At 41.3% G+C, this 114,941-nt stretch overlaps 1 protein-coding gene across 4 annotated transcripts; it reads left to right on the top strand.

Annotated features, from left to right (window-relative positions):
* The first annotated feature begins 4,996 nt into the window (after positions 1-4,996).
* LOC146989052 (ephrin type-B receptor 1-B-like) lies at positions 4,997-100,911 on the top strand. 4 transcript variants are annotated; one of them, XM_085774973.1, is made up of 20 exons: positions 4,997-5,351; positions 40,346-40,410; positions 41,062-41,352; positions 42,176-42,394; positions 42,513-42,693; positions 51,201-51,356; positions 58,714-58,976; positions 61,433-61,508; positions 62,947-63,071; positions 72,983-73,148; positions 73,567-73,672; positions 74,940-74,998; positions 75,133-75,330; positions 83,215-83,462; positions 87,572-87,639; positions 88,483-88,630; positions 91,737-91,886; positions 96,339-96,535; positions 96,673-96,831; positions 100,083-100,911. In XM_085774973.1, the coding sequence occupies exons 1-20, from the start codon at positions 5,258-5,260 to the stop codon at positions 100,192-100,194; spliced, it is 3,081 nt and encodes a 1,026-aa protein (XP_085631099.1). In that variant the 5' UTR covers positions 4,997-5,257; the 3' UTR covers positions 100,195-100,911. The 4 variants fall into 4 exon arrangements, with proteins under 4 accessions (XP_085631099.1, XP_085631098.1, XP_085631102.1 ...); XM_085774972.1 differs by having other exon boundaries at positions 74,940-75,001; XM_085774975.1 differs by lacking the exon at positions 4,997-5,351 and adding an exon at positions 40,841-40,884 and having other exon boundaries at positions 40,365-40,410; positions 74,940-75,001.
* Positions 100,912-114,941: the final 14,030 nt, after the last annotated feature.

The following is a 114,941-nucleotide window of genomic DNA, read 5'->3' as shown; positions in this document are numbered from 1 at the left end:
CTCTCTTTAATCTTACTAATTAACACTTTATATAATGTAAAATCCTGAAAAAGAAAACTTTTTAAATTACTGTCATCAGTCTCATGCAGGAAAATCAATATCCAGTTTCCCCAAATTGTCAAACTTGCTTAAATGTATAAAAAAAAAACGAGGCTATTTCTCTTTTAAAGGCCTCCCTCTTCCTCTCAGCTTGGAGTCATCTGATACAGCGTTTCATCTATTCATACGGGCTTTCATCTGTAACGTACCAACTGTTCTCTTCACAGTGTCTCTGCCTGATGCTCTGTGGCTACCACATTTAGTCATGACTCACTCCCTGGTCCTGTTTCCGCTGCAGGGGCCAAGCGGGACCTCTCACTGTGTGCCACACCCACTCACAGATATCTCTCCTTTTTCAAGCAAGAACAAGATTTTGCACATTTTTCTACCAAAAGATTCAACTTTCCAGATCCACTGTCTGCAAAAACATATAGCTCTTTTAGTCCAGGCAATTTAGCTCATTTTGGACCCCAAAATAGAACTAATTGTCACAGAAGGTTTTTCACCATACATAATTTCTATGAGGTGTCTAGAACAACATACTAAAAGTCCTAAGAAATCCTAGTTGGGGAAATATGTTTAATTTGCATCATTATTTACTGTATAAAGTCTATGGTGCCGACAACAATACACCCCAATGAGGCTATTTTTTTCCTTTACTCCTATCACAATGAAACTTTACATGATGAAAGTATCCATGAAATGTAACATTTTTTGTATTACAAGTTTCTTTGAAAATTAATTTGAATATGCACATGAGCCTTACACTAATCAAATATGCCCAAAATACACCCGAATAGGCTTCTTTTTTTCCTTTACTCCTACCACAATCACACTTATAAAACTTACTCACACAATAAAAGTATACATGAAAAGTAACATTTCTGTATTTCAAGTTTCTTGGAAAATTATTATTTTTTAAATATGTAAATGAGCTCAACACTAATTGACTTATGGTCAAGAAGCCATAAAGCCACAAGCAGCAAAAACAGGGGCCAAATAACTTAGTTCTTAGTCCCGCTCATATGTTGTTGAACATAACAGCATATTTAATATAACATCACACACAGTCGTTGAAACGACTTTGATGAATTCTGACTTTCTTCTGATGTTCTCTGCAAACTGGGAGGAAAGTTGTTAGGTAAGGCTTGTTCGCTAATAGAAAAAAAGAATTTAGAAAGCAACTGGAGACAAGACTGTGCAATTAATTCTTAAGGTCAATATAGGTCTATAGGCAAGTGACATGTGTGTATGAATAAGTCAAGTGTGGCAAGTGACAGCACTCAGTGCATAGGTTAACTTATTGAATGGACATGAATGTGTTAGTTATTTGGCCCCTGTTGCTGCTTGTGGCTTTATGGCTTCTTGACCATAAGTCAATTAGTGTTGAGCTCATTTACATACCGGTATTTAAAATTAATTTACCAAGAAACTTGAAATACAGAAATGTTACTTTTCATGTATACTTTTATTGTGTGAAGTGTGATTGTGGTAGGAGTAAAGGAAGAAAATAAGCCTATTCGGGTGTATTTGGGGCATATTCCATTAGTGTATTGCTCATTTGCATATTAAAATTCATTTTCCAAGAAACTTGTAATACAAAAAATTTTACTTCTAATGTCTATTTTCATTGTGTAAAGTTTCATTGTGGTAGGAGAAAAGGAAAAAAAGAAGCCTATTCGGGTGTATTTTGGGCATATTTGATTAGTGTGAGGCTCATTTGCATATTCAAATTCATTTTCAAAGAAACTTGTAATACAAAAAATGTTACATTTCATGGATACTTTCATCATGTAAAGTTTCATTGTGATAGGAGTAAAGGAAAAAAATAGCCCCATTGGGGTGTATTGTTGTCGGCACCATAGACTTTATAGAGTAAATAATGATGCAAATTAAACATATTTCCCCAACTAGGATTTCTTAGGACTTTTAGTATGTTGTTCTAGACACCTCATAGAAATGATTTATGGTGAAAAACCTTCTGTGACAATTAGTCTGTCGTAAAACGCTATTTTGCCTGGACTATTGTAACAGGCACTGACGAGCTGGGGGGGGAATGAGGTCATGCATTGTGTACAGTATGTGTGTGTGGGAATGACAATCCTGCACCAGTCAGGAGGTTTGGAGTTAATGAATGATTTATTGTCCTGATGCTGATGTTTAAAATCTGATACAACCAAATGAAACTGAGCAGGAGACACACACACACACACACACACACACACACACACACACACACACACACAGGTCCACAGAGTTCACTACGAGTTTCTATTTTTGAAGAATTGACTCGAACGTTTCAGTTTCACATTTCATTTCTCAGTGTCTGACTGTGACCTGGTTTGAACTGACCATTGTCTACATCACGTGTCTTTTCCTGAATTGTGTCTCGTGGAGGTTAACGGGAGAACTGGACCTGAGAGTTTAAGTGCGAACTGGGAGGAAACCGTTGTTTTTAACTCAGTCGTGAAAAGATGTATTGACGCTCAGCACCGTGTCTGAACTGTCTGTCCACGATCACGTCCAAGTTCCTCACTCGCTCGTTTCAAATCCCTTTAGTGAGATCTGCCACTGAACAAAAGGCTCCACAACTCTGGCTGCACAAATTGAAGAGACTGTCTGGAGACAGTTTAAGCATAATTGTCGTGCTTATGTAGCAAGCAGCGAGCCTGAAATTGATTTTTTTAGGTCTCCACCTGTGGTTTAAAATTGACAAACTCGGTGCTTAACGTGTTGTCTTGGAAATTTTAAATGGTTCCAACTGCTGGCTTTGAGATAAAAAGTTTCTGTCTTTGTCTGCTTTTCTAAACACAGACATACACGTCTCTTTAAGACACTGGTCAGTGTGTTCTTTGGTTCAGTAGCCGGTGCCACCAGATAGGGGTAATCATTGTAGTGGTACATGGTGTAGTAGTGTCAGAAAAGCTGTTGACGAGTGAGACGTCACGTTGAGAGACGGCAACAACCTTTGTGAGCTGGAAAGTACGGTGTCGCAGCAGTGATCTGTGCTGTCGAGTTGCTGAGCGGCTTTTTCCTTTTTATTCAGACAGTGTGTCAGAGATGAGGAACTGCGAGAGATGAAGGAGACGAGGAACAGAAACTTCAAGAGTAAACTGACCTGAGGCCGTTAGAGGTTGAAATGTGTCGAAAGTTTCATCTTTGTCTTCGGTTTTCATTTTGCACTTTGTCAGTTGAACTTATATGATACTACAGATGTTGCAGAGGGACCAAAAAACTTTTTAAATAGGTACTTCCTGTTTGTACTACATTGTGTATCGACAACCAAAAGCGTGATACTGCAGGACACAAACACGACGCTGCTATGGGAGGTTATTGATTGATTAGATTTTAATTTCTTTGGTCATTGTGATCTCTTTCAGGAAACAGCAAAGCCACATGGGCATCTACACTGAGAATAAACACAAGGCTGGTTAAGTTCATGTGCCAGTGAGAGTGATGAGGGTGTTGTTGCACTCAGACGGCTAATTAAGGTCCAATTAGTTAAGAGAAGTGAAAACACCTGTGAGGCCGAACCAGAAGTGTTATCTAAATGTTGATCTAACCTCGTTTTCCATTGCAATCTTTGCTTTTTCTGTTGTAGGCCTACCTGCAGAGTCTGAACTGTCCATGTGTCTGTTTTCATGCCCCAGATTAAGGGAACAGATGACGATGCAGCCATGTTTCCATGATATAAAGGTGATGCTTCCTCCTCTCACTTTGGACGTGTGCTGTGTTAAATGTCTCTTACATAGTTTGTATATTCAAGTACTTTGGTTGTTCTTGTATTTTGGTAATGTTCAGATTCTTTCAAACTTCAGACTTTCAAAAGGTTTTGTTTTTCAGTGATGGTTATAGAATCACTTAAACATTACATCAAGTGAAGATATTGTAGTCAAGGCCAGGTGTGTTTTTCTTGGCAGCTTTTGTATTTTTCATGTATTCATACAGTATATATTCAGCAGGATGCTTTTTATTTTTTATGAGCAAGGTCAGTGTGCTGTCTGCAATAACACCATTGACTCCACCTGTTGGGAGCTGAGAGAGCCACACACCGTATAAGGAAAAGAGATACACCTGGCTCCTCTGATTGGCTGACGAGCAGGCGCACAGGTGTTCCCAATGAAGTGCTGATTGAGTGTAGGGCGTCGGTTCATGCTCCAACACAGAAGGTGGCGGTAATGCACCTTTTAAAGCTGGTTGCCTTCCCGCCAAAAATCGAAAAGGAAGAAGAAGCGATTGGCTACTTAGGTCGGAGAGGTTGAAGCAACAAACTTTTTGTCAACGTGCTGTTGTGTTGGGTTCAAGCTCATGTTGGATGGAAGAAGATTAGGTTGTAGATGCGTACAAATGATAATGATATTTTTAGGCATTAAATGCCGGGAAAAGTTGAGGAGTGAATGCAAATCTATGGAAGTCAGATAGATGTGACACGTAAAAAAGAAACTGTAGCCTAGAGCACGACCTGGGGACAGTTTGGAGAGGAAAGAGAGAGACTCAAGTCTGTAGCCTAATGTTGGATATGGGTTTGAATCCCAAGAAGACGAGGAAGACATGAGCTTTTACTGGCACATGTTGCTTCATTTTCCAAGGTAAGACCGCGCTTGTGCTTTGTTTTTTTCATGCAGGCGAAATCAAGACAACTTCTCACTGATGCACACAGCTTGTTGGTTGTTTCATGACTTTTGAATAATCTGTCACATGGGCTGTAAAGGAAAAAGAAATACCACAAGCAAAGATTTAACAGCAGAAAAAGTCATGCAATTTGCAAAAAGCATCATATTGAGGACCATGGATCATTTTGTTTATTTCCCTTGCTCTGGCTGCCGTGCCGCTTTACGGCCACTGGGTGTCGCTCTCCCGTCGCAGAGCCGCCGTGTCGGGGCTGCTGAGACCTGACCATTGGGCACAAAGCTTGGGGTCAGGTGGAAAAGAACGGGTGATTGGTTTACGATGCTTTACGAGGTGCCATGCTCTCTCCTGATTGGATAGGAAGGTGTGAGAGAGATGAGAGGGAGAGAGAGAGAGAGAGGGAGAGAGAGATCCACCAGCAGTCTATCCGCCTCAGTCCCCGCTGACTGTGCCGGTGCAGCACACACATACACACACATTCACTCACACTCTCACACACTCAGACTCATACACCCAGAGGACTGAGATGTGACTGTACATCGGAGGAACACAGCGCGTCTCTGTGGGGATTTTCTCTGTCAGCTGGATAATGGGAGCGGACAGGCGGGGAGTCATCGTGGCCGCGCCGGCCACTTGGGTTGCGGTGCTTCTCTGTGTGATTACCCCGGTGCACGCAGTGGAAGGTAGGTGGGCAGAAAGAGGGAGAGAGAGGGGGGCATCTCTCTGCGCTCAGCCGGTGCAGGGTGATGAAGCCTTGAACGCATTCGTGCACAAAACTGTGGTGAGAGGAGAGAGGATGCAAAAAGCTTGTGCTGTCACCTGAGCGCTCTTTAATTAACTTTGTGGACCAATATCTGGGAACTTGAATGTGTGCGTGTGTTATGTGTGATATCCCTCTCTGCTATTTGCCATAAGAAGTTTCTCACTCTGTCTCAGTGACTTGTGTGTGTTTGAGGGGTTTGAATGGGGGCTGATTGGCTTTCAGTGGTGGAATTTAGGTCCGTGCAGGAGCTGCTGCTGCTGCTGCGCTGGAGGTTAAAGACGCTGCTGTTGTTGCTCTCATGTCTGTGCACATGCGAAAAAGACATGACATTTTTTTTTTCCTTTTAAAAAGGACAATATATAGCCTTCATGCTGCTCTATGCGTCTCAAAAATGTTCTTTATTTCACTACCACGCATGAAAATGTTGTTTTCAGTGACGTGAATACATTGTATCATAGCCTATACTGTGTGTGTTGTTGTGGCTGGTGGCTGTATGGTGTTTCTGTTGTGGCTCACCTGGAGCACCAAACTGAGTCATAATTACAGCTTTGCAGGTGTTTAGTGAGTCCTTATAGCCTTTTAGTTACCACCTCCCCAACATCACCCCCTCCTGCTGTTCCCTTCCTCCCTCTGACTCCGGTGCCGCACCTCTCTGCCTACAGTCTCATCCTCTTCCAAATTTCCCAAATGTTCAATCATCTAACATGTTTGTCAGCCTCCTCCACCCCGAAGCATCACCTCCTGCTCCTGCTCCTCCTCCTGCAGCTTCTTCACCTCCACCTCAGGCATATCCCACTGCTTTTTCCATTTCCCTCTCACCAAGCTCTTCTCCACCTGCTCCTCTCTTGAGCAGCACCACCCGGATATTTTGCTGCTCCTCCCAAAGTGTGACCTCCTGTTACTCATCTCAGAGCATCATCATCATCATCATCATCATCATCATCCCTGCTGCACCTCACACCACATGAGCCCCACGCTCCTCCAAACACCACATCACCTCCACTTCCTCCTGTTGCATCTCCAACCATCTCCGGCTGCCACTGCACCTCTCCAAACATCTAATTATTCTCCATCTCACCGTCCTCCTCCTGTTCTGCCTCTTTTCTCCTCCTCCTCCACACTTTCTCAAGATCTCCTTCTTCTCTTCTCTCCACCATTAACAGTACATCTCCAAAGTCTTCTCACTTTTCCACCTCTCCTTACACCTTCTGCATTTTCCACTGTTGCAGCATCTCCTATCATCCTCCACTCCCACGTCCTCTGTCGCTGCTCCTCCTGCTCTTCCTGCTCCTCCTCCTGCTGCTGCTGCGGTCCCTTATGGAGGCGCTAGATTAGTCTACTGCTGTGTTTTAATGGTGCGTGTAATGACATGCTCCGTAGTGAGTCTCCTCCATTATGAGACATGTAAATGTGTTGAATGGCAGGTCTATTTTGATTAAGCGGAAAGGTAAAGGTGTGTGTGTGTGTGTGTGTGTGTGTGTGTGTGTGTGTGTGGGAGAGAGGGAGAGAGGGAGGTGAAGGTGTGGAAGGTTAAGATAGAGAGGACAGACAAATAGGTAGAGTGTGGGTGTTGGGTTGTTTTGTGGTCACAGTGGCCTTTTCATGCTAAGTAGGTGCCTAATGAACTGATGCATAAGCTGATCTGAGTCTGTTGGTGTAAAATCTACTCACTGCTGACACAGTCACTGTTATCTCAGCTGTGTGTGTGTGTGTGTACACTTGTCCTCCATAAACTTTGAGACTCTTTTTTTTTATAGCCCAACTGATGAATCAGTTTGTTTTTTTTTTAAGCTGGAAGTTTCAATACCGACGAAAACTGTTGGTGATTATTTTTCCATTCACCAACTAATTGATTAATCAATTCATAGTTTCAGATCTAATCTGTTGACATGAGTGTGTAATGGTCGGGAAAAGCGTCCCTGCAGCTGTCATTACCATCCTGAGAGGAAGATGAATCAGTTGTGACATGCTATCTTAGCTTTAATCAAAAATTCATTACATGTTCATTATAAATGCTCCTTGCAAAACACAACTGTTTTTAAAGCTTATCATGTCAAATATCGTGCTGCAACTTTATCTCTATTTTTTTGTTTGGATTAATGGATCAGTGGTCTGTTTATAAAATGTGGAAAAGACCCATTAGACGAGAATTTTAGTCATTTTTGGTTGAATAAATTGATCAGAGATTAATTTTCAGCTCTAGTTTAGTTAAGACATTAGTATTTCTCATGTAACATTTGTCTTTCCTTAATCAATTGATAGTGATGATGATCAATATTCCAAGTTCCAACTATTTAAATAACTTTTTCGGTGTTTTTAAGGAAATTAAAGCAGAACTAAGTGGAATATTTGTGTTAATATAAGTCTTAAATAGTTATATCTTCCGACAGCAATCACTTATATAGAGTGTTTGGTCAGAAACACGGGTCTGTCAGTCACTCTGCTCTGCTGTAAGCCGAGGAGAAAACTTTCCTTGTATCCTACAACCTTTATCCAATGAGGAGAGAGAACGGCATAAAGGGGTGGTCCTCTCTGTGTGTGCAGCCAAGGGATGCGCGTGAATGTGGTGACGTAGGGACGAGGGCGGGGACTGCTAACTCCATCGGTTGACAGAAAGTTAGCCAAAACGACCGGATCGCTTACTTCTGCTTTAATTATAAAGATTTATTGGTTGCAGCTTCTCAGCTTTGAGGTGTTTGTGCTTTTATTTTTTTCACATAAATGAATTAAAAACTTATTATGTTTGAGTGAATTTGGAAACTGATCTGATCAAACACATAACATCAAGACGTCCCTTTGGACCGTGGGAGATTATGATTTTTAATACTATTTTGTGATATTTAAAACAAAATAATCAACTAAGAGAATAATCACTGTCTCATTTGATAGTGAAAGTCCCACTTACTTGGTCTTGATTCAGATGAAAAGGATATTTTTTATCGATCTACTGGCACATTCATTCATTTGTGATACCACCGCATGGGCTGGATAGTCCCGGCTGACATCAGGCAAAGGTGGGCTACACCTCCAACAGGTTGCCAGTGGAGCACACAGGACTGAGATATAGACACAAACAACCATTCACACCTGCGGGCAAATCAGAGTCGGGCTGACCTGCATGTGTTTGGAGTGTGGGAGGATTCCTGAGCGCTGGGAGGAAACACACACACACACACACACCTGAAATCCTGGTTCAGGTTCAAAACCCTGAACCTCGTTCCTGTGAGGTGACGTTGCTGATAACGGCTGCACCACTGTGCTCAGCCAATTCATCATTATTATAAGTCTATTAATCTCAAATATCAATATTGACATCCGCTTCAAAAATCCTCTGGTCCGACTCTTGTGTTTATCTCTCTGTCTTGATGCGTTTCTCTCTGCATCTTGAAGTTCCCCCGCTGTTTGCTGTGTATAAAGCGAGTGCTTTGCTGGATTTGAAATGTCTAGATGATATCTGTTGTTTACAAAGGCATCTATATGCAGCTTTTTGAACAAGGGAAGCCAGACAGCCTTTGCAGATTTGAGGAGAAGCGAGGGGCGGGAAAAAAAGGTCCAAAATGCTTAAAGTTTTTGAGTTTAGCGACGGAAGTCTAAGGGATATGTTATTCTAGCTGTGGCTGTTTGCTGTCATGTCCACACAGCCTGAGATTGCAGCAATTGTTCAATGACCTTTACTTTCCCACAGGAGTTGGACCTATTCAGAGAGCCCAGAATGCAGTGCAGTAATCCAGCGTTTGACCCTGTTATTCTGAAAGTCAATGCAAACCCTGACCCAGCGGATATTGTCGGGTGTAAGTGCTACATATCCCGCAAACAAGCCTTGGGAGTGGTGGCAAAGTCATCTGTGTCTGAAACAAATGCGCACTCAGCATCAGGCTCTGTCACCGAGATTGCTGATTTGTGTCAGTGTTGAGTGTCGAAGGGGTCGAGGAGTTAATTTCTTTCGACATTTTCAAGCGGGAGCTGTTCGTCGGAGCCTAATTTAGAAACCCTGAATCAGTGCATCGCTGCTTTTTCTGCTTCCTCACAAGCGCTACATGTTCGACGTGCATGTGTACATATGATTACACTGCACATATTATCTCCGCTGCGACATGTAAACTATTTCAGTCTGTTTTTCCCCGAAGCCTCAGCACATACATGCAGTGCCCCATCTGTCATCCTGCGGGAATGCTAAAGGTTAAACATCGTAGGTCCTGTTTTAGACGCTGGTAAGAACATGACAAGCTGTAATTTGCGACTGTGTTTAGCATGAGTGTGTAGCAACAAATGATGAACAAATGATCTCCTCAGGGGGGGGACCCTATCATGCACTTATTGGAAAGAGATATACAGATGAGACACTGCACGTACAGCTCAGCCTCACACACACACGCGCACACACACGTACACATACTGTACCCTTCACCACGCTCTGCCAGCTCATGTTTTAAAGATGCAGCTTCTATATTCATCTGTTGACAGGTTATCAATGTGACAGACAGATAGTTGAACTGGGAGGAAGGTTGGAAGAAGATCCCTCGCACCAGTCCTGAGGCTCTTACTCCACCGTATCCCAGTCTGTTCTTCCTCAGGGCCTCCCGACAGTATGAAATATTTATTTCCACACAGCATTCAGATTGTTTCAGAATAAATTTAGTTTTCTTCTTCTGAGAGCTATTTGGGACCTGTGGGAATATTTACTTTTTTTTTTTTTTTTGGCTGTGAGACTCGGCGTCCTGGGGTTTTTGTCGCTTTATTTCCTGCAGCGATTTGGGCATCAAGGGGCAATTTCAGATCAGTCAGTCCGTTATTAGACACTGTGCCTCTCTGCAGCCACAGGCTATCCTATCAGACTTCACTATCACAGTCCTCAGTGGTCCAGGAAGTCGTTCGCAACAAAATACGCCCAGTGTTTCCCTGAGATGTGATTAATAAGTTACATTAGTGTGAAAATATATCCTTAACTCTGAATCTTCACACCTTGGCTGTGAAATTTCACACACCTCAACAATCCCACTCTTATATTCAAGGATGAACTTGCAGGTCCATTGGATTCGTCTTAGATGAGTCATGTCAATTACTGTGGAAGGGAGAAAAAAAAATCACTTTTTAATGCAGATAATACTTTTGGCAGCATCTACATAACCAAGTGTTGGGGTCACAATGTACATCCCATTCTGATGAGTACAGATGCCATCTGTACGACATGTTCTGAGATTGTTTATAGTCGAGACGCGGCTGCTGCCAGAGCGTTTTTTCATGTGTTTTGGGGCGAGTCCAAGTCAAGTCTCAAACCTTCATTAGCAAATTACAAGTAGAGCTCCAAGTCTTTACGTTTTTGAACGCTACCCATTAAAGTGACGCAGCATTTTAACATTTTACTGTGTTAATAATTGAAGTTGAAGTTTCATTATTGACCTTGGCAGTGGTACTGAGAGACAAAAAAAAAAAAAAAATCCATCCACTGATGAGGGCCATGAGACGTGACTAAAAGATTTCCAGTAAGTGGACGTTGATCTCAGAGGTTTTTAGTCAGACTGTGTTAGTGGTGTTTTAAACTGAAGATGAGTTTACTTCCACAAACCATGAGTAGACAGTTTATTTTAAAGGTTGAAAGGTTTTTGCAGTTAAAAGAGACGTTCAATCATGTGAAGTCTCGTCAACTTGATTGGCAGCAGTCCTGTACAGTTTAACTGGCTGAACAGAGGGGTTTGAGTGCAATGCAGAGAAACGAGAGGACAAAGGACATTAGTTGGACACGCAGCAGGGACATTTGTGTTTGTGTTGGCGCCATGTTGGCTGATGAATCAATGAATTGAACAGAGCTCAGGTTCCAGCTTCTCCAATGGTGTTGTGTTTTAAGGCCCGTACACACTGGAGATGTATTTCAATATTATCAATATTTTCTTCTTTTCAAACTCTGGTTTTCGTCATGAGTCCTTTCACACGGACCACAAATGTAACCAAGTGAAAATGCAACATGATTTTTTTTGGATTGAGTTCGATTTTTCTGAGCTTTCGCCAGGGAATAAACCAAGGGGGCAGTTGTCGGTCTGAGAAGTGAAGCTCACTTCCGCGTTCAGAAAACTGCAATCCCCTCGGCTTCCTCTGGGGGCTGGTGTCAGAAGGGAGCATTCTCCATAGACCCCATGTTAAAATCGCCGACTTTACATCCTCAATAAACATATTAAAAGCCTGGTGTCAGCACGGTTTTTTTTCTCAATCGATAGTTTCTACCCCCACACACACTCTGAGGGGGGTGAATTTTTTTTTAACTCTACCGTTTTACTGTTATTAGGTCAAAATTCTGGCCAATTAGGGCGCGGAAACGTTGAGTGACAGGTCCAAGCAGCTCCGTGGACAGCTGCTTCGAGGCCAGTGGGCGGGTTCTCAGCCGGCCAATCCAACATGGCGCTGTTCAGGCTGCCATATTTGAGTCACAAAAACCAAAACCAATGGGTGACGTCACGGGTGCTACGTCCATATTTTTTACAGTCTATGGAATAAACGCATCAGCCAATCATGGTGTTGCGTAGGGTTGTGATATACCTCCTTTCCATACAACATGACAAGTCAACAACCTATGTCTCTCACCGCCTTGTCTTGATTGACAAGGGAGACAAACGTTATAAGACAACGAAAAGAAATGAAAGACAATGTGAACTGGAGCATCGCCAAACAACTCAGCTGTCAGGATAGTGATCAGATGGTGAGTTGGTGAGTTGAGGTAGAAGAGTTGGTAACAAGACGACAGTGGTAGGCCTACAGCAGGTTCGGCTAAAGTAAACAAACCGGTGTTGAATACATGAGGGATCAATGAGTAGGTTTGTGTTATACGGTTTTAAAGGAGACATATTATGCCCCTTTTCCACAAATTAAAATAGTTCCCAGATGTCTTAAAGACATATCTGTGACATGCTTTGGTCAAAATACCCCAAGGATCAAACATCACAGCTCTTTTTTCATCCGTTCAAAACAGTCCTGTTCAGAACGGCTCAGTGCCTGTCCCTTTAAATGAACCACTGCTTGCCCCGCCCCTTCTACTATTACCAGGTTGAGGTGGTATTATGCAAATTCGAAAACTAGTTACATCATTGCCAGACAACCGAGGGAACAGCACGTAAAACCATGGATTTCAACCTAGGGAGCCTGAAAATTACAGATTTTCTTGTCAATTCTCACATAGGGGCTGAAAGGCAAAATACCCAAATATATGTTAAAGAGGCTTCAAAAAGTGATATTTCCATAATATGTCCCCTTTAAGGCACGGCTTGGAGGCAAAGAACAACACGATGTGAAGCGAAACTTTGGAGCTCTGAAGCATTGTTGCGTCTGTGGCGTATTCACATAGCCGCCGGTATGAATGGTTTTGATGTGAAATATTTGCCGACAAATGGTATAAATCTTATAGGCCTACCCGTTGTTTTTCTGGATCATTGGTCAGTGTAAAGATGCCTCTTTGGCTTGTTGAAAACTTTAAGCTCAACATGGAAAAGTGACCAGATCTACTGGTGACTGGTGTCTGAACACACACTGCTCGCTACACACCCATGCACGGGACTATAAGATGAGTGGCTCACCCTGTGTAAAACCTGCCCTCAGATATACCATTTATATCAACAACAGCAGTCAATCAGCATCTAAACCACCTTCATTACAGACAACATTGAACCACAATCACTATTTCTCCTCCACAGCTGCCGTCGCTCACATGTTTAAAAAAGCATAAATTGGTTTTAGCTGCAGAGAGAAGCAGAAGGCTTGCACATTATAAAGCACTTCACCACCCATACTCCTCAGGTTATTTGCATAACAAACCAGTCTAAATAGATTATATTTCCTGATATGAAACTATAATTGATACTGTTAGAGAACAGAGCACTGGTGGGCATAAAGGGAATGAAAGAGTCCTTTGTTTTGTGCCTGAAATTCTCCTTTTTCCTTTCACTGGGGTCCATTAAAGAGTCACTTCAACTAATTTGCAGCTCAAAGAGTCACATCAATACGCCGCTATGTTAGACAGACAGCAATGGCATGCTCCTTGAGTTGTTCTGTCTTCTGTATTGATTATCTTTTTCAACATGCAAGGTAAGCGATAGCATCAATTACCCTTTGTTTCAGACAAAGGCAAAATCATTTCTCTCCCCTTTCATGATAGACCTCACCAGTAAAAATAAATAAATAAAACCGTACCTTAATTTATCTTGACCTCAGGCCTCTGACTTGACTCCTCCTAAACACTCTGGCCACAGAGAAGAAACACGAGAGCAGTGAGAGCATCTGAAATATGCATTTACTGCTTCTAAATGCAAATGAGGCATTAGAGGGAAGAGGAGATTGCAGCAGATTGCAGGACTTTCCTTACAGACTGATGCCACAGCAGCATCACGCCACTTCAGAAACAGGGTTGCATTCATATCACTGTGCAGCCCTGGCACACAACACGCAACATATGGGTCATATGCATAGATTTTTTTCTTTTTCTTTTACATTTATGGCACAACTATGAAGAAGAATCATGAATTTAAATGAGTTTAGACCTGAGTGCAAGAGCATGCAATCATTAATGAGTGTTTTCATTATGAATTAATTGTTAGTACATGCTAATGAAAATACTCTCTGACTAATAATAAACTGAATAGTGCCCATATGTTCTGCAAGAGCCTTGTTTATTTTGTAAGTCCAACAAATATATTCAAATGGTAAAACAGCAAAAAGCAGAAAGGGGAAGCTGGACTCTGTGCTTGATAAATATCTTAAATGATTGATCAGTGATCAGAATATCTGCTGATTCACTGATTTGTCTCAGCTGCAGTTGTAAACAGTTTGTGTTTGGCTGTAAATTATATAATTATTGACTCTAAAATCATCATTTTGATCATCATCAGCATTTTGATTGACTGTCTTGCCTTATTCTGTTGTATTGTATTGTATTCTTTCCTGCTGCATGCTGCATACTGCTGCTCTGAGCCGTAGACCTTTATAGCTCAGCATATGATTGAACATAATGGCCCATTATTTATTTGCTGGTTGAGAGTGGGCCCTTTGCCAGACTCTTCAGGGTTCCTGCTGTGGGCATATGGTCTCACAGATAGCCAAGCTGGATATTAAGGACTGTGTCACCGTGGGAGCACAAAAAAAAAAAAAAAGAGGGGAGGGGACACGATGGGTGAGACATTTCACATTACTGATTTTTGCCTCACCTTGAAAAGGTTGCAGAGGAAAAAGTGCCTCTTCAGGAATTTTAATCAGTTTTGATTTGAAAGTTGTGATAAACTGATCATGAGAGAAACGATGCAGGATTCTCCCATTAACATCACAGCTAAGAGTTTGTTTTATCACAGATTAATTAATATCTCAGCTGCTTTTTCAACTAACTCATTAATGATTAGTCTGTAAATCTGCGGCCTCTTTAAATAGGAGGGAATAAATGTGCCAGATCTTAAAGTGATGTTAAAGAATTACATAGAAATTATATGGAAAATTAATTAACTGTTATATAAAACGCTTACATACTAAATACAGATGCGTAACATCAGACTTGTAACAGTGCAGTTGTGAGCTTATTTGTTAGCATTTAGCTCAATGTGTGTTTGTGTGATTGTGATTTTTCTTAAATCACCTAAAGCATCAACATTATTGTGAATTTGTGGATATTCAAAGTGTAAGTGATAAAAAAAAAACATAATTTATTGTTCCTGTGAACAGTTATTTTCAGTATTAAACTGACGATCTTAATCTGACGTCTCGATTAATTGTTTTGTCTATTAAAGCTCCAGTTGGTAAGTTGACGAAAGTGAAAGTAAACTCCGCGACTTGGTCGGAAATTTCAAGACAATACTCCGTCAGGTCCCTTTATGAACCTCTGCCAAAGAGTTTATAAACCGTCTTTGCCTCTGCCAAGCGCCCCACACACACACAGACACACACAAAGTAGCCATAAACGCACCCACAGAAGATGTACCGTATCCATAGCACGACGTGTAGGAGCGGCGATTGGCTGCTCCTCCTGCTCCCTCTACCTGACTGGTGGAGAATCGTCGGGCGCGGTGGATTTTGGCAAATACGATTACAGGCTGTAGGTGGAGCCAGAGGAGTTGGATTTTGTCCTAAATTACTCATTTAATGTCTGACCATCAGAATATAGTGACAGTTCCAGCAAATATGACTGAATAATTGTTACCAACTGAAGCTTTAAGTGGCAAAATATTGTGGAAAAAAAACAAACAGTCGTTTATAATTTCAAACTGATGGCGCTGATTCGAAACCCAAAGTTAATTGAGTTTTCTGTATTGCTTGATAAAATGTCAGAAATGATCAGAGAGACTTTTTCATCGTCTTTCTCCGTCTGTGTCGTCTTTCTCAAATCACGGTGGGTTGACCAAGCGTCCCCCGACTTTTACAGCGGCTCGGTTTCATCCACACCTGCCTGTTACAGCCACAGGCTCCTGTTCTGTTGGAGCAGAGAGCGGAGAGGAAGTCAGTGGTTCTGCTCAACAACAGAAGGAAACTGACCACAGGAGGAAGAGATTATTGTCTCAGGCTCTGAGTGTCGACTTGTCTGGCAAAATGTCACACACTTGAACTGAACACGTATCATGACCACTCAGTGCAGACTTTATTTTATGTGTGTGTGTGCAGATATGTTTTTCTCTTGTGCTCTCTCTTTCCAAAATTTCTGGTAAAAAAGAACCAGCACAGAGCAGAGCGACAGGGGCAATTTCACTTTGACAGTTTTACTCTGTGTGACAGCAGTTATGATAGCAAATCTCCTGAGAGATGATGAGAACAAAAGAGGGATGGAGAGGAAGAGAAAATGAGTTAAAGCCAGAAGAAGGAAGAAGAAGAAGGAAAGGGAAAAAAAGACGCCAAACCCAGTGGTTACACTTCTGGTTTGATATATGAAACCATGAGCCAATAAGTGTCAGGTCCCTCCCACCAGGAGCCATTTTAACAAGCTCTTAGTATCTGAGTGGCTGTTAGCAGGTTGGTAATCCAGCTGGGCAAATCTTTCTGCTGTGGAATTAAATCATGAGTGTGAGCACATATATATATGCACAGGTAAAGAGAAAACTGTAACCTTTCTCCAACGGCAGCTGTCTGAGCCAAACCTGTTGAATGCTCTGCAGAAACACGTTTGCTTTGATGCATTTTCTTTAAAGTATTGCCCCAGATCCTGTAAAAAAAAAAAAAGACTTTGAGATACAGGAGCTTGTTATTGGCATTCAAACATCTCACTGGTCACGAGCCAGCAGCATCAATATTCGCACTGCAAACACACAGTGTGCTTTATGTGTGCTTAAAGCCTGAGGTCCACCTGCACACTTCTGAGCAGGCAACACATTTCTTCATCCTCAGAATGAGAAAATGAATTTTTTATTTGGGTCTAGGCCTGAATCCCCCACCCCCTTCCATCACCACCACCGCCGCAGCCTCCACCCCCTCCGCCTCATGATCCACAGTGAACACACTAACATACAGTGTATTTGATCCTTTTTCTTCACTTGTACCACCGGCCTCTTTGGTGCACTCGACAAGCTCATGTGATTTGGAGCGGAGTATACCCAGCTGACTACACTGCACTGTTTCTGTCTTTAAAGTTTATACTGTATTTCTTTTTTTCTTCTTCAGTCGCTAGATGAATACAGCAGAAATACGTCTTGAATGAACCGATTTCATGTTTACAGCTCTGACTGTAAGGGCCATAATGCAGACGGATGCACCTTTGGGGAGAACCTACAATCATTCTACCAATAATAGTATATTGACTTGGGTGCGTTGGTGATGTCAGAGCCACAACACCGACTCGTCCTTATAGAGAGTCAGTGCACACAACACTTTTTTTTTTTTTACAGTAGCAAACTGTCATACTTATTATGAGACACTGTGATTATAGGATAGTATTTATAGGTTATATTACAGTGTATTGGTATAGGTTTATATAATCAAAATGATTGGTGGGTGTATAATAGCGGATATAGAATACTTAACACTGATGTGTGATGACAGCTGGGAGCTGATATGGTCATATTCTCATGTTATCCGAACAGAAAAAGAAATTTCCTTCATCTACAGTTGTTAATTATTAATTCATTTGATTAATTCAGTTTTATTTAGATCAGTTTGTTAATCAGGCTAGCTGTTATACCAGCTGACATGGGCTAATGTGGTGCTAGTTTTATTTTTGAAGCTGAGAGGAGTAAGTACAACCCCTGAATCAAACAGATATTTAAATATGTAATGTACTGTACTGTCCTTTTGTATTTATTGAACTTAAAAATGTATACATATGTAGAAAAACCTAATGTATGTACAAAAAGTTTGGCCTCCCTGCTGGTCCAATGTTTGGCACATCAGGCGGTATTTCTTATTTTTAGCTCAGTGGGTTCTTCTTATTTGTTTAGTTTTGCCGAAATGTCTCATTCGTCAGGGTACTTACTTTCTGACAACATCCTGAACACTCAGAGTTTATCCTGCTGTCCAGACAACTGGGAAAGGAATGGAAATTGTTGCCTGCGTCTGTAAAATCCTGCACGTTGCCAGGCTCCTTTTCTGAACAGCCAAACCAATGAGATGTGTGTGCAGCAAGACATCAAGAATCTGAACTCTGGATAAATAAAACAACAACAACTTTGCGCTCCAAGTCCCACAGAGAGTAAAAGAGGCAGTGAGAGGGAGCAGAGATTCACACAGGGGGGAAAGTGGACTGATGCAGATGCTGTGTTGCCGTCCTGAGGGGGGGTCAGTCCAGGAGAGGGCAGGAAGGGTCACACCTGTGTGACAGCAGGTCGAACTCTCTGTGTGTTTGGGTGCAGTCGAGCGAAGCAATGCGGATGACTGGACATCATCGCTTGACTTCGAAGACCCATGTGTGCCTCCCACAAACACGGCACCTTCAAGACACAGAATGATGCCCATCAAAGTGGCACAGCACAACACAGCACTATACAACACCAGGGTGGAAAAAGACACCAAGATATAAACTCAGTAAAGCAATAAATCTATCTATTTTTTTCCTCCTGGTTGTAACTCTCGTCTTTTCTTCCACCTCTCCGTCTTTCCTCAGCAACTGATCCTCCTCAGGTTTCTACCTCAAGTAGCAAAGAGGTCACCAAAGTTAACCCCCCCCTTCCCTTTCCCTTCCTGGGCCAAACATATCTCTCACATAGCTGAAATTGTTTTGCTATGCTTGGTTTACCTTAGCTTGCGTGCAGAATTTACATAATCGTCCTCACTGACTTAGAAAATAGCTGCGGTTGGGTCACGGTACAGGTGACCCTCTGGTGAACTCAGCCACTCGGGTTGCGCCTCTCGTCTCGATGATCCCTCGTCCTCATCGGGTTGGGTTTATGGAAAGAGAAATGGATTTTGAAGAGTTTTTCATGCCTGTTCTGCTCTTGCTCTTAATTTTTTTGCAGCACCTCTCCGAAATGTGTAAAAGTGGCCTCTTCAGCATTTCATTAAGTAACAGGGGAATTAAAATGATGCATGTTAAAGCTCTTCAACCAGCAATCAACAATCTCCGTTCCACTGTTTGGAAAACTTAATGATCAAAATGTGATTTATAAATTAAATTGCAAACCGGCTATTGTGTGTTAAACACCAGAACTTCTGTGACCGTCTGTGATTATTTCAGAAATTCACTTCTATTAACAAGAGCAGCAGTGGATGCCAATTTGTCGGGAATGTGGACAGTGAACCCTGGGGACTTGCTTTATTTTCTCAGAAACCCAATGAAAGAAATGCTCAATTAGAGTGGATTACAGAGGTCAGACTGAGCATGGTGTCAGGACTTCAGCATTATCCTAGAAAATCTTCCATTTTGTGTATTTCTTGAGTGCACTGTGACATGTTTTGATTTCCTTTTGATAAATTAACTGCATTTTATTGCCGAAAACCAAACCGTAAATTGTTAAATATTTTATAACCTGGCTATAAATAGTTTAGATTTCCTGTATTTCCCTCCAATGAGGAAACTGGCTCATGAAACGGATGTTGCAGCTCTGCAGCCTCTGATTATTTTTATACCGATTGTTTTCTTGATTAGTTGATCATCTTTTTGTCTTGTAAAGTGTCAGAAGAGTAAAAATCAAACAGTCTGACACACAAAGATTCAGTTCAGACTGATGTAAAACAGGGAAAAGCAGCAAACTGAAGACTGAAAATGTTTCTGCTTAATATTCCGTGAATGGACAAATCAATCAATTGTTATAAGGGGTTTTATTGTGGTATTTTTTTTCCACAAACAAAATGTCCTTTCATTTCACTTGGCGGTCTCCAACTCTTATCATATGAAACCAGACATATCTGCATTAAGAGAGACTCTTAGATGTCATGGAGGATCCGACCCTTTAATGTTTATATGTGAAATTCTGTTTGATCTTTTCTTTTTTGTGTGTTAACAAATAATGGTAAAGATGGTGGTGGCGGTGGCGGCGGCAGGAACAACACAGTGTCTGTCTGTAAAGGTTTCCTCCTCTCAGGGGTCACGGCAGCAGCAGCAGCCACTCTACCCAGCGTGTCTGGTAGCGTGCAGCTCAGCCCTGACATGACTGAGCCTCATGCTGCGTGAACATGTGTCTCTTTGCCATGTTGCACACTCTGGGTTAGCAGAAGGCGTCTCACCGAGCAGGCGGATGTCTTCCAGGCTGCTTTGGGCAGAACATGTGGGACCAGATTGACCCACTGCTGGTGAGACGGAGAGCGTCAGGGGAGATACGGCGGAGGCACGGTGGCATGTGGTCAGCTGATATCTCTCTTTTTTCCCCACTCTTTGTTCGTCTCTGTCTTTCTCTAGCTGTCTCCAGGGAGACAAGCGGAGACACATGCTGACATGTGATAAACAGATCTGTGACTAATGGTCTGCCTTAATAGAATACAAATTAGATGATTAGACAATCTCGTTTATGCCAAGCAGGGAAACTCCTCTGACAAAATAACGCTTAAAGCCGGAGTCTGATGGTTTTCAGTCATCTCATTACTATATCATATTATGTGCATCCCTCCTGGAGGTGGTGTAACATTAACACTGGTATCAGTGCTTCAGTTGAAGGAAATATTGACTAGTTCGACAGGTCACATTGTCCTGGGAGACAATATGTGTTAAGTGTGATTTATATTCATGCTCGGATTACCTTGTCAGCCAGTGACTGTCCCATTTGACACAAACAGCACACACCATCTGCCAATTGTAATGATTTTCTTCAATATTTAATGGCCATTTGATTTTCCTGGGAAACGAATATATAAAATCATGGAAAGGGCCTTTATTTACTTGGACTGCAGATTTTAACAGCCCTTTATTTGAGGTGACGCTTGTGTATTTCCACTAAATCATGTTGTCAATACAAACTCAGCACTTCCTGCAGCAGTTTCAAATTAAATCTCCCTTTAGTACTGTATCTCAGTGTGCAAAACCCCTCCATATTTCTTGTTGTTGAACACTTGCAGGCTAATCATAGGTAACAACGACCAGATGGCTTTAAAAGATGCCAGGTTGCTTTATTTTGAAAGGATCTGCAACTTCTATCAGTAGTGAGGTGATCTCAGGATGTCAGAGGACGATGATATTGTATAATATGCTGCCCAAACCTTCCCTTCTTGTTGTTTATATACATAAACTGCTCTTTATTCAACCTCCTCTTGTACTTGAACGATGTAGTAAAGAATTTTCTTCAGTAATACTTAACTTTTGACATCGCAGTTGCACTCCTGCTTTTGTTAAATTGGTCTGCATGCTGGGGCAACAGTCAGATAAATTCACTGATGTGAAGGAAAATCGATTGCAGTAGTATAAATGAAACATCTCTGCTGAAGTGTGGCGGTGAAAACATGAAAAGGTGTTTTTCAGCATCGTTGTGGCTGAACTCAACACGCACTTATAGAAACACAAGTATGTTAATTAGAATCAGTTCCATAGCCTATACAATTGATTAAGTGGTTATGTAAATTGCAAATAAGTCCCTTTGATGATAATGAAATAATGTGTTTGGGGTTTGGAAAAATACGATCCCTTTGAATTTTTTTTGTTTTTCTGTTTTAATATTTTTTTTTTACCTAATTATTTAACAAGAAATAATCAACCAAATGAGTCAATAGCAATACATGGCACAATAAATGCTTGTTTCATTTATTATATGAATATAATATAAAATGGATATAATCACTGTTTGCAATGCTGCAGTTTTTTTTCTCCCATAATGTATTGTTTGGCCAAGCGTACTGTTTAAAAATGAGCTTATTTGAAGTAGTGGGAGGCTTCAGAACAATTTAAATGATCTGTTCCTTCATACAAAGACGTATAATTGTGAGCTCAGCTGAAGATTTTGGCTCGTTGCAGTCTGAAATATTACACGCACACACACATAGACGATTGTTTTTCACTTCTTTTTTTTTTGTCTCCTCGTTGCCTTCTCCATGCACTTATATAAACTTAGGAAGCTGTAATGCTCCAGTGGGTGTGTTTCTTTGTGAATAGAATAAGCTTGTCACCATCTGAGATGCAGTGTAGATGTACTTAGACACACAATACACACTGTGGCCCATTTCCTTTTCAGATGTGCTCTATTCAGCTACCAGGCTTTTTCCATCAGGCTTTTTCTGATCACAAATCGCATCTGAAGTGATTTTAACGCCCCACTTTGATTGATTTTTGTCTTCGGTGGGATTCTTAATTATTGTCAGTTTATGTTAAAATGCAAAAGAAATATAAAATGGAAGTATGTTTATTCGAGATTGACTTCGTGAGATGTGTGGGGGATTGAGGCTTTGATGTTTGGGTCTGGAGATGAAATGTTGGCGTTTGGAGCTGTGATGCGTCGATGTGAAGCTCGCAGTGATGCCTCGTCTGATTTCGGGTCCCACTCATCTTTCATTTCTGACTGGCAGCTCAGAGACACACACACGCTAAAAACATTTTGAAATCTCTTGATACCTCTTAAAGCCCCACTGGATCTTCCTCATGTACTTTTTTTGTGAGTCTGTGAGTTTTATGACAGCTGTAGAAGTTGTTGTCTGGTTTATAGGGCACTCTCCATGTCAGGTTGAAAGTAGTAGCAGTAAAATTGCGAGATTTAGCAAACTGGAACAAAGGCTCCACGCAAAAGGTCCAAGTCTGGTGAAGATAAACCCTTCTCATAATGTCATCACCACACAAACATTCACAGAGCAGGTGGTTTCTCAGTGGGGAGAACAGACATAATACGTTACAGGCTAAAAAACACTCCCAAACATCAACATATGTGGATCAAAACTTAAAGAAAACTCTAAATTCCTTACAGAGTATTTTCATGGATCTCCTATGAATAGTCATAACACTTTGATTTTCAATAGACTTGTGTTTATTAGTGTTACTAGTGCTCTAATTGCTAAGTAAAGTATACAACTCCACTGTGGACATAGAGAGTGTCTGGAGCTTGAACTTTATTATGCGTTCCTTTCAACTGGGAATTAACCTCACAAACCCACACAAAAACCAATATAATATGGCTGCTCTGCACAGCAACACATTAGAGCTGTAGTTATACTGTCTCACTTATGTGTAGTATAGATATGATTACTATAGATAGATAGATAGATAGATAGATACTTTTATTTATGCTCAAGGGAAATTCCTCCATGCATAGTTCATTACTGTAAATGTCAGTGTAGATCTGCTTCAGTGGCTCAGACTGAACCTTACACATAGAGAAGAGTGTATTAATCATTACCTGGGTGAACTGTCAGAGTTAGGAGTCAAGTATTATTCTGTAGATAAAACATTAAACTACGAGCTTTAGCTGTGATAAAATGTCCCCCCTGGTATCAATTCAACAGCTGTTTCTGTCTCACTTGGCTTTCAGACACTCAGCCTCCAGATATGTGCTGATGTGATCCATTATTACGAATTACAAATTTACAAATCCACAAATACGCCTGTGTGTATCTCTGAACACATGGTAGGTCACCATGTTTGGACAGTGCCAAGCCCAACGCAGTTACTTTTGTTACAAATATGGAAAAATTAAAGTACACACAGTGCAATGCCAGCTGCAAGAGTTTTCTTTCTTTCTTTCTTTTTTGACCATCACGTTAAGTCAATACTTTGCTGCCCAAACTTTTGCACTTGTGACAATAACAGTTTGATTTAGGTTCCCTATCTTAAATTCAGGAAATAAAAAAATAACAGTTTTGAGAAAAACTTTTTAATATCTGTTTGCTGCAGCTGTTGTATTTACTTACTTTCACTGTAACACTTTACTTTAAGCCTCCAATTTTTATTCCTTGTACGTGCACTAACAAACTAATTACAGCAACTATAATTTGTCCACTTATTTTTACACGCTGTCTCTGCTTGCAGTGGTTATAAGCTCGAGCATACCCCCTCTAACTGTTCGATTAAGTTTTCATTCACAGACCACACCAGCAGTCATGCATGCTAACAGAGGCAAGACAAACTGCCCAAAACTCATCATGTGTTTTCCCTGTATTAAAGAGGAACTATGCAAGATTTGCACCTTAATTAAACAGCATTGGAGTAATTGTGATGGTTAAATGACTTGTGACAGGCAGAATGGAGGCTTTCTGCCTTCCTCCTAGCGTCTCTTGGCTGAAAACCAAGCTTGCAAGATCAGCGCCTCCGACCCGGTGTCCCGGCTCTCTCCAAGCGAGAAACATGGACTGCTTTACGGCACTATGACACAAACATGCCCAGTAATCCGTAATCTCTTGTTAACATTACCCACCTTGGCAGACATCGCTCCATGGATTGCCTTCTCACTGGCTTTGTTAAAAACAAACACACATGACCAGGAGGGGAGGGAGGAGGGTTAGCAGTGAGTTTTTAAGGCCGCGTTCAGACTGCAGGCGAATCTAATTCAAATCGGAATCCTTCTCAAATCAGATTTTTAGGGCTGACTAACACTGTTTTTAGCAAGTGTCCGAATCCAATTTGACTCTGTTCAGACTGGGCCACATTATTGACCGATTTGACAGGTTGCTGTAGCAAAGACGTCGGAGTGGAGGCGTCATCCAGCGCCTGTATTGTGTGACGTCATATAATTGCGACAGCGACAAGAACAACAATGGAGCCATCCATGAGCCATCTCCGCAGATTAATGAGGAATTTTGTCTCGTCCTCTGTCCAAGGACTGATGTTTTCAACATCTTCCATTGACTGCTCTATTCCGTTCATATTGCTACCATCAAGTAGGACCGTCTACCATCAAATAGGACCACAATGGAAATAAGCCTTTAGGCTTTATTGTGTTTTTAATCCTTTTGAACACTTGTCTAATGTTGTTCAATAAAGTTTTCAATCAATAATCAATCAAACTCCACAACTCGAAATAGGCGGGCGGTCAGAAGGCGGTCTGGCGCGGCGTAGAGTGACGTCACAGACAGTCAAAACCGATCTGAGTGTTTGGAGACGCATCTGTCCAAATACGGTTTGAAACTACCTCCCAAAGGTGGTTTTGATCCGGTTTGCAAAAATCGGATTTTATGTGATTTATGACTGTTGTGACTTCAAAAGAGCCATCCGGTTCCAATCTGGATTGGCTAAAAATCAGATTTTGGCTGGCACTCAGAACGCGGCCTAAGACGGTAAAAATATGAACGCCCAAACTGTAGGGGGAGCTCCGTAGAGGAAAAAAAGCTACCAAAACAGTGAAAAAGTGACCAACTTGCATAGTTCCCCTTTAACATTTGATTCCTTCGTATCCCCACTGAACAAAAGAGAACAAACAGCTCCTCATCCCGTTCGCCATATGTTCCACAGCGTTCCCATTAACTTTAATTTCTGCCACCGAAGCCATCTCGCCCTCACCCGTTGCCCACTCATGTATAGCTCTGTGAATTACCCGCCCTATCGCAGCGCTCAGCGTTCACTCCAACAAATGATCCCACATGTGATGATGTCTAATGTGGCGTCTACAGGCGTCGCTCTCCTTAAAAACAGAGCGTGTCAGCTAGAGGCCTGTTCCCCTTGTGTTTAGTCACAAAGGCACAAAGGATTCTGCCACAGTGACAGACTGGATGCTTCACGGGGCGCTTGTGTGCACGTTTGTGTGTGTGTGTGTGTGTGTGTGTGTGTGTGTGTGTGTGTGCACGTTTCTTTTTGTGGAAGTGGCAGTTTCATGTTAACTTTTCATCCAGAGAGAGAGAGGGAGAGACAGACAGGCTTCACATCAGGGCTCAGTTCTAAAAATAAGAACCCAATATGTTCTTGTTTTATTGTTGTGCTGTTCCTATTTTCTAAAAGACAATAAGTTATTTATTTATTTTACAGTGACTAGCACACCCTGTTGTCTAAAAACTCAATATGTTGCTGTTATATTTATAGTGACAAGCCGGCTGCTGTGACAAGCAATCATATTCTGGAGAACCACAATACATCTTCTGTGTCTTTAAATCCACAATCCTGCCCTGCATCTTTAAAAATCATATATTGCGTTGACAGGTTATCCAACATATAATGTCTTGGTGGCATAGTCATCAAAATATATTATTGCAAAGAAATCCAACATTATAGGAGGTGCATAACAGCATTTCTCAACCCTGCACTTTTTTATCACTCGCTCTTTTTTTCTTTTTTTTTTGGCAACAACACAAATTATGGAGCAAGCTGTAAATTGTCAAAATGTGTAGGTATCAGGGAGGGATTTTAACAGGTCTTTTTCAGTTTTCTGAAAAGCTGAGATGGAGGGGTTCTGTACGACAGTGATGATGTGTTATTTTCACAGTGACGAACACGTCCTCTTTCATCAAGTGAAATCATGACACCACAAATTTTCTAGGTCAAGGCTGTTAACGACAGATTCAAGAAGAAAATGAGCGGAGAGGTGACAAACTAGAGGACGACAGAGAGAGAGAGAGAGACGCAGGGAAAGGTAAAGAATATGAAAAGACAGGGACTAGAGAAAGTCTAAGACTGTGTGTGTGCGTGTGTTTGATGCTTGTTCGGTAAGAAACAGTGACACAGATAAGTGCTCATGTGTGACAGCTTGGTTGTTCTTTTTAACACAGCAGCCCCGTGCCTCTCCCAGCTTCCATTCACAACAACAGCGACATGTCAGACATTGGAAAAAGAACCTGATACCTCAAGGCATTGGATACACTCGTGATACAAACGTCTGATCCTAAAAGATCCGTTGCTGTGCTGTGAGATCACTCTGCTTTTCGGGCACACTTGGCCTCAAAACGTCTACCATGCATTTCCCTTTTGATGGATGGATGAAATCTGAAATCCACTGCACTCATTAATTATCTATTTACAACCTGTTGTTGGGTCATTATCTGCTCTTGTTATAGGAGCTGGTGATTTGAGTCGGTACAGATCTTTGGATGAATGTTTTTGGGGCATTTGGAAGTAGCAGAAAGCATAGTTGTAAATAACTGACATATTTATTACCCTAAAGCGAGGTTATGGTGAATATATTAGCATAGGACTCACTTGTCATGGGTAGACACCTCAGCTGTATGAATTTGACAGGGTTGTGTTGCTCCTTTCCTATTGATCTCAGGAGGAAACGGTATCTGTCGGGAAAATTCCCAGCTGTCAGGATGTGCCCCCCCCCCCCCGTTATGATGGCGAATTTTAGGAATAGCATCCCAAAAATCACAGGATTTGTGTGGATGTGTGTGTTATGAAATACCAGATAAATTGTGCTATAAAATGAGTTTTCACTCTTAGTGCTTCCTGTGGTTTAACAGTGTTATGAGTGCGGCCTCTCTGGGGAGTGGATGTCACTTGAGCATGTGTTTTGTTCACCTTTTTGGATGAGGGTGGGGTTAGGGGGGCCGGTAGTAGGAGTAGCAGTAGTGGAAGTAGCAGCTTATTATATTGAGTGTCAAAACAACACTGTAATGGCAATTTAGGTAGTGTTTCCCGGGGCATAAAAACAATTCAGGCAATTAAAAACCATTTAGGACATAAAAAACCAGGGAGCTCCAAGCTGCTGCATGTGGCCATGGTGGTCATACTGCACGCTACTCAAGTTGAGAGCTGCAATTTATGAAACTTCCCCTTCTCAGCGCTGTAAAGCAGGTGACAGTGTTTGTACACCTGTGATGAGAGGATGAGGAGGAGCTGTCCGCTATGTAAACTTCAACCCCTATTTAAATAACAGTAGACTAACATTAGGTGCTCGCCGTGTCTGACTGAGCTGGACAGTGTGTCTCTGGATGTGTCTGTGTCCTGCTGACCAACCACTTCTAGGGCTGCTGAGTGACTTTGTGTCCCGACAAAAGTGGGAGTGAAACACAACTATTTATATTGATTAACACCAACAGGCAACAGCTCGGAAATGATAATCATGTCGTGTGCATCCAAATGAGCGTGCACCAAATGAAATGCATACCCTCCAGCAGTGACCTCTGTGGAGAGAGACCACAGTCCAGACAGTCTGATGCACATGATTTTTAACCACAATCACTCTCTATCAAGGTTTAGTTACAACTCTTGGTGAATGCAAGAAAAATGAGTGGACTGACATGATTTAAAGGGACATTGTGTAACTTCTCCTGTTATCTATTCAGGAAAATTGATTATTTGGTTCAAAGGTATGTTTTTCATTAATCAGTAGGCTAATCCCCCCCATCAACAAACTGAAGTGTTCCGGTAAGCTCTGAATTTGCCGTTCATATCATTCATATCTACATGGAGCGGGTAAGCTCGGTGGTGGCTGCCATGTCGTGTCGCCATGTTTTTACGTCCAGTGGCAGCGTGACGGTAGGAAACCACGGAAACTCAGCGGAGACACCGGAGCTGTCGGCTCAGGTCGAGGTGGCGTCTGTGAAAAGTCACCGCGGTAACGCAGTGAGGAGGAATGGAGCGCTACACTGATGCTGCATTCACCTGCAGTCGGGCAGACGGCCGTAGGTAACAAACCAGATGTCATTTTAGTCACAAAAGTCGAGAGAAAGCCGATAAAACGTGGGTCAGGTAAACAATACGACATCGCCATGACAACAAAATTTCAAGTGTAGTGTTTCGCCTCGTGCTGATGGACCACTTGTTTACATAGAGGCTTGTTTATGCCGTGCAGCAGCTGTTGTCCGTCTGCCGTTTGCCCAATTTCACGTGAATGCAGCATGAAAAATACGATTGAGTTGCTTGCGATATACAACCGCAACGCTAGATGGGAGGAATTCCTACACAATGTACCTTTAATATTGAATTTAAAATATCATTGAGCTGGGCATACTGGGAAATATGGATGCACATCTCTCAGTGGCCAATATCCATTCAGCCATAAGTGTATTTTATGTAACATTATTGCTCAGGGGTGAAGTAGGAAGCTCCCTGGCCCTTGTGCAGAACAGGCTCTACTTTAACTGGATAGTAGTGGTGCCACCAGGGTGGTAATAGTATAAGTGAGGGGTGGTGCTGAAGGCGTTTAGGGCCAAGCATGTGTACACACTGTGCCCTTTTCTCAGCCACCACTTTTAAATGAAAACCTATGGGAAGTGACTGCATTGTGGGAAAAAAGCAGCTGCTCTAAAAAAGGCAGCACAGCATCCTCTCCCACATTACTCGCCCTAATGCAGGGGCCTCCTCTGCAGCTTCTTTTATGAATTGTAGATGGGGAGCACGACTTGGTACCAGGCATAAAAGCAAAGAAAGAAATTCTTTTTTTCAGGCCAACATGGTGCACAAGTTCAAGCTGCTGTGATGTAGGACCACAGAGATCAGCTGGGTGGGGGGTTAACACGGTATTTACTGCAGAGAACAAAAAAACGGTTTGGTTTTTTTAATCCTTATTCCTTGACTAATTGATAGTGAAAGCTCTATTCTATTATATTATTAAATCAATAGGAGTTATCTACAAAGACGTTTGTATGAGACAGAGCTCTTATAATCTACAGCCGCAGGCATCATGGTTCATGTGCGTCTGCATGCAACATGTGCTCAACTTGTTCACTGCTAATAAATAGTCAAGATCCCTCCGGCAGAAGGTGTCATAACTTCATTTGATTAGGAAATCAACAAAAAACACTTGATTACAAAATGATGTGATTAGGCCCGATGTTAAGCAGCTGTTTGTTATTAAGGAACAGACAGCACTCACTGATTCATGATAAATGAGCAATGATATTTAACAAGGTCGTCTAATACAGAGGGTCCACTTATATCCTAAGAACAGTTCTGATGATTTATACTCAAAAGAATCGAGCTGAATCAGAACCACTTTCTACTGTATTTAAAAACTGTTACAAGAACTGTAAAATCTTAATGTAGCCTATTGCATTTTTGCATTTCACCTTAACTGCTCTATTCAGGGTAGTCTGTGTGTCACGGTCGCTATTTGAGCAGAGCCTGAATTACCTCTCTTGATAAAATGTGTTTAAATGTGCATAAATAAGAGCTTAGCTGACAGGAGCTGAGACCAAAAATACTTTAAGAGGCTGCTTGCACCTAATTTAGCTGCAAAACGTCGGAGAGCAAAAGCTGAAATCCACAAAGACCGATTCAGAACCGTAAAGTGGAACTTTGACATCGTCATATTTTCATCATTAAGAGTTATCATCAAGACACACACGCACACACACACACACTGAAAAAAGCATCACCATCCACCTGCTTAAATGAATGAAGGTAAGGAAGCTGTAATACTCAGCTCAGTCAGTCAGATGTGTGCAGAGGAAGAAACAGGAAAGAACTGCAGAATATAAGTATTTGGGGTTAATTATCTGAACACTGTCTCTGTTTTTGTCCAAAAGGTCGACTAATAACTTGTTTAGTTTGTGTTCAACACACACAATGTTCAAAACACACAAATTTCACAAGTACGCTATATCAACTTTACCCAGAGCTAGTGACCGTGGTGTCATGCCCAAGTACTGAAGTCCCTATCCTGTAGGCTATACAATGTGTGAAAGCAAATGAAGGCTATACAATGTGTGAAAGCAAATGAAGGCTATACAATGTGTGAAAGCAAATGAACGAAGCTAAGCTATTAATACACCAAGACCAAGCACCCCATGTGTTTAATTTATTTTGTGCAGCACACAGAGCAGAAGTCAAGAAGGAAATTAATACCAGTATTGTATTAGCAGAAGAAGTTAATAGAGGATGAGGATGACAATTGTTCTACTACTCTATGGTTTTTTCACATGAGTCATGGCGTAGACATGTGGTCCAACATGGACCAATCACCAGAGCAGTTAAGCATGAAATACACCAGTGATGATTTATGTAGGTTTAACTTAATCATCTACACAATAATTGGTATAATTTGTATCTAAAAATCAGAGTACTGTATCTGGTCAGTCTGGTTATTTGCAATGTCGTCGGAGAATTTACACTTTGTGCACAAGGTATTATGGGAAATGTAGGAACCATTGGTTTCAAAGGCCCAATTCCAATCCGACCCCTCACGGACTCACTGACTTAGAGGCGCATTCACGGGAAGTCCATGAGTGTGTGAGGGCTGTTCCATTGTCAGATCATCAAGTCAGTGAGTCAGTGAATGAGCCCTTACTGCCCCCTTACCGTAAGTCAGCACCGATGCTGACTTTGGGTAGGGGAATTACCCACAGTTCATAGCGTTGTGAAGTCAAACACATATGCCGTCGGAACGCAAGTGTTAAAAAAAAAAAGTAAATTAACACACGTAGTCAGAGAGAGCTCCGCCTGTCTCTTTATTGTTAATGGACAGGAGCAGCAACAAAAAAAGAAAGAAAAAAAAAAAGAAGAAGTTTACTGTCAGTATTAACGTGTGCAGTTTGTGATTATTGATGATGATTTGATCAGATCCGATCCAGGAACATTTTGTTTTGAGTCCGTCCACCTCACACACCTTGTGCGTGTTGAAAGTACGGTAAATTATCGGCCCAAGACCGGAGTCAACAACATGTTGTTGTCAAGGTAACGTGTCGTGAGAGTGGGTAAGTGCTGTTCCATTCATGTTTACAGCATCTGGACCCCCGGTTCAGGGCTTGAGTCTTTAGGGAACGGATTGGAATTGGGCCAAAGTTTCATCTCTTCTAGGAAATAAAGCTGTGTGTCAATTCAGGGGCTACATCCTTCGGAGGACGCATGTGAAGTCCGACGTCACAGCGTTGCGACAAGGCCTGTCCCAATTTGAAAGCTCCTCCAAATCCAGCTTTACTGTTCTAGGAGGACACACCACACATTCGTGGGCTTCCCATATTCCAAGATGAATTCTTTGCATGCTGGTTATTATTAGCCACCTAGCATGCTAGCTATCAGAATTTCAAGGCGGCTCCGCGCTGTCGCCAAGGTAGCCACGCTTTGCTGCCGGCTTGGAGACGTGCTAGCCTGCAGGGCTTTGCTGGCTGCATAGCCTGAGGCGTGGGGCTGAGGAGCCGTTGGAAGTGTTAAAAAAAAAAGCTGCTACTTTCAAATGCATCCTCTGAAGAATCCAGCCCCAGAATTGGGACACAGCTGAAGTCTCTGGATAATCAACCAGTGTGGCCTCCATTTTGTTTCCTTTCCTTTTTCTGTAATCTGTTTTAATAGCAAGGGTTTACATTGAGAAAGCTTGATCATTATTATTAACATCATTTAGATGGTGGTTATGGCCCAATAGTACTATCCTACCTATACAATGTGAAGAGCAATAGGAACTGATACAGCATAGCTTTTGATGAACAGGTAATCTTTCGTTTTTATTGTGGAAGTTGTGACTTGTGAATGCGACATTGTTACTCCGCATTCATGTTTGGTTTCTGTCGGCCGGCTGTTGCTCTGAGGAGTGTGTTGTTAGGAGGCTTCGAGGGGAGGGCGAAACAAGCTCGGAGGGGCGTGTGCATGGGGGGGTGGTGATGCTTTTTTCCAAATCTTTCTCATCGTCTTTCTCAACGTCGACCATAGCTTTAACTTTACTGTGGTGCAGTACTAAATTGCTGCAGTGGCCCTTTAAAGTGCTTTGCTAAGGAGTCTGCACCATCTTTTTTAGACATGCCCATCACTTCCTCTGAGTTTAGGAGGTGAGATGAACAGTTTCTGTCACAGCTATTGGATGTACAGTTTATCATTAGGCTACATTATGACAGCAGTTACAGTATCTCACAGGACCTTGATCAGATGTTTGATTTCATACATTTGCGTTAACTGGGAAGTAACCAACAGTAAGTATATTAAAATGAAATAATCTATAGGTTTTTTGTGGATAAAAATAGAAAATGCCAGATCCTCTCTTTAATTTATGACATGCTGGTGTCATGCTTGTGTGAAAGAAGTGCGGTTTTCGTCCCCAACATCTGCGTCTCCTCGTGTAAATCCACTGTTGTGGTACAGTATAGGCAAGGTATGTGCAGGTTTTTTTTTTTTTTGCTGATACAATGTGTTTTTAAACTGCTGAGCGGGCTCTTTTGAGACAACAGGGTCATCCCATTAGCTAGTACCTCACACTGATGTTGAATGTAGGAAATTACTGGGGGAGACTTTGCAGGCTGTGTATTCACTTTATATGCAGCCAAGTGCATCTGAAGGCAACTATGTGTGCAGATAAGAGCAGTTTTCAGAGTATAAAACTAAGTCTGCTGGAGCTCTGGAGGGTCTGACACACACACACAAAAACGGTTTTGACACGAGCTAAAACTTGTTCACAGTAAGTACAGAGGTGGAATGGAAAACTATATGTTTCCTCAACATTGTTCTGCACAAACTTTTGTATATTTTCGCTTTCTCACTACATTTCATGCTTGTCACTCCACTATACTGTATTTATCTGGCAACTGCAGTTACTTGTTATACTTTTTCAGAGTAAGATTTTACGTTTAAGAAAAACAAAACATAACTGAAGAAACACATGCTTTATTATTTTCTTCAATACTGAGAGCTGAATGTGCAAGATTAATTGCATAGTTTCTTGTGGAGAAGTAGCCTAAATGTTTATGTGTGGAAGAATTATTTATTTTTTTCTGAGCTGTTCAGAGCAGTTTGCCCTGCCTGATAATTGTCTCCATAATTGAGTTTGGGGCCATGTGAGGTTGGATTAAAAAGAAAAGCTTCTCTGCATGAGTCCTGCAGCATTTGTGTGTGTGTGTGTGTATGTGTGTTATGAGGGTGTACACATCTGTACACCGTACATATATTTGATTTGTACATGAAAGTAAGTGTGTGTGTGTTTATGCTCTTGACTGGGTTGAGTTGCCCTTCCATGATGCTGTGTCATTCCACTCCAGCGCCTGATTGGTCAACAACTGTCTCTGCGGGCGGTATGACGTCTCTCACTCCAGGAGGGCTTTTAGAGTGTGTGTGTGTCTGTGCGTTTGGCCTCGTGTGTGTGTGTGTACACGTACATGTCTGTGTGTTATTTTGGTGCGTTTTCTTAACCGGTAGTATGACGCCCCGAGGTGTATTTTCTGTCAGACGTCAGATGTAAATGCACATACAATATACCATACACACATGTGCGCACACACATTTATAACAGCAGCACTAATTTGCAGCTTTTGAACAGTGGACTAATCTACTCGGAACATAACAGGCTAATTAGCATAAGATGATTGACCACTGGTACTTATACATCACACACACAGGGACTCACACACTCATCTGGAGAAGGAACAACAGAAGGGGGCATCAAAACTCTTAATTTTACTTCTAATTCAGTGTCTATGATGGAAATGCTTTTATTTGTCCCTCGTGGGCTACAACAAGGCTTTAACGGCCTCTTTGACTGCAACAATATCGCACAGATTTACCTGCTGTTTCCTCAGCCATAAAAACAGCTTTTGGTTTTGTTCAGTTGCGTTGCACTGGTTGAAGAGGGGGGGGAGCGTCACTGTGGGGGAGGTGGGCACACTGCGATCACAGCCTCCAATATGTCAGAAGTAATTAGGCTGATCGGAGAGTATACCCTATTATGCACGGAGAGGTGTGTGCTGTGTTCTGTTAATTAGACTGATGGGTGGATAAACCCGCCCTAGACCCTCGGTTACACGACTGCTTCTGTTCTGATTTGACTTCTTCCCCTTTTGCATTGAGAATGTATGTCATGTGGTTTGGTTTTTGTTCTTACTCATGAACCAGATAGCTACACGTATCTGAACAGGGCTATTGATAGAATTAGTCAATTGACTGAAGAATATAAATCTTGTTTCAGACAAAAATACAAAATATAAGCAGGTACTGGATTGTAAATTCTGCTTATCTTTATCATGCAAGGCACTTTTCCAAATGCTACTCTACAAACTAAGCTGTTTCACTATTTTCTGACATTTGATAGACTAAATATTTAATTGATACTCTCGAGTATTGTTCGTTGCAGCTGTAATGAAGAGAGAAAGATGATCAGACATTTAGTGGAATAGCATTTTTTTTTGTGTGTAAAATTCATTCCTCACATTTATTTAGTACAAAACAAGAAGTGGGATACATTTGGGATCCAACAGTTTTTTTGGTTTCATAATTTTTAATGTTTACAGCAACATTACTCTCCCTGCATTTGATCATTATGGTTAAGCCGAGATGGGATTTAATAACATGATATGATGAATCACTGAGGTCTCCCAAGAGTTCCTGCGAACGATGGTGCAATCAATTTTCAGTAAATAAAAATTACCAGCCAGGTTTGTATACTGTATAATATGCTAAAGCTGCTGGGGAGTGTGCCTTTAACACCCTGGTTTGAAGAAGAAAGATTGTGAAACAGGGGAGTGTGACAGTGCACAGCCATACATTTTTTGAGCAAAGCCCCTGAATCAAATCCCTTCTTGCACGACTTTGCTGGAAGGTAGCATGAGAGACTACATGAGCTATTCCAACATCTCCTCTGTCAACACTGTGTGTGTGGATTTATTACCATTTTTTTCTCCTTTGCCTCTTTTTTACCCGAACTTCAAAGCCTTTGTGAACAGGAAAAATATGCAAGGTAGAAGTAAACTGGGTCCATATTCTGCTGTGGATCGGCTTTTTGAAAATCTTTGTTGACAACATGCCACTTAACGCACCAAAGCTACAAATTAGACAGTGACAATTGTCGCTGTTTGAATAAGATTTGGTCCAAGATTTTGATAGTTGACTACATTTTTTTGCATGATAAGCATTTCGTTTTCCCAAACGACCTTCATTCCCAGGGGAGAGCTGAAAAACTGGGTTCTGCTGTAATTAGGCTAGCTTGCTGACAAAAAAAGAAGCACCCAAGGTAGAAGGGGAGGGTTGGGGGATAAAAGACGGAGAGGTAGAGTGAAGGAGAGGATGAAGGTGGGGAGGGTGTGAGGAGGAGAGCAGATAATGAGAGGCAGGGTGACAGAATGAAAGAGTGCAGGAGGAGGAGAGCATGTCAAGAATCAAGGAGGGGGGTTGTTTGCCTGCGGCTGCCTCATGGTGTGATGTCGTCGAACCTTCTCACCATGTTTCATTACAAAGGGCTCTATGTTAAGGTCTGTGGTGTCAGCATGCCAACTAACTTATGTCGGCTTGAGTGTCTCAGCGTGTCCGCTAGCCGCAGTGTGATGCTGTTAATTTTGCATGCAGCCGTTTGCTTCACTCACAAACAAAATGATGGTTATAAAAAGCACATTAAAAGCATGGGCGACTTTTCAAGCTGTAGAATTGCACAGAAGCTCACGACAGACCCACAAACCTAAAAGGGAAAAAGGAGAAAAAACAACAACAACTTTTTAGCTCTTAATGTGGTTCTGAACACAATTTTGGCTTGAATTCTTTATCACTGCAATACTGAGCAGTTTCTGCCATCTGGATTACCTCAGTTTACATGACTGAAGGTGGTGGACAAAGCCTGTTGTCATCACAATAGCATTTCACATTCTGATGTTTGTTCCACTGTCTGTATCACAACTATGACTAGCAGTAATGAAACAGCTTGTAGTCTTCCTTCAGCTCACACTGCACACTAACATTGACATGTATGGACAAATTAATGTAATTAACTCAATTCCCTTATTGAACATCTCATCTCAACATGCTCCAATTTCCTACAGCCTGTCAGGCTTTGCACAAATAAGAAAGAAAGATGCTGAAAATAGTTTTTTTTAGTGTGTCTCACGCAGCAATAATTCACCATTAACACAGTAGGATCTATAATATGAAGTGACAACGTTTTACAATGAAGGCAGCCATCTGGGCTTTTGCTGTCAAGTGGCGTTGTTGTTGAGTTGTCATATACTCCTCGGCTTTCACACACCTTTTCTTGCCATATCTGAGAGGGGATGATTAGTTTTGTGTTGTAAGGAACTGTGTCAGTGTGTCACCCAGCTGTGATTTAATCAATGTGTCAGGTTAGTATGTGAGGTATACAGTACGACATGAAATCAGTAGTAGCACCCAGATCAGCTTAGTGCAAGAGTTGTCTATTCAATTACATTACTATTGCTTCTGCTCACTGATTTCACCTGAATGTAATTATGCTAGGCCTAACTGGCAACATTGGGCAGTAACTCATTAAGGAACACTCAATGCGATAAGCCTGGTCAATGTCAGGTATAATAGGGACAGCAATTTGAAATGTTGTATTTAAAGTGCAAGTGAAGTGTATTAATTGTCAGTAAGAAGCAGTCCTGCTCATTTATTTGCAATATTGTCCACAATGGCCTGACAAAGCCAGAAACACAAAATAGCTTTCAAGCTATTATATTGAGAAGAAAAATGTCTGATGGTTGATGAATTGGTAAATTGGCTACCCCTAATTTCACACTTTGTTTGGCTAATGTAGGCTACTTGCTGCCCACCTCTTACCCGACAATTAGTAGTCCTATCAATTAAACCACCAGTTGTAATGCTACCACAACATCCATGATTCAGCAATTTCTACTGCTGAAAGCTTTTTGTGATGCGTTCAGGGAATGTCATGTAAACTGTAGGCTAAAGTATGACCAAGTGGGAAAACCAAGTCATGATTTTGTCATATCAGGAACTTATACCAGACCTAACAGACCTGGGCAATGCCACCAATATATTCTTATTTTATATACATTATATAGACATTTCACTTGGTAACATTATGCTCTAATCCAGTGGTTCTCAAACTTTTTTTTTTACATCAAGGACCCCTAAATTGACACAAATTGACGAGGGCTACAACTAACGATTATTTTCATATTGATTAATCTGTCGATTATTTAAACGATTAATCGATTAGTTGTTTGGTCAATAAAATGTTGAAAAATGTTAAAATTTTTTGAAAAATGTCAATCAGTGTTTCAAAATCCAGCCTATTTTTTAGGCCTTTTCTCGAAAATTGCATATCCATAATAAAATGAGTATATCTCTGCAACCACAAGGTATATTTGAATACTTTTGGTGTCATAGTAAAGGGAAAAAAATGAGGAATTGCTGAAATGTGTAAATTTCAGTATATCTGTTACTGGTGAAGAGTAAATGAAGATGACACACAGAAAAAAATTAATAAAATTAATATTCGCCTAAAAAAAAAATCATATTTTTGATGAGTGCCCTTTAGAATAATGCTGATGAACCTCAAACTCTCTATAAAATCATTGTACAACATGTGAACATTGTCTCTGCAGTGGTTGATTCTGATTAATTGAAGCAGGACAAAATGATTGAGATTTTACTACAAAATATCCAGGCGAACTTTCCAAAATGTCCATTTTTGGCACAGCTTGGAACCACCTGCTACTATAAACTATTGTTTAATCTTTATTTTCACACAATTTGGATAAACTAACTGAAAATAAATCTACTGGAACCGATTGGAAATAACTAACATAAGTGGATTCAGTCTCTCTGCGTACTGCTGCACTCTCAGAGCAGCTTCTGGGGGGGTTTGGCTTTCAGCCTCTATCTCTGCAGCGCAGTGGTCGATTCGAGTGAGGGGCGGCTCATTTTAACCAATAGAGAGAGAGGAATGACGCTAGACCCAGGTCGATGTGATTGGCCGCACTGGCAGCCATGTGCCAGCCATGAACCAGTCAGATCAGCACATCCACGTGCAGGCCAACGTGGGGTTGTATGCGCGCGCACCAGGCTTCCGTGCAGGCTTCCGTGTAGGGTCCTAGCGCCGTCGGGTTTCGGCCCGGCTAGTTCAGATGTACACACTAGGCAGAGTTCAACTGGAAATATTGTGGATTTACCCATAACACAACCTTTTCACGGCAAAACAGCAAAGGTAAGAGCAAATGTACGACCATGTTTTGGCCACGCAGTGTCTGTTTTTGCTCGACTTTGCTGGTTGTTGTCTTCTCCCTCTGCCGTGCTGCTGCTAGCTGCTGCTGCTAGCTGCTGTTGCTGGGGGACGCCCCGATGTTCACGTTCAGATGAGAGGTCGCTGATGTGTTTTGCATAATGTACAGTTGTATACGAGCCAGAAATGTGGCGACTGGGTCCACACAGAGGTGCTTTATGAAGTTTGATGTCTAGTTGTTTGTTTGAGTAGTGTTTGGGCTGTGTTTGGGTCATATAAACATGGTTTTTACACGTTGTAGCCCAGCTTCTGCTGTTTAATTTGACGTATAATATGACCATATTCTTTCATAATCAGTGCAGTGGGGGCTTTGTTATTGTTATGCATGTCTTCAAGTCCCCCATATGGGGGACTCTGGATTACAGGAACCACAAGATGATGTCCTCAAATGTCTTGTTTTGTCCACAAACCAAAGAGATAGGCTACTCAGTTTGTCACAAAGGAACAAAGAAACCAGAAATATTCAACATTAAAAAAGCTGAAATCAGAGAATTTGGACTTCTTTTCTGAAGAAAATAGCCTGCTCAAACCGATTATTCGATTATCAAAACTGTTGACGATTAATTTAATCATCGACTTTTGTTCGATTAGTCGATTCATTGTTGCAGCTCTACAATTGACCATGGACCCCCATTTGACAAAAATTTTGAAGCAAACACCAGAAATACACAAATATTTGTTCGGAGACTGAATAATGCTCAAATGTTCACATTACTGCCAATGGCATGAATTTTTGGAAAAAAATCAAGAAATTTCTGGAAAAAACGTAGGCTAATATTTCTGTAAAAAAAAAAATTGGAAAAATTTGGAAAAAAAGTCGGGGACCCCCTTAAACCCTCTCAAGGATCCCTGGGGGTCCCCGGACCCCACTTTGAGAACCATTGGTCTATGTGATGTCAAGGTACTAAGCTAGCTACTTTAGAATAATGAACACTCTTAAATCGACATTACAGGTGTAACCGTTTTTCGTTGCTATTTTCGTTTACATGAAATTAATCTACTACACCATTTACACTTCAACTTCATTCATCATCTTAGCTTGTTGTTGCTCGTAACTTGTGCAGTGGGTTAACTACTTTCTGTTAACTGCTTTTTGTCGCTATGTGCTGTTAGCGTTCTGTCAGCATCTGTTGCTACTAGCAACTGTTGCTAACCGCTGTTAGCGTTCTGTTGGTATCAGCATGCTGGTAAGTGCTGTTATGGTTGCTTAGGCTATGCTGTTAGCGTTCTGTCGCTATCTCTCTCTCTTTTTTTTTTTTTTAAAGTATATTTTTTGGCTTTTCATGCCTTTATTTGATAGGACAGTTGAGAGTGTGACAGGAAATGGGAGGCAGAGATGGGGGGAATGACATGCAGGATAGGGCCGTCCGACGCGGGACTCGAACCGGGGCCGCCTGCAGCGAGGACTATAGCCTCAACACATGGGGCGGGTGCTCTACCAACTGAGCTAAACTCCGCCCCGCTATATCTCTCTTTTAATTGTGTTGGTTGCTAAAGTGTTCTGTTGAACATCTTTCTGTAGCTAACTGTTATTTCTGGTACCCCAAACAACATTTTGCTAGATTTGTTGTCACCGTTTCAGCTCAGTCTGTTATTGTACACTAGCTATATTAGCATTTCTCTTTTCCCACTGGGGAAATGCATTGCAGAAAAGGTGTAAAGGGGGATTTTATGATTATAAATGAAATGCATCATTGTGCAATGCTAAAGTTGGCGTCTGAGCTGACTGTTAATTAAACTCACCTGTCCTGTCCTTCTGCTGCAGCTCACTCTTTTCACCTCTCTCTCTCTCTCCATGTCTCTTTTTATCTGACAGAGACAGTGATGGATACAAGGACAGCGACAGCTGAGCTTGGCTGGATATCGTTCCCTGCCAATGGAGTAAGAACAATGTGCAAAAGTGTACTGTACGTGTGTGCAGGTGTGTGTATGTGTGTACACCCTTGGGAAACGCAGTTTGAGTACACATTACAGTGCTCCATTAACAAATCTGTCAAAATCTTAATTACAGTGGCAAGGTGACACCAATTAACTGCTATTGATGCAGAAAGGAACTGATTCCGATAGATCACAGAGGTGTGGTGCACAATAGTCTGCAACAGACACATGAATAGAGAGAAAGAAAAGAGAAAAAAAAAGGATTACCAGAGAATTGAGTGCCCAGCCACTTTCTTATACTCCTTAGTATTTGTAAAGCTGGCTTGGCGACTAGCTGGTTACAATAGGTTGCAATAGTCTGCCGTGTGTGTGTGCGTGTGCGTGTGTTTGAGATGAGTGGCTCTAATTGTGATGAATGGTTGTCCCTGTGCAGCACAGAACAAGGTAGAGGAGAAGAAAAAAAAGTGAATGAGGGAGGTGAGTGGGAGAGAGAGACAAAATAGGAGCAAGGGAAAGAGAAAGTTTAATTTGTGTCAGGTCTCGGTAAACCCATTAATCATTTTAGCCCCTCTCTCCCCTCTTCCTTTGCCCCCCACCCCCCTCTCTCTCATCCATAACCCCCCTGCCCTTTCTTCACACATACACATTCCTCAGTGGGAGGAGGTGAGCGGCTATGACGAGAACCTCAACACCATCAGGACATACCAGGTGTGCAACGTGTTCGAGCCCAGTCAGAACAACTGGCTCCTTACGACTTACATTGACCGGCGAGCAGCACTACGCATCTATGTGGAGATCCGCTTCACCGTTCGCGACTGCGCCTCCATCCCCAGTGTGCTGGGCTCCTGCAAAGAAACGTTCAACCTCTACTACCTGGAGACCGACAGGACCGTGTCGGAGAGCATCAAAGGGGTGGAGTACTGGGCCAATGCACCTTTTCTGAAGGTAATGGACTCAGAAATAAGAGCCTTTTGAATAGAGGAGCAAAGCATAAAGAGCTTGAAGTATTGTGTCATCGTAAATTAACATTGAAATTTAAATTATAATCTCGGTGTCACTCGGTACAAAGACACCGGTATCTCTTGGGCAATGTTATACCAAGGATTCGGCATGATCAGGTTTTTTTGTGACTTTGGTATGCTAAAAAGCAGGGATGTGCTGCAGTACCCTGAGTCTCATCAGTTGCTACTCTGGAGAAAATTCAGGCCCGAGGCTGGTATTCGTTGCATATTAATTTTATCCGTTGCTCTCCCCTGAAAACCAGTATCTTAACTCGGGTTGAGATAGTTCTCCTACTTTGTAAACCAAATTAAACCACTGGATTATCTGAAAATTTAATTGTAATTTTCACAGGAGAGCAGCCATATGCAGTCTGCAGGTGTAGTCCACCACCACCTATCTGAATTTAAAGTTTATAGATTGCAAGTGCTTTTTTCCCTGGTGCCTTTTGGGAGTCTTATTTACTTCTCTCCTAAAAAATATCATGTACTTAACATAGTCAATGTGTATTTGAAGTTTTCAATTAAGCAAGACATCCTTTCAAGTGTTGAAATCTCAGCACAGCCATCACTGGGGATCATTTGGGACTAAGTTTCAATATAATGGAATTAAATCCTATGTGCATTGTGAGTATTATACATTAATTGGTGAATCTAAAATGCAATTTGTTGTTTTAGAAAGAACAAGGAAGGACAAACCAAAATGTATCATCTTATTTATTCACTCTTTTGCCTTTTCTGTCCTCCTCTCTTCTTTGTGCCTCTGCCAGGTGGACACCATTGCAGCGGATGAGAGTTTCTCCCAGGTTGATTTTGGAGGGAGGCTAATGAAGGTGAACACAGAAGTTCGGAGTTTCGGGCCGCTGTCCAAAGGCAAAGGTTTCCACTTGGCCTTCCAGGACCTGGGTGCTTGCATGTCCCTCCTGGCCGTCAGAGTTTTCTACAAGAAATGCCCCAGCGTTGTGCAAAACTTTGCTTATTTCCCAGAGGTATTGACCCTAACTAATTAAAAACCGTGGTGCTGAATCCATCAAACTTTGTTAAAGCTGTTATCATCAAAATATTTAAACATGCTAATAGAGCCTATTCTGACTCCACTTTGCACAGACACTGACCGGAGCAGAGTCCACCTCATTAGTCATTGCCAGAGGAAACTGCATTCCCAACGCTGAGGAAGTGGACGTACCCATAAAGCTCTACTGTAACGGAGACGGAGAGTGGATGGTTCCCATCGGCAGCTGCAGCTGCAAGGCGGGTTATGAACCAGACAATGGCAACGTGTGTCGAGGTAAATCTGTATGTTAATGAGGCTGTGCTAGTTCAAACTGTGCTCATAAAAATGATGAAGGAAAACTGAAAGTATGAATTCTCTACTGCATCTCAGAATATAAAACGTGATGGCATGTAGACTGAATTAATTAAAAAAACTTTAACGACCTTGCCACAAGCAAACACTGCAGACAAAAGTTATAATATTTTGAAGCAAAAAACAAACAAACATGTGTCTGATAATAAACCATAGCGACCCTGCTGTCCTGGCAGGCAATATCTCACTGAGCATACGACAAACATAAATGACTAACATTACAAATAAACAACAGAAACCATGAAAATACAGCTGTGATGAGAGTAAAAGCAACCAGAAAGGTCTCAGCAAGTGTGCTAAAGTGAAAGAAATAACTACAAAAACGACTAGACTGACTAGAAATCAGCCTGACTTGGTCTATGAAGCAGCATCACTGCTGAACTCTGTGCTGAGTCAATTCTGTGGAAAATGCAAATGTTTATTTTATCCAGGAGAGTAAAGTGTGTCATTTCTGGCAGTCATAGCTGAATAAGCACATGCATTAATATATTTTTAAATGTATTTTTGCCCAAGGGTGCAGCCCACAATGTTCCATATGTTAATATTAGCAGAAGCAGACTTGGGTGAACGTGGCACAGAAATAGCTCCTCTTCCCTCAATACTCCATGTATCTCTACCTCTTTTCCTTTTATATCTGCCCTCCTTCCCCATTTCCTATCCAAAGTAGTACCCATCATTTCTTATTCTCCCTGGAGAGTCTCATCTATTAGGTGTGTGTGTATGTGTGTGGGCGTGTGAACATGTGGGTGTGTGTGTGATGTATGTACATATGGTGAGATGATAAGTGAGGCCGCTTCAGCCCATGTTAATTAGTTTAGCGTGTTCCAGCCAGATTAGTCTGCTGCAAATTAGTCCTGGACTGTCGGAGGGTGTCAGGGAAAACTGAGGAATATCAGGGAGTAAGGCAGGGAAAAAAAAGAGGGGAAGGAGGAAATGAAGAAAGGAAGACCTTCTCGAGGGACGCACCAGTACGAAAAGTAAAAATGAGGACAACCCAAGGACAGAAAGGTAAAAAACTCAGAGATAAAACAGAGAGCACAGGGTAGACTGATGAATGGTTTTCTATCTGACTCTGGTGAAATACATTAAATGCACTGAGTGAAATGGCAGCTTAGCCTTTAGTGTCAGTGTCTCCTTGCACAGAAAAAAACTTGATGTGATATTTGAGTGTGTGGAAGTGAAGCCATGGAGAATTTGTGAGAGAGAGAGAGATTAAGTCTGACAATATTACAGTAATGTTGATTGTCATTGCAGAGGGAATTAAGGTGGAATTTGGTGGAGTTTTTGAAGTCTTCCCTGTCCTTTGCTACATGTCTCCAAAAAATATTAATCTCATCATTGTTGCCCTTGGAAAAACAGAATAAGAAAGTAGGGCTGGGCAATGTCTCTCTCTGTCAAGCTTAAAAATGTTACCACGAGGAAAAACCTAAAAAAACAAAATGACAGAAAAGTGCATGATCCATATTTAAATCAAAAATAAATACAGCATATAAAAATAAACAAAGACAACAAGCTTCAATCCGGTCAGTACAAAACCTTTTAATTCCCACAGTGTGAAACATTGTTGGTCATCAGTTAAAATCCCTTTATTTTCAGCCCCATGTATTTTCCATTAAAAAAAGCAGCAGCAGCAGCATGTGTGTGTTGCTGGGGTGTTTCTTCAAGAACGTTGCTGCTTGATCTTGGGGACGAGTCTAATTACTGGTGAGACTGAGTGCACTCTGCATGCATTATCAGATGGTGGTGCTTCAGGTGATTAACCCAGTTCCTGGTATTTCCCATCTCGTTGTTAGCACAGGACTCCTCCTTGTCACCACCAGGATGTGTGACCCAGCTGTTTCATGTCAGCCTTTAAGTAACGTACGATCGGCACAGTTTGAGACTGTCTCTCACACACTGCAGGTTTAAACAGGGCTGCAAACACACCACTTACTACTTGTTATTCCGTTAATCCACATATCTCTACTACATTTAAGGATGCTGTACTGTAAATGTGAAGATGCTGCTTCGTCTAGCTAGTTTTCCACTTTTTAATTGAGTCTTCTAACAGCACTAGCATGTGGTTCATGATTAGCTAACTCAGTCGACCCCTGCTGTGCCTAGTTTTGTAAGTGAACAGTCCTTTCATACAAGACTGGCATACGATTTGTCTGAAACAGCTTTGTTTCTGTCTAATTAGTAGATTTCCATGCAGTGGCACTTGCATACATTATACTGTAGTAGTTTCCAATTTCCTGTATCAAGGAAAATTTCTATAGCTACAAGTGTTTAGATTGTGTTAAACACCATCCCTGTGAGGAAGACAGACTGGATTCAGTCAAATGCAAACAAATTCAAAGGCAAAACTTATTCCCGGATGGTAAAATGTCAGTTGGTGCACGAGGACAGTTTCATTGGTGCCAGGTCTCCATACACCTGGGTCACGCACGCTTCAGTCTCTTGTGCCTAAACTGTGATTTGAGATGTCATGGGACAGAGCGTGTCCCGTCTGTCTCCACCAAGCTGGCATCTTTTTGGTGTGCTCTTCTGCCAATCAGCTGATAACAAGTTGGCAGGAAGCTGGAGTCACTATTAGAACAGATGGTTGTCTTTTTGTGTGTGTGTGTGTGTGTGTAAGGGCACAGAGATGGTGTTTATTTTGCACCAAACCAGCATATTGTGCAAACCATCCGGCAAAACTGGCTCAACATCAAAGTACCGTGTGTCTTTTTGTGTGTGTGTGCGTGTGCTTATCCTTGTGCATGCACGTGCGCGTGTGTGTATAAAGTAAACAAATATTCAAAAGACCCTTACTTCAAATGCACCACACGACAAATTTAAGTACTACCATCAAACGCAGACAAACACACAAACTACCCCTGCTGTGGACCCCAACAAAGCTCCATCAGTTTTTAAAACCTGCAGGCTTTTAACAGACTCACTCACATTTACACACAAACACATGCGCGCACACACACGTTTTTAATAATTGATCAGTGAGCCTGTATGCCAACTTTAGACAATTGTCATCCACATGATCGCTGCATGACTCCACACAGCTGGCAAAAGTCGCTTTTTCTCTTCTTTCTTTCTCTATAAACTTTGTGACTACACGTCTCTCTCCTATCTCTTGCTTTTTGTTTTTCTTGTCGTCTCCCCCAGTCTTGTTTTTTTTTCCAGGTTGAGTGATGGATTTGTTTGCTCTTTTTCTAAAGTTCTTCCTCAAAGGCTCTTTTATTTCTGTAAACATATCACTGCCAAATAAGGTTCATATCACTATGAGAGTTACAAATAAAAGAAAAACCCTATATAAATGTCCTAGAATATAGCTGCTTCCATTAACTTTTTACTCAAAGTGCTCCCTGAAGGTTTCTCTGCGAAGGCTTACATTGAAACAGCTGTACACCATTTAAACTCAGGAGCAATAACAATTATTGTTCAATGCATATGTATGATCAAATCAAAGTTTAGTTCACTAATGGATTGTTGTATATTATACAGGATTTTTAATGCTAGCTTTTAACGAAAGGCCACTGTTGCCAAGTCAATATACATAATCAAAATTTTGCCCATAACTGATTGTGTAAGTGTGGGCACAAACCCAGTTGCACGCACGCACGCACGCACGCACGCACGCACGCACGCACGCACGCACGCACGCACACAAAAACAACATTCACATGCATTTGCATTGTTAGCAGTTTGAAATCCTCAGACAACTGGACACGGAAAGTGAGAGAAGGATAACTATACAGAGAGGTATCCAGAGATGACTAATGGAAGAGAGGGAGCAAGACTTGTTGCCATGGTGACACGCCCCATGTGTATGAGCAGGGTTGTTGAATAAATGACCTTGACAAGCCAGATGTCTATCTGACTATTCAAGGCGCACACACACACACACACACACACACACACACACACACACACACGCACACACACATGCACACATACACATATGCACATGCAGAAGCCATTGACACTCCTGAAGACACAAACTTCAAAGAAAGGTGGATTCCTGAATATAAAAAGAAACTAACAGGGAGGGAGAGCAACAAAGAAAAAGGAAAAGTGTCTGAGGAAAAACATGAGCCAAACTTTAGCCCAAGATAATTTGAATATGTGTGAAACCATAATGGATATCACATTCAAGTGCTACGCACACTTTGCAACAGACTCCAAGTAGAGCAGGGCTGGTCGACTTACTGCTTACATTACAGAGCTGGTCATTCTGTTTAAACCACTTTGATCTATTTCGATGTAATAACCCACCCAGAGCCTTTAATGCTGCTTTGCCTTTCACAGCTTTCTGCTCCTTTTAAGTCTTTGTGCTGCTCTCTTTAAGTATGTTGTGAGTATTTTCCTCTGCATTTTGTGACAGACAGTGGAGATGTGGCAAGAAATGAGAGAGATAGAGCTGCAACAACAAAGGTTTCCGGCTGGAGTTGAAGCGCTTCTCACTCTGCCGTTGCAGGAAGCCGCTCAGAACAATTCAGAAAATTATCCTAACTGGACCTCATCTGGATCCAGAGTTCCTAATGGGCTGTAGTTTTTGTGCCATCACATCTCCACAACTGTCAGTTTGATTATTTAACATGTGATTTTGGCCATTTGCCCTATGGTGATTAGATCCTCAATTAAAGGGATGCTTCACCCAAAATCGATAATTCAACAATTTTCTACTCACCGTCATGCCAAGGAAGGGTTTGGAGAACTTTCAGAGTCGTCAAAACGCTTTTGGAGTTCCAGGGGGGGTCCAGCTGGCAACAGGTTTTCATATGATGGCGGCGGATAGAGCTCACTTTTGCATCCTCCAAATCACACACTATGAAACATCCAAATACCTCCATACTGCTCGTCCGTACAGAACCAAGTGTCCTGAAGCCGCCACATGAAGAAGTTGTTTGGAAAAAAATTATTTGATCTCTGTTTTTAGCCTTGTTGTAGCAGTAGCTCCCAGTGGCTCTGTTGATGTTTGTGTGCATGCGCGAGATTTGCTGCGAGATGTTCGTTCGTCGTTGTAAACCATTGGATGTATGATGTAAATGCAGAAGAACATCTCGCAGCAAATCTTGTGCAGCCACTGGGAGCTACTTGATAACTGTGAAAGTTCTCCGAACCCTTCCTTGGCATGACGGTGATTACATTTTTTTGGGTGAACTATCCCTTTAACAATTCTCACGAAATTGTTTTGTCGATAAAATGGCGAAAAATAGTGAAAATAAATATTCCAGAGTCCAAGGTGACATTTTCCTAACACTTGTTTTGTCCAACAATTAAACATACAAAGATTATTGTATTGTATATGTATGAACAAATATAGATATTGATAGATGGTGAAGTGTAATAGAAAACTAAGGATAGCAGCTAATCATCATTTTTAAGAAGCTGAGATCATTTTATTTGGTATTTTTTCTGGAAAATATAAACTAATCATCAAAACTGATGCAAAGTAATGCTGATTAATGAATTAATTGACATTCTGGCAGTGAATTGATTAATTAGCTGTTTTTCAGGGCGTTATGTATTTTTCCTCCTCTGTAAGGAAAAGACACATCTAAACATCCCGATTTAAGATTAAAATAAGACTCAGTGAAGTTGGGACTCTCCAACATCCTCCACACCACACAATAATGAGAGGACACCGTGTTGAGTTACTTCATACTGTCAGCGGGGGGCCAGCGATGTATAAAACTGCTCAGGTTTTAATACAAGCTTAATCAAGTCCTGCAATGGGATGTAGTGTGAAGTAGCCTGCACTTCAAAACATCTTAGCAGCCTCAGTCAGTCCCTGTGGCTCATGGGCAGTGTAATTACGCAGTAAAACATGTCCAATGTAAATCATGTGAGAACAAAAGCATCAGCAAAACCAAGAAATAACAGTATAACATTTCAGGGGAGTGAACACAATGGAGCAGTGCTGCGGGAATACAATGATGTTGAGAAGGAGGGATAGAAAGAGCAGTTTCATTGTGTTCCCTTATCATCTTGCTTCTCTCACATTTTTTTTTTTGACTTTGTTTCTTTTTTCAATAACTTTAGTTTCTTTTTCCCCACCTCCTTCTCTCCTGAGAAAATCTGTCTGACCCTTTAACCCTAAAACATTTGATTAAGCGACACCCTGAAGCTCTTACCTTTCCGTCTCTTTCTCCCATTCAGCTCATGTCATTGTTTGGACTCCAGTTTGTGTGGACTCCTTAAAAGCCCTGCGGGTGCAATCCTTCTCTGTCCTCTGCTATAAATCTATTTAACATTTGCATTTTGGTCTTCCACCATACAAAGCATCTCTGAGATAAAGTGAGCATTCATTACAGCGCAAGAAGGAAAACAAAGTGCTAAAGATAAATCATAAACTGGAAAACGGTAACATTGGAAAAAAAAAAACTCATTTCATTTTCCTCACTCTTTTGGCAGAGCTTTCATTTCAGTCTTATTTCTCATTTCACACCTCTCTTCCCTGTTCATCTTTTTTCTAAACTTATAATCATAATTCAGGATGTGTTTGCCCTTACAAAAAGGCACTTACGAAATCCTATGTGTGAATTTAAAACGGGCGTCTTTTTGGGGGATATAATGTACTCTGACTTCCTAGCGATATGTTTTACCTTGGATGTTTGACAATGTCTTCATGTTATATTTTATTTTTAAGTCAATCCGCTGTGACCTTTTTTTCCACTTGAACTTCAAGTCCTTGTTATAGTTCAGCTGTCACACACCCTCAGCACTTGCTGCCAATCTCACAGCCACTTGTAGCAGTGCTGTGGTGACAGCGTTTCTGCATAAATTGGAGCTTTGAAGGGTTCAGTTACTGACCAGCGAAGAAACGTTCAATGGCCGACCTGTGCTGCCATCAAAATAGCTTGAACAAAGAACCTAATATTTATACCACAGGGAAATAATTGACAAGTACTTTCATCCGACACATGAACACAAACTCTCTCTGTGCCTGATTGGATGAACACTTGCTTGCCTTCATTGGGTTCAAAGGAGATCCATGCATTTTTTTTGTACTTTATTTTTATAGAAATAACATAAACAACATACAGAAAAACATAGAACAAACAGTTGGTCACCTATACATTCATACAGACGTCAGATAATGGCTCAGTGAGCATCTCTTGTGGTCACAAACACAATCCATTTTGCAGAGTGCTACATGCAAGTTTTCTTAGCATTAATAATTATGTACTTACCAGTCTAAGGAAACAGTGAGTTTCAGTGAGGAATGAAGTCTGATGCTGAACTTGCAATAAGAGCTGACTCCAGCAGTGGAAAGTAACTAAAGCTAACCCACTATCCAGCTAGACCCAGCCCAAATCATCACTTTCTCATAGCTCCTCACTGTGGCCTGCAATCTGCCCTGGAAGATGTTGCACTGCTCGGAGGGAGTATTGTAACCTTTTGTCTTGGCTCTTGTCAAGAAACAATCGCTACCATCTGCTCCCTAGTAAAAAAACGTGTTTGGCGGCACAGAAAACTTACAAATAGCCCCTCTGACTTCAGATTTACAAATCAGAAACTGACTGTAGCTTCTCTGGAAAAAGAAAAAGAAAGAAAAAGCTCTCTGATGTAAAATACATGAGATTTGACATTAAACCCAAACAGTAACACCATGATTCTGGTCTATGACATCATGTCCGGGCAAAGGTTGAACCTTGTTGTGATTAAAAATGCATGTTAGGTATTAAAATGCAACGCTAGCTGTGGTGAAAAAAAACATCAGAAACCTGCTGTTCTTGTAGATAAATATGGAGCGAAGTGTGAATAAAGGCTTCTAATAAATGAAGGCTGTTAAAGTCTGTAAAATTATTTTAAAATATACTTACACTTATATAGTCTCTGCTGATTCTGGCGCACGTTACTGCTGTAGTGCTGTTCTAAGCTTACTGCATAGAGTTGTGAAACTACATGAAGGCAAGCTGAATAACAAGAATGTACTTTTTTGCTCAGCCTGAACTGTCCCTGAATTTAAATGAGTAAAAGTTGGAATAGAGGACACCATGTTTCAGAACTCGTATGTATTTTATGTCATAAAGGATAATTTAGTTAATATTTATGGTGATGAACAACCCTGACCCGGATAAGGGAGCTGGAGAAATGAAACCATAATCTACACTACAGATAATCAGATTGTGTGTGTGCGTGTGTGGACCCACACAAAGTGTTTTTGTGTATCTTGTCAGAACAAGCTCATGAGCTGCAATCCCAGAAAATCCCCCTCTGTGCTTTGTCAACTTCTTCGTACCAATAATAACTCCGCTGGTACAAAGTCCTTATGAAACAAAGTTTATCAAATGTTTTGCAGAGAAGACAAATATAAAGCTCACAGACACTCAGGCTATGAAAATTATAGTTTATTTATCGTATTTCATTTGTGTTGTGGATCCAGAGTTGTGTATTGTTTTGTTTTTTTGTGTGTTTTTTTTAATGCGTCTCTTCTGTCTTTACAGCTTGTCCCCAGGGCACCTTTAAGTCCTTCCAGGGAGCAGGATTATGTCAGCAGTGTCCGCTCAACAGTCGCTCCACCATCGAGGCCGCCACCCTCTGTGGTTGTCGGAACGGCTATTACCGTGGAGACATGGACAAAGCAGAGGACGTGTGCACCAGTGAGTCCGTTTTTCTCTCTGTCAAACAAGCACATACAGTACATAAACAAACAAAACCACATAATGATTCTTTGTGTAGTGTCGCTGAGTGTGATTATACCTCAAGATGACCATGTGATTGTTGGTCTTTGAACCTTTTTGGTTAGGTTACCAACGGTTACAGCATATCACTTCATAACGTCACTGGCAGACCCAATAGCTCATCATTAAGTTAAAGGCCAATATCTGCTTTGATTTATTATTCCAACTCTTAATTTTATGCAGCTCATTCACAGTGAGTGTGCCACAATGTTCCCGTCCTTGTTTGGGGATTTGGGGAGCAGTAAGTAATAACGCTGCCACATTCCTCAGGCTTTCCATTGAAGTGAATATGTGTTTAGTGTGTTGAAGAGGCGATATTGCTATGCAAGACGAAGCACAGAGTTTGAAAAACGCTGCCTCTCGGTTCCACAGAGAGATGGTGTAAGTAGGTTGAGACATGAATCATTTTTGGACTGTCTAGTGACTGTGTAGCTAGTCTCAGCGTGTGTGTGTGTGTGTGTGTGTGTGTACCGTGCGCATAGGTGCGTGCGTGTGCGTTTGTGCACGTCCTATTGACCTGGATACAACTTAATGTTTTTTTTAAGGCGGGTTGGAAAAATTCTGGTTCATTCATTAATTTGACTGTTTTCGACCCACAAATGAAAAAAACAAAAACCTCAAAAATGCACATAATGAAAAAATAGTGAATGTGCTTCTTTACCACTGGTGTTGATCTTCTTCTTCTTCTTTACTATACTATGCTTTGCTAATCTGCCCAGCAGTGTGCAGTTTTCATTATTTTCTCATCTGTTATCTGCATTTGTTTGGTCTTAACCAAAAATGAGATGCTTTGTCATCTATTACTTCTGATCTGCTTTGTGTCGGCTTTGTACAGATGATTCAATAGGGATACTGTAACTAGGGAACAAAGGAAATCCAATTCTTCAAATCTGACAAGTTGCAGTTCACTTAACCCATAAGGACCCACGGTGACACGGGTGTCACACTGCCTTCAAGTGTCCTGGAAAGCCCCTTACACATATTGATGTTGAACTTTTAACTCATGAAGTCCCTAAGTGACATCTACTCAACATCCTGGTGCAGTCACATGACTCTCTGTGAATCTCTCTATCCATGACAACATTTCCAAGATGGTGGCCAGCAGAGTTGGCACATTTCACAGAGGCAGCTACTTTTAAAAACCTTGCTTTCTGTCAATAAAATAAGCCACCACCCATTTCACAATGCAAATCCTTTTATAACATGTCCCTTGTTGTACTTAACCTGTTCTGACCTCATTTTTTGAAGAAACTCATATAAAACAACTTAAGAAAATATTGCTGTGACACATACGTCACATCGGGCCTTAGTCTTAAAAAAGTCAGAAAAAATACCATGTGACGCCTATGTCACAATGAGAAAAATGGGAAAGAACTGCTCAATTAAATTAGGTGATTCTGGTATTTTGAATTAATATACTCTATGTTGTTCAATTTAAAACATAATTTAAAAATGTTAACATAAAAATAATGTCAAATTCAATCAATATTTAATAAAATTATATATCAGTCCGGAAATTGAACCACAGATTTAGCAGAGACACTCTTCTCAGTAAATGAACAAGATTTTAGTATCCCATGCTGGTCCCATATTAATGTAATTATGCTTTTTTGCTGTATTTTCTGTAACAAAATAGGATACAGTGTTCAGGATGTACTGACGATCATCAGACGTGCAATAGATGTTGTATACAGAACAACAAATACAGCAAATAAGAATGAGAGTTTACATAAGAAAATATTAGGAAACAAATAAGAACAAGTTAACACAGTCAAACAGTCATGAACCAGGTTTGAGACAAGGGTTCTGGACTGCTGTACTGATGGGAGAGAGGGTCCCATGTGGGGCATTGTGAGAGAAGGACGTTTTACCCAGCTCAGTTCTGACGAATGGAATATGACCCAACAATCAGTTCTGTGAGTGGGTACCAATGTTTTGTGATTTCATAGTTAATAGAGATGATAAATAAAGAGACAATAACTGTGACAGGGCTTTAAAAATTGATAAAAACCAATGCTGTTTTCCCCTTACTGTCAGAAATGACCAGCCGACATTTTGATAAAGAGTGCCGTGATGGGTATTATATGAATCATTGGAAATGAAATGTAAGGCTGAGTGGTAAACAGCATCCAGGGGAATCAAAGTGGAACTAGCAGCTCTTCCATAGATGTCATCTCCATACTCTAAAACAGAGAAAAAATAGTGTCTCCAATTTTTTTCCTGTGGTGAGTAGGGAAATGGTGCTTATTTCTGTATCGAAAGCCCAGTATTGTTCTTAGTTTAGCAATGAGGGTGGTGATATGGTGCTTAAAATTAAGACAACTGTCCATCCAGATGCCAAGGTATTTGTAGTTGGAAAGAAAATTGTGGTTGCACAGCTTTTAAGGCTTCAGTAACTGGTTAAAGCCTTCAATATGAGGCAATATTCGCATTTCTATAGTGTTTGCCCTTTTTTGTTGTGAAACTTGTCTTAAAAAGGTGTTAATAGTAACCAGCAAATTTGTAATTTTGATACATGTTATGGAAATGCAAATAAAAGGCCAAATTTGTGTTACAGAGCAAAAGAAAATGTTAAGCCCATTTATTTTCAAGTGAAAATTTAAGTTACCAAAAACGCCCGATGTGACATATATGCAACATTCCAGATCTCTGACAATAGGTGGCGCTATTTCAAAAAAAACTTCAAAAATGTGTTCCATGCATTCCACTTGGTCTGTGTTTCACCCCACTTAATTTTCCTTCAAGGATAAATGGGTCTGGGTTCTTATGGGTTAACTGTGCTGTTTGTGTTTGTTTATCTTCTCTGATGGTCACATAGAGCAATTTGTTGAAGATGATAAACCCCAAATTGGACCTCATATGGCCTAAGCATTGACAGACTGATAGAAAACAGACTTTAATGACAAACTGTGAAAATAGAGTAGGACACGAGCAGAATATATTCAGTTTACATTGACAGGGTTAACCACCTGTTGCTGTGCATTTAGATATAAAATGATTTGCAGCTGCTTTATTACAGATTGCCTAAAGGATCACGTCCTTGCTGGTCAGCCATTGTAAATTATGGACAGGTGGACAAAATGTATTTAGAAGTAAAAACCATACTCAAGGTGCAGCTCCACTGCAGATCTTCTATTCTAATAGAAAAGTACTTTGTGAGAAGTAAATAATATATACAGTCTGTGCTTTTACTGTCAATCTCACCTGTCACTTAGCCCTCGCTGGCTCTCCCACTGCAGCATGTTGGCTGCCGTCTTCCTCCTCCTCCTCCTCTTCGTCTCCTATATGTCCCTCTTTATTAGCTGCTATCCCTTCCCGACCCTCTGTTGCTGCTTCAGCTGCCACAGTAGCACTGGTGGGAGCCTGGAAATATTCAAAATAAATGAATTGGATAGCTAATCACACTGGCTGCAGGACTGTGCAGCAGCTTTTCTTAGGTTTCTCTACTCTGTGTTTTGGCTGATACCTCTGGCCCAAGACTGTCTTTGTTACCTCCTCCTGATGAGCCCTTCACAGTCTTTTGGCATATCTTTCAATATTGATACGGCCTGAGCGGGCAAACATTCAGCGACAGGGTTAAAGGATTAACATTAGCGTTATCTACTTGCACGAACAGTCGATACCGACTAGCAGCTCTGCCAGCAGTCTTCTCCGAGGGGAAAAGAAAGCAACAGTCTTTTCCTCTCGCATGATCGTGTTTTGATTCAGATGTGCAAGGAGAGGAGGAACTGTAACTGGAGGATGGCTCTGTCAGTGTTTGTGAGGAAGAGAGAAATGGAGAGGGACTGACCAGCCCACTGTTTTGACCATCCTATTCTCACAATAAAAACAAGCTGAAATGTATTTTCTACTCATATTTATACGTAAGTAGATGTTAATGGTATTGCCATTGAGTGTATTCGCCATAATCCCTATAGTTTTACCAGTAGGTTTGTTACCTTTAATTGTCGGTGTAAGCTATTTTTAGAACGGCGGAGCAGAGCCGCGAGCTGCTCAGAGCTACACTACGGAGGCTAATGGGATTTCTTGGTTTCCCTCATCAAACTCATCAAACAAATGCACAATCCAACAACTCCAAAACGCTCTGGTGGACAAGTTGTGACCTGCACATTCACCACGCTATGAGATAATAACGGAACGTTACAAGACAGAGTTGTTTTTGAGGCAAATGCAGAGACTGCTTGCTGAAAAACTGCCTCCGACAGGAACGCGCATCAGCGGTTTTGCTTCCTAAAAATAGCTTGCACCGACACGAACCTACTCCTAAAACTATAGGGATTATGGCAATGGGTCAATTTGCCAAAATGTCGAACTATCCCTTTAACGGTAGATAAATCATAGTTTATCTTGTAAATTGTTAGTACTCACACAATCTCAAGCAGCTTTCTTGGCCTAGTTTCTTTTTAGCCTGCACACGTTTGATTGATAACCTCCTCACCAGACTACACAAACCAAATTAAATTGTCAAGAGCTCATTTAGACAGAACCAAACAAACAGGTTTTGTGTGAAGGTAAGGTAAGGTACCTTGTTGGTGCAAATTATCCCAGTGATTCATCAATACAATATGTAGAGGCAGTAAATAAAGTGATTTGTTAATTCAGTTCAACACTTTCAAACTCATTCTATGTTTAACACTAAAAACATAAAGAATACTATAAACTAACCCTAACATTTTTCAGGGAAACTCAAAGTGAAAATTGAAGAAAGAATTTACTTTGCCACAGTGGCTATGGAACAACTTATGGAGTTAACTTACTCTGACTACAGAGGCAGCACATGAAACGCCTCAGCTCAAACGACGGCAGCAGAAGACTCTCGAATATATATATGTTGATAGAAGCAAAATCAACCTTCCCAGAGACTAAACGTGTCAGGTGTCGACTTTCTCAGCCTACACAGTTCTGGGAGTTACCTTGCTAGTTTGAATTAAAGAACAAAAAACAAATGATATTACAGTAGGTATATGTTGTTGTTGTTGTTGTTGTTGTTGTTTTTTTCCCAGACACAAGAGAATTGGAAAAAGAAGAGGAAAAAACTCAGAACTGTAGGATAAAACTTCAATATAGGATGGAGCTTGAGTTTATTTATATATGGTCTAAACTCAATCAGATATAAAATCAGATCAGCGAAATGGAAGAGTGAGCGCACAGTGTGTGGACAGTTGCTTGACAGAAAATCATTCCCCCAGCATGCCTCATGGGCTGCATAGGTGCAAAGTGTGTGTGTGTGTGTGTTTGTACTGTATATGTGAGTGTTTCTGTGTGGGTATTTTTTAAAGTGTATTTTTGTGTATAGGTCAGATTGATACTGTGAAAGCTATTTACAAAACAGTGAAAAAGTGCACAGCGTGGTTGTAGGCTGCAGTGCAGGTTGTGTGTCTAACTCAAGTGGGTGAAATGTTTTTTTCTGTATTGAAGCAGCAGTATTTTTTGATTTAAAATGTTTTTATTATGACTTTTCCTCCAGTTTGTCATTTGAATGTGTGTTTGCTGTGTGAAAGGATTTGTATGTTGCTATACAGCATAAAAAGTAAGACTGAGTATCTGTGTCAACACCCTGCATGTGCCTGTGTGCTTATAATTATGAATGCACAGCTTCGATGGGTCCCCTCTCTCTCTCTTTCCTTTCCCCTTTCCTTCTTTTTCTTTCACTGCAGGGATGATTATAAGATGCTATATAGATTATAAGATTTTCACCCCCCCTACTGATTGTCAGCACTGATGCAGCAGTGTGTGTGCCTCTCTGTGACACATACAAACGTCTTCCATGGGGCCGTCTCAGTCGTTCTGTATGACTGTGGTTCAGGCCGACATAGAGTATCAATTTCATCTGTTTTCGCTTCAACATGTTGTGTGAGTGTGTGTCTGTGTGTGTGTCTGTGATGTGTGTGTGAACAGTCAAGGCGAAGTGCACCCACTAGAAATGGTTTAACCTTGTAAAAACTGTGGATGTGCATTGAAGATTCACAATGACACCCTAAAAAGTCTCCTAAAAGAATCTCTCCAAAGATCAAAGACATGAGCTGAAAAGTAAAAGAGACTTGACTGACTGACTGACTGACTGCAAAGACACAAAGAGACACTGATCGTCCTGCTTGTGAGGAGCTGTCAGGTCACCGTTTGACTGAGAGTGACAGTTTTCCGTACACGTATAAAAAATGCACTTTGCAATTTTGCAGTAAAACCAGCTCCCAAAAACGGTGATAGATGTAGACTGTAAGACCACTGGTATCATACATTTTTAATGTGTGTACTGTAAGTACCCATCTTTGTATTCACTGGTCAGTCCGGGTTTTGACAGAGCACTCCCAGGCTTTGACTTGTGGTCTAATGTCTTTTCCTAAATCGAGAAGGTTCCTCAGATGCACAAGCTGGTAAGGGAAAGGATGTTGCTCTTCTCTATTGCAGTCTGCATTGTTATTGTGTTTATCATAGATTAAACTTCCTATTATAGTCTTTAAAATGTTATAAAATAAATATTTGTCAGACGAGCAACAAAGACGACTGAGTCTACTACCATGAACGACTAAGAAATCACATTATTCACATTTGAGAGGCTGAAATCAGTGGATTTTATTTTTTTGGATTTTTTTTTCTTCCTAAAATGACAATTTATTACTTATCACAACAGTTTAGAGTTAAAAGAGGAACATTTTTCTGTAAAAGTAAAGCAGTGAAATACCCAAGTGAAAGTACCGTAATCAAAAAAAGGGTTTGAAATAAAATTAGTGTTATTGTCCTCTGTTGTGGCAGCCTTGTTTTAAGTAATGTTTTTAATTGTTTATTTTTTATAAGCTGTTGTTTGTTGTGTTGAATTTTTTATTTATTTATTTATTTATTTTTACAGTATCTTTCTTTACTGGACAGTTATTCTATTACAGAAAAGAAGTCTCTATAATATTTAGTTAATGCAGCTTCTGCAAAAATCAAATAAATGGTCATATAAGGATGATATGGCATTCTGGGACACACACAGTTCGGCCTACAGCTTACTGCATGTATACAAACTATACGTATATATACGTATATAGTAATACAACAGCTTACTAACCCTACTTTTTTTTATATATACCATGACGAGAAACCACTTTATAAAAAAACAAACAAATAATTTTCTTAAGTGCTCATCATAATGAATTTGATTGCATGCAGCTGCTTTAAGCTGACAGGCTGATCTGAATCCACCTGATTAATATCTGCATCGTTTGACACAGACATTGGAAACATGTATTTTCAGTGTCAAGCCCCCTCTTACCCTCCTATCATGTCTCCACAGGTGTCCCTTCAGCGCCTCGCAATGTGGTCTCAGTTGTCAACCAGACGTCGCTGCAGCTGGAGTGGCACCCGCCACGTGAGACGGGGCACCGTGACGACTTGTCATACAACGTGTTATGCCGCCGGTGCCACAGCAACGAGCGCCGGGCGTGTCAGCCGTGTGACGACAGCGTGGTGTTTGTCCCAGGCAAGCGGGGGCTGAAGGAAACAAGGGTGGAGATCAGCAAGCTGCGGGCGCACACGTCGTACACCTTCGAAATACAGGTTGGTCCCCAGAGAGAGACGGATGTGTGTTTATTTATTCTGCGGGGCGTTTTGTTCACTACACGGTGTTGTTAGAAGAGTACTACAGGGAACATCTGTCCTTTGAGCATCAAACATTCACAGGTTGTAGCTTTGTGGAGGTTGGCAGCCGTTTTTATTTATTTATTTATTTTTATCATCGACTCCACTACTGACCCAAAATTACCAAAAAATTCACAAATCATCAGTGCAGTATTATTAATGCATGTCCACCATTGATTTGTACATAGTTTCTCTACAATGTGCTACATGGCTGGCTACATTGTTCAGAGCTTCACTACAAATGTGGCTGTTATTCATTTGGATTTGACCTTGGAAATCCCATCAGCATCCACTGTAAATACTTTAAATACAGGTCAGTTAAAGCTTTTAACCAAGATAAAGCAAGAAACAAACTTTGTGTATTCTCCACAGTTGCTTTTTTTTTTTTTTTTTTTACACCAAATGATGCTTTGAAATTTACTGTATCGTCTTTTTTTTGTGCGACTGTAATGAATGAAAAAATAATTAAAATGCAACTTGGAAGAGTAGAAATTACTTATCACATATTACCTACTTCAAAAGCAACCTTCATGCTGTCAACTCTTGTTTTAGATGCAAATAGCTGCGGGATATTCTCTATGATGCTCAAGGATACTGAGGCTGTATAAATGCTTGCTGACACGCAGACTTTTATGCACGATCTGCAGTTATATCATGTTGTCTCAAACCCCAAGGCCTCTCACAAGTCTATAAAGTTAGTGCAGTGGTGAACCTGCGGTACTGTGCCATCAACTGAGTTTACCATCAAGGTTGGGTGTCTAAATCAAGGTCACCTGCTTTGTAATCAATTAGAGTTTTTTCTCTGTCTAGCCAGTGTAGGTTAGAGCCAGAGCTAAGTAAGAACCTCCTCGTGGAGCAGATAATGCTTTGATTATGAAGAGAGTGGCCTGAACGTATGAATTGATTCTTCTTGAAGCTGTCCGTTGCCGGATGAACCGATCAATAGTGATGAATGAATGAATAACTCGAATGACAGTGTTGATTGTGAAAGTATTGATTAGAATTAAGTGGTTACTGAAGGCATCCACCTTTGAAGTAAGAGACAAATTTTCATTGAAGTATTCAGGGTCAGTTCACTTTCTCTCAGAACTAAATTACCCAGCAATTGAAAAGACTGACAGCTTTTCTTTTCTTTTCTTTTCTTTTTCTTTTTGCAGCTTTTACATTTAAAAAAAAAATACTGATATGGAAACATAAAGAAATGGGAGATGCATGCAATATAAGAGAAAAATAATGAAGCAGTAGAGCTTGGACGAGGCCATCAAGCTAGCCTCACTAATTACCAGCCTTTGTTTAATGATTTGCTACGACTGACGACATTGTTTTGACCGTCAAAATGATTAACTGTGCTCATGATAAACAATATGTGGCAGCTAATGAGGTGGTTTTTAAAACATGCTCAGAACCTCTTAATTGTGTCTTTGTGTTGGTGAGATGAGGAAGGCGGTGGGACCTCAGCGTTTCAATGACACACTGGCAGCTCCTACAGTACGACACTCTGATATTAAAACCATTACATTTTTGCTGGTAATTGACCGTTTCCTCCCCTGAACAGCGAGTGTCCAATCGGAGCCTAGCAACTAAAAGATTAACAGGGCAGGTCCGTCGAGCTGTATTCAGTGTGTATGCTCTGTGTCATTGTACATAAAATTAAGGAATTGTGTTTTTCCAGTGTTTTGGGTCATGGATGCCACAGAATGAAGGGTCACTTTAACAGTCTGGTGCTGCTCATTATCAGACTTATGTTTGCACTTCCTTATGTGAAATCATAAATCAAACCTCTTTCTCACTTGTCCTCATATGCAAAACAGCTAAACAGTGTATTCTGAGTCTGATATAGCAATACACTATTTCTTTATATCAATGTTTCTTACATGGGTATTTAATTGTTGAGTTGCCAATTTTATGACAAGGACCTGCTCAGCTTTAGCTATTAATGAACTGTCGCCATCGACTGCATGTCTAGGACTGTTTTCCAGATTTCCCCTTTCAAAACAAGTCAGCTGAAATCATTAAAAAGTCACCTGAACACAGCCTTTTTCTACCAGCTCATGGAGCTGACGTCAGTCTAATCAGCAAGTAAAATCTGCCAGCGACAGCTGCTCTCTCAGACGGTAAAATCGACAGTTGCTCCCTAAAAACTGGGAGCCAGCTTTTCTTTTCCTCTAAAGCACTTATTTTAAAAACCACTAAGAATTTCAAGTGGTAAATTTGCCCCAGTTTCTGTAAATCATGAAAGTGCAGAACATTTGGCTGAAGAGGTATAACAACAGTGACCAGCATGGGGGAAGGACCAGTTAAAGTAACTATTAATGCGTGTGTGTGTGTGTGTGTGTGTGTAAGAATAACTGACCATTTCACTTTATACTCTACAGGCAATCAACGGAGTCTCCAACAAGAGCCCTTACCCCGCCCAACAGCTGTCAATCAACATTACAACCAATCAGGCTGGTGAGTGGCCAGTGCAAAAGCTGTGCAATTGTATATATATGTGTGTGTGTGTAAGCGTCTGTGTATGTGTGTAAGCGTCTGTGTATGTGTGTAAGCATACCCCGGGGCACGGTGGATTAAGCGAGGGAGGGATGGCTAGGGGGATAAAGGAAATTGAGCTACAGTCTTTTAATTCATAAAACATGTTATAAGCTTGTCATCTCTCTCTCCCTCTGCCTCCCCCCTCCTCTCTCTCTCTCTCTCTCTCCCCCCTTCTGTCTTCCCTGCACATCCACAGCTTTCATCCTGCTTTCCTCTCTGCCTCAGTCTCGATTCTCTTTTTCTCTCCTTTATCCCCTCTCCCTGCCCTCCTCTTCTCTGTCCCTCTCTCTCAATCTCTTGACAGTATAATTCTTAGAGACTATAAAGTGAGCTGAGTTACTGCTCCATCAATACTTTATAGAGACAGACACAAGTGATATTTCCACCGCTACCCAAATTCAGATTTAAAAGCTACTTTTCTCATCACATCATTTACCTCATCTACAGCAGCTCATCCCCTAATCGAAACATGATCCATTGTCACCTCGCTGCTTCCTGAGCACATTTGTTTCTGCTGCCGGGTGCAAAGCTTTTCCTGTCCCTGAAATCTTTCAGGAATCAACAAAAACAGATTTATTTTCAGGTTGACTGAACGTGGCTGGGGGTGTGGGTTAAATTATGCAATACGTTTTGAGTAGGTTTTATGGGACCTAAGGATATGAATCTCACTCCACATGTAGAGAAAATGTCAATTGTGGCGATATTAAGAAAAAAAAAGTGAGGACCTAAGGTGACGGCTCGCTAATGCTGTCAAATCATGATTACACAAGAGGTATCTGGCTCTTCAGGTATCGCAGCATTTACATTTACAGGATTATGGCGGTCTCAAGATGTTGTGATGGCCCGGCTCTCATGCCATGTACTTGCATTTTAATGCATAAAAACCAATTATTAATTCTATTTTCAAGAAAACATTAATATCCTTTTGTATCCTTTGAGGCACAGTTCACTGTTAATGGAACTTGCATCACTTCGATTCTTCCTCCACTTGTGTGGTATTAATCTCCCTGTCTTGATTCCTTCCTCGCTGATGAAAACCATCACATAAAAAGATCCCAGAAGCAAAAGCATGAAATGCATTATAGCTAACAGCTTCTAGTTCCCAGAATTATGAGTAAAAATACATTGCAGACATAACTCTTGTTTCCCCATCAGTGACAAGTGCAGTAATTTGTTTTCATGAGCCTGGATGAGGAGACATTTTTCTCCTTTGGGTGTAAATAATCTTTGGCAATATGTCATTACATTACACACTGTATTTCCATATCCGTGGCATTTAGGCATGCTAGTGAATCTTTTAACGGGCTAATTGATTGTGTGTACATGTTTGTGTGTGTGTGTGTTGTTTTTTTAACAGCTCCCTCAGTAGTTCCCATAATGCACCAAGTGAGCTCAACAAGCCGCAGTTTTTCGTTGTCATGGCCACCGCCCGAACAGCCCAACGGTATTATCCTCGACTATGAGATACGATACTATGACAAGGTAAAGTGGGATGATAAATGTCTGTGTGTCTTTGTGTATCTTTGTGTTTGTGTGTGTGTTGGTGTGTGTGTCTGTGCCGTTTTGTTGTTAATGTCACAGCCTGTAATCCATTAGAGTCGATAAAACAGGCGAATCAATATCAACTACATCTAAGTCATTTATTATCAGGGCTGCTACTGAAGAGCAGCTGCTACAAGAAGTCAAAACAGTTCATTAGTTATACACAGATGCTGCATAAATTAACCATGGAACCCACAACCATCAGGTGATTAAAGAAAGGAGGTCTTTTTCACTAAATGAAGAGAGAGACTGTAAATAAATACGAAGCAACAGGAGCCATGTGCGTTTAGCTTAGCATAAAGACTGGGAATCCACCTACCACTACGTCTATAGCCGTCTGATTCACACAATGCTTCTTCTTATTGTTTTTATGCAAAAGCTACAGCTTGTCATTGTTCGATGTCAATTTTCTTATGATATTGTGTTAATTACTAAGCTAAGAGATCCTAGTAGGCAGATTTTTCACCCTGTCCAAGCTAGAAAATCAGTCTAGCTGTTCCTACTTCCTTCTTCCAGTGTTTGTGCTAAGCTAAGCTAACCGTCCACTGGCTCAGCTTCATAATGACCCTACAGACACAGGAGTGGTAATTATCTTCCCATCTAACTCTCAGTAAAGAAAGCAAATACACATGTCTCCTAAACTGTGAAGCTTTGCCTTTACAAGAGCTGCCAACTACTATCATATTATGGAGTGTTTGAAGAGAAGATAAAGTTAATCAGAGAAAACTAAATAATCCAAAAGTTGAAGAAAACGTTCTTGATCAATGAAGACAAAGCACTACTGCTTAAATAGTTCACTGTAAGAACTAGAAATGTACTGGTATTTATATACTTTTACTCTTGACAATACAAACAACATTTCAGAGGGGTTGCCATTTTTCTACAGCAGTGACTACCATTGAAATAATGTACAGTACACACAAGAATAATGATGCTTTGAGATTCAAGATGACCTTATATCTAATAATAGAGCCTGTAGTTTTTGTGGTGTCCTTCTTACTATTTTCACTGGTTGAGTAAAAAAAAACACATCACTGTTAATTGTTCAGCGACTGAAATGAAGTTAAATGCTACTGAAGGCAGAAACCTGTCACCATATTTCTTTCCTCTTTAGATGTAGAAATTCCTATAATTAATGTATTTTCTACCTAATTTGTACTCGATGCATATTAATGTGTTGAGGTCATGCATTTAGCCTTATACAATATTATTCCTTTATATTTCAAGATTGTTTTGAGATGAAGTGTGCTCTTCATGGTGCCTATAGTCACTCTGACAGGGTTTTAGAGTGATGGAGAGTGAGCTTTACTCCATCACACATAAATAGCTGATAGTATTCATGCGGTAAAAATGAGCATACATTCATTAACAAGTACCTTCAGTGAGCCGTTGTCAAATGAAGACAGCATCGCTTCAACTAAATTGTAAGAGAAAGCCGTATTGATTTATTCAGTCTCATAAAGCCGTGCATGCTTCTTCCATGAACAGCTGATGAAGTAAAGGTGTCACAGTCTCGTAAGTCACAACACACAAAATGGAGAAGATCCAATTAATTCAGCAGTTGAAATGATTAAAGTAACTCACAAAACAAACTCTCGTGGGTCTACTCTTCACTTTAATCATGAACAAGCAACTTAAAAAATGATAAATACATTCATGGACACTGATTTAGAAATTTAAATTTGAACAAAAAATGATATCTGTAGCCGTCCTAGCTGAATCATTGAATATTTCATCAGGATTTTTTTTTTTAACACACTGCAGAAGTTGAAACTACATATTTTATAGCTGTTTTACAGGAATATAATCACCAGCAGTCTCAGTCATTTTCTCAATGGCACTATGAAATGAACTTCCAGCCCTGATGCCGTTTTTCACTATAGTCTCTGGACGGTGATGTGAAGCCTGTGGATAGAAATGTTTAAGTGTTTGTGGACAGCAGCCACCACCAGCACGGCGGTACATTCAAGTGGGCTTCAAGTCTCTATATGGACGTCGGTGTGAGGCAGAAGTCAGCACAAATCACTGGTTCTACATACGTAGTTACCTCCATCTGTGAAGGACGGAGCTTTGGAGAGCATCTCTTTAGAAAACCTTTCATCCTTTCATCCAGGCCTTGATGATGAGATTCTACTGACGCACTGACGGGAAGGAAAAGTGCTTGTTGAAGTGCCATTATGTACTTTGTGGAAATTGGCTTTATACTTCCCACCCTGGACAATTCTGTGAAGAATTGGGAGGGGGGAAACTCAAGTCTCAAGAAGCAATATGCAAGAGCAATCCCAAGCTAGATGAGATATCAGCGGCTTCCCTACCAGTCTTAATCAGATGCTCGAACCACCTTCCTATAGAGTAAACCTATTTTGACAATACAGATGATCAAACTCTGTAAAGTACTTCCTCGCTGGTCAAAGCTCATATAGGTGAGAGTTGAACATGGAGTGGCTGGTAAACTGAGAGCTTTACCCTGAGGCTCATGCAGCTCCCTCTTCACCGCAGCAGCCTGGTATAATGTCCACATCAGCGTTGCCCCTTCCTGACCCAAACCTTTCAGAACCGGAGTAAAACGTCCACTCTGCAGCTGCAGGAGACAAGGAGACAAGTGTCTAGTGGCTGCCTCAGTGTCAGCTCCACCACTCACTACATAGATAGACACTGATGAACTACAGTACAGTTCACCACAGTTTGTGTTGACCTCAGTAAAGTTTTCATCAGCCTTTGTGAAACTGTTGTTTTCAGTATTTAGCAAAAGAGAAAAAAGCGTCAATGTGATGATGATTAGAGGAATCTTTTTGCTGTTCGTGTCAACATGTTGAGAGCAATAGAAGATCTTTCTGTCTGAATCTCTGTAAGACCAGAAGACTAAAGCAACCATTTATCTGAGAGTGGTTCTGTAGGTGTTGAAATCAAAGCTTCTTCCACTCTGCTCTGACTGAATCAATCAAGCCTGCAGCTGCTCTGTGGTGAACAAGGTCCTAACCTGTATGAACCAGGAGAGCAAGCCACAAAACACTTCACTGCCAGAGTTCAGCGATCTGACCGGCCTGCATACATAATGTCAGACCTGGGGCAGCAACGAGGGTGAAACGTTCAAGACATGATTGCTTTCCCATCAAAGACTTCCGCTCTAGGAAAGAAAAAAGCAAAAGAAAGGGCAAAATTGTAAGCGGCATATCTTGTCTTCTGTGTAATTCAGTCAATGGAAAGCAGTGCCGTTTTGAGACTCAAAGTTAAATTAAAAGCGTATCTATCACCCAAAGCTAAACTTAAGAATATCCTCATCTTTTTCTGAAGCTGAGCCAACAGCTGCAAAAACAGATAGACTTTTACTGCAGTCGGATTAAAGACAAAGAGCAAAGCACCTACAAGGGATTGTGTGAGATATACCAAAAAGAACAACATGCCTCCTCATCCACAGCCCACATTTGATTCCTTGCCATCTTCTTATCCTTTTTACAAAACTGAGGAAAATAGTTTTTGGCATTTTTTTTGGGGATCCCACTGCAAGTCTCACTACTCATTTCTTTCTTTTTAATACACACTGTCAGTGCGTTGGTGCTTCCATAACTCACTGAAACTCTCAGCTACAAACAGAACTACAAACTTTAAATGCTCAAGACTCTTGTCAACCCTCTTTCTTATCTATTCTCTTTGATGAAAACACTCAGGCACAGTCCTAAAGCCCACGACTCCAGGGGGCTCGCTCATGATTTCCAATTTTACAGAACAACACAATATACAGTATTATGGCAGTAATTTCACCGTTCTTCACAAGATAAAGGGAGAATGTGTGTGTGTGTCATTGCTGCTGTTGGGGTTATTATTGCTGCTTTGAAAAGCTCCTGGAGACAATGTGTGTTAAATATTCACATGTAAGTTCTATGTAACTGTCTGAAAGCAGCAGTAACGGGACCATACATCATTACACAGGTAATTAAACTATTACACTGAATTATGCCTTCCAACCTGTATGTTGATGCTTTTGATGAATTGCATTCAACTTCTAACCAAATCAATGAATAATTCATATGTGCTGGTATATGCAGTAATTATGCACAGAATAACCTTGGTATCCTGCAAAAATATACTTTTAATGAGATTATGTAAAGTCTCCCTCATATTATATTCAAACTGTGCTCATCCCCGTTTCACTCTCACATTTAGAAACGCTCCTAAAAATGATCAACACATGCAGATCCAGTGTCTAATGTCCAATATAATGGAAGCTGGCTCGTAACTATCCTCATTACCGATTTCATTTCATGAGATATGATTTAAAGAGATCCTCCAGAGCTCATTCAGTGTGATTCCTCTCCAATTAGTGAAGTTCATTATGCCTTTGTAAGAATGTAGTACCTGGAAAATATTTCAGCAGTTGTTCAGAGATTAAACATTTGCGGACTCTGCTGTGAAGAACTAACTCTAGGTCAAATTAACTGTTGGTCATCCTCAGTAGAATAAAAAACACTTCTGTTTTTATTTGCTGTGAAACCTTGAACGACCTGTTTACCTTCTCCTGACAGGTAACCTTTTTGTGGTCTTGCAAATAGTGAGTCTCCTTTTGAAAGCAAAGGTTGCCCTGTGCAAAACCTCTTTGAAAGGAGTTCAGATGGGAGGATGGCTTTACAAAATGCCTGACTTTGTCACTGGAAGCCATGATTCACATTTGGTGTGCTACCAGTCGACGCCGGCCCCTTTCAACCTTTGATGCTTTTTACTCAATGTCAGGAATGGCAGTGGCAGATCAGAAAATGTTCACAGGAAACAGTAATTTTAGGAAGCTGTGAGAAATTACCTGTTTTGCTGTTGGTGGTGTGAATGCTTGCTAAAAGCATCACACATAGTAAAACAGCTGCTGGAACATAAACATGATACATTTGTTGAGCAAAAAGACAGACTTATTGATACATATACGACATAACGCAACTCTCTGGAGTCCATAATGGAGGATTTAACACGAAATAAATCACATTTTGAGACATTTTTTTGTTCTTTATCAGCCAAACAACATATTAAAAATAGAAAAGGTTGGAAATTCACAACAGTGCAGTGTGCTGCTAGTTGTCGCTTGTTTTATTCAGCCTTCCCGCCACAACAGTTCAATACAGGCACAGTATTTTACAAATGATGAACCGTCAGTGGAGGCTGCACAATAATTTTAACAGGAGTAACATCTTACAGCAATACAAGTATTCCCCATGAGGCAGGGTGCTGCACCTGGGGGTAGAAAGGCTGCTTAGCCCCCTCTATTTCCCAAGGTTTCTGGTGACAGTGAAGTTCCAGAGAAAGCAGAAAAAGAAAGTTGAAAATCTGCCTCAGAGAGAGCAATTAGAGTGAGTCAAGGACAGAATGAGAAGTGGTGCACTCGCTGGGAGATGTACTGTAGCTGCAGTCTGACAGTCACAGATAAAACCCTTACTTTGTCAAAATCAGGGCAGCGACTTTACAGTGAGCCGGCCTTATTTGCTGCAGCCTTTGCTTTAACATTATTTAACATGGAAGCCAATTAAGACCAAGAATCATATGCTGACAGTTTGTTCTGTCTTTGTTTCCTCTTTTCATTCCTCTTCCTTGATACACATCATAAGAAGGGAGAAATACTGTATTCTACACTGTGAAGACAAGCCAGCGACATAAAGTGACTAATTTTAGCTCATAGCTTCAAGTGAAAGAAGTCCTCAGGGAGCAGTTTGATAAACCCAGAGAGAGAGATGACAGGTTTTTCTTACCAGACAGATGTACTGTATCTCTTCTTCCAGTACTTTGTCATTTCCCCACCTTCCTTCCCTCCATTTTTTTACCCCTCCATCCCTCCCTTACCCCCTCCTACCCTTTTAGCCACTCTATAGATAATGAGGTTTTAATGTAGTAAATTTGATATGGCACAGGGAGGCAGGATTTCTCCCCACTACTTATCTCTGGCTACCAGACCTTCCCAGATGGGCTGTCCCCTAACCTCTCCGCTGTGGCGAGCGTAGAGCCAACCCCCCACACACCTCTCCAAATCCAAACCCCACCCCCCAACACAATACCCCCATTTCTTTGGCTACGTCCAAATATAACCCTTCTTCTCCCCACAGCTCCTAACACTGTGGACTCTACAGTTGTCCACGTGTCTTGTCTTTATTATCACAGTAGCATTGAGACAATCTCTCATGGCGCAGTACATCAACAATTTGACTGTTCAAAGACGCCAAATAGATGAAGTTATTGTATAGGTACAGAGGAATCTTATATAATAATGGTCGTACCAGCCAGAAGTGACAACAAAAGGGGTTTAAGATGGACAAGAGGGAAATGGGTATAATAGTGATAACCCTAATAACAGCTCAGTCATCTTTAACCTCCATTCAGCTGTGTGCATGCCTTCTTCTGATAACCTTCTCTTTAACCTCCCCCAACCCTCACCCCTCCTAAACTCTTCTCATCACCACCACCACCATCATCATCATCTCTCTTCCTCTCCTCTCAGCCCTGCCGCCGACCCCCTCCCCTCTCCCCCACTCCCCCTCCACTCTCATCCACCTCCTTCATCCGCACGGCATGATTCCCTCCCCCCTCCTTTCATGCCATCATCACACCATGTCTGTCGCTCTCTCTGGACCGTTTCAATTTTGCCGCAGTAAAAACCTTTTTTTTCCTTCCCTTTTTCTATTTTTTTTTTATCAAAAAGAAACAAGTGACAAGAAGCACAGCAGAGGGCAGAGAAAGATAGTGGTAAAAGGTTGTAGCCAATAGGGTTTATAAGATGGGCCTGATAGGTCTGATGTCTAATCCACCTCAGGTGGAGGACAGAAGGGAGAGAGCAGCGAACGCTCAGGTGGACCGGTCTCTGTGGGCAACAGCTAATTAAGTGCATTGTCACTCATATTTGCAAAGAAAGAGGGAATTAATGGGTCAAAGTGGAGAGGAAAGAGGTGGAAATGGAGCAAGAAGGAGGAGTAAAGAGGTGGGATACAAGAGACTTAGGGAAGAGAAATATGAAAAAGGTGTTGGTAAACAAAATGAATGATGACTGGAAGAAGTATGAGAAGGTGAAGGAAAGACACGAGGTAAACAGAAGGCTATACTACTAATGATACAGGAGTGGTTATTAAATGGTCAGTTCACCTAACTTTTAAAAATTAAATTCACCTTCTTTTAGAAAGAGTGCACATACATTGGTTTTATGTGCCATAGTTTTATATGAGCTCCACGTCTCTTTAAAGACAATTACCCAGTACTTGTGGATAATTCACTGAGGTTGTTTCTGACACACTTTCACAACAGCTACTGCACTTTGATGAAAGTATACTTTCAATTAAAACACCAGAGGACAGTGGATGGTGTCTCGGCAAAGATTCTTCTGCATCATTAGTTTCTGGATCTAAACACAGACACAGACAACAAGGCGGTGAGGGTAAAGTGGGTTCATCGGAGGATTAAGGGAAATGGTTATGGAGATGAAGATGGCTGGCAGGCTGAAGCAAAGGGCAGGCAGGCAGATGAGCGAGTGAGCCGGCTGGCAGGATGAAGTGGCGTGGGCAGATGAGGAGACACGGTGGAGAAGAGGGCGGACGGGATGAATCCTGAGACACAGGGAGACACAGTTAGTGAAGGCACAAGGAAACACACGGACAATAACTACCATACTGCAGGGATGACGAGGTGGTTGAAGCTTGGTGTGGAGGGAGGTGGAGACGAGGGAGAGATGGCGAAAACAGGGAAACTGAGGAAATATTTCATCTTTGCCCATTATATCATAGCGGCAACAGAAAACACATACTAGTATGTCCTAGTATCCTTGTTTTTGGTCACTTAATTTGTAGCTTTGCAATGATGTAGAAGATGGGGTGCTTCGCTAGATCATGGCATTGCTGTGTGTGTTTACAAGTACAACAAAAGGTTGCTAGGTGCTTGACGTGGTGCAACAACAGACTTGAAACACTGAAACATTACTTTTTAATGCTTTGGGTGAACTGACCTGTGAAGAAGAATCTTAAAAACCACAAAAATTATAAGCAGCATACAGATTTTTCACTCAAAATTGGTTTTGTTTTGCCCTCTAGATGGTCGCAGCTTTATGTCCCAAGGTTTGAAGATACATTGTTATGCCGAGACGGAGAGCACACCATGAGATGAAAATAACTGAAATGCAGCCTACAATCTCTGTTATTTAAAGTGTTAGTTTTATTACACAATAACTGAGTTTGATTTTTTTTGGAATGTTTTTGTCTGTTGGTTTTATTTTGCTTTGCTTTGTTATTGTTAGATACAGTATTTTAGCCTATGATCATGAAACTGTCTGTACAAGTGTGTTTTGAGAGTGGACTGGAGGGTTACAACTGTGTTGGTGAACCGGAGTTGGGGAGCGTTGACAGTGAAGGCTCTGTCACTTCTAGTTACCAACCTGGATCCAGAAACAGACAGGAGATCCTCGGACTATGATTTGGCTCATACAGGGTGAGGAGCTTACTAATATCATTTTGGACCCTGTTTAGTTTTGAATGATCCCAGCAAGAAAAAGTTAAAAATGATTTCAAAATCAGTCGTCAATGAGGAGAGGCCAGGATTTGATTTGTATTTTCCTAAATTATTTAAACCAGCTGCAGTAGCTCAGTATATGGTGTATAGTGGTACAGTAGTCCAGAAGTGAAAAGATAAAAACCCAAAACAACTAAATTTTGGTGATATTTCTTTAGTGAAACAAATAGGAAAGGTACTTTTGTACTTTGTACTTTTTTATTTGCACATTATATAACGCAGGAGAGGTGGAAGCCAAAAATGGCTTATGAAAATACCTCCCCTATGTAAAAAAAAAAAAACCAACAGTGGTGGTCTTCAAAGTAAGAAAATAATACAGAAATTCATAACATAAAAAATAGAAAGAAAAGACAAATTTCCATGGAAAAATTAAAGATACTGAGGTCATTTTCAACAAACTGATACACCATCAAGTTTATTCTGGATCGACTGGGTAGATGCCAGATTTGCTCTCATTCAACCACAGGAGACTGCTGGGCATTCAACACTTCGTCTCATTAATGTAGTTTATTACATCAGACTCCTGGCCTGAGTACATAAGGCTGAGTGTCATCTGCGTAAAAGTTGACATTTATCTTATGTTTATGAAATGTGGTTATGGAATCAACACAATGAAAAACATTTACAGCAACTCATCTTCCTCAAAACAAAACAAACCAAGACATGGCCTACACACTCTTGATGATTAACTCACTTTTCTGTGAAGAATATTCAGGCAATGACCTTCCTTGAGTAGAAAGAAGGTCTTCAGTTTGGTCAGTGAAGTATCCAGTATTGAGTTTACCTCCATTGTGGAGTGTGGTGGACACAAATAACTCAAGATTGAATTGATCCCTATTGCTTCGACAGTGTACTACAGGAAGTAAATATAAAACTGTCTCCTTTGTTATTTGGGTGAAGTGACCCTTCAAGGTGTGAACAGATAGAGAGAAGTAGCTCATTCAAGTGTGAGGAGCACAGAAACTAAATGTAGCTGAAGCTGGAGTTTGTCCTGAACTGTTTTTTATTTTTTTTATTTTTTTTACCATGAGAAAAATTGGAAAAAGATAGAAGAGAGAGATAGAGACTGACATGGCGTGACAAGGGTCTGAGACTGAATTTAAACTCAAGATGTTGCAGTTACTCAGTCCTGCTGGGGTGTCCGAGGTGTCACAGTTTGAAAATAATAAATGTCTCAGTTTGGACCGGAGGTTTGGGAGGATTAATCTTGTGTCAGCTGAAAGCCAAGACCGAGAAACTGAATTAAGACTCAAATCTGTGACTCAAGCGGTGTTACAGTATGCTCCGTCGTAGAATCATCCATCTCTTGTACTTTTTTCCCCCTTCAGTCCCAGTCGTCGCTCCTGAACAGCTCAATGGTCCAGAGCGAGACGACCAACGTGGTTCTGGAGGGACTGAGGCCGGGGACTGGCTACGTGGTCCAGGTGAGGGCCCGCACTGTGGCCGGCTACGGAGCCTACAGCAAGGACATGCTCTTCCAAACACTCACCGATGGTAAGTGGGTGATGGTTGGTTGGCTGCAGTGTGTGGAGGTGGGTGTGTGTGTGTGTGTGTGTGTGTGTGTGGGCGAGTGGGGGTTTTTGTAGTGGAGAGGAAAGAGAGTGTAGGAGTAAGAGAGGAGAAGTGAGAGGTTGAGATACAGTGAAAACCTGGCTGTGAGGTAAATAAATTGTGCTACTTTGTGTGTGTGTCTGTGTGTGCGCACCTGGTGTGTACATACTGGCAGTGATGTAAAATGAGCCTTGTAAATGATATTTTATGTGTGTGTGTTAGAGAGGAAAAACTGCCAGGTGTATATTTTGCCCTCCAGAAATGCTCAGTTGTGTTTATGTGAAAGCACTTAGAAATATGAAAATAATACCTCTCCTTTCACCCTGTGTGTGTGTGTGTGTGTGTGTGTGTGTTTCTGCAGATGAGTACAAGTCAGAGCTGGGACAGCAGCTTTCCTTGATCGCAGGCTCTTTAGTGGGTGGAGTGTGTATCGTCTCATTGGTAGCTATTGCCATCATTTGTTCAAGGTAAGAAGCACACAAACCCCATCTTTTACAATTACACCCCAGCAAACCAGTCAAAATGTCCTCAGGAAAAGCACTAAACATGTACTGACTCATTTACATGGTTTAACAGGGGTCATTATTTTCTCTTTTTAATTAGCGAGTGTATCAGTGTCTATTTAGATTTAGATTAAAATTTAACATCAAGCACAAACATTTTAATGAGACAAAAATCCATTTCCATGTTTTTCTTGGGGCTTTCGGTGCCATCTCATAGTTTTCCTCAGCAGACTGAGTTTCATTGTGTCACCCAAACATGGACCTTGAGTGATGTGATAACAGTTTACACACGTCCAATCACGCGCTGTCTTGTGATGTGCCGTCAAGTTCCCGTCTCAGCCGCGTCAAATCAGGTGAATTCATTTATAGAGCACATTTGGAAACAAACATCGACCAAAGAGAGATTATGAGATTATTTGATTGATGATTACAATCAAACAAAAAAACACAGAGATAATTAAAAGTGAGTTGATAACAGCAAAGACTATCTGGATAAAATCAAACATTGCATCACTGCACAGCGTCCTGAGGTCATGTGATGACAACTGAGCAAACTCCATCTGCCGAGGAAGACTGAGAGATTCATTTACACACTCCACACTGGATGACAAAATATTTCCGAGCCAGTTTGGTAACCCGCTGTATTTTGTGAATAACAAAACATGTTTTTACCAGAGTTTTGATGAGAAAAACTTGGAACAATAGTGACACAGCACTGTTACAGTTGCTTCAACATTTTGGATTTGATTGAAGAGTTTTAAAGTCGAGTTTCACTCTCTGAAATGCCTGAAGTTTCTGCGACCCCGTGACCTCCCAGAAATAGCAAGCGACAAGCTGTCTCTCCTCTTTGCAGTATAGGGTGTCTTTTGTGAAGATCAGTTGACATATTAAAATATTACAGAGCGTGTCTCTTTGGTTCCATCCCCAGATGAAAGCAGGAAACAAGAGATGACAACATAGAGCAGAAACAAGTCACCCAATACTAATGAATTCCTGACAGACTTTTCCTTTCCCTCCTGCAGACTTTTTCTGTGACATTCAGGAAGACTATTTATTTTATCTCAGCCCAGTTGAAGAGAAGACAACCAATTAGCATTTTATTCTCACAACATTTCATACTTTTGTGCAGAATTTCTCTCTCTCTCTCTCTCTCTCTCTACTTGGCACTTTATCCCCCAAAAATCTCTCCATCTTTGTTTGTGTGTGTGTGTCTGTCTGTGTGTGTGTGTAGGAGAAGGCAGCTGAAGGAGAGTGTTTATGGCGACAAGCTGCCGCAGTACAACAATGGAGGTGGTACAACCAGCGCTGTCGCTTCTCTTTCACTTTTGCATTTATGAAATAAAATAAAATCCACCTTCGTACACATTTACATGCACCGCACTTTTAAAAATATTATGTTGAACCTTTTCTCATTTTGTCTTCAGAGGTGACCCTGAGGCCTGACATGTTCACCGGTCCCACCCCGACTGTGACCTTTCCCACCCTGTCTGAGGGTCACAGTTCACCAGGGGTCAAGATCTACATCGACCCCTTCACTTACGAGGACCCCAACGAGGCTGTGCGGGAATTCGCCAAGGAAATCGACCCCTCCTGTGTGAAAATAGAGGAAGTCATCGGATCAGGTAGAGATTTTCATAGATGGCGGTGTCCTTAATCCTCGGGCTTACCCTTCCTCTCTCTTTCTCGTGTTGTTTCAGTAACCTGGTAAAAGAAACACAACAAATGCCTCAAATTAAAATCCCTGATTATTTCAATATGTGTCAAATAATAATGTGCAGTTCACTCTGTTTGCACAAGAGCTTTGGTTCAAGAGTAGGAGAAAAAAAAAATCACAACCCCCTTGCTCATATCTACGCCAAACTGCTTCAAAGGGGAACATTAGGAAAGTAAACCTTGCTTCCCTTAATGAGAGCAACTGTCACTTGAAACAGCAGATACTCTACAGTAAATTAATCAATTTCTTCAGCTGACAAACCTTTGTGTCAATGAGAAATATCTGGCAACATGCAATGCCAATTTATTATTTTGCTTTATTTTTTTTTTACCCTCCTTTGAAGTCAGGGGAGATGTTTTATTCATGTTGAGAACTTTCACAGGAATAAATTAAAACTGTCCTCATGCATTCTCTTTGGCTATCTGAGCTCTCACTGTAAAAATGCTGTGTGATGTTTGGCAAATGTTGGATGTGAAATGGAGTCCCAGAGCTCCCACTGAAATATTAGGGCTGTGTGTGTAGAGGTTTTAACGTTGCAGCTGTTGGGTGGAAAAAGGAAGAAAAAAAAAAAAAAAAATCGGGAAGATCAGAAACAAAAAAAAATTCACAATTAATAAGTGCCTCATTTTCACCACTGATCCCGGAGTGCTGAACAAATATTGTCTACAAAACATGATAAAATGCACACACAGTATACAATATAAACACAACCGGCTCCGTTTAATAAATTATTAAAGTCTGTTCAATCGTTAAACTCTGATAAGCTTGTAATTGCCACATAAAAGTTCACCTGCTCTGTTTCTGATAAAGACTTAATTCGCTCTTTGATGCTTTGTCAGTTTCCCCAAGAGAGTTGTGCTTCTCACAGGCGTGTGTGTGTGTGAGAGTTAAAGTGTGGTTACACTCGTTGCCACAAGTCCAACAACTCTTTTGAATGAAAACACGCGGCATGTGTCAAAACATGTCATGAAAATCTATACACCCATACAAGCAGAGAAATGCACAGTTTTCCGTTGCAGCCTGTGTTGTGTGTTATGTATATGGTAGCCTGGAGGCACACAAGGTGATAAGTAAATATTATAAGCATGTGTAAATTATTAAAAGCAGCCCTTATGATACTGTATGTTCTAAACAATGCTGTGGCAGGTTGCCGCTCAATAATGTTAATTATGACTGTATACAAAGCATACAAAAGGCAAATCGATGTTCATTCTGATCCTTTGTTTCTTTCTTTCTCTTGAAAAATAACAAAAAGAGCTGATAAAAGAACTGACTGTTGAAGTATTAAGATGATGAGCAGTGTCAGTGAGAGTGCTACCATTAAAATCTTAAAGATACTCAAATATGTACACTTTTAAACTCGGTATACAAGGTCACAAATACAGTACATCAGGCATAACATTATGAGCACTGACAGGTGAAGTAAATAACACTGAATAACACTTCATCATGACACCTGTTAGAAGGTGGGATATATGAGGCAGCAAGTGAACATTTTGTCCTCAGAGTTGATTTGTTAGAAGCAGGAGAAAATGAAAAAAGGTGAGGATTTGAGCCAGTTTGACACGGACGAGTCGACTGGGTCAGAGCATCACAAAAACTGCAGCTCTTGTGGGATGTTTTCAGTCTGCAGTTGTCCAAGGAAGGAACAGTGAGTGGTGAACCGGCCACATGGGTCAGGGCCGAGGCTCATTGATGCACGTGGGGGAGTGAAGCGGATCCGACAGACGAACTACTGTTGCTCAAACTGCTGAAGAAGTTCATGCTGGTGGATATAAAGGTGTCAGAATACACAGTGTTTTGCAGTTTGTTATGTATTTGGTAGCAAAAAGAACCAACATGATATTAGGCAGGTGGTCATAATGTTACTGTATGTGGCTGATGGTTGTAGGTTCATAATGTACAGTACCTAAACATGAAATCAGGAATACATCCAGCTGTTATCAACATCCTAAGCATCAAGTCCTCTGCAGATTATAACATCGGCCCATGTTAGATGGAGGAATGTTTTTACAAAAGATGTTTCACCTCTGATAACTCAACTTGTTTTCTCTGAACCCAAACCAATCAAACCACAAATGACCACAGAGCTCAGGGTCACGAAAACCAGATTCAGACCTTCACCGCTGCTGCCAAGTGTGTGTGCCCTGGGCTTTGGTCTGTTGAGCCACTCTGAGAGGCTTTTTGTAATCCCTCCGTTTCTCGCTTTATTTCTCTCAGGGGAAGGTTTCTCACCTCAGCCAGAGGTGACAGAGGAGGGAGGAAGACGACGAGGGAGGGAGGGAGGAAAGGAGGGAGGGAGGGAGGGGAGAATATGAGCCTGGGTGATATGAGATGTGGCCGGACTTTGAGCTCTTAAACGGTCGAATCGCTCCCGTTCCTCTGCGATAGAAAGTGAAAATGCTTTCGCTCTTTCTCCTCCGTCTCCGACTTTATCATCCTGTTTTTCTTTTTGTCTTTCCTTGATTATTTCCGCTATCTTCATCTCCCTCCATGAGTCAGCCCCTCTGGAGTTTCAGAGTTTGTTTGCGTATAGAGAAATACTAAAACAAACAACCAAAGGAGAGGGGTGGGGGGGCAGAACAACCGATTGAGGGGGGGAAGATAAAAGAAGAAAGCACCCTAAGGAGATAATAAAAATATCTCACCTTACTCTCTCTTCCTCTCCCTCTGTGATAACACCTCCCTCTTTTCTTCTTTCCTTATTACTATCTCAAGTGTAGAAAACGTCCTTCATAAAAAGCACTTTTGGTTGAAGATAAGTCCTGTAACACTTGAAGTTACAACAGAAATGAAGAATAATGTCTCACCTGACAGGCCAGTTAATTTCCTTTAAGCGCCCTTAATATATTGCTGTAGATTTAAGTCAAGATATCAGAACAAAACCAATGAATATTTGGTCCAGTGCTCCCTCCTCTCCTTGACCACCTCTATTTTAGAAAGACAGGAAGTGATATGTCATCTTGTCTCATTTCCATTCTCCACTCTTTCACTTCTTGCACCCCTGATCTCTCCTTCATTCCTTCCTTCCTTTCCCCACATCCTCTCCTTCTTATTTTGCCCTCCATCATTCTCTCCTCCTGCGAGTTTACAGCACTGACAGTAGATAGTTTTTAATGAGCAGTGAGATGTGGAGCAGAGATCACAGTGAGACAGGACGACGCAGCCTGTCATCCAATTCCCATCACTCATCCATTATTCACACGCCGATTTTTATCTCTGGGACGAGGACTTTTATTTTGAAGTGATATTCAATTTTCATGTCCCCCGAGCAGCATATGGCTGCATTTATTTTGACAAAAGACAAGCGTGTATCCATAGAAAAGAGGCTTTCTGTAGGTCGAGCAGTTTAATTGAAGTTAATGCGGTGCAGATTTAAACATCATATCCGACAACACAAATCAATTCGTAGATCAAAGTAGTACCATGACATGACAAATATGCTGTTACCTCTTTTAGTTTATCACATAAACCTTCAAATTAGACACAAAAGCTAAAAACTAGAAGGTAATAGTAAATACAGTAACTCAATTACTGTTCTTACTGTAGTTTGAGGTATTTACTCATCATATTAACTAATTAGTCCTTGGGCCAAGACCCCAAATTTCACATATCGGTATCACCTGGGAGGGCAAATTCTAGTTGTGATTTTTTTTATTCCTATACACCCCTAGATTAAGTTTTGATATGATAGACCTTGCTGACTGGCAGCTTTATAGTATGTATCACCTCTTAAAGTAATAGACTGTTGCTGTTCAAAAACGAAAAAAGTGCCTTCCCTGGAAATTATCTTTCTTTCATCATATCCTCTCCTTTGGGTGTGAACTATTGGCCAGCCACAGAGACTTGTAATAAACCCTTGAATAGTGTTTTAAGTAATCTATCTAATATACTGTAGGTGTAAATAAGCTTCAATTAGCCGATTGTCAGGTCTAAATCATTGCAATGTATATATATATTTTTTTTTAAAAAATTTTAAGGTTTTTTTTTTTTGGGGGGGGGGGGGGGGGGGGCTTTTTTGCCTTTATTTGATAGCCCATAGTACAGATAGACAGGAAAGGGGGAGGCAGAGAGATGGGGAATGAGTATATTTCTTCGCAATACCTTATTCAATTGGTGTAAAGGCAAATTAGACAGACAGACAGACAGACAGACAGATAGATAGATAAATAGATATCTTAATGTCAATTAAGTATTTTTTTCTCAGGGCTTGAGGCAGTGGATAATCTAAGGTTCTTCCTTAAGTTTCTCGGTCTGTTGCCTCACTGAAGCTCAAGTTGCTCAGGCTCTCCCTCCAAGCCCAGATATTCTGCTGTACCAGGTAACAACATTGTGCATTCCGATCCATCATCTAAGATAGCACAGGTGTTAAAGGTATCAAATTTTGTCCTTGTTAGATAGTCACACTTTAATAACTTTGGGCCTTTCTCAAACGAAATCTGGTGTTTGTCTAGCGCTCTCTTTTTTCACACTCCCTCGCTTGCCCTCGTATCGATCTGCATAGACTTGACAAAAACAGACACGTGGACACGTGTAGGTATTATTGACACTGACCGCACGTGCCTGTAGCCTGTTAGGCTACAGAGGTTCAGCAAAACGTGTGGGCACGGGAATTAATATTATTATTGATGACGTATGACACGCATTGCCAGGACAGGTCTGATCTGTCTGTTTAGACTGCAGACGTATTGGCAGATACCCGATTTTTATCTGATTTATTTCGGCTGTCTTTACACTGCACGGTTCAAGTGGCCCAATTCCGATTTTTTCCTCTCAAGTGGCTCAGATCGGATCTGTAACATGAACTTGTAAACAGGGCAAATACGCATGGAATCGGAAATTGTCAGATCAGATTCAGGCCCCCGTTATACTGTATGTGGGAATTAATCAGATACCTCTATAGCCTGTGATTGACACGTGGGGCTGACCGGGACTACCTTGGCCAGTTGTCACAGGAATTATAGTGTTTCATTTTCATGGTGTCAGAGCGTCTGTTTTTGTCAAGTCTATGCAGATCGATACGATCAGATCGATACGCAGATCGAAGCGAGGGAGTGTGAAAAAAGAGATTGCGAGACAAACACCAGATTTTGTTTTCCTGCCGGCTAAAACTGAATCGAGCCCATTAGAAATCACGACAGGAAAATCAAACAATGTACACAAATGTGTCCAAGAGGCTTGTCCTGTCCTCACTTGAGTGACGGAGGATTGAACGGTGGCACAACTATCACCGTCACCGTCAGCTGCTCATCTCACAACAGCTCCGCTCCACGCAGCCACCTCACTAACCTTATTTAGTAGGCTAAGGACAGACTGGTGTTCACTTTGTAAACAGTGACGGGTTGGATATAAACTTTGAGCACCAGACTCACCTTTGTGTAGAATTATTATGGAATCATAACGTGACAAACTCCCGTCTTTAAAAAAAAGAAATAACTAGTTTATTTCCAGCGGGTTGTTTCACACAAACAAAGCAGGTGTAAAGGCAGATATCAGATATGGGTCACTTCTGATAGAAAATGTAAATAGACAGTCAAAAAAGTAGGATTAAGGCAACACATTGGAATTGGGCATCAAGCCCTGTAGTGTAAAGCCTTCCACATATAATGGGGGCCTGAATCTGATCTGACAATATCCGATTCCGTGTGTATTTGCCCCGTTTACACGTTCAGGTCCATTTTCCAGCATGGGTGTTTGCTCCGGCTCGAAGGACCATGAAAAAACTATGATGTGTGAAATGACTTTTAATGTGTTATTTGGCCGTCTGTGTTCTTTTTTGGAATTAATCTGCCTATAGGTAAAAATAACAAAATGCAAAAAAAAATATAAAAAGCTGCTCCTATGAAAAGGCTATCATATTTTAATTTACTTATATTGACCCTAAAAACAATTTAGTATAGGTAAGGTTTTGCCCACTCAAGTGATACCGGTATCTGGCCTGGCCCAAGGACTAAATATTTTCCACTTCCTGTTATTTATCACCTCCACACCATCTAATTTAATTGGGGAAATGTACTTTTCACACAACTGGTAATGCTCCATGGAACAACAAAATGGTTAATGAATAAATAATAAAAGATGTTATTTAGTAATTGAATTAAAAAACAGAGAAAACTATCAATTTAAGGGGCACTACACTAGTTATACAAATGAAAATCAGCATAGCCATACACAATCATTAAAGGGGCCACCACAGGTGCTTGTCAGATCAAATAGCTCCAGAAACCACCTGTACCTATGCATTTCCAGTGACAGATTGGTGCAGAGTGTGGTGCAGAGTGTGGTGCAGAGTGTGTGTGCAGCCATTTCAATATCTTTCTGAAACTGACAATCTGACATTCACCACGACTTGACGCCTTGATTGGCCAGCTGTGTGGGGCCCCACTGTTTGAACGTGTCCATCAAGCTTCCTTTTTTTTTTCATTCCTGACAATTTTTTTTTCTCTTTTCATGCAAACAACCGAGTGCAGCACGGTGAATGTCTTCCAGAAGAGGCTGCAGGAATATGTGCGCTATATTTCTCAAACTTAATGTGATATTGCTGATATGTCAGCCTCTCTGTGACATCTGTGGCTTTTCACCGTGCCTTCTCGTGCGGCTGTTCGGAGCAAACCAAAAAAACTAATTTCTGTATGAGTTTGGTCTTTCCTCTCAGACTGACAAAATAACCATGATCATGTCATCAGAGATATCCATCCACAGATTTTTAATGAAACCTCGGGATGTCCCTTTTTGAAAGATGTGGTGTTTTTTTGGAAGAAAAAACATCTGCAGTTCTGAAATTGTCAGCTAAATCAGTTCAGTGTGTGACTAATTCTGGTTCTTCTCCTCTGCTGCTTGAAGTTAAACCTTTCTCAAATTTAATTATCTAATTTTAATGAAATGTTACGACCGAAGTCAGATCTGGTCATGACCCTAATGTTAATCATCCTACCTGGTTATGAAATAAACTGGCATCCTATTGGACCACAGTCACCTCAGCTCAATAAAATGACGCTACAAACGGTAAGGTATTGCTTTACCCTGCAACATGAATTAATTGGTGAACCAGTGAACTTTGTGCATCAGTACAGTGTCTTTATCCAGGCTAAGGTTATCCAGGCTGCCTTTGTTTAAAACAAGAGATGACAGTGACAGTCGAGATGTGCAAAGCCTCAGAAATAATAATGACACCATCCCTTTTATCTCATTTGCCACCTCTGCTACACACCAGCCCTCCATCATCCCTGTGAGAGCTTCTTGAGTGGATTCAATTTTTGTTGTTCGTTCAGTCTGCAAAAACTGTTAATGTGCCCCAGAGCAAAGCCCCTTGACCTGAGAGTGAACCCACAGCGCAGCTCAGAGGCCGTCGGTGTGAGACTGAGGGTGCAGAGGGCAGCTCCCCGGCCACAGAGAGTGTGCATCCATGTTTAACACTCCTCGCTCCTGCTGCAAAGAACAATATGCTGTTTCTTGTGTGATTGACAGGAGGATGTTAAATAATGAAAGGCACCCAAATGGTATGAACCTCAGCCCAACTGATTTCACAGCTGACCCATTTTACATCATAAAACATAATTAAAAGCTAATTATTTATTAGCCCCTTTATTATGTGATAATTTATTGAGTGGTTCTTAATGAGAGGGGGGAGTATTTAAAAAAAAGAAACACCACCCAGCAGTGCTTTGTTTTAGCTGCTGAGTCACTTCCTGTTTCCTGAAGAGCCTTGGATGTGATACGCTGCCTTGTTATTCTGCTCCGAGACAGAGTGCTTTAATTTCAAACACCTTATTCATGTTTTCTCTTTCTTCAGGGGAGTTCGGGGAGGTGTACAAAGGCCGACTGAAGCCTGTTGGGAAAAAAGAAATCCCCGTGGCCATCAAGACTCTGAAGGTGGGCTACTCCGAGAGGCAGAGGAGGGACTTCCTGTCCGAGGCGTCGATCATGGGCCAGTTCGACCAACCGAACATCATCAGGCTGGAGGGCGTGGTCACCAAGAGCAGGCCCACCATGATCATCACAGAGTTCATGGAGAACGGAGCTCTTGACTCATTCCTCAGGGTGAATAGCCCACACACACACACACTTTGTGTCCACACGGACGTGTATAGTCATTTTGGAGAGTCCCGCTGCACTTTATGTAACATTCAAGAAGGTGTTATTTACAGTTTTAATATTAGCCAGAGGCAGCGTCAGTGCATGGATGTGTACTCTTCCACTGCAGAGGGCAGCTCCCAGGACTTAGAGTCTGTTTATATGATTAACTTGCCCTTGGCCTTTTCACTACAATCTCTGATTCTGCTGCAAAACAAAGTTATATGGTGCTTTTTTTTTTGGAATGTCTAAGTAAAATCAGACAAAAAAATGTACTGAAATACTCGACTAATTGTATAAGATAAGAATAATTACACAGTTTTTTAATGACAGGCTCTTTTTAAAAGATTTTTTCAGATACACTACCAGTCAAATGTTTGGACGCACTTTTCACACTTTTCATTCAATGGTTTTTCTTTCCTATTATTGCTATCTACTTTGTAGGTTCATACTGAAGACATTAAAACTATGAAGGAACACATATGGAGTTACGAATTAAACAAAAATGTGTTAATTAAAACAAAAGAGTTACAGTATCTGTCACCTGACATAAACCCAACTGAGATGGTTTGGGATGAATTGGACCGCAGTGTGAGGGTAAAACAGCCAACAAGTGCTCAGCACCTCTTTCCAAGACTGTTGGAAAACCGTTCCAGGTGATGACTTCATGAAGCTGATGAGAGTGTGTAAAAAGCTGTCATCAAAGCAAAAGGTGACCACCTTGAAGAATCTAAAATCTAAAACATATTCTGCTTTGTTTAACACTTTTTTGTTAACGACATCAATCTATTTGTGTTCCTTCATAGTTTTGATGTCTTCAGTTTGAATCTATGTAGAAAGAAAGAAATATAAAGGAAAACCATTGAGTGAGAAGGTGTGTCCAAACTTTTGGCTGGTAGTGTATATGATGTAGAAGATATTCACAAGCCCAAATGGATTGTATGGGACTTCTCATTCATGGTAAATTAGCAGTTCACCAAAGAATCTCAACGTAAAACTTCTGACAGCTTGGCTTTAAAGCTCTCTCTGAATAAATAGTCATTACCAAATAAGAACAATATAACAATCTAATGCAAAAAATATGTACATTTCCAGATTTGAGAAATTAGTATTTAGGACTATTTAAGGTCCACTGATTTGAGAACTTTCAATCACACCATATGTTCCTCATCAGAAGATTAAAATTATGGGATTGGTCAAAATCATTAAGAACAATAATCTACCTACTGGATCTTGAGTGGAGATTGTTCTGTTATCATTTAATGTAACTTATAATGCAGAGTTGATGTACGTACAGTATGTTAGGTGTCTTTATGATGCTCATCAGCAGAAGGCAGGACAGGTTTGATCTGGCTCCCAGGATCAGGGCGTTACCACACCGTCTGTTGCAGGACTCTGTGTCCCTGTCGATGCTTCACATAGTTCTTTACGAGTCTGTGGCTGCGTGTCGTCGTTATGTGGGTCGTTGTGCTGCTCGTCCAGACCGATCAGGGGCTACTGTGTGATACAAAGGACATAAAATGGCTGAAAAGTTTGCTCAGTTATGGTCAGTCCGCAGTGACATATCCACACACATATAAATAGACATTCAACAGAGGAACATGAGCAGTCGGAGGCTTGGGAGTTTGTTTTTTTTTGAGAAAGAGACACAAAGACAGAAACAACCTCCTGCTCTCCCTTTTCTCCTCTCTTTTTCCTTCCTGTGCTCCTTCCTCCTCGTCCTGCCAGCCTGTCTGCCCGTCAGTCTGTCCATCTCTTTGATCCTGCCCTCCTTTCGAGGCGCCTCTAAAAACAGAAAGAGAAACACTTTGATGTTCGGTTCTCACAGCGTGACCCCTTTTGACTCAAATCATCCTCTGACTCATACACGCACACAAACACAATGATCGATCTCACTGGTGTTGCTGTCCTAGCGTGACCATCTTGCAGGCACAAGACCCAGAGGATCAATGCGCGTGTGTGTGTTTGTGTGTGTGTGTTTGTGCGCACCTAAAAGAAGGTTTTGCCTGCAGAGGATTAGGCTAGAGGAGCATCAAAGGCACAGTTTGATGCACAAAGTGAATTAAAAGACACACGCACACACACACACCTTCCTCTGCAACTATGTCAGCGGGGATGTCAGTGATGTTTATAGAAGACGGAGTCAGTCTGGCCCGAAGGTGAAAGAGTGAAATCGCAGAAAGGCAAAAATGATTTCAGCTCATAGCAACAACAGACCTACAGCTCATCAAACCGTTTGGTTTTATGTGTCGATTTTTGACATTCAAGGCAGCAACTGTGTGTTTGCTCCTACGCTATAAAGATATATTCAGATAAGCTATGGCACAATAAAAGAAATGATGTTCATAATACTATACACACTTCTCATATTAACTTGATTTATACATGGCAAAGCATTATTGCAGTTATGCTATGTAATGTTTTATCACATACATCTCTGGGACAGCCAAAGCCCATCGGGCGACATTATCCAAGACTCTGATGCAGAATCAGTCCTCATTTAATTACTTCACCTTAAAAACGTCTCTGATTAACTGTGCTATTCTCCAAAGGGGAAAAACAACATAATTAACTCCATAAGCCTGATTTAAAGTCATTTTTGTACAACACCGGTTGACCCTCTTCATGCTGTTCAAAGCAATGATGACGGATTTACTAGTATCCCTTCTATGTGGGATAAACTGTAGGTCTACAGCTCAAGGTTCGAGCTTCCTTTATTGTCATTGTATAAATACCAAAAGGAAAAAAGAGTTCAAACACGAGGTAATGTACAAATTAAGTTGACTTGTCTACTGTACATGTTGAACCAGCCAAATGAGGTCAGATACTTAGATACATTTATAATAGCAACAGTAAAAACTTACATCTCCTGTAAATGACCTAAACAGAGCTCTGCCATTGTCCCCACTGATCACGTGTGCTGGCTACCACCTTTATTTTGAAATGACATCATGTTATGCTGTTTTCTGATTGGTTGGTTTGTAGACATGGGATCTGGTTGTAATAGAGTGGCAAAGTCCCGCCCCTTCCGCTGGACCCCCATGGGACCTCTCAGATTTGGAGCGTAAAAAAGTGTTCAATGGACAGAAAATAATTATGTTCTGATCCCCCAGTCGTTATGCTTTGGATTACACAAATGTTGTTTATAGGCTTAAGTGATATTTTTTCATGTCAAGAGTTTATTGACCGTTTATTGTGCCATTGTTGAGTTAAATGCTGAGGAGAAAACACAATGAGAAAGGCGACATGTTATGTCGCGTATGTGACGTCACGTCATCACCCTTTCCCTCCCTTCCTTCTCCATCCGCAGCGATTCAACTCTGCACATTTCCTCAACTTATAATGATTTTCCCCTCCTTCTATGCTCTTATTCTATTATTGGAAAAATGCGGTGAAGTGGAGCAGAGAGATCGCCATGTCTGTTGCAGAGTTCATGTGCGGTTGGTGACGTATATCATTCGCGTCGAGAGCAGCGAAGAGCTGTAGTTCACAAAGCGGGCTCACACAAAACTTAACAGTATCAAAATTTGTTGCGCTAAATTGTCGTCTTCTTTGCGTGAAAATGTATCTTTAAATATCACAAACAACATATGTGAAATCCATGGCACAATTCAAACGGGACCAGAAAATAATTTTTCGTTTTTGAGGACAGGCCACTCTACAGTATAGCATTGTGAGATCTAACCAAAATATCAGCTCGGCTGTTTGTTGACGTCTTCCACAGAGCGGTCGTGGACCTGTCTGGATTAACATCTAAAGATTTTTTTCATATTTCTCTCATGATTGACGGTGTCTCAAGAAATTATAAATAGCAGAATAAAGGGACTTCAACACACAATTCAAGAAAGTGAAAGTTTCCACAACAATAACTTAGTGTGTTCAGATATGATTCGTCTTCGTCCTAATCACGTTACATACACGTCACATTATGTTCTGTGACTCAAAAACATTGTTTGTCACAACATTTGCTGTCAAACGCTGACACGTCTTTAACTTGTCTGACTTCCTCCAACCACAGTGAAAATGTCTGATAACAGAAAATAACACAAATCCTGTCGCGGTTTATGGTTTTGCAGCAAAATGACGGGCAGTTCCCAGTGATCCAGCTGGTCGGTATGCTGAGGGGCATCGCGTCTGGAATGAGGTACACATCAACACACACACTCTACACACTCTACAGAAATCCATTTTGTTATCAAGATGACGCACAAACTTTTTTTTGATTGTTCAGTGGTTGTTATGAGAAGTTAGATTTCTTTGAAACAAAACCAGCTCTGTCACGCTGAGACTTCATGTGGTGACATCCAATACAGTCTGGTGATGTGTTATAATCAATCAGGCATCAGCAGCTTGAGATGTACTGCCTCCTCCTCCTTCCTCTTTCTCACACACACACACACATACACATACACACACACACACACACACACACACACACACACACACACACACACACACACACACACACACACACACACACACAGACACACACACACACAGTCGTACCAACACACACATGGAAAAGACAAAGAGACAAAAACTCCAAGAAAAAAAAAGGTTGTATGGTAATCCAAGCTGTTTAGTCAAGTTTACAACACCACTACTTGTCGTCTTGGCACCTTGATACACAGCTCTCTCTCTCACTCACACACACACACAAACACACACACACACACACACACGCACACACACACACAGACACACACCCACACACTATAGATTCTATCTGTGTTTTATTGCAGGCGTGTAACTGAGATAACACACAAACATGTTCATGTACACAAACATTAAATCCTATTCCTACTTTATCTAAGGTAGCCGGCAGTGATGTCGCACACACTCATGTACACACACACACACACACACACACACACACACACACACACACACACACACACACTAAATCCCATTACCTTTTTATAGTAGCCCAGGTAGCTGGCAGCAGATAACACACACACTCACACAATAAATCCTGCTGATGTTCCAGGTACCTGGCGGAGATGAGTTATGTTCACCGGGACTTGGCAGCTCGAAACATCTTGGTTAACAGTAACCTGGTGTGTAAGGTGTCTGACTTCGGCTTATCACGCTATCTGGAGGACGATACCTCCGACCCCACCTACACCAGCTCACTGGTAAGGACGCACACAAAAACCCACGCACAAACCCACATACTGTAGCGACAGGCAGGCTTAAAGGGATAGTTCAACATTTTGGCAAATTTCCCTCATCAAACTCATCAAATACACAATCCAACAACTCCAAAACGATCTTGTGGACAAGTTGTGACGTGCACATTCACTACACTATGAGATAACAACAGAACGTTACCAGACAGAGTTGTTTTCGAGGCAAATATAGAGACTGCTTGACGAAAAACTGCCCCAGACGGGAACGCGCATCAGCGGTTTTGCATTAATTTATCTCGAAAACAACTCTGTCTCGTGTCGTTCCGTTATTATGTCATCGCGTGGTGAATGTGCAGGTCACAACTTGTCCACCAGAGCGTTTTGGAGTTGTTGGATTGTGTATTTGATGAGTTTGATGAGGGAAACCAAGAAATCCCATGAGCCTCCGTAGCGTAGCTCTGAGCAGCTCGCGGCTCTGCTCCGCCGTTCTAAACATATCTTGCAACGACAATTAAAGGTAACGAACCTACTGCTATGACTATAGGGATTATGGCAATGGGCCAATTTGCCAAAATGTTGAACTATCCCTTTAACTAAATGTACATTTATGAGGGCGCGAATGCCTCAGTGTCACTTTTGGCCCCAAAGATGGTAAACTGCCTACTACCTGTCGCCATGGTGATTTTAATAACCGGGCGGAGATTTCACTCACATTCATAAAGACAACACTAAAAGTCCACTGCTGCCACTAATTGGAAAATGAAATTGCTGAATGGATGAAAAATTGATAACTTTGCAAATGTTAGACCCTGATGACTGGTGGGACATTAAATGCAAAGTTTGTCCCCGGGGGCGTCTCTTAAAATGGACATTGGCTACGATTGTCACACTCAGTTCTTCACATGTGTTTCTTCGGGGGCCTCAGCTGTAGTTAGACTCATCTGTGCCTCGAGCTGAATGCTAATGTGAGCCACGTTCACATGTGCACAGTTGGAGAGACATTAATCTTTATATACAGCCGATGAAGCTGAAAAACCCACTGGAGGTAAACAAATCTCACAATGCCACTTCTCGCTTGTCCCTGAAGATGTGTCGGTGCTTGCAAGCTCACAAACACTTGTTGATTGTTGATGTTTTCTTATTTCAAGTCCTGAAAGCTAGAGGATTTTAATTTTTTTTTTCAATCTTCTTCCTTCTTCCTGGTCAGTCCTGTGCTCTGCCACATTATACCGAGTGATGTTTCCCTCATGCCCCATAGACAATTAGTTGGACCAGTCTTCGCTCAGTCATTCAGTCATTAGTTTTAGAGATGTGGTGTCATGAACTTAAGTGTTGGGTAAGTGGACAGTTTAAAGTCTTGGTGGCGCTCTATAAAAGCTCCATGGACCATCATGGTCATTGAGGGGCCAGTATTCTCCATCAGACCGACCTGACGGATGGTTGAAATTGGAAATCCATCCAGTTGTTGGTGAGATATTTCTCTTTGGATGAAAGCGTTGAAGGGAAAAAAATTTGTCTGACTGGAGGCATTTCGTGTTTGCTCAAAAGTATTTCTTATAATTTCAAAAGTGTAAGAGATGGTGGTGATAAAAAGCTGTGCTCAGGTCTACGATGGTGTGACCCTTTATAGCCGTTGTGAAGGTCCAACTGAGATACGACAGTTTGGTTTTGCAGATGCTTTTGACTTTGTAACATCAGCTGTGCCCTTCAGGTCTTTGGTTTTAACAGTCATTAGCCTTTGAACAGACGTTAAAGGGATAGTTCAACATTTTGGCAAACTGGCCCATTGCCATAATCCCTATAGTTTTAGGAGTAGGTTCGTTACCTTTAATTGTCGGTGCAAGCTATTTTTAGAATGGCGGAGCAGAGCCGTGAGATGCTCAGAGCTACACTACGGAGGCTAATGGGATTTCTTGGTTTCCCTCATCAAATACACAATCCAACAACTCCAAAACGCTCTGGTGGACAAGTTGTGACCTGCACATTGACCACGCTATGAGATAATAACGGAACGCAACGAGACAGAGTTGTTTTCGTGGTAGATTCAGCAATCAAGCAAATAACTCTGTCTCGAAACGTTCCGTTATTATCTCATAGCGTGGTGAATGTGCAGGTCACAACTTGTCCACGAGAGCGTTTTGCAGTTGTTGGATTGTGTATTTGATGAGTTTGATGAGGGAAACCAGTAATCCCATTAGCGTCCGTAGCGTAGCTCTGAGCAGCTCACGGCTCTGCTCCGCCGTTCTAAAAATAGCTTGCACCGACAATTAAACGTAGCGAACCTACTGCTATGACTATAGGGATTATGGCAATAGGCCAGTTTGCTAAAATGTTGAACTATCCCTTTAAACCTCAGCACTTGGATTCAAAAGTGAAATCCTCAGCCTCTATCTGTCAGTGTTATTTGCTTTCTCTACTGGTGCACAATCAATCCTTGGATAGGTAGAGTAGAGCCACGAAGGCTCCGCCCATTGCTCATTGTGACGCAAAAGCAGCCTCTAAAGGGTGCGGCCCCAGAATTTGGGACACAGCAAATGTATTCCTTCGAGAATAAAGTCTGTGTAGCAAATATCTCCCACTCTCCTGGACGGCAGTATCAGCAGTCAGAACCAAGCTTTTCTTCAGTCGGTGCTTTGTCTTCATTAGAGAAGACACGAAAGAAACAAATGTAGATGAACAGTATGTATGTGGAACAGCTGCGTGCTATCCATCTCACTACACAATCAAACATCTGCTTTGTCTTCACTCTCTCTTTGTGAGTGCAACTTCTTCTTCCCGCTGTAGAGTGTATATGATCCTACAATGTGAATGCAGCAGGTAACTCATGGGCTCACACTGTACTGTATGACATCAGTCAGACACACATTTCTCATCCCTCTGTCTGGTCCGGATTGTGATGACCGTTACATTAATAACTCTGCACCTTGGTATTTATGACATACTATGGCAGATATACGGGGCTGCCTATAGCCTCCATTTTCAGTACTGTGTGATGATGAATGTTCTCGTACGCACATCCAGAGCGAAACTGTAATAAAAAAGAATTATTTTTAAAATCAATTTTCCTCGTTTTATTCTTTTCCTCTTTTCTTTTCTCTTTCCTTGCTCCCAGGGTGGTAAAATCCCGGTGCGGTGGACGGCTCCTGAGGCCATCGCCTACAGGAAGTTCACGTCTGCATCAGATGTCTGGAGTTATGGGATCGTCACCTGGGAGGTGATGTCATACGGCGAGAGGCCTTACTGGGACATGAGTAACCAAGATGTAAGTCACCACCTGTGTGTGTGTGCGTGTGTGTGAGTGTGTGTGTGTGTGAGAGAGAGAGGGAGAGAAGGAAAAAGACAGCGATAAAGACAGTCTGTCTCTTGTCGTCTTGTGTTCTCATTGATGTCTGTGACTGTATAAGATTGCGTTCGTTCACCCATTTTTTCTTTTAGTTGCACACAGTATTTCTAGAGAGAGACAGTGTGTGTGAGAGAGAGAGAGAGAGGAGAGAGGGGGGTGGGGGTATGGGGGTGTGATTATTTGTTTCCTTTGCCGTCTCTCACAGCGGGGTGTCTGCATGCCGAGGAAAACACACGGAAAATGAGGACATCAATTTAGGTGTCACAGAAATGTTTGTTCCCTGAAACATCAGACCAGGAGGCGTCAGATTTCTGGTTTCCAGCCGATTTTTTTTCTTCAGAGAATTTCATTTTGTTTTGACAACTTTATTCCAATTACCTGCACAGTACGATCAGTTCGCCACGACATTTCTATACCTTTCTTAAATTCATGCCGGCATCACGTCGATTTTATTTTTAAGTGGTTTGAAATTATATTTATCAATTATTTTAGACTTCAGTTATCTTCTTACAAAATACACGTGTACAATTCTCTGCTCTTGTGTTAACATAATATGAAAACCACTCTTTTATCCTTTCTTTAGGCTGAGTATTCAATTTTACTGTTTAAACCTAAAGGGGATCATGAACAGCACATGGAAAAGGAGGTTCCACAAGATTGGATTGCTGACGTTTTTATTTTTAGGTTTCTATTTCCGAGAAGAAATGTGATACACAGATTATAGTTAGTTTTGGCACTAAACCCCACTTCAAAGCGTCGAGGCTCTGAATTCCTATTCTTGCTTTCTGAAACTATAAATCTAATGACTCTGACACGGAGTAGCCTGGGAATTTTACAAGCTGAACAAGAGTTCCAACTTTAAAATACATTTTTTTGTTGCTGCAGAAAATTTGCCAGCGCACTACTGAGTGAGTTCAGTTGAGTTTATCATCTGGAAAATATGCTTAAAGCGAAAGCTCCTTTTAAAAAAATGATTTAGAGTTGCTGTCTTATTTCTAAAAGCACATTTTTTAAAAACTCCAGCTCCATTTTAACCTGCTTTGGATCCCATTATCTTATATGTGGATTTTTTTTCTATCTGGTTATCTTTCCCACTGATGAGGAGTTAATCAGTGATGAGATCTGCTTCCGACTGTTAGACAGAAACACATTTTCATCTAATAAACGTAAATCAGTTCCTAATTTTCATCTGCAAGGAACCATTTCCCCGTCTAGCATTTAGATCACCTTAACCATCTCATACTCGCTCACACGCCACCGTCTATCTCTCTCCTCCCCACCCCCATCCCTGTGCAGCCTCACCCTTCATTCCCCCATGGTTGCTCCAGAGAGAAATAGAAGCAGCCAATACAGCAGTAATGACAGAGATTCAGTATAATGACAGAGACAGTTTTATAATGGCACAGAAAGTGTATAATGATGGAGAAAGTGTGTGTTACTGCTATAGCTAACGAGGGTCTGTTGGGGCATTAACTATGCATGAACCTCACACCCTAAACTCACACATCCTGCACACACACACACGTTAACTACACGCATGCAGGCACTGACACGTTAAAAGGCGCACACACACATAAAAAGGCACACATATATACACACACACACACCCAATTTCAAAGAACACGGAACGGTGAAATTGTCAGTGGAGCCGCCACAGGTGCTGTGTTCGACATGAATTAATCATGAAAGAGACCTGTGATGTTTCACTACACTTGCTGCTATTGTGATTGACAGCAGTGCTTAGAGAGAATTTGTGTGGCACAAAGCCTGAGAAGTGTGTCGGGGTCAAGTAGAGTTCACCCAGCGAACAGACAAATCCCCGGCGATGCATTTACAGTAGAATCGCTGCGACTCCCTCGGCTTATATGGGCTTAGACATACACTGACTTGGTCTTGTAAGTTTAAATGCCAGAGAAGAAGAGGTGGGGGAAAAAAAGCAGTTTTTATTTTTCATTTTCCTTTTCTTTTCTTTTTTTTTGGCACTTTACCCTTCATAATGGCACAATCTATCATTAAAATGTGAACAAAAACACAGCAGCGGCTCCAAAAACTCAAAACACCGAACACAGAGTGTTTGGACTCGGAGGCTTGAATCACTGGCAGAAAAGGTGGAGTTACAACAAGGTCAACGATCAAAGCTAGAAGAGGTGTACAAGTCCAGGGGGGTAAAAGCAGGCATGCAGAAGTCCAAAAAAAGACAGGGGTCATAAACTGATGCCAGGAAAACAAGACAAAAGGCTGGAATGCTTTGGCAGGAAGGCGTCGTGGAAAACCTGGCAGCGCTCAGGCTGAAGAGAGGTTAAACCTGGGGAAGATAATGAGCGAATGAGGAGCAGGTGTGCGGGTGAACGTGGAGGTCAGGTGATGAGGGGATGGCAGAGTGAAAAGGAAAAATAACAGATGCAGGAAATGCAAATATTGACTGCAAACGAAAAGTTTTATAATTACAAAAAAAAAAAACGATGATGCATGGCAGAAATTACAACATAAATGAATTAAATATTGGTAATTTTACTTTTTGGGTTATCCAACTGTACTGTAATAACAATAAATTCAAAGTAGAAGTAACAACAGTGTAATCGTTTAAGCCATTTTTAAGCAAATATCCAAAGTAGCTGAAGATCAAATATGGAGCTTTGCCTTACATTGTGGTAAACTGATATTGGACATCGTAATGTTTCAATTTTTTTATATGTTGGTCATCGAGATCACGGTACATCAGCATTACCCTACATCTTATCACATTCATGTACTTTTTAATCCTTTTTTTTATTTCTCTTTGTGTGGATAGGTGGTCATTATTCAAAAATAGTAGTGAAACAAGGTCTGATGTGGTCTTTTCCAGTCTGCAGTCAATTATATATTTATATTTACATGTATTTATCTATTTCTATATTTATTTCCTTATTTATTTATTTCAATATTTATTTGATTATTTATGAACTTATGTTTCTATTGTATTGATTGAAAGGATGTGCCATACAAAGGCAGCAAGTTACTATTTCAGACAGTCTGATGTTCACAATAATTAAATTCTGCACCTAAAGGTATGCTGACATATTTAGCACAAAGTCCCTGCAGTACAGAATCCCCGCCTAAAAGTTTTTCTCAGAAAAACCTCGAAAGATCAGTATCGCCGTCAGAAGCTGCACCAGCATAATGAAATCAGAGGCTTCTCTGTGTAAAAAAAAAAAAACTACCTGCCTCCACATCACAGTCTGCAGCAGGCGTCACTTCTTCTGCAGCGATGAATATCTGGATAATACTGAGTGACTGCACGCTGTGTCAGGATGAAGCTCTCAAATGGAAATTGAATCCTCTTAACTAATCCAAGTTTTCATTTTTTCCTGCAGTTTTAAATAAAAGCCAAATGAGGCAAGATCCTGTCTGTAAAAATACACCTGTCCTATCAGCCCAAAATATCATAAGGAGCTGCGGCGGAGCAGACAATCACATCACGCCCATACTCGGGTCTTGTTTGCCTGGAGGGAGTCGCATATCAAAATATATAAGTGTCCCCTAAACATCAGCCAGAGAGCCAGACTCAACTTTGGATCTGATGTCACACCCTTTTGATACCCTAAGCATCACAGACCAGCACCACGCTGCGTGCAGTTTATTGATGTCACAAGATTAAATTTCTTTCAAAATATTTTCTCCCCTCTGTCATTTATAGCTCCCATTTCCCAGACCAGAGAGTGGGCTGGTTTAAAAAAAAAACCACACACACACACAGAAGAACTTTCTGCTGCCTCTTGATATTTGTCAAATATATGTCAAAAAACAAGCATTTTTCTGAATTTATATCCCCAAATCCCTCATCTTATCTCTTCTGGTGCGACATGAAAGTCATTTTTTATATCCTGCTCTCAGGGACATAAACATAAACCTTAGCTAATCAAGTCTGATTATGGGAACCCAAACTTCAAACTTCACATTACAAAAGCAGCCTAAGTGTTTAGAATTGATCCATTTCTCCCTTTTTCTCTGCTTCCTGATCCAACGACGTGGGTGATGGAGGTGTGGGTGGAGGCAAACATCCCTTCACAGTTGAATGGCGGGGTTGCATTTAGCTGATGTTCCCCAGAGAACTCACTCGCATGGCTCCCAGAGCAGCGGCTGCTTTAAAGCGATCACATCCTTCGCCATTTGATCAAATCCCTCCAGAAATTACACCCCACCGGCACATTTCAAATCAATTGACACCGTGTTGCACAATTGGAGACTAAATGTTGGAGCACCAGATGTGAGATATTGATTACAGCAGCTTTAGGTGTGTAGAATGAAAGTATAAATGGATCAATGATGTTTCAATATTTTGTATCATCATCTCCTCCTCTCCTTTGTCGTCCTCCCTTTTTTCTCTCCCAGGTGATAAATGCCATAGAGCAGGACTTCAGGCTGCCAGCTCCGATGGACTGTCCAGTGGTGATGCACCAGCTGATGCTGGACTGCTGGCAGAAAGACAGAAACGCTCGGCCAAAGTTTCCTGATATCGTCAGCATGTTAGACAAAATGATACGCAACCCTGCATCTCTCAAAGCCGGCACCAACAACGTGGCCCCCGGGTGAGGAGAGATACAAACTCATTTACATACACAAACTCACTCAACCCTCTGTTTTCGGCGATACACTGTTTGCTTGTTTGTTTTTTAACCTCTCTCTACATCCACTATATCCACTCGTATGTATCCTCTCGCTTCAGGCCTTCCCATCATCCCTTGTTAGACCGCGGAGCTCCAGACCTGAGCAGGTTGAGCTCGGTGGAGGACTGGCTGGCTGCTTTGAAGATGACCCAGTATCGAGACTCCTTCCTGGGCTCCGGTTTCACCTCCCTTCCCCTTGTCACGCAAATCACAGCCGAGTAGGTCCACACATTACGCCGCCGTTCTGTCTCTTGTCCACCTGCCTTTTCTTCCTGCCTGCGTCTCACGCTGCTCACCTGCCAAGGCGCCGTCTTGTTAGCTGGATGACTGGCAGCCGGTTGGCCGACTGCTGGTCTAATTGCGCGCCGGCCTGTCTCTCTTTCTCAGCGAGCTCCCTGTCTTACTCACCGCCGTCCTTCGTGTTATAAAATGCTATGAGCACCTTCGCTGAGCATCAATACATCACTGTCAAATAAATAGCTGACTCTTCTTACCCAAATGAAACCACTCTGCTCTGAGTGGTGTTTCTGAAAGGTAGGACCATGGTTCCCACGGTGTCTCTTTCACACATCTCTTCTCCAAACCTCATGTCTCTGCTTGAGGATTGTTCTTCTTCACAGTTTTATCACTGAAACAGGTGTTTATTTCTATATTGTTTAATTCCCAACACCATCTGTCACTGTGGGGAAAAAAAGTTTTTGCTTTGTTTACTTTAGTAATGAAGCCACTATAGATTTTCATTTTGTCAATGACTTGATCGCTGTTTTTTCCAGGCAAATATTCTTTGCAGTGTACTGTAAGGTTTAGATCGACCAAGCCTTTAGCCAAGACCTCCAAACTCCTCAGTCAATGAAAAGCCAACCAGAGGGTTTCCACCATCACCTCTGGCCGAGGCCCCGGCGTCAGACTTAGCTCTGCACCGTGACTCTGCACTCCTCCTAAACAGTTAGACTGAGTCAGACATAGGGGATTAATTCCCCCACAGGGATTAATTAAGTACATTTTAACATAGTACAAGTGTGGAGACAGCAGATAAGAGCCAGCGAAATAACTTAGAGACACTGCTCATGCTACTTGGGGAGGGATGGATCAGAAACTTTACAAAACTTACTCTTTAAATTATTCTATATGACCATGTGGGATGTTTAAAGGGATAGTTCAACATTTCGGCAAATTGGCCCATTGCTGTAATCCCTATAGTTTTAGTAGTAGGTTTGTTACCTTTAATTGTCGGTGCAAGCTATTTTTAGAATGGCAGAGCAGAACCGTGAGCTGCTCAGAGCTACGCTACGGAGGCTAATGGGATTTCTTGGTTTCCCTCATCAAACTCATCAAATACACAATCCAACAACTCCAAAACGCTCTCGTGGACAAGTTGTGACCTGCACATTCACCACGCTATGAGATAATAATGGCACATTACGAGACAGAGTTGTTTTCGAGGTAAATGCAGAGACTGCTTGCCAAAAAACTGCCCCCGACGGGGACGTGCATCAGAGATTTTGCATGAATTTCTGGTCTCGTAACGTTCTGTTATTATCTCATAGTGTGGTGAATGTGCAGGTCACAACTTGTCCACCAGGGGCCTCATTTATCATTGTGGATACACGTTTTTTTACACGCTCTTTCCCCCGTTTTGTGCGTACGCACTTTTCTCCGCCAAATTTGGGATCTATCAAGCCAAAACCTGTCGGGAGAAAGTGCCGAAATTTACGACCAGTCCGACCATGGCGTACCGGCATTTACACGCTTTTTGAAGAACAAGAGGAATTGGCGACGCCGCTGCAGAGTCAGAGAACTGCAGTATGCGAGGGAGAGAGGAGCGCGGACACTGTTTGAAGTAGCAAGTGGTGGTGATCATGACCCCCCCCCACCACCACCACCACCACCACCACCACCACCGCACACGTGTTGACGTCGGCACTTTACATGAAAAGCACAGCGACTCAGATTTTTCCCCTGTGCATTTACACTAGTTTGCTCCTAAATACTGGCTTTATAAAACGAATTTCGTTTTCTTTTGATATCATATTGATATTTTTCCCTTGCATGTAGGCTACAACTCTTCCACAACCCGTCTGTCCAGTCTGGAAAATAATTTCTGCGATGTGCGTGTGTTACGTAGCCAGACTGGACACACACAAGCAAGCAGCAAGCCCAATAATGTCGGCGCAAATCAAAGCAAATGAGAAAACATGATCGATATTTTTTGTGTGAATAATATTTATTGTATTTAACAAAAATGGGTGCTGCCCAACATCATTTTAGGAAAAGTCACAGACTGGTGGACTTCAATGTTTTTTTGGTTTTTTTTAAATATATAGCTATGCACAAATGAAAATCAAAGTCTTCCAGTGAACGGAAGTTGGGGATTAGTGGAAAGGGGTGCAAAGTACTGACTGGCAGTGGAAACCCTGCTTTAAATTATTATGACATAATCTAAAATAAGGGGCAGAATAAATATGATTCTTCTTCTTTCTGTTCTGTTTCATTTAGATTTGGGAGTTTTTTGTTTTTATTGTAGCCTTTCAATGCAAGATGATGTTTCTGACTGATATTGCCGTGTTACCGTGTATCTCGCTTTCAGAGAAATTCTGCTTCTTTCTCCGCTCTCCGTCCGTCTGTTGTCTTCACCGTCTTCCACTGACGTCATTCCACACGTTTCCAGAGTGCACATGGCTACTTAATATGCACGTAACTGATTTGCATTGACCACATATGGTTGCGTGGGGCCGTTTAGGGGGCTGGGTATGAGGCGTGTTCTCATCCACGCTTTTCTCAGGTCCGGTGTGATCTATCAAGGGAAATACCGTGCAGCCGTGTGTACGCGGAGTTTGATAGATCTGAAAAGAGTGTATATTTGTTTGTCGTACGCACATTTTGCCTTTCCGTCGTACTGAAAATTTAAGAGGACTTTTACACGCTCTTTGATAAATGAGGCCCCAGAGCGTTTTGGAGTTGTTGGATTGTGTATTTGATGAGTTTGATGAGGCAAACCAAGAAATCCCATTAGCCTCCGTAGCGTAGCTCTGAGCAGCTCGTGGCTCTGCTCCGCCGTTCTAAAAATAGCTTGCACCGACAATTAAAGGTAACGAACCTACTGCTAAAACTATAGGGATTATGGCAATTGGCCAAAATCCAAGCCAAAAATTGTCAAAATGTTGAACTATCCCTTTAACCATGTGCTGCTTGTTCAGTCTGTTTAAAAGCAAATTGCCCAGATGCCACATCAGATCAGTAAATGAAAATGATTCATGTATCTGAGTGGAGGATGTACCTCTGAATTAAAAGAAGTTAAATCCTGTGAGATATATGGTAATTTAATGTGACTGTAGTCTTTGATTTATTTATTAGAATCCTACACCTAACACTTTTAATTACAGTCTAGTTTATATTAATAATCTGGTGGTGATGACTCAGCCTATATGTGTTATATTATATATCTATATATCTGTGTCTGTCTCTCCAGGGACCTTCAGAGGATCGGAGTGTCTCTCGCCGGCCACCAGAAGAAAATCCTGACCAGCGTTCAGTCCATGAGACACCACGCTGACGACCAGTCTCCCACTGAGTCTGTGTAGCGGCGCGGAGGAGCGATACAGTATGAAATCTTGTTACCAGTGTACATACAGTCTGTGAGGGAGCAGGCTGTCATCTCTACAATTCTTCCTTTTTACTCTCTACACTCTCTCTACACTTCAGTTTGCTGCTCGTGGAGATCTCGACCACTTCTCATGTTTTTAAACAATAGCCAAACCGTGGCCATTTATGTGTCTGCACGGCCGCATCTCTCCTTTTTCTCCGGTCACTGGACGTCTCTCGTGACATTTGGCTTTTCAGACTTAACTTTAACAGACAGTTGCAAGAGCCAGCGACTGAAAACAAAACAAAAAAAGAAAAAACTACTCTCTGGATTTTCTGTGTTACAGTCTCTGAAGTGGTTCTGCAGTCACAAACCCCCTCCCCTCTCATACAACATCTGCAAGATCTCAATGGTGGAAGTTTTTTTTTTTTCTTACCAACTTGACACTTTGATTCCAGGACAACACAGCCTGGTTTTCTGGTTTTCTGGTTTTCTGGTGTTTTTGCGTTGAGGATAAATCGCTCACAGATACGACTGTGAGGACTGTGTGAGCAGACGTTTAACATGATTGGACCAAAAGCCTGGCACACGCTCTGTGAAGCTGTGTTTCTTGTGACAAGACCAGAGCAGGCCTTGTTCTCTCCACTATGTTTTTGTCCAGCGTGTTGGTGAAAGTTGTTACCATTTGAATCCAGACAGGAGCCAACAGTTTAAATGGCACGTTTTTTTTTCTTTGTGTTGTTGTTGTCGTTGTTGTTGTAGTTTTTTTTTTTTTTTTTAATCCTATCTTCATATTGAAGAGTCTGTACATATTATAATATAGGATATTTATTTCCTATATGCTCATTTGCTTCCTCCTCTGCCAACAGCATCGGACAATTAATTGTCACAGGAGCATTTGTGAGTTCTCTATGATTATCCTCCTCTGCCTGACTCATCACTGGAACTAACTTTGAAGTGCTGTGGACTGCGGACTTTTAAAAAAAGAAAAAGAAAAATAGGGTTTCATAGTGCTATTTTTTTTGTACTTTCCATCCAACCATGAAAAGATAAACTCTCGCATGCAGAGAGCAAGCAAAGCCTGTCCTACTTAGAATACTTAATTCAGGGGAAACTCATAATGGATGATGTGTTACAATCAGGACTAATGCCCTCTGAGTAAAGCCAATTATGGATCAGAAAACGGCACCATAATCAGATAAAGAAGTATTATACCATAGCAGGGTAACAAGCTAGGAGGAAAGGAACGAAGGAAAGAAGGGAGGAAGGAGGGAAGGCAACTGCACACTTTGGAGGAATGGAAGAAGAAAGGGGAGCTTAAGAGACTGTGGGTATTGAGTCATTACCAGCTGCTGAGATGCACCTGTTATGAACGCACTGCAGTGGCCAGAGAATCCCAAAAGACAGAAAAGGTATTGTCATCCAATGTTCTTGTGATTTGGCTGAAAACCCCCGCAGCCGACTGCCAGTCGAGCATCAATACAACACATGAACAACACCGAAAATCCAATGCTCATGTTCTGTCCACGCATGAAACAAATCTCATTTGAGTCGGAACTGTATGGCTGCCGTCCAGATGGTAATCATCACTCTACAGCAGGCAGGCAGGCAGACAGGCAGGGTCCTCACTATTAATTTGTTTTTTTGTTGTTTTTTTTTCCTCCATTGGCTGGTGAACATGTCATTGTTGTCAGAGTCTGTTTTGACAGTCGCATTTCCCCAGCTGACATCACTGATTAATACTGTGGTGTCAGTTTGCAGATGAAATGACAGGAAGTGACCTATACATGTTCTCGTCTGTGGACAGGAACCTTTTGCCGACGCGGCGCCTCACACGACACGCAAAACACATTCACGACCACCAGAGATTGATTCTTCAGACAGACAGAGGCGATGGAGAGAGAGATGAAGATGGTAAAACAACAAGATGCCGCCCGGTCATTTGTCATGTTTTAATACGTTAATGTGATGTTTTAGACTTGACTTATGTGATATCACGAAGGTCTGATCTCACTCGGTGGAGACGAGAGGCACTGGGAGATCTCTCTTTCATCTCGGCGCTGAGCAGATTACCAGCTGTGAAACAACAGCAGGCTTCTGCTTCTGCCCTCAGCCTCAACCTCTGGTCATGCGTGTGCACCCACATCCCAAGGATTACCGGTTTCGATTGGATGTTATGATTTTATTTGTCATCCGCTGTGAGCTGTGCTGCTCACGGTGACGTGAAGCGACAGTGTTTAGTTGTTTGCTTTTTTTTTTTTTCCGAACACGACGATTCCTGCAGAACGATGCGTTTGTGTGTTCGTCTCGCACCACCGATGATCTCCTACTGCCGGGACACTCTGCTCTGTTTTATTTATGAAAGTTGTGACATTGAGTGGTCCGTTTCCTATTTTAAACCTCCCAACATTTCAGGTTCCACTTTTCGCCGAAACTCGACTGGCAATTGCGGCGCGACCCGGAATTGCATTTGTTGCCTGGCAACAATAGCTTATTGAACATTTTATCAGAAATTATTGAGATCAACTGGGAGAGAGTCAGTGGTTCAGAGGCGTAATACGTTGTAAATAGATGCCTCTGGAAAAACAGTTTCAGTGCTGGCTCGGGGGTTTAATAAAGAGTGAGATGACTCGTGTGCCTAAAAGCTCATATTAAGCGCCACCTAAAAAAAAATTGTCATGCAGAGGAAATGAAAGCTATCAGCACAGGCAGGTATCTTAATCCATTATGTAAAATCTGCAGCAGCTCAGTGTGATGTGTCAATTCTTTGCTTCATATTTTTGTCTTCTGATATTTAACAAGGTTAGATGTGAGTTTTTCAGAGACATTTCACATGTCACTGTGTCAGTGTTTGTGGGGCGGGAAAAAAACAAAACAACGCAGGCAGAAATGATGTACAGCACGACTTGTATTTACATACCGCGACTGACGTGTAGTCGGTTCGAGCACAAATCTTCACCACAGAGACGAAATCTCAGGAACACAATGGAACATGTTGCTGCATTCGGTAAATCCTGGACTGTAGAAAAAGATGAATCCAAGATGAAGCCCAGAAAGAGTTAATGGAGAAAACAGTTTTTCATGTGAGTTTAATGAAGTGTTTATTAAAACTTAAATCCACGCTGAATCGAGCCCCTTTAAAGAGAGAAACATATCAAAAACCTTTATGTTGTGTGTGTGTGTGTGTGTGTGTGAGTCAACACAGCATCTGATTGTGTCTTTGCTGAATATTTGGACACATCATCTAGTTCATGGTTTTCTTCCTATTTAATGACAAGAGGGAGTTTAGTTTAGATTAGATTGCCTTCATTATCATTGAAAGAATTCAACAAAATTTACGTTGCTGCCCCGCTGTGGTACAACATATCATATAAGACAAGTATAAAACATGAAAAGCATAAAAACATATCACATGAGACAAGATAAGTATAAAAACATATAAAACATATAGTCCATAGTCATGGAGATGTTGTATGTTTTGTCAACGTCCAATAGAAGATGACATTTTTGCTGTTTGACTTTAGTCCCCCAAAAAGACCCTTATTAGGGCAGCCCCGAGTACAGCCGGACAGAGTGCCCACACCCTTTCAATGTGTTTATACAACATGAGCTCAATACGTACACACTTTGCCTATTCATACCACCCTACACATGACATATGACTGTACTTGCACTTGATGCAACTTGTTACACACAGAAACTGAGTTGTATTATCCAAACCAAACAACACTGTTGCAACATCGAGCGTAAAATAAACACAAAAATCTTGCCGCCCCATGTCGACCTTTTAAAGATAAAATGTTGCTGTCGATTTGACACCATTTTGTCACCTAGGCGACGCTCAGAGGCAGTGGAGGAGCCGTTTGATTGACAGGTGCATCGGTGCATGTGTTGGCGGGTTAAATGTACCCCGTGGAGTTTTCTCTTATAAATTGTTTACGCTCAGAGTTTCTCACCTGAACACACTGAGTTTGTCTTTGATAAATTCACAGAACCATTTTTTTTTTTTTTTAATCTCCTCTCTTTACTTCGATGTTGACTAGATAACCATCCTCTTCACTGGATGGACACATTTGATATCGACTTGTTTTCAAGTTTTGATTTGCACTGGGTCTACAGTGGGGTGTCGGCTACTACCTCCAGGAATCACTTGCTTGAATGACAAAGTTTATCTTGCTATAACGGTGCAGGTGGTGACTGACGTGAGTTTTTTATTTTTTTTTGATTGCTCACAGCAGCTGCTGAGAAACCTGGACTCACTGTTGTTTGTCATTTCCTGTACGGATCAGCTCTTGACCTCTGCAGATTTGCTCATTTACTAGACAGGCAGTGGACTCAGTGCTTATTAGCCTGTGGATGCTTTTCCTGCTGCCTGCAAAGTTTGGTTGATAGTCACACACTATACTTCCACTGTCTGTTACAGTTAATGATTATTGTGCACTGTGGCTGTGTAGCCTGGGCAAACTGGAGCAGTGCAAGACTTGAACTTCCTGACACCGGCGTGCTGCTGTGCTGTTGAGGGTTTTGGTGCATTACACAGCGTTGGCAAGGATGTATATTGCATCAGCCATGTGCTTGTGTGCTTGGATGTGCAGGAAAATGGAAGCCTCTTGAAAAGTATTAATCCATATTGCTACTAGAGGTTAAAAACTCCACAGGGTGTAAAGTGTGGAATGGATTTGAAACACAGACGCTGTTTTTAAAGTTCAGTTCTCCCTTTAAAGAAAAGGCAGACCTTGAACATGCTGCATATGTTCTGCTTTGTCATTCATTAGGACATGATTTTGTTATGAAGCATGCATGACACTTGATAACAATGCCTGTGGCCACAGCCCACCTCCCTTTTTTTGTAAAAAACTCAACATTTTTATTTTATGCAGCTTAAATGTATTCTGCTCTGCTGGGAGCTCTGTCGATGGAGACGACTGTGATGAATTTGTCTCCATTCATTGTTGAATGGCGGTAAAAATGGCAGCTTCAGACAAAAGAGCTCACTCTTTGATTCAGAGCGACTGACATCAAAACCTGACATTTACTGCAGATGTTTTAGATGGAAATCTCAATTCAGACTCCTGGTAACCCCGTGGATGGAAATATATCAACATGATGTCACATTATGTTTGGCCAATAAAGCACAGATATAGACCACTGAACAACAAACAGGCCCAGAAATGCAAGGTGCATCGCCAGAAGCTCCACCGAGTGCTTTAGGGTGGATTTATCTTTTAATTGCAGTTATTTTCTGGGAGCTGGACGAGCTCGGCTGCTTTTCTCCTCTCCTGTTGCTCTGGTGTAATAGATACTGCAGGGGAGGCTGCTAGATGCGAGGAATCGAGTTATGAAGAGAGGGGGAAAAAAGTGAAAGGGAATAGGTAATAGAGGGGGCAAGAGGAGACGGGGAGGATAGAAGAACAGAGACAACGCAGATGGGGGGTGGGGGCGCGAGAGGCAAAGCTCGCCTCTCGTGTTTGAATAAAAATGAGGCTGGGTGTGGAGAGATTACTCTTTCTCTTTTTGTCTCTCCCCGCTTTGCCCGGATGTCCTCTTTTTTTCTTCTAATGCCCACAACCTCTCTGTACAACTCGCTCTGCTTCCAGTCTGTCTGCATTTCCTCCCGTCTCCTGTGACAGTTTAAAGGCAAGCCAGTGGAGCAATCTCTCTATGTTAGATGCAATATTTCCACAACCATTTTAAACTTATATATTGGCAAGTTTCACCAGTGCACAAAAAAAAAGCGGCTGTTGTTTTATTGAGAGGATTTATTTCTCACAAAACATTTCCTGGATGGATTGTCGTGACATTTTGTTCAGATATCGATGATTAGAATCACCTGATCTTGTCTTTACCACCACAGATGACATTTTTTAAGTTTTAGTGAAATGTCTCGATAACCATTGGATGGATTCATCTCGGTTGCCATGTGCCACAGCCTCGGTGATGTGATCTCTTAACTTCCGAAAGTTGAGGCCAGAAGAACGAATGTCGTTCCCATCCGCCTCATCTGTTCTTTGTGCAGATTGACAAATAAATGCTAGTATGCTAAGTCGCTAAACAAAGACCGTGAACATGGTAAGCTTTTTTCTTTTTTTTTACCAGTGAGTTAGCATTGTCATTTTGAGTATTATTAGCATTAGCTTGTAGTTCAAAACACAGTTAAGCTTCACAGAACAGCTTCAGAAAAGAAGATAAGAGTCAAAATTGAACTTGCTCCGCCCTAAGGAAACGCTGGCAAAGACCTCTTCTGACAAAAAAAGAAAGGAAAATGAAAAACCTTCAGTGTTTTGTTGCAGTTTATCAGAGGAGTTTTTTTTTTATCCCAAAACTGTGAACACAAATGTTGCTCTATAGCGTGAAGAGACTGATCTCTCATTTCAGCCGATTTATCTTTGATCCATGTGTCCGGTCGGTCACAGTGTTTTCATCAAAAACAACCTGAACTGAAACAGTCCAGCTGTAAAACACTCTTTTTTGGATAGTTTTATTTTTTTTCCATGTTAATTTATTTGCTTCCTGTGGCTTGCCATACTGTTCAGTATGTATGTAATGTACGGTTTCTCTTTAAAAAAAAAAAGAAAAAAGAAAAAACAGCTCAGTAATCAGCTGTGGTCTGCCTTTCTCTGTTTACCTACAATACTGTTCTAGGTGTTACAGCTCATATAGTCAGAGCATCCCACTGTAATGTATAATAATACTGTAATATAATGTGAGTATGCGCACGCCTGTGTATCGTTGTGTGTGTGTGTGTGTGTGTGGGGGTGTGTGCGCGCGTGTGGGTGGGTGTGTGTGCTGTTCAGTGTACAGTAAAATGTTTGTACATCGTGCGTGTGAGAGTTTGTAGCTGTTAACTTTCTGAATCTAACATTTACAATGCACTGTTTGTCAATAAAGAAGACAAATCAATCAAATGGCTTTTGGCGATCAATGCGCAGACAGAGCTCAAGATGAAGGACACTCAATGTAATTAAAGGCTTTCTGCTCTATATTTTATTGTGTTGAATAGAAAACAGTGAAAAAAAGTAAAGATTTGTTATTTGTTTGGAATTAGTGTTTTGGTTTTTTCACCGTTGCAGCCTGAATCCATCGACCAATCATCTGTCTTGTGTAATGGTGTCTGGTATGTCTTCTTAATGCCAATCAATCATGGTTTGATTACCACAGCCTCTCTGAGTATTGTTGCTGACCATGTGAATCCATTTATGACCAACGATTTAATGCTTCTTCTAATCTAATGGCTACTTCCAGCCTGATAACGCTCGTCACAGTCTTTTTTTTTTTTTTTTTTCGTGAACACATGACGATGAGTCCAATGTCCCTCAGAGGCCTTGGCAGATCTGAGTCCAGCAGAGCACAGCATGAATGTGAGAGTGATGATGACGATGAAATAGCGTCAACATGGAGCAGGATCTCAGAGGAACATCGAATCCATTCGCCATGAATCCGTGAGGGAGCCATATAACCCGGCTTGGTGAGTGTGTGTTTGTTTACATGGAGCTAAATCTTCTTCTTCCCTCCCTCCCCTGTGTCTGTCCTTCATCTTGAAGGGTCAATACTTTCTCCTCACATCGGCTTTCGGTGACGTCAGACGGAAAGAAAAACAGACGAGTTATTGTGATTATTTGTGCACATTTGGGTCCTTTGAGAAAATAAAAACCAAGGTCAACAGAATGAAACGTTCAAAAACTGACTCCAGATAATGAAGAAAGTCGTTTCAAGTCCACCCAGGACGTGGTGGATCAGTGTGTAGGTCATACTGCTAATAATAATAATAATGGAAATGCTCAATATTCTTTGATGTTCACGACCGGAGGCAACATTAAACCTAAATTTTACCTGCGATACTGTACGAGAGAGAAATTCCTCAGTAGATTACAGGAGACATCTGCATTCAGAAAAGTAATAAAGAAGGTTATAAAACTCCTTAATGAGTTCTACTTTTATGCCATCACACTAAATTAATCATTCATAGGAAGAAGAGTCTGTCTTTTTTTGTCAGTGAGGGGGTGACTCATGTTTTTGACTGTAGCTCTTTGTTGATAGATGGCAAAGTTTACAACCTGTGAGCAGGACTTTTGAGCAATACAGCGGCAGTGCTTGGAGCGTCGGAGGCATTTAACACTGCTGAGCTGACAGAATTTACAAAAGCTGGAGAAAAAAAAGAAGAAATCATGAGGTGGGGGTAAATTGAATCACATTTAAAGCTAGATTCACTAATAAAAGAAATCCATTACCTGACAGCCTGTAGAGCTTGGTGCAGTGTATTATTCACAGCAGTGAGGGCCCCATCAATTCATGTGAAACAGATTAACAGCACAGGAACTATTGCAAATTGCTAATGAGCGCCATGAATACAAGTTAGGAGTATAATTGACATAAACCCGTTAACTGTAGCTAAGTGACAGAGAATGAGATTTTATTACAATGATGAAAGGTGGCCTATATGAGTAATATAAAATAATTAAAATCACAATATATCCCCTCCTAAATGTAAAATAGTCGTCAGGTGTGCCCCTCCAAAATACGTCTCCTAAACTAACAATGAATTCATCCCACTGACGGGAATTATGTGCGCCACTAAAATCTGATTTATCTTATTTCTCCACTGACGTGCTCCTAAAAACACAACCGAGAGCTTCACTGTTGCACACTATCAAGAAAGCAGCTGTATGGTTTATTTTAGGGTTGTCAAAGTTGACGCAATAATAACACGTTAATGGAAATTCATTTTAACTCCACTGTTTTTTGGACCAATAGATTCATTTCCAGCCACTGACTCAAACTGTTTGCTAACAGTTAGCACAGTTGGTTAATTTTATTATGTGCAGTGTGAGGTCTTTGAGGCTTTCTGAACAGTATTTGTCATAGTTTTTGGTTCATGTAATTGCATTTGCACAAAGAAAGCAGTAGCACATTTGTCCACTATTAAAAACTTGAAAAATACTCCTTTAAGGTAGATTTTGAACAAATAAAAAAATGTGTGACTGAGTTGCAATTAATGTTGATTAACTACGGACACTTGTGCGATTAATTGTGATTAAATAACTTCATTGAATGATAGACATGCTGTTGTTGGACCTAAACCTTCCTAACGCACCAACTGTGAATGAATACGCAGTTTAAAATAGGCTCCAAGAAACACACCATTTGTATGTTTGCTTAAAAAATGATAATGCCCATGTGTTTTAGACTTTTCTCAGACAGCGAACCTGCTTTTAAAGATTTATGTGTTTAAGATTATGTTTCGTATCATCCCCAAACATCTGGCCCATCCCACATGGGAGTAATACACAACACTGTGTGACAAAAACAAGCATTTTGTGGTGAAGCACTCACAAAAACAATAGTGCAATAAGAGTGCATAGTCTTAAAAATTACATATTTATGTGGAAAAGGATTCCAAAAGAGCCTTTCACCTAAAACAACACAAAACAACTGCAGCATATCTGCAGTTTATCCCGATAAAGAGCTTTTTCCTCCTCTCCCATCCTTCTTTTAAGTAACTGGCTCATTGAAATGTCGTCTCCACATTTACAAAGTCAGTATCCATTTGATCTAAGTAGAAGAGATGATGCACAATTCCCGGTAAAGCAAACAAAAGAATTCATTTTCTAAGTCATTTAGACAGCACATTGTACAAATCTGCTTTTGAACAGGCCAGTTTCTTCACCAGAAAATCAGCCGAACGCACAGATCTTTGCTTTTTAAATAAATTACACACACACACTCATTCCCAGCACCATGTACTTCTTCTATAATGTACAGTAATGTCAATGTTAGTCCATTGATCCTCCACATAAAGTAGACAATTCTTCTTGTAACAAGCCTCACACACTTCCCACCTCAGAGAGGAAAGAGCCTGTGACTGTCTGACACACAGAAAGTATTTATTTATTTTTTTTACTTTTGATGTTATTAAAACACACACACACACCATCTTTACTTGAGATAGTGTGTCCTATTGACTTCCTTTTCCCTTTTGTGCCATCAGAACTCATCACTTCAGCCTCCTGCCACTGCCACAGTGTCATTTAATGCACACTGTGGATTTTCAAAGATTTCAATGTCTTAAGATCAATGAAGCTGAACTTTGGTGACAAAACCTGAGGGAAGTCTTGACAGAGTGTGTGTGTAGGTGTGTGTAGGTGTGGGTGTGTGTGTGTGAGAGACATCACAGCGTGCACAGCTCTGCCCACGACGACACCAACACACTCTCCATTCAAAACACTGCACAATATCATCTGAGTTTGATGGCGAGATGAGGAGAAAGAGAACATGGCTTCGTGTCTGATGAGCACAGTGGGGCTACTGCAGACAACAGCCTTTTTTTTATTATTATCAATTCACCTAATGATTATTTTCCCAGAAGCCTCTGGGGGCATTTTAAAGTGTCTCGTCTTTAACAGTGACAAAATTACGACGACACAAACCAGGAAAGAGAAACTAGAGGATTTTGACTTTTAAACCTTAATATTTTGCTGATTGATTTATCAATTAACTGACTAATTATTGCAGGTCTACATTACACTATGGAGTGGAAAGTGCAGAGTCACTGAAGCAATGTAATTAAAACCTTACGCACACCCGGTGGACTGCACATCAGGACTGACGAGACATTTCCCAGTGGCTTTGTAGTCAAACAGTCGAGTTCACCAGTGAAAATATATGAAGAAAAAACACAAAGTATATCCACTGATCTGGCAACCAATATAATCACGCCCCTTGGCGACACACAGCAATGAAACATGTTAAAGCTCCACTGTCAGAGTTTACAGAGTTGAGTTTACATGCAAGTCGCGGTAAGTGGAAAAATAAAAGTGAAGCAGAAACATTGGCTGTGGGCGACTTGTGTTTGGGTCGGTACAGTTAGCCGACACACTACCCGTCTAGAGTTGACTCAAAAAATGTAAACATGTTTGAATTGCTGCGACTGAAGTTGGGCGGGGTCTGTTCACCTCACACACTTGCCGATTCGAGTCTTTACCCCATCACACACCAACAGGTTTCTGTGCCAACTGTCCCCAAACTGTGCTGACTGGTGCCGACCAGGCCCAACTGAATCGTGGGATAAATCGAAAAAAAATCATGTAGTGTAGGCTATCCCCAGCTTATACTGTATGTAACTGCAATACAACCATGAAGATCAGATCAGTAGGGCTGATTTTAGTGTCAATTTTCTCACAGACAAACAATATCAATGTTAGAAATACGGTCTGATTGATGTATTTTGTAATTTGGATAATTTTCCCTCGCAATTAACTAGTCTTTTAACTAGCAGCCAATTTGGGTTCAGTCTACAAAATCCGAGGTCTGATGGTCTGAATGAAAAGTGTAGTGCCAAATTTCCCAACCTGATTCATTGTTGTTTTTGTTTTTTTTAATTTTACCCACAATGGTAAAAACTTAACCACCTCAGGGCTCCAGACTAACTTTTCTCACAGGGAGCCCAGTGGCCCCCAACTTAAAATTTAAGAAGCACAAGCAGAAAATGTAGGGGCACACACAATAGATTGACTTGCAAAGCAAATATTCACATTTCCTTTTCATTCATGATCCTCACACACATTGGCCTGACACCTGTAATGACAGATTCCAGAGTCTTTGAGTTGACGCTTCCACATTTAACCAGTGTAAAAACAAACCCAGCAAAAAGAAAAAACCAGCAAATGTACTGGTTGCACATGCGCAAGCAGATGAAATATTTACTTGCACTGTCTCGAATCGTCTGTCTGGAGCCCTGCATCTCTGTGAGCTGAAGGTGCCGTGAGCTTCAGAGACAAAGACCAGGGGGATAAATGGAGCTCATACCTTATGGATGATGTCGTGTGAGTCTCCCCCAACCCTTTGCTTCATGGGTTAATGGCTTTCGGTGGTTTCCAGACCGAAGCCTGGCCGGGCAGGCATGTTAGCGGAGGTGAAGTGGGGTGGGGTGGGGGGGGGCACCGGGCGGGCGTGGAGGCATGACTTCATCACCAGCCCAGAGGAGTGAGTGACAGAAGGAGGTTGAGGGAGAAGATGGGTGGGGGGGCGGCTGGAGGAAGAGAAAAATGAAAGCCAACAGATTCTGTATGCGAGTGTGTTTGTTTTTGTGTGTGTGTGTGTGTGTGTGTGTGTGTGTCACACAGTGAGTCATCTTCACACGACCTCACCAACACAAATCTGTCTTTCCTCTCCTCCCCCAGCAGCCCCCCGGATAAATAATTGACTCCCTGTTTCTGAGGCTGGTCCGCTGGCGTGAAACATTTTGCTCTCTGGTCTTCGTCAATTCTTTCTTTTTCTCTCCGTCTCTTGTTTCTCTTTCACTTTCATTCGCTTCTATATCTTTCTCTGGCAGAACTCTCTCTGCAGGAAACGATGAATAGCGTGGGCTTTTTTTTTTTTTTTTTAAAGGAATGAACAGTTATCTATTATTGAGCAGCAGTCAGCAGCAGCAGCTATCTCTATCTACTACGCTGCTAAAATAAATATGACACAGCACTGGAGAGATTTGCACAGAAGTGAACTGAGCCCCCTCACGCTCTGAGCGTTCAGAGTTACACATTCACCAGCGAAGGCAAAAAAAAAAAAAAAGAGGGCAAGCCGTTTGCTCAAAGCAACTTGTAAATGAAATGTTATTTTGTTGTTATTGTTGTTCTGCAGAAACATCACAATTGGAAAAGAAAAATCAAGACATCTTTTACCTCCCTCGGTGAATGACTGACAATACGACTCTTTGTTTAGACGCTCCAGTCGCTCTTTGTCTCAGATTACTCCAGTAGAACCACGGTGTCGTTTCATCCTCCTGTCGACTCCCTCGGCTCAGTGCAGACCCTGTTCTCCACCTGTGCAGCGTTTATCCTCGACACGTTTCCTGCTTCACTCACCTGATCGGGCTCCAGCATGCACACCTGCCCCTTATTAGTCACTGCATACACACACAAACACACACATACACACACACTCCCCAGATAACACTCACTCCTTGTTTGTGATGCCTTTTTATCTGTAGCTTTCCAGCCCCTCTCCCCCTATTTCACCTCCCCGAGCTGTTTTCAACCAACACCTTGTTGCCTTTGGCCATTTTGAATCTGTTTGCTCTCTCTCTGTAAAATGCCTGTTGACAACAGTAAAAGCTTGGATCAACTCGGTAAGGACTGTTTCCCTTTCCTCTGTGCCTTGTTGACTGTTATGTGACTAAATAATGATTTTCGTGGCATCGGATTTCCATGAATATTCCCGCTGACTGGTTAATAAGAGGATGTCGATCAGAGTAGGAACACCTAGGACTGAGAAACAAAGAAAGGAGGAGGGGAGGAGGTGGGGGGGATGGAAACATAGCAGGATAACGGGCTTGTGGAGTCACCATCTGCAAGGCGAAGAGGGGTCGGGAACAGATTCAGGCATCGCAGGAGTTTGGCAGCGGGAAAAGCCTCGAACGTGGAATGTCACCTCTCTGGGGACGAGGAGCTGGAGCTGGTGTCAGGTTGAGCAGGAGCAGGAACTTGGATGTGCAGTTGTTCGACTGAGCTCAGTGCAGTGTTGTTGATGTGTGTAGCCAACCAATCTCCTGGGCTCACTCCAGATATCAGAGTACTGAGATGCACACACACACACATACAGTATTTAAAACTGCAGATGACAAGATATTTGATGTTCATGTTTGCATTCATTGCAGTGTTATTAGAGACGCTAATGCTGCAAACTAATCCCACAAAATTCAAACTCTTGTTGTACATTGAACAGGCTGAGGTTTATATGGGCTACACACTAACCCCCCCCATTTGTCCAAATAATCCTCAAGTGTCATGAGTCAGTATGATAATTTTATTCCTCCCAATCCCTGGTCTCAAATTGTAAATATCAAACATGTTTGATATCTATTATTCCAGATTTTTTAAATTTTATTTAACCTTTACAGTATTTACCCAGGCAAGCAATTAAGAACAAATTCTTATTTACAAGTGCAGCCTGAACAAGATCTGGCTGCCTTCAATGGAAATAGCCCCATTAGTTAATGAGAGCAAACAGACTAGGAAGTGTCACCAACCTGATGTTGCATATTATACAGTAAACGTGACAGCTGCACCTATACCATCTTCTCAGCCAAGGATAACTGGAAGCATAATGAGTGTAGCAGCCACTTTTTGTTTTTCGTCTTTAGTCATGTTTGATCAGATAGATAGATGGATAAACTTTATTCATTACAAATTACCCCCTCCACCTTGACAAAATTAAAAATGTTGGGGCGACACAAACTAAAAAAAACATGAAAAAGAGAAAAATGTACATTATAGTTCCATGTTAATACAAAACACAGAACAGTTGTTTTATAAATTGGAGCTCATGAAAGACAATCTTCTATTAAGGATCAGGTGGCAGGCTTTGGCACATTCATTGATGCAATGTTTATCAGCTAAAATTACACACAATTTATTTGTATCATCAAGATCATTAAAATTAACAATGTACTTAGAAAGTGTACTAAATAGTTCAGCGCGAATGTCCATATAAATAACACAGTGTAAAAGAAAACTTCATCACTTGAGCAAGTTTCTTTGGTGTCTGGGTAAAAGATCATGTCTAAAATCACTTGAAACTGACCTAATGTCTGTGGTCTCCCAAGTTTTTCCTTTTCAAATCTGTTCGATTTGAACGTCATCTACTGTATGTTGTGGCCTTAGACTTCAGACCAAGTTTGTTGTTTTCACCCAACTACTATTTGGACAACCTGTGAAGTGAGGATATAGTTGATGTGGATATGAAATCACCTGT

Source organism: Trachurus japonicus, chromosome 4 (genome assembly GCF_045865225.1).
Source record: "Trachurus japonicus isolate A0001 chromosome 4, Traja_1.0".
NCBI classification, from domain to species: Eukaryota; Metazoa; Chordata; class Actinopteri; order Carangiformes; family Carangidae; genus Trachurus; species Trachurus japonicus.
The sequence above is the reverse complement of the archived record's forward strand: the minus strand, read 5'-3'. Positions and strand labels throughout refer to the sequence as shown.

Bases quoted from the DNA above. Each gene is read 5' to 3' on its own strand.
- LOC146989052 (XM_085774972.1), top strand. From the start codon at position 5,258: ATGGGAGCGGACAGGCGGGGAGTCATCGTGGCCGCGCCGGCCACTTGG. The intron at 61,509-62,946 runs GTGAGTGGCCAG...TTTTTTTAACAG, and splicing joins CATTACAACCAATCAGGCTG to CTCCCTCAGTAGTTCCCATA. The intron at 75,002-75,132 runs GTACAACCAGCG...TTTTGTCTTCAG, and splicing joins GCAGTACAACAATGGAGGTG to AGGTGACCCTGAGGCCTGAC.